Raw genomic sequence first — 144,179 nt, forward strand, 5'->3', positions numbered from 1 at the left:
TGTACATTCATGATGAATGGTATTTGACATGCCAATGTGGTTGTAAATGTTGGATTTCAATGTATATATGGTAAATTGATGTTTGGTTGAACTTCGGACTGATTCACGTTTCAAACGGCCAAAGGAAAAATTTTGAACAAAAGACACTGGACAGAATCCGGCCAGGAAACTGGCCGGATTGCCGGCCGGATTGCATGGGGTTTTGGAAAAAAATTTGGATTGCTCTCGGCCTTGTATCCGGCCGAGAATCCGGCCGGATTCTGACGTGGCCGGCACTATTAAATTTCGGCGCGAATTTTCATTTTTTTTTTATTTTGTGTTTTTGACTTGTTTGCGCGCATTGTTATGTTCCGGAACGTAATAGACCGACGTAAACTGTACCGTTAGTCCTGGCGAGAGCTGGGCAGGCAGTCCGCTAACCCCTTTGGTTCGCCTTAGGGGAATGTGGGGCTGTCACAGTCCCACCAGACTAGTGCGTAGTCGGTGAACTCCACGGTGGCAATTTTAACCTTTTGTTCCTCGTTGTAGTCGTAGCAGCCGAAGACCATTTCGATACGGCCTTCCCACTCCAAGTAAGCTTCAGGATCACTTTTGCCTTTGAATGCGGGGACTTGAATTTTGAGCCCCTTGATTTCGTTCTTGGCCGTGTCCCTTGTAGGCCTCTCAGGTCGCCCCTCATCCTCACTAGCGGAGTAGTCCTCGCCATTTGCCTCTTTGGTGCTGTGGTTACTCCGGTTATGGGACCTAGAGCGAGAGCCCCGTGTAAGGCTCCTGGACAACTCGTCAAAACGAGTGTGTAATGTCTCCATTTGTTGCTCACTGATTCGCCTGAGCTCATTCTTCATTGCGGTGAATAATAATGAGGGATCGGTGGTTGCTTGGTGTTGCTCCATGTCTTTCTTGTAGACCTGCAAAAAAGGTTAGGAACAAGCAAGGACGTGCAAGTGTAAACTCACTTCGCTCCCTTAGTGTATCTCTCGCGCTCGTGTAGTGCTCAAGTCACTTTTATAAAACTTACCAAGTATCTTACCTGTTGGCTTAGGTAGTTTGAGTAATGTTGCTCGAGTCCAATAATCGTCACCAACTTATTCCCCACAAGAGTAAGCACGAGATTGTTGGTGAAGGAAAGGACGGTTTTTGGAAGGCTTAAGGGTGGTGGACAGATTTGGAAAATATGACCAAGAAAGGAAACTCTAAGAATTCCTAAGATGTAGGAGTAGTTTCCTAAAGTGAATGAGAAGATGTAGGAGAATATCCCAAAAATGGAGGAGAAAAGGTAGGAAGGTGTTCAAGTGTTATCCAAGTGTTGTACTTAGTCTCCTAAACTAAGTTGGGAAACAAGTTGGAGTTGGAAACTTCCTTTGGTGACCTTGCTTAAGCAACTTCCTAATTCTTCTCAAAACAGATTCGGTTCCTCCCCTCTCTTACCCGCAAGCTTCCAGAAATTTCCCTCTCAAATCCACCCCAAGGTCGGTTACAAATCCCTAAAAACCCTCTTAGCAGCCGCACACTTTACTCACAACACCAACCAGATTTGGAACCCTAAAATTTCCAGAATTCCTCCCTCTTATTCCCCTCCTAAAGTCGGCCAAAGAACCCCTAGAAACCCTCTTAAGCAGCCGCCCACTATGCTCACAACACAAACCAGAATTGGGCCACTGAAATTTCCAGATTTCTTCCTTCTTGAACCCCTCCCCAAAGTCGGCTATTGCTTCCTATTAAACCTCCCCTCACAGCCGCACACTTACCTAAGCAATTTGGCTCCTCCTCTACTCTAAGAACAAGAAATTCGGCCCTCTTTCCTAGAAGACAGGTTTGGTTCTTGTGACTCCAGAAATTAGCTCTTGTGACTCCAGAAATTCGGCTCTAATGGACTCCCAAGGGCATGCGAGTGATGTTACTCAAGAATCTCCCAAGAAATTCACCCCTCAACCAAGAAAGCCACGTATGGATGCAAGGTCTTACAAGAAACTCTTTGTGCGAAGGGAAGTGCAAGTGTTTAAAGTTCAAGATAATCAAGAACCACAAACAAAGGTTGTTCAAGTGATCAAGGCTCAAGGTAACCAAGAATTTCAAGAAGAGGTTGGCCAAAACTTTTGAATTCTTTTCTTTTCTTGATGTAATTTTCTGGTTGGCCAAAACTTTCTGAGTTCTTTTCTTTTCTTGATGTAATTTTCTGGTTTGAAGCAAGAAATAACAAGACAGATTTGACAATAAAGAGTTACGGCTTCCTTCTTGGTTTCTTGTTGGCCGAATGTTTCCTTTCTTTCTCTCTTGTCTTTTGCGTTTCTGTTTTGTGTCACTTTGTTCGCTTTTTTTTTTTTTAACTTAACAACTGCAACTAAACCTGGACGAAAAAAAGGTTCACAAACCAGATTTCTGGTCAGCCCTACGTACTACAACTAATCAGTCAAACAACTCCAAGATTTGCCAAGAGCTTTCAAGAACTTCAAGATTTAATTCCAAGAACTCAAGAAACCCTAGATGGTTGTAGTTTCCTTCAAGATTCTCAACTCCAACAAGTTTGATCCACAAGTCAGTTTAGCAAACTACTTAAAACAGCTTGGATGACCCAAACAAAACTTGGACAGATTGACAACAAAGACAACCCTAGCGCAAAGATTTGGGAAACCCTAGCCGCAACTTGGAACCCTAGCCGCAACTTGCTTTTTTTTTTTTTGTGTGCAGATTCGGCAAGGCTAATTGCTGGGCAGAATGGATGTCACTAGAGTATGAAACCTGGGCAGATTGGGACTAACAACAATGACACACAGCTGTCCAGAAATTTGACGCGACAAACAACAAGAACTAGCGGACAGAATTTTTTTTTTTTTTTGACAAGCGATGCAAACAGATTTTGTTTATTTTCTTTTTGACTAACAAAGCAGCAACGGACAGACTTGAAGACACAAACGTACGGACTCGATTAATAAAAGCAACGACCAGAAATTCTAGACAACAAACGAAAGGAAACGGCACAAAGTAACAAAACTAACGAACAGAATTTTTTTTTTTTGAGAACAAGGCAGCGGAATTAATGAAACTAAGACACAACTACGGATATAACGGAAGATACCTCCACCAAAGCTCTGAAGCCAACTGATACGCTCCTCGATCCACGGTCGAGACACGTAGCACGTTTGCCCAAGGATCTAGCGGGGATGTCCAACGCTTGGTTTGCGGAACCTACAACCAAACGGACAACACGATTTGATTGAAAGGTGGTAGACGACACTCCGATGAAGGTGAATACTCCAGGGGAATAGGTCGGCTGAACAATCAAGGACAGGACGCGAGATTTCTCAATAACCCTTGCCAAGCAAGTTAAAAGGCTCGAATTCTTTATGAGAGAAAACGAATGCATTAAGAATTTTATTCATCAAAAACTAGTTTTTAACCTTACAAGACTAGCCTATTTATAGGCTTAATGAAATAACAAAACCCTAAAGAAACCTAAAGGGGAGGTCGGCTACTTGTCATCAGGGTGGGCCGGCCCATGCCTTCTACGAACAACTAATCCAACTAAATCGAAAACTATGACTAAGGCCCTACTCGGCCAATTCGTAAGGAGGCCCACTAGGGCCTTCTTGGGCTTGGACCAAAGTGTAAGTTGCTTGATTGATCCTTTCCAAACCTTCAATATCTCTATAGTCTCCATGTTGATCGTGGACAGCTCGAACAAGGGCTTGGAGTGATTCCTTGAAGAGCTTGGCCCGTGCATGTGTGACTGGGCCCAATGGAACTTGGACTGGGCCCTGGCCCTGGTTCACATCAGTTGTAGTCTTCATCGACGACATTCTAGTCTATTCCAAGACACGTGAAGAGCATGAGCAGCACTTGAGGATTGTCTTACAAACCCTAAGAGACCATCAACTATACACCAAGTTCAGCAAGTGCGAATTTTGGCTGGAGAAAATTTCTTTTCTGGGACACGTAATTTCTCAAGAGGGTATTTCAGTTGACCCGACGAAAGTAGAGGCTATGACTAATTGGAAGTGGCCAGAAAATCCCACCGAGGTCCGTAGCTTTCTAGGGCTGGCTGGATATTACAGGCGTTTCATCAAGGACTTTTCCAAACTGGCCGGTCCCTTAACCGACTTGACAAAGAAACATGGTCGGTTCCTTTGGAATGCCCGAAGCCAGACGAGTTTTCACGAACTAAAGAAAAGATTGACCATGGCTCCAGTGCTAGTCTTGCCAAATGGAGTGGACGGATTTACTGTGTATACTGATGCCTCACGAGAAGGCCTGGGTTGCGTGTTAATGCAAAACCGTAATGTGATCTCTTTTGCCTCTAGGAAGTTGAAACCCCACGAGCAGAACTATCCAACCCACGATCTGGAGCTAGCTGCCATTGTTTTCGCTCTTAAAAAGTGGAGACATTACCTATATGGGGTAACCTTCGAGGTTTACTCCGATCACAAAAGCCTGAGGTACTTCTTCTCACAGAAGGAATTGAACATGAGGCAGCGACGATGGATGGAATTTTTGGAGGATTACGACTGTACCATCAACTACCATCCAGGAAAGGCGAACGTAGTGGCCGATGCTTTGAGTCGCAAAGTGCAAGTAGCCGGGTTAATGATTAAAGAGTGGAATTTACTCGAGTCGGTTTGTAAGTGGAAACCCTACCTTGGGAGCCATAAGGTGATTTTTGGCAATATTAAAGTGACTTCCACTCTTTTGGAGAGAATTAAAGAAGCTCAAAAAGAAGATTCACTAGTGCAGAAATGGGGAGAGAAAGTGGGAAAAGGAGAAACCACTGATTTCAATTTTGGTCCTGAGAGTATTTTAAAATACCGAAACTGAATAGTGGTGCCGAAGGATGAAGCGTTGAAAACGGAGATTCTAGAGGAAGCCCATCGATCAAAGTATACAATTCATCCAGGTAGTAGCAAGATGTATCAGGACCTGAAAGGAACCTATTGGTGGGACAATATGAAGAAGGAAATTGCTCTGTTCGTGCAAAAATATCTTGTTTGCCAACAGGTGAAAGCGGAACATAAAAAACCATCGGGCTTGTTACAACCCCTTGAGATACTTGAATGGAAGTGGGAAAACATCACCATGGATTTCGTTTCAGGTTTACCGCGAACGCAACGAGGACATGACACCGTTTGGGTAATCGTCGACCGGTTAACCAAATCGGCTCACTTCCTGCCAGTAAACATGAAATATTCCATGGACAAGTTGGCCCAACTGTACATGGATGAGATCGTAAGGCTACACGGCGTTCCAGTCAGTATCGTCTCCGATCGAAATCCACGTTTCGTATCTCGATTCTGGCAGAAATTCCAAGAGACGCTAGGGACGAAACTCAATTTGAGCACGACCTATCACCCTCAGACGGATGGACAATTGGAACGAACATTCCAAACTCTCGAGGACATGCTACGGACTTGCATTCTAGATTTTGGAGGCAACTGGGGTCAACACATGACCTTAGTAGAGTTCGCATACAACAATAGCTACTATTCGTCAATTCAAATGGCTCCATATGAAGCACTATATGGACGGAAATGCCGGTCACCTGTAGACACCAAAATTTTAGTGTAATTTCATTTACTATTTATTTTTGGTTTTTATTTGTCGTGTTAGTTTTATTCACTTTTTAGTTTTTAGTTTTTTAGTTTTTTATTTTATTATTTTATTTTTAAGCTTTAGCATAGAATTTCTCGGGAAAAAAAAAAGAGCCACGTTCGGTTTCAGCCGTAGCAGAAGAATTTTACAGCGGCATTTCTCGGCTGTTTTGGCTTGGGTTAGCCCCGTCTGATGATCACAGTACAGTCCACCTGGCTTAGTCTAGAAATCTCAATGGTGGAGTATCAAGAACCATCAGATGGTTTCCCAAAAATGCATTGGGCTTCATCCAACCATTGCTGAGAGGGTTTTAGTTTTCTGAGGCCATATAAAAGAGAGGAGACTTGACGGCTGAGAAAAAAAAACAGGGGGAGAAAACCTAGAAACCAGGGTGAGGGAGAAGATAGAGGAGGAACAAGAGAGGGTTTAGAGAGAGTTTCATGACGGCTGGAGTCTAGGGAGCGAGAGAGAGATTCTGGGACGGCAAAAAAAAAGAAAAACCAAGAAGAGCGTAACAGAGAGGGGGTCGGCGGCTAGGTTTAGCAAAAAGAAACGGAGAGATAGAGAGAGAGCTTACGTGAAGAGGGAGACATAGAGAGAGCAGGGGAGTGAAGGGCTGGAGGAGAGAAAGCCGAGAATGCGAGAGGGCTTGAAGGAGGAGGAGAACCAAGAAGGTCACGGCTGGGCAAAGTTTTGAGGTCTCTGGTTAGATCAAAAGAACGAAGAGGGTTGCTACTCAAGTTTTTTTTTTTTGCCGTTAAAATCCATCAGAAAACAGTGCTGTAAGGTTCCTTCTTGGCTTTGTCCTGTAGACAATCTTTGTTACTAAGTCTGTGCCTATGAAAGTCAGGGGGTTTACTTGATGTTTCTGATTGTTTTCTCTTGGTTTTGAGTCCGTGAGTGTGTAAAAGTTTGGATTACGGTAGCTATTTCCTTACCGATTAGATGTAAAGCTGCGATCTTTTGTTCTTAGGTTATGTGATATACTTGGTTGGGTTCCAAATCTGTTCGACGTTGTTATTTTGTTCCTAGGCCGCGTTTTAATAGCAAGATGTCATCTTTGAAGGGAAAGGGGCATCCATATGGCCAGTTCCTCTGAAAATGTATATGAGTTTATGCGCTGGATGAATTGCAAGAAGTGCCCAGCTAATGTTTTTTTTGATTTTATTAGGCTGACTTTTGCGTGTGCCAAGCAGGGAGAAAGTTTGAGTTTTGAGTTGCCTAGGATTAGGTGGTTCAGTTTCGTTGCTGATTTTTTATGTTTAGCTGTCTTACTTGATCTTTGTGGAGTAGACAACTGCATTTGGTTAACATTAATAACATGGCTGGAATCCATAGCGTTGGGTTGGGGTAAGCTTCACCTCGCACGAGCAAGTTTCGGTCGCATGAGAATTGCAAGAAATTTTCCAGATTTCACACGGCCTTTCTGTCTTATCATTTTGTTTGTTTTTTTTTTCTTTTGGCTTAGATGTTCTTTGTTGAATCTGCTAAGGCTGGGCAAACCATGTTTTGAGGTTATGTTAAAGCTGATTATGTGAGTTTGGGACTGATGAAATAACAACTTTGGTTAGAGTTTCTGTATGAATATAATCGTACGAGGTGAGCTACAAAGTTTGCAGCAGAAATCTGATCTTATGACCCCTCTCTGCCCAGATTTTCCTTCCCCTTGCATGATATCTTGAGGATGAGTTTGTAACACTGAATGAGGGCTTGAAAATTAGATCTTTGTTGCTAGCCATTTGTCATGTAATGTTGCGTAAATCCCTGGAAATCAGAATTGCAGAAAGTTGCGTCTAGTTTTCCTTGCACATAGCATTGAGTTGCATCAGATTTTATTACAGTAGTCCTATCGAATGTGTCTGTTTGAATTTTCATTTGATGGCCATTCGAATGCTAGATGGTACTCTTGCTTAGTTTCTAGATTGCAAATGGCTGATTTGTGGGCATAAGAATCTGCTGCAATAAGCCCGAGCGCATGGCTTGATGTAGCAGCTCTTTCCTTTCTTTGGTTGTTCTTTTTTTCTGCCGCAACATGTGCTTCTCATTTGGTCATTCATTTGATTTTAATGATTTGTGTTCCTGATTGGTTTGTGTTGAGTAAGGTGTTCAGTTGCCCAAGGATATTTAGTGTTGTTTTTCATTAGCTCTTGTTTGAAGTCTTGCATGAAACCTGCGTTTGAAAGCTCGAAACTGCTGAAGAAAGTTTCCTAAGCTTGCCGCATGTCTTTCTGTTGCAGAAAATGGTTTCTTCGTGGCTTTTTGCATGTCTTTGCATGCAACTTTTAAAATTACACTTTAACCCCCTAAGTCTCCCCTTGTTCCACTAGGACCCAATCAATTGAATAATTTCATCAATTTGGTCCTTGGTAGTTTTAATGTTTGCAACTTCATTGCTTGTTTGCTTCAATTAATTACCATGCTTTGTTTAATTGCACTTAATTCGTGATTTTAAGAGCTTTATGACCAAGTGAGCTTGTGTTTTGCATATTTTCTTTAATGTTCTTAATTAAATTGGAACCCTGACCATTTTATTGTTTTGGAGGGTAAATTAGTAATTTCACTTCGTTAGGGCATCAACTCGAGGGAGGTATAACTTCTTTTATCTTTTTTGTCTCTTCCCTACGTGATCCAACGTGCTAAGTGAGAATTGCATGACTACTTTGTTTTCCTTGCTTTTCCTTAATTCCTTTCATTTATTTCATTTACTTTTGCTTTTATTAAGTTATTCTTTTATGGGGTATGTGTACACCTCTTGGCTTGTAATAGATAGGGCTTGGAGAGCATTTTTGTCCATTTTTCCCCTTCCCCTTTTTGTTTTAGTTAGCGAATGTAATAAGTTCATTAGATTGATTGCTTGCTTTTGTTGCTATGTGTTAATTTGCTTTATTAGGCTCTTGCATTTAGTCGAGCATGCTAAGTGTTATGTGCTACGTGTTTATAGGTGATTGGCATGTCTACTTGCTTTCTATAGTCATGGATGAATGTGATGGATGAATGTACGTCACCACACTAGTCCAACGCTAGTTGTGGCTCATTGTTCGTTTCCACTAGTCCAACGCTAGTAGGAATTCATAGATATGGGCTAGTCCAATGCTAGACCCAATAGGCCGTCCCCTCTCGTTAGTACATACTTGCATGTTTCACTACATTTGATACATTTTTTTTAGTTTTCTAGCACTTGCCATGATCCTCCAACCCTTTCCCCTTCATTTTAGGTTTTTGCATCCTCATGTTAGTTATAGGGTACATTTGCTTGATAGTCCCCTTTCGGTAAGGGAAACGAGCGAGTGTGGCTGCAAAATAGCCTTAGCATGGTAGTTCTTCCTTCTAATCAAAGGGAAAATTAGAGTCGTGAAGTTAGGAGTCATTCCCGTACCCTACTTGATGCATTCCTCTAGGTTCATACACTCTCATTTTTATCATATCACTTCCTCACCTTCTTTATCCACATTTTCTCATTACTTATATTTTTCTCACTCCACATGCCATGTTTGCACATTTTCTTTCTTTTTCTATCACTTGTTTATTTTTCTACCTCACAAATTGCACCCAATTGCATTTTTATATTTACTACCATTATACCTTATTTTCATCCACTTGCACACAAACACCTTTATTTTCTCCATTGGCATACATGCACTTTCTTTACATTTGCACACTTGCACTTTTCTTACATTTGCACACTTACATTCATACTTGAGTCTTCATTTGCATTATTCATGACTTCTATGAGGGCTTTCCTTACTGGCCATCACAATTCATGTGGTTGGGACCAAAAAGCCTCATAAGAAACATTTTTAGATTTAGGATTGCATTTGTTTTCATATCCATTAGTCATATCCAACATGCAACACATACTTTGGGTAGAAAAAATTAGGAAAAGTAGGGCTAAGTCACGCAACTAGCTTTGGCTAGGGTAAGAGAGTGCCTTAGGCTTTGCCTTTGCCTTCTCCCTTATCAAACGTGACCCCCGATCCCTTTCTTTGGTTACGTAGACCCAAAAATTCTTTAAAAAGGGTTTGTTTACTTTTCTTTTCCAAAAAATCACTTTTTGGGTGACTTGGTACACCCTAACTCTATACCAAGTGGCGACTCCTTTTTTATCTAAAACCCTTTGTTTGGCCAAACCGTCGCATTTCACAATCCCACGGCCTTTTATTTTCACTTTCACACACATTCACATACATCTCCTACACACTACTTTCACACCATCAAAAAGTGGGGCGCGACAGACCAATTTACTGGGATGAAGTTGGCGAGAGAAAGGCGCTAGATCCAGCAACTATTTCATGGATGGAGGAGGCGCGAGAAAAGGTCAAATTAATACGGCAACGACTCCAAACTGCTCAAAGCCGACAAAAGAGCTATGCGGACAATCGAAGGAAAGACTTGGAGTTCGAAGTTGGAGACCGTGATTTCCTCAAGGTTACACCGTTACGGAGCGTCACGGCGGGTAAAGGAAAGAAATTGCAACCGAGATTCGTTGGACCCTACAAGATCCTCCGGAGGGTAGGAGCGGTAGCGTATCGATTAGAGCTACCGTCCAGTCTCTCTCGAATTCATGACGTCTTCCATGTCTCGATGCTCAAGAAGTACTATCCCGACTCCTCCCATATCTTACAACCAGAGGAGATCGGCGTGGACGAATCGCTTGCTTATAAAGAAAAACCTGTCCAAGTGCTTGACCGGAAAGTCAAAGAGCTAAGAAACAAGCAGATTCCGTTGGTAAAGATACTGTGGAGAAACCATGGGGTAGAGGAAGCTACCTGGGAGATGGAAGAAGAAATGCGAAAGAAATACCCTGAACTTTTCGTGAGTTAAGGTAAGAAATTTCGAGGGCGAAATTCTTTTAAGGGGGAGAGAGTGTGAGAACCCGTAATTTTTTTTTCCATTTTCTAGGTTTTAGTATCTTTCATGGCTTGTTTTCTGCATTTTCGTGATTAGGAAAATTTCTAGATAATTTTTGTGAGTAAATAGAGTTTTTAGGTGATTTTTCTAGTATCGAATAGTTTTTGAGAAATTAAGAGCGAATACCGGACGTGGGACCTGCTAGTGCGAAAAGTTCGGAAAAATTCGGCCAACTAGGTTAAGTTTTGGATACTGGGTTTAAATTATCGGGTGTTAAGAGATAAGTAGAGGTTGCTATTTGGATTGGTTTGAGAGGAAACAAAAAGATAGAGATGCATTAATTAGGTGACAAGTGTCACCTTAGGGTCGGTAGAAACTTTTGACCATTATTTCTTGTTTTACCATTTGACTTAAAGAAACCAAAAATTACCAAAAATCATCAAAAATCTTACCTATTGTGGCTAGCTCTCTCTCTCTCTCTCTCTCTCTCTAAGCAAAAGAAAGAAAACTCTCCAGGCTTTGCTCCAATCTACCAAATCAACCATTGAATATTGTTTTTGCTCCATAGAAAACATTAAGGGAGTGATAGTGAGGTGTTTTGTGGAGTTATTTGGAAAGCTAAGAGGACTAGTTGCTCTCTCTCTCTTGTTTCTAAGGTGAGTTGTGAAGAACCACTCTCCTCCCTCTAATGATGCTTAATTTATGATTAGTGGTGGTATAAGATGCAACTTTATGGATTATATTTTGATTTTTGGTTGCATTGGTGAAGTTTTATAATTATTGGTGATTTTTCTGTTTTAATATGAATATGATTGTGTGTCTATGTATGATGATTGGAAATGGTATGTAAGGGATCTAGGAGGTGGAAAAAGTGGATAATTGCAAGCAATTTCTGTTTTAGAAAGAAAATTGGAAAGTAGGGTTTCTTTGATCTACATTCTGCCTGGCACAGTAGCTCATAGTTAGGGGCTGAATTGGCCTTGGGTTAAAACATGAAAGTTGTAGGGAATGATATTTTAGAGAGACCTACAAAATTTCAAGTCAATCGGAGTAGCGTAGCTTGAGAAAAGTTGAAATTACCCTTGCTGTCCTGGTTTTACCCGAATTTGAGAATTGCGTCTGTAATTGGTTATTTTGGTTAGGAATGCTTCAGAATTGGTTGTTGAGGTCTTCTGATGAAATGTATCCCTGTTTCTAATCTTTCGGATGGCTTTGGAATTACTGGATTTGGACTTAGGTAGCTTGTTTAATGATGTTTACACCAGAATGCGTTTTGTGAATCTGTTTTTCCGGTTCTGGTGTAGTATCTTGCATTTTTGACCTTGTTACACTCAAAACTGGACAGAGTTGCCTTATTGAACATTGTAGCCCTATCTCTTAGCTTCGAAACGGTGGGTATTGTACCTTCATCCGATAATCATAGTGCCTTTGGTGCCATTACCGCAAAATGAGGTCAAAAACTATTTTTTTCAGGGCTAAAGCTAATTCCATTTCCGGATTTTTTCTGGTTTCCTCTAATGCTTGTATATGCTTATGGAACCCTATTGGGGTCGTATTTGGCATTGGTTTATGACTCGTTATCGAGTCTCATTGTCTTCACGACGTTCTTTTGACGGAAGTGCATGAAACACCATTTGCAAGCTTGGTGAGTGTACTACTCACTTGTGTGTTACTATATGGCTTTGACACTTGAACTTGATGCGTTGAATGTTAAATGATTGAAGTGAGAGCGTACTTTATCACTCTCACTTATTGCTTATCATGTTATTGGAATGTTACATGAAATGAAAGTACTTGACTTGGTGTCGTTTGGACGAGTATCCAACGACCATGATTGTTACTATTGAGCTCAACCCCATTGGTAGTTGATTGAATTGAGCCGGCAAGGGCTTGGTCGTGCCAATTAATGAACCTTGGGGACTGTTATGGAATCTTGTAGTATGAGAGACTCTCGATTCCGGTATACTCGAGTAATACCATAGTGCAAGTGTTTGGAGTTCAGGCCCGGTAGGGGAATGATAGGTGGAAGGAATGGAAGTAAAGTGAAGTCTACGGTGTGACGCCCCCACTTCTCCCTAAGGCGCACCAAAGGGTATCCGCGGAATGCCTGCCTAGCTCTCGCTAGGACTCAAGCAATAAACGTTCAACCTTAAAGCGATACTAGATACCAAAATCAAATTAATACGAATACATATAGTGCGGAAACGTTCATGCTTAACAATATCCATCCATTACCCAACCTGTCAGCCTATGGCTCTGATGCCAACTGTGACAGTTCTCATGGTTACATCACAAGGTACCTATCAGCTTGCCACCCGCACGTCGTGCGTTCATAATACAACTTAAATTTCAAAATATACATCACAGATATCCGAATGATACATTAAACTTCCAAAGTACAATCATAAAGGGGTCAAGCCAAAATACACCTGAAACCCTAAAACAAAATATATCCAAAAGGATATTTCTCCGCGTTAACTCCATTTCCAGTCCTGTTAAGGAAAACAAATCTACAGGGTGAGCAAAACGCTCGTGAGGCCAAGGACACACATGCAAGCACATTGTTCAAATAGCAATCTCAACTTTATTAAATAAAACCGTGATATTTCAATAAAGTACCATTTGAGCAGGAAAAATAATCAGAAACAATTCAAGGATATAGTAGCTCTCAGGAGCTAAGTTCCACTCGCTCTGCCGATGTCATTCGTATACCTTCCCGCATTGACCCTCCTATCAACCGGGTCGGTATTTCCATTTCCGTAGATCACCACTTACTTCCCTCCATCCACCGTACACCCCAAGGGCCCACAAGTCTGTTATAAGGCGATACTCTACGAGTATGCCAAGCAGGACCTCTTATTAGGTCGAGCTTATAATCTCATGGCTCGCCCAAGTTCCCGACCAAGCCCATTGCCGGCTCGAGTTCAAGGTCGGCCTATGAGTTTGGACGTCCCCCATTCATTTGGAAGTCGAGGAGGTTCACTCCAACGACATATGTAACCATTACATAGCATTGCATTTCATTCATTCATTCAATACATTTCATTCATTCATTTGAAATCAGAACGGATGCGATAAAGTACACACCCGCCCTTATTTTTAAAATCACTAATAATTACCACAATTAAGCAAGTATCAAAGATTCACACACTTGACACTCACCGAGCAATTTAATAAAGATTATTCGCTGGAGTTCAAGTGTCCATGGTGAGATCCTCTTGAAGGTCTCCTTGTGTGCCTGGCAGTTAATGGTGGATAACTACTCAAGTATCTCAATTATCAAGTAAGATTGTGCATTAGTACGATCTAAGGAATATTTCACAAAAATGAACCTCAATTACTCGTAAATCGAGGTTCAACTTGCGTTTTATGAAGTATAATATTAGTTGAGTTTTTTTATCATGAAAATCATGGGCAAAACGTTTAGAAAATATCAAAAGTGTAAAGAGTTCTTGAAAAACTCTATTTCTTTGAAATTGGAAAATTTTCAGCTTTATCATGAATCTTTGAAAAATCGTAACTCACTCGGTACAAGTCGAAAATTGGAAAACTTTATACCGTTGAAAACCTCTTAGAAAGTACTATAAGTTCCTAGAAGACACTTTTCCATGAATCGAAGTGGAAAGTGCTCAAAAATGGGCTTGAAGGTGCAGACTTGGTTTCAAGGCAGCATTAAGTTGGATTTCGGCCAACTTTGAAAATTCGGCACGATTTACACGTTGCAAACCGGCCTCTGAAATTTGTAACCCAATTAGAGTTGCAAGTGAGGTGTATAGTAAAGCAAGCGGATCAAGAATCGGAGTTTTGAGTACCGAGATACGGTAGCTCAAAGTTGGGGAAAATTCAAGACTGGAGAAGAATTTTCCAGATTTGAACCTCCAACTCTAGAAATTTAATTAGGTATCGAAACGAACTTGGATTGACACCAAAATTGGCAGTATTTCAATACTATATGGAAGGTATCTCTCTGTCAAAATTCAGGGAAAAATACCCTCGGGAAGGTAGTTAACTAATCATCCAAAGTTTCAGAAAATTTCTAAGGCAATCTGCCTTTTGACTTTCATTTCCCAAATTCAAATCGTTTAACCAAGAAAGCTATCCAACCATGGTTCATTTGTGCAATAAAGGTCTAAGATACAACCATGATACCTTTGGTAATGGTTTAGCATCGAAATTTCAATTAATAAGATCACTCACGGTTTTTGTCCAAAACCAGTCCAAATGTTACGTTTTTCCAAAACAGGGCAGTCTTCTTATTTTGGTCACAACGCATTCAATTTAACTCGGAATTGAGCATGGTTTATGGCGTTGGAAAATACATTCATAGGACTAAAATTTCACAGAAGAAATCGTTCCAAAATTTGGCAAGTAACCAGCTCGCAATTGAGCCTCAAGTTGCTGCCTCTACAGACCATTCCAGCAGTTCCGAGAAACAGGACAGTGATCTTAAAACGTTTGGTTCGGCTCACTCACAAAGAATCAGAACGTGCATTTTATCTCAAATTAAAGCCTGGGATGTCTAGTTTCAAACGCCACCAACGGCACATGATTTCGACATCCGAGGACAGAGTTATAGCCAAAACACCACCACTGGTCTGAGCCATACGTGAACAGTTTCCAGATTTGCTAGTTTCCCCAAAAAAATTCATTTGCCCAACCAAACCTTATTATTTTTCAATGAAATTTTTCACACATCTAATATAACATATAAACATCAGGTTCATGCCAATAATTCACCAAAAATTGGCCTTATAGTGGCCGAACAAAACAGGGGTATTTTTGGAAATTTTTGCTTCTTGCACCCAATGAAGTTTCTATCAATTACCCACCACTAATCCATCATTTTAACCACTAAACCAACAATATAACCACCATCAATCATCAAATCAGCAACAACCCAAGTGTGGGAATCCATAGAGCCCACTTTTCAATTTTTCCAACAATATCAAGATACCCATACACATGCAATAGCTTAAGGATGCATTTCTACCATCATAAACCAAGCTTAAGGTGTAGGATGAGGTTATACCTCCTTGTTGCTCCAAACCAGAAATTTCGGTCCTCAAGATGCTCCAAGAAACCGTGAAAATCTCCTCCTTTTGCTAGCTAGATGAACTCTCCAAGCAACAAGCTAAGTGTAGTTCAAATTTGGTGTGAATCTATGAAGGTTTTGTGCAAGAATTGAAGATGAAAATGGCAACTTTGTGTTGTGTTTTTGCTGCAGAGAATTCGGCCAAGAGAGAGACTAAGAGAGAGAGTGTTTGGTCCAAATTTAGCTTCTTAAGGAAGACACAAGGTGTGGTGCAAAATCCTCCCCAAAGTCAACTCTCACTAGGGTGCGTTTGGTGCGATTACGGCTCGATTTCTCTCGCATTTGTTTCACTAGTGCACTAAACCTCTAATGCACTTATATTCATGTAAATATTATTCACTCTTAATTGTCCCGAAATAAGGGTCTAAAGTCCCTCAAACAAAATCGCGTGTGTGAAAACGCGTACCGTCAATTTTAACGTTATAACGCGAAACTGCCGAGAAATTCTTATAACGATTGCACTACTAACTATCACTTGAGTATTTATTCATAATATTACCTATTTTAGGACCGTAGTACAAGTCTCCAATATTCCAAGTTCACTGTGCTCCTACGCGGTTAAAATCTCCAAGCACTATTCACTATTTTTACTAAACGCGCTCTAGGAAATTAATTTTTGAAATGAATCATTTTAAAAATATAACGAAGTTATATTACCATGTATTTAGGTCTAATAAGACTAGAAAATATTACTCGTGGCAAAAATCCAATTAAATCATTTATTAAGCCATAAATTAGGTTTAAATAAAATAATAGTTTTTACGAATCCTCACATGAGTCGAGTATTAACTCCTCAAATCTCCAATAAATTTGTATCCATGCGTCTTTTGGAAAACTATCCACGCGTGAGTAGTATATGCTCACTTAGAACTTATTCACCTTTAATTCTCGATTAACTTTTCTTAATCTGCTATTGTCCGTTCTTAATTTCCCCAGGATAATCATGCTCTCGAATATAATATCACCTCGAAACACTCGTGTTCACTATCTCGCACTTAAACAATCCTTCCGAAAATTGAAGTTGTTAACGGGACATTTTAAAAACACAATGAAGACATTATTCCATACGAATGGATTTAAAATGGTCGTAATAAATTATTTGGGGAAAACAGGTGGATAAATACTTAATGAAACCATTAATATTCGAAAAAAAATAAGAAATTTTTCGGGTCTTCACATACGGTTGGTTACTTTTAAACATTGACGGAGAGTCAATGAGATCCGATCAAGAATGCAAACGAGGAAAAGGGCTCTTGAGAGCTGCCCGTATCCTTTTATCATCATTATTGATGTGTGTCTTTATTTACTTTTGATGAATTGGACTGAAAAGCTTGATGCATCTATGAACTTGGTTGCTTGTGTAGTATTATCTCACTGGGCAATTAGCTCACCCTATTCCCTTTTGTTTTCTTTACAGGAAAATAAATACTTTTGGACTGCAATTGATAGTTGGACATATCTTTTGTATAGCTCATTGACTGAAACCCTAAATGTACTTTTGGGTTGATTTCTCTTTTGATTTGGCAAACTGTACTTGTATCCACTTTGAATAACTTTGGTATGCCACTTTGGATTGTATATGCTAAATTTCAACATGTAAATACTCGCTTGACGTTTGGTTGGGTTTTGACGTGTCGGTTACTATTCGTGGCCGACTCCGATTTCATTTTTTTTATTTTGGGATTTTGACTTGTTTACGCGCGTTGTATGGTCCGGAACGTATTAGATCGCTCGAAGCTGAACCGTTAGTCCTGGCGAGAGCCAGGCAGGCAGTCCGCTAACCCCTTTGGTTCGCCTTAGGGGAAGGTGGGGCTGTCACAGGTGGTATCAGAGCCTAGGTTTGAATTGGCCTGGGTGTATTAGAATTGCTTGATTTGAGGATTCTTTTGATTACGTCCTTTAAGATTATTTATGCTTATTTACTCTTTTGGTGTTGGATGGACGGTCAGGGTGAGCCTAATAGTTCCCCAGCTGGAGAGCGACCTCATGAAGCGCTTCCAGTGATCTCATACCAGATTCGGCCAGGAGGGGTCGTGGTTCATTGGAGCCCGGCTAACCGCCTCAGACGGTGTGAGTGTCGACATAAGTATGCTTACCCTAACACTCTAGTGTTGGCCATGGCCGAGGAGCGTAAGGAGTTGGCCGGAGAGAATGCTCGACTTGAGGCCGAGGTGACCCAGCTTAGGGCGGCCAATAAGAGACAGGCCGAGCGTATTAAGGGGCTGGAGTACGATGTGCTTGAGGTTGAGGATAGGGTTGATGACCTCTGCACTCAGCTTAGGGAGACGCGTGAGCGCGAGTCCAAGAGAGCTCGAAAGGTTAAGGTTCGAGCCGCATCGATCTTGAACCTTTGTGCGGACGTGGTCGAGGGCGTGAGTGACGAGGACTCTTGTGCGGGACCTGAGGCTGGGGTTGGATCCACTCCGTCCGGTGGGTCTACTAGCTCGTCGTTGGACTAGGTTACGACTCCTAGGGTCTTTGAGATAGTTTTGTTTCTGTACATAGGGCGGATAGGGAAAGAGCCTTAGCTAATCCTTTTGTACGTCTAGATTAGCTACGTGTATATTTCTTTTGATGAGGCCATTCCCTTGGGGATTGTCCATGTTTGTACTTGTACTTGACTGTACTTGACTTGGCTGCTTGTTGCTATGTGTGTTGTGTGCCTTGTTTGGAATGTATATATATGTTTTTAAAAGTTTTTGGGTTTTACTTACATGCATTGTTATTATATTGGTTTAGTACAATTGCCTAGACCAAGTAAAGTTTATGGAAGGAACATGTAGTGGACGGGGACGTGGACGAGGAAATAGACAACCCTCACCGGATAGGGGTACTGGGGAAACTTCATCTGGACCTAACCCTGACCCCCAATGTGCAAATTGCTGCCGCTATGCAGCAAATGACCAACCTGCTAGCACAAGTGGTGCAGCAATAAGGCCAAAACCCAAACCCTAATCCTGGAAACCCGGGCAACCATGTCGAAAGTGATGTTAGGGCACTTGAGCGGTTCCAAAACTTTGCACCACCGAAGTTTGTTGGGGGACCTGACCCGTATGTCGCCGAAAGGTGGCTTGAGAAGATGATAGACATTTTCGCTGCCCTGCACTATACCGAAGAACGGCAGGTGACTTTTGTCGTTTTCCAGCTGGAAGGAGCAGCCCGTTCCTGGTGGAATATCATTCGGCAAAAATGGGAACGGGAACAAACGCCCAGGACTTGGGTAAATTTTATGAGAGAGTTTAACGCGAAATTTTTCCCTCCTCTAGTTCAAGAGAGGAAGGAAGATGAGTTTATTAAACTCCGCCAAGGGGCTCAATCCATAGAGGAGTATGAAAGCCTGTTCAGGCGTTTATCTAAGTTTGCCCCTGAGTTAATTGTGACGGAACAACGACGGATCAGGCGTTTTATTCAGGGCCTGAATGTGGAAATTCAGAAGGACCTCACGGTGGCCCAGATTAACGCTTTTAGCGAGGCCGTTGAGAAAGCCCAACGAGTAGAGACTGCCAGGGTCCAAGTACGGAACTTCCAGGCGAAGAAGCGGGGTTTTCCTGGAAGCAGCTTTGGACAAGGGGATAAAAGTACTCCCTCCAAGTTCGGACGAGGAGCTGGAGATGGACGACAGACAGGTTTCGGCAAAGGGGCTCAGTCCAAGGGTGGCTCAGCCGAAAGAGGCCAAGGCGAAAACTTCCAGAAAGGTTCCAGTTCGGCACCCCGTGGGCCTTCTGAATACTGCGGAAAGCCAAATCACTCCGAAGATAGTTGCTGGAAGAAAGGGGGCAAATGTCTGCGTTGCGGAAGCGCAGACCACCAGCTTGCTACTTGCCCACTTTTAAAGCAAGACGGAAAGGGGGCTCAAACCGTGCCAAAGACCAATGCTGGACCAGTTAGGGGAGATGGGTCCAAACCTAAGGTGCCAGCTCGATGTCGCGCCCCACTTTTTGAATGGTGTGAAAGTAGTGTGTAGGAGATGTATGTGAATGTGTGTGAAAGTGAAAATAAAAGGCTGTGGGATTGTGAAATGCGACGGTTTGGCCAAACAAAGGGTTTTAGATAAAAAAGGAGTCGCCACTTGGTATAGAGTTAGGGTGTACCAAGTCACCCAAAAAGTGATTTTTTGGAAAAGAAAAGTAAATAAACCCTTTTTAAAGAATTTTTAGATCTACGTAACCAAAGAAAGGGATCGGGGGTCACATTTGATAAGGGAGAAAGCAAAGGCAAAGCCTAAGGCATTCTCTCACCCTAGCCAAAGCTAGTTGCGTGACTTAGCCCTTCTTTTCCTAATTTTTCTACCCAAAGTATGTGTTGCATGTTGGATATGACTAATGGATGCGGAAAAAAGAAAAATGCAATCCTAAATCTAAAATGGCTCTTATGAGGCTTTTTGGTCCCAATCACATGAGTTGTGATGGCCAATAAGGAAAACTCTCATAAAGGTCACGGGTAATGCAAATGAAGACCCAAATATGAGTGCAAGTGTGAAAATGTAAGAAGAATGCAAAATAAAAGTAAAAATGAAAATGTAAGTGCAAGTGTGCAAATGTAAGAAAAGTGCATGTGTGCCCATTGAGAAAATAAAGGTGTTTGTGTGCAAGTGGATGACAATATGATATAATAGTAGTAAATGCATAAGTGCAATTGGATGCAATTTGTGAGGTAGAAAAATAAATAAGTGATAGGAAAAGAAGAAAACTGTGCGAACATGGCATGTGGATTGAGAAAAATATAAGTAGTGAGAAAATGTGGATAAAAAAGTGAGGAGGTGATATGATAGAAATGAAAGTGTATGAACCTAGAGGAATGCATCAAGTCGGGTACGGGAATGACTCCTAACTTCACGACTTTAATTTTCCCTTTGATTAGAAGGAAGGACTAGCGTGCTCAGGCTATTTTGTAGCCACACTCGCTCATTTCCCTTACCGAAAGGGACTCTCAAGCAAATGTACCATATAACTAGCATGAGGATGCAAAAAGCCTAAAATGAAAGGGAAAGGTTTGGAGGGGCATGCCAAATGCTAGAATACTAAGAAAAATGCATGAAATGTAGTGAGACATGCAAGTATGTACTAACGAGAGGGGACAACCTATTGGGTCTAGCATTGGACTAGCCCTTTTCTAAAATTCTCTCACAAGCATTGGACTTGCGAGAGATCGAGGGGAGAGACCATGGCCAGCGTTGGACTAGCTACGGTGACGCATTCATCCATCACATTCATCTATGACTATAGAAAGCAAGTAGACATGCCAATCACCTATAAACACGTAGCACATAACACTTAGCATGCTCGACTAAATGCAAGAGCCTAAGAAAGCGATTAAACACATAGCACATAGGCATGCAAAACACATAAGGCAAATTAAGGCCCTAACTATTACATTTTTAGGGGGGAAGCCTACTACAATCTAAAAGGGGGGAAATAAAATAAATAGTTGCAAGAAATACCTAACTATTACAAATTGGCATTCAAGTGCCTTTTAAATAAAAAAAAGGGAACTTAAATAAATATACGAAATTAAACAAATAGAGCGAAAAATAAACAAATAAAGAAAACATTCAAAAGGCATGCAATTTAAACACATATAGTCACATAATGCACATAGGGTCAAATAAAGTGAAAATGAGGGATAGAGTGTACCTCCCTTGAGTCGGGTTCTAATAGAACGAGTTACTTATTTACCCTAAAAAATAATAAAAAAGTCAAGGTATCACTTTAATTAACAAATAAATCAGAAGAAATGGAAATAAACACTAAATTGAATCACTCAAAGCATTTCAAGGAAAGTAAACTACTCGTATTAACCAATTAAGACAAACAAAGACCCAATTGAAAGATTAAAGAAGTTTAAAAGGCCAATTTATTATTATAAACATTAAGGGTCTAAAAAGAAATAAAATTAAGAATCTAAGGTGAAACATACCAAATCAAATGAGAAAATTCACAAAATAAGTGAAAAGCAGTTTACTAGGATTAACAACAAAAATTCAAAATTTTCACTAAAAAATTCACGTTAAAACTAGAAATTATCAAGAATCATTAAATCCTTAGATCCTTAAATTCCTAGACAATCTGTCCAAAGACACCAAAAATGATAAAAAGACCAAAGGACAACAATCATGTCAAAAAGGAACAAAATTGATTGACCTTCCAAAGTTTCTAGGCCATAAGGGAACAAAAAGAGACTTGAGGGATGGTTATGTAACTTGTAGAATACATTTGCATGCATGCATACGAAGAAGATTTCTGCAACTAAATGTGTGAGGCCCCGGTCCGTTCTACGTTGATATATTCACTAGTTAGGCGGTAACGTTTGGGTTTGGGAGTATTTCGAAAACTCTAAGTAGGGATTAAGATTTAAACCCTAGTTCTATATTAGTTACAAGTTCGAGTGGTGATTAAAGTTAGTTATGTTAATGTGTGCCTTAGTGTGGGTAAGTACAGGATTTAATCCATTTTGTATAGGTTAATTAAGTTTAAGAAGGGTAGAAACCCTAAGTGAGCAAAATCCCTAATTTTGCCCTTGACAAAAAGATTCTTGTTTAATTACTTTTATGTGGGATAAAGTATGTTTAAGTGTAAGTGATTAAGATGAGAAAGTGATTAGTGAAGTAATTAAGTGTGATCACATGTTTTAAAAGAGATTAAGTTATGACTTATGGAGTAAATTGAAAGATTATCAAATGTGTGAGGGAAATTGTGTAAGAAAGAGAAAGTTAAAGTGCGAGGGTTTAAACAACAAATAAAGCATTTTTGTGATTGGTTAGCTATAAGAAATATCTCCCAAAGCTTTGACTATATGTTGTCTTACAACTTATAAGAAACAAGACAAAACAAAAACAAAACAAAAATTGAAGAGAAATTTGAGAGAGAGGGCCGGCCACCTTGAAGAGAGAAAGTGAGAAAATTTCTTCAAAAATCTTCAAGTTTTAGCTTCCATCTTGGGTTTGAATCTTGGAGCAACAACTTGGGTGCTTGATTAGTGAAGGTTAATCATCTACAAAGCTTAATTGAAGGTATGCCTCTTACTTGAAAGATAAACTTTTGGGGTTTTGATCTTTAAGCCATGGAAATGATGTGGTATGTTATGATTATGGATTTATATGGTGAATTTGATGTTTTATGGAAGTTTTATGGTTAACTTTTGGTGATTTATGCTGCTGGAAATTTCGGTCAAGAGAGAGAAAATTTGGGTTTCTTGTTTTAATGCTTCCTTAGTTGGTTTGATTGGGAAATTGCCTTGAAGTGGTTGTGTTTGATAAATTGCCTCACTTGATTGGTTGGTTTCTAGCAAAATTATGATTAGGGTTAAGAAACCCTAGACTCCATGAGGTTAGTTTAGTTGAACTTATGGCTATAGAGTTAGGGTTTGGTTAGTTGGATGTTAGGGTAAGTTGATGGGTGCATATGAAGTTAGGTTAGGTGTTATGGTTAGTATTTGGTAATTTGGTATTGACTTGGGAGGGGAATTTCGGACCATTTGTAGGCCATTTAGATGGTAGTATATGTGTGTTTATTTGGTACAAAAGTGGTTGAAAAACCTGCATAAGAACCATGAAAACGAACCATATGTTTGCGACATTTGAAACCGGCAAAATGGGTAAACAGGGCAACCCAGAACCTGAATTTGAGCTCCATTTTTCTTAATGCTATATACGGATTTAGGAATTCCTCAAAACATGAAAGTCATAGCCCCTTGAGTCTTGTTTATTCCTGTAAAATTTCAGGTCCATCGGATTAGCGTAGCCTAAGTTATCGACGAAATGCTCAAGCCTGTTTTGACCCTTTGATTCTGCGCGTTTTTCTAGTTTAGCTTCTGCCGTGATTTTTCGGTTTTGATCCCATTCGATCTGGGTGTCGACTCCTTCATAAGAAATTTAGATCTTGGTCTCAGCTTCGAAATGGTATAAAGTACATCGAAAACCGAGTTCCGTAGCTCCGGTTATGATCGAAACGATATCGATCGTCAGAACTGCCCGGTTTTTGGACAGTTCTGACGGGTACTTTGGCACTCGAATTTTGTTCTGTTCTTAATAGATTCAGGTCTTGGCCAAAACATGAAAGTTTTAGCCTTATGTTTCAGCTTTCTAATGCCTTTGGAATTTCTGAATTTCGATTTCTGTGCCGTGAGTTACGGTCTTGCAAACAGGGCCTGTTTGGTAACCCGCAATGAAACAGCTGGCACTATTTCGTGCATTTTTTACCTATACCTAGTGAGATATGGGTTGAAATGTCTTCATGAAAATTGTAGCCCTTTCTCTTAGCTTCGAAACGGTGTCTCACCCACTTTGATCCGACACTCCTAGCCTAATTTTTGACCAAAACGGTTTGAGATGGCCGATTTGGCCATTTCCGTTTGCCGTTCCGCGCGGACGTGTGCGGCCGTTTTGCCGTTTCCGCACTTGCGCGTGCCAATTTTGCCGTTTGGCTTATTTCAAGTACGTTAGTTGCCGTTTGTGATATATTGTGACATAATCTTCGATTTCAGACAGTGGTGAGCTAGGCGGTGCCGGTGGGGCCCACTATTAGCCAACACACAAAGTGAATTCTGCCTTTATACTACTGTTGGTATTTTGAGTAAGTATTCAGGCCGCTCTTATGTGTTAGTTGTTTATGTGTTTCGTTATGCGTAAAAAGGGTACCTAGGCGAGAGTGTACTTTATCGCGCTCGACCTAAACCCTAATTTGCGCACATATTTGTACATGGCTTATGTATATGAGCAAATTTGGAACTAAAACCCTTGAGCTGGTGGCTCAGGGTGACTTTTGAATAATTTTGTGAATTTTGTGAGTTTGAGGTTGAACTCAATACCTAGAGGGACTATTCGAGCCGGTTAGGGCTTGGTCGAAGTCAGTCCAACTTGGTTTGAGGTCACCAAGTTTGTGAACCCGGTTCGCTGAGTATGTGGACCAATTTTGTGACCCGAGCTTGTGACTCAAGCTCAAGTTTGTGATTTCGTTCGCCTGGGCAAGTTTGTGAGGTGACTGGCCAGTGAGGGTGATAAGGTGTCGGTGGGTGTACAAGTGAAGTTCTACGGACCTTATTTATGGTCGACGGAGTGTCGACAGGAGATCACGCATGGAAAATGACTTGGCTTTGGAGCCACCCGTATCCTTATTATGTGATGTTACTTTTCTGCTTTTGCTTTACTCTTACTGTGTAATTGGTGTTACGTGAAATTTACGCTTTTGCCCCTGTTTACTTACTAAGCTTTTAGCTTACCCCATTCCTTTTGTTTTCCTTAGCAGGGGCCGACGCGGGTACGTTTGGGCACTTACACTAGTATAGTATAGTTAGACTTGCTTGTAATAGCGGACAATTAGGATGTTTGTTTTTATTGTGGTGGTTTGTATAAGGACCCTTCTTAGGGTCTACCTTTTGGTTTTGGCTGTAATTATAAGGATGTAATAGTTTGAGCAGGTACTTTTGGGGAATGTACTTATAACTCTTTTGGGATTGCATATATATGTATAGTACTCTTTTGGATTTTCTGGCTTTTATTGTTTTAAGTTTCGAGTCCTGGCGCGAGATAGGCAGGCGGCCCGCCGATACCCTAGGGTTCGCCCTTGGGAGAAGTGGGGTCGTCACAAAATGTACACCGGCTGCATTTTTCATTTCATAAGCAAATTCTAAGCAGCTTTTATTCCATCTAGCAAAACTGACCATGAGTCTCTCAAGCACCTAAAAGGACAACAAAAGCTGAGCAAACGGCATGCCCGATGGGTAACCTTCATCGAGTCTTTTCCATACGTCATCAAACACAAAATAGGTAAGTCTGATGTAGTAGCTAATGCTTTATCTCGTAGACACATTTTGCTCACTGCTTTAGATGCTAAACTCCTAGGCTTTGAGCTCATGAAGGAGTTGTATAAGGATGACTTGGATTTTGCGAACACTTATGCGAATTGGGGAAAATCTGACTTTGAAAAATTCTTTGTGCATGATGGGTTCTTATTTTATCTTACTAAGTTGTGCATTCCCCGAGGGTCGATACGTGACTTACTTATTCAAGAGTCACATAGTGGTGGACTAATGGGACACTTTGGTGTCACCAAGACATTAGCTGTATTGCAGGAACACTTCCATTGGCCTCGCATGCGCAAGGATGTGGAGAAGATTGTTGAAAGATGTGGCGTGTCCCACAAAGCTAAGTTTTGGGTCAGCCCAAACGGTTTGTATACTCCTTTACCCATACCTCACCAACCTTGGGTGGATATTTCCATGGATTTGTGCTTGATTTACCTCGTTCTAAGCATGGCCATGACTCTATATTTGTTGTGGTAGATAGGTTCTCCAAAATGGCTCACTTTATTGCATGTCATAAGACAGATGGTGCTCTACACATTACTGACTTATTCTTTAAAGAGGTTGTTCGTTTGCATGGCATACCTAGGACTATAGTATCCGATAGAGATGTCAAGTTTTTGAACTATTTTTGGAAATCTTTATGGGATCGGTTGGGAACCAAACTGTTGTTCTCTACCTCTAGTCATCCTCAAACGGACGGACAAACTGAGGTAGTCAATAGGACTTTATCCACACTCCTACATGCAATCATAAAGAAAAATATCAAGTCATGGGAGGAGTGTCTACTTCATGTTGAGTTTGCATACAATAGGGCTGTGTATAGTGCTACACAATTCTCGCCTTTTGAAATTGTGTATGGTTTTAACCCCTTAACTCCCTTAGATTTGTTGCCATTACCTTCTTCTGAGCATATGAACTTAGATGGCAAGAAGAAAGCTGAGTTCGTGAGATCATTACATGACAAGGTTCGTACCAACATCAAGAGGAGGACGGCCCAATATGTCCAACAAGCTAATAAGCACAGGCGCAAGCTTGTCTTTGAACCGGGTGATTGGGTCTGGTTACATTTGCGCAAGGAGAGATTTCCAAAACAATGGCAAAGCAAGCTGTCACCAAGAGGAGATGGGCCTTTTCAAGTCATTGAGCGCATCAATGATAATGCATACCGCTTAGATCTGCCTGGTGAGTATAATGTTAGTGCTACATTCAATGTTGCTGATCTAAGTCCATTTATTGTAGGGACGAGTACGATTTGAGGGCAAATCCTTTTCAAGAGGAGGGGAATGATGCGGTTGAGCACAAGGCACATGGTGTTCAAGTAGACCCTGTGAAGGTGCCCCAAGGCCCAGTGACATGAGCACAAGTTAAGAGATTCAAGGAGTCCCTCCAAGCCTTGGTCCGTGCCGTCCAAGCGTAAGAGAAACGGGGCATTGAAGGAATTGAGTTGGAAGATCCTTGCACGACTACTAAAATGCTGCTTACAATTGAAGGTGCAAGTGTTCAAGCTCCAAACGGCGGGCTGAGCCGTAGTTAAGTACCCTCGCTGAGCCGTACGGGGGTCTCGCTGAGCCGCAGTTAAGTCACATTTGCTATTTTAGTTATGTCATTGTAATAAGAGCTTAATGGTCCATAGCCTTGCTTTATTTACCTAAGGGATGACCTCATAAGGTTATTTACCTAAGGGATGACCTCGTAAGGTTTAGTCAAGCCCACAATTCTTAGTCTTATGGAAATAGTCAAGCCTACAATTCTTAGTCTTAGTCAAGCCCACAATTCTAAGACTAGTTCCACATTATTTAGTTTTTCATCTCTATGTAAAGCTATAAATAGCCCACATTTCCAATGGTTTTAGGTATTCAATGAATGAAATCAATTTTTGAGAGTATTGAATAAAATTTCCAGAATTTCGTCCATTCCTTGTGGCAAATTCTCTTAGCTTGTGAAAGCTAAGTTGAACATCCTAGAGTTGATCCTAGGCTGTTCTTGACTCATCAATCAAGTAAACATACTTGATTGTGGCATTCTCTACCGTTAAATCTGTTCTTGAGTGGTCCAAGTTCGGGGTCAACTCCATCAAATCTTCATCGTGTTCCTCTAGATCCGAAGTAGCTTCCGCATGTCGCATCACTAAGCTAGTGACTTAGTCTACTTTAATGGTTTTGTCAAATTAGTCGGGGTGATGCTTATTCAAAGGCCATTGCGTTTTGTGTTTTGCTTGACTATGTTTCCTACCTTTTTGAAGCAATTGAACTTTACTTATGAGGTGCTTGACTTTGTTGCTCTATGGCTTCAAAACTATGCTATGAGTGTACACAACTACAACTATTTTGGTGTCTCCTTTATTATTTTCATTTTTTGCATGATTAAAGTGCCAATTTTTAAACTTCGCCTATATGTACTCATTTTACGTCATGCTTTTATAAATATTAAATTTATGAGCAGCCAAAGAAGTGAAAAGGGACCGAGGGCGAGGGGTTAAGTAACCCAAGCTCAAGAGGAGGTTTAGGGAACGGCAACTGGGCCGAACTAAAACCCTAGAAATGAAGGAAACAATCACGTAGATACTGATATTGACCATATGATTGATATTTTAGCATGATTAGCTGAGCACCAAGACTCTAAACTAATTAACCAACCTAGGAACCAAGAGAGGTGAGAGGATAGAACAATTCTTGAAGTTCGTCCATCTGGGTTTCATGGAAGATCTAACCTCAAAATAGTAGAATTGATTTGAGGGGATAAAATAAGACGCTAGCGAAAGCAAGAGGTTAGGGTTTCTTCTCAAGCAACTTTGTAATTGAGTATTGGAGAGTGAATTAGGGTGTGGAACTTTTAAGGAATAAGATCTCTGTATTTCGTTATATTTAGAAGTAATGGTAGAAATCTTATAGAGACTCAAGAGCCCGTCCATGTTAAGCAGAGAATAGGTAAGATTTATAAGTTGAAGTAACCTATAAGTCAAATAATGAAAGAATGACATGGCCAGAGATTCCATTGTGGATAGCTATTTATTTTCATCCTTTGATTTGCCTAGCAGGCTAACATTTGACTTAAGCCAACTGGTAAGATGACAACTTTAAAAGAAATGCGTAAGGAAATGGATATCCTTCGAAATGAGGTAGAATTTCAAAGGAAATTGGCTGACTACTGGGAAGGACAGTGGAAACAAGAAAATGCAAAGAAAACTGAGTTGCTAAGCAAGAACGCAGAAATGAAGAAGAAACACAAAGGAAAACCTTAAACTGGTCAAGCCGTCACTTCTCACGCAAATTGTGGATATTGCGGCAAGATTAACCACACTGAGACCAAGTGCTGGATAAAGTAAGGAAAGTGTCTGAGATTCAGTAGTACCGAGCATAAGCTTCTGAATTGTCCTGGTACCTCTAAAAAGAGGAAATATTCAGCAGCCAGTTTGATCCGCTACAAAGCAATCGAATGCCAGAAGGGGTTATTTAGTGATAATGGCTACGAAGGGGGCCCAAGTAGTGGAAATTTTATGAGTGGAAATGGTTTTGACCCCACTTGAGGGATAGAGGTTGTAGTTTTATCCTAGTCTAGACTGGCATTTATGGGGTTGTGATTTTTTGTAAAAGAGAAGGTCTTTTGTTGTTTTGTATCTGGGCAACTTGGCACGTGTGACAGCCCCACCTCCCCCTAAGGCGAACCAAAGGGTTTGGCGGACCGCCTGCTCAGCTCTCGCCGGGACTTAGTCGTTCACTTCAGTCCTCAATTAAAATCGAAATAAAACACAGGAATAAATATAACGACAATCCAAAACTTAATGCAAAACTTATGTACATTAGAGTACAAACATCGAATATACAAAGGTTCTCAATTCTTCATACATCCAACCCATGCCAAGCACTAGGGCGAGAACCATTACAAAAGAAAACCAAGAAACTAGTCTAGGCTAGTCTATCCAAAACTCCCGTCCTGGCTCGCCTTCCCTATTAAGGAAAACAAAACTAAAGGGATGAGCTAAAAGCTCAGTGAGGTTCCGAACACATAACCAAACAATCAATCCAATACGTTAAACATAGAGTATCAATAATTCAAGAAACATTTACAATGAAAAGCGATAATAACACATTCATTAAAAGGATACGGGCTCACAGGGAGCCATGCTTTCGTTCGTTCATTCGTTCTCCTGACATTTTCCCTTTCTCCTGACATCCGCTTCTGGCTCGAGTCGATCGGTAACGAAGGGCAGGGCCCAGTTTAGCCAAACGGCTTACATTCATGCGCAATTAGCATTTAATCATTTAATCATTGAAAATTTCACATTTATTTAGGTTGAGTGCTATAAAGTACACACTCGCCTAGAAAACTCGTTTTAACAATCATTGAAAGCACTTAACACATTATCAATCAATAATAACAAGCCAATAAGTCAAGGAAATATAACAAACAAGGAACACTCACCTATATACGCAAAACAACGTGCAAAATATCCTTCCGGATATTATCTTTAGTCACCAAGAAAACCTAAGATTAAACAAGAAAGAATATTACAGCTCATCTAACACAAACAATTAGGTGAAATCAAAGAACTCGACAATTGATGAGTAGAACGTATAAAAGACTTTAAAGTGAAACGAGGACATTTGGACCCGTGAACAAAAATAACTAGGGTTTCATAGTCGAAACGTAAAACCCAACTCGAAAGGGTTATAAGATTTTCCAATGGAAACACTTGAACCCAAGACAAGTCGGAATCCAACTAGATAGGCTAAGAAATATTGTTTTCGGGATCGTTTATATGGTTCAAAATCATCTCATATTCAAGTACATATTATAGACTAAATGTCTTAATGAATTCATGTAAAAGGGAGGACAAAATACCCAAGAAAACCCTAAACCACTCCTTTTTATTTGGTAAGTGTCGCGCCCCACTTTTTGATTAAGGTGTGGAAGTAGTGTGTGAGATATGTATGTGAACATGTGAAAGTGAAAATAAAGGCCGTGGGATTGTGAAATGCGACGGTTTGGCCAAATAAAGTTCAAAAGGGTTTTTGGATGAAAAATGGAGTCGCCACTTGGTATAGAAGTATAGAGTTAGGGTGTACCAAGTCACCAAAAAATGATTTTTGTTTTTGAACGAAAAAGTAAATAAACCCTTTTAAAGAACTTTTAGGTCTACTCAACCAAAGACAGGGATCGGGGGTCACATTTGATAAGGGAGAAGGCAAAGGCAAAGCCTAAGGCACTCCCTTACCCTAGCCAAAGCTAGTTGCGTGACTTAGCCCCACTTTTCCTAATTCTTCTACCCAAAGTATGTGTTGCATGTTGGATATGACTAATGGATGCTAAAAGAATGCAATCCTAAATCTAAAATGTCTCGTATGAGGCTTTTTGGTCCCAACCACATGAGTTGTGGTGGCCAATAAGGAAAGTCCTCATAGAGGTCATGGTAATGCAAATGAGGACTCAAGTATGAGTGTAAGTGTGCAATTGTAAAAAAAGAAGTGCATGTGTGCAAATTGAGAAAAAAAAGGTGCTTGTGTGCTAGTCAAGGCGAAGAAAAGCTTGGAGTGCTTATTCACGTGACTGGATGGCTTATATCGTGTACAGTTTAAGTTTGGATCTATTTTATGTATGAGTTGGTCTTGTGTAAATATTTGAAATTGATATGGATGTAAGTATACGTTCCACGATTGGAATCAGTTTCCGCTGCATTTGTAATATGTAATCATTGGAGAATTTGATGTAATTTTGAGATTTATATTGTAATTGGGTTGAGAACTGTAGTGAGCGACTGAGTCCCGGCGAGAGCTGGGCAGGCGGCCCGCCGAACCCTCTGGTTCGCCTTAGGGGGAGGTGGGGCCGTCACAGTGGTATCAGAGCTTAGGCTTCAGATCTCTGTAGTGTATCCTAGGCTTGAAGTTTAGGATGCCGGACTGTGGGCTTGGGTTGAAATATTAGTGATTCTTGCGGGATATCTCGACCTGATTAGTACAAGTGGAATGTCGAGGACGACATTTTTTTAAGGAGGGAGATTGTGACGCCCCGAAAAAAAAAGAGCTTGAGAACCCGTAAAAACCCTAATCTTTTCCGAGGGTTTTATTTCCTTTAATAGCATGTTTTCTGCATTTCCTGGCTTAGGAAATTTTCCTGAGGAATTTTTATGAGTAATTATAGTTTTTAGATGGTTTTTCTAGTATTGGAGAGTTTTTGGAAAATTAAGAGTGTATAATGGACGTGGGACCCACTAGTGCGAGAAGTTCGGAAAAATTCGGCCACTAAGGTTAAGTTTCGGATACTGTGTAAAATTTATCGGGTGTTAAGAGATAAGTAGAGAGTGAGATTTGATTGATGTGAGAGGAAAAAGAAGTGATAAGATTGCATTATGAGGTGACAAGTGTCACCCTCTTATTGGTTTTACTTTAAGATTTACTATTCCAATTTTTGACTTTTTTTGACCAAAGGTTAAATATCTTAAAAATTGCCCAAAAATCACCATTTCTTACCTTTGGATGGCCGGCCCTCTCTAGCAAGAAGAAAGACAAAACTCTTCAACATCTTGGCAAATTCCTAGCTCAAATCATCCAAACTACTTGCCTAAATTAGTTTTTACTCCATAAAATTCCTTCCTTGGGTGCTAGTAGGTAGTTTAGTGAAGTTTGTTTGAAGAGCTAAGGTGTCCAACATCTCTATCTCTCTTGGTTACTAGGTGAGTGGTGTGTGTATCTTCCTCCTTCACTTAATAAAGCTTGGGTTATGCTTAGTAGTGGCTAAAGTGATGATATATATGGTTTATTTCTTGGTTTGAAGTGATTTGGTGAAGTTTTTATTTTTTTGATGATTTTTCTGGTTTAATTGGATTATGATGGTGTGGTTGTTTATGATGTTTGGCAATGGCCTATAATGACACTAGTAGGTGTGAATTGTTGATATTTGCAATCAATTTTGGCTTTGGAGTGAATTGTGAAATGTTAGGGTTTTTCAACCCCTAATTCTGTCCGGTTTTGGATCATAGGGTTAGAGGCCGAATTGGACTTTGCTCAAAACATGAAAGTTGTAGGTATTGATGAGTTTGAAGTTCCTGCAAAATTTCAGGTCATTTGGACTAGTGTAGAGTGAGATATGTCGATTTTACTATTGCTGATCTGGGTTGCTCAGAATGTGAAAACTGCGCTTGTAATCGTTTGTTTTGACTGGAATTGGTTTGGATTTTGTTGTTGGTGTCTTCTGAGGAAATGTAGCTGGATGTCTTAGCTAACATATGCCTTTGGAATTTCGGCAGTTGGACCTGTATAGACTGAGTTGGACTCATTACAGCATTGTGTGATTTGTGAACCTGGTTTACTGGTTCTGGTTTGGTATTTTTGGCATATTTGACCTAGTTGTGCTAGGATTTGGGTTCAGTGGCCTTCTACATTGTTGTAGCCCTATCTCTTAGTTTCGAAATGGTGTATCTTGCACCTTCATCCGACAATCGTAGCGTCTTTGGTACCATTACCGCAAAATGACGTCAAAACTGTTTTTCTGGTTTTGAACTTAACTTTCATTTCCGGACTTTTCCCTAGCTTGACTTGTACTAGTACTACTTGGAGCTTGCTGAATGGCTATTGGAGGAACTTGTTGTTGTGTGTGTACCTTTGGGACTGGCTGAAGAAATAATGAAGCCATGATGGCTGGAAAAGTAAGCAAATTTAGGGGAAGTGCTGTCCGAACTTTTAAAGGACTTGTTTACATTGAGTTTGTGATCTAAGACTTGGATTTGAGCAAGGCAATGTTATGTGATGGATGATTTCTGAGCCGTGGAGGTGAGTGACCCCAAACTATTGTTAAAGCTTCTTATGAACCGTTTCTTGCACTATTTACTTGATTGCATATCATGAGTGCTTGCATGTGGCCCATGACATGTTTTGGCTTAAATGAGTGCTTGGAATTCGTGTGCTGAACACCAACATCTCCACCTCTGTGTACTGTTCATCTGGAGCAAATGGCTCCCCCACTGACTGTTTACTGTTTAATGTTGGTTTGGAGCGTTGGGTGTTTAAGTACAACGATCTCGCTGGCTCACGAGAGCAATAAATGTACATTTGATCTTGAAATCATGACATCACTGAAATGAACGACTGTGAAACTGAATTGATTACTGATTTTAATGGTTACTCGCTGAGCTTCTAGCTCACCCCATAAATGTTTTATTTTCCCCCACAGGGCTCAAGGCGAAGAAAAGCTTGGAGTGCTTATTCACGTGACTGGATGGCTTATATCGTGTACAGTTTAAGTTTGGATCTATTTTATGTATGAGTTGGTCTTGTGTAAATATTTGAAATTGATATGGATGTAAGTATACGTTCCACGATTGGAATCAGTTTCCGCTGCATTTGTAATATGTAATCATTGGAGAATTTGATGTAATTTTGAGATTTATATTGTAATTGGGTTGAGAACTGTAGTGAGCGACTGAGTCCCGGCGAGAGCTGGGCAGGCGGCCCGCCGAACCCTCTGGTTCGCCTTAGGGGGAGGTGGGGCCGTCACAGTCTCCTTCAGCTTTCTCCCTTCTTCCTTTTTCTGATTTTCCTCGGCTCCCTTTCATCCGCCACCCCTTTGGTTTTTTCCTTTTTTTACTGCATTTTTTCCAGCCATAAGCCTCTTTCTGCCGCCCCTTTCTTCCTCTCTTTTCTTTTGTTTTCTCTCTGTTCCTTTTTTCTTTTCCGTAGACAAAGCTCCCCATTTTACTCCCCCCTTCTGTGTTTGCGGCTGTTTGCATTTTAAAGGCACCCCAAAAAACTAAACCTAATATGAAAGGCCAAGATTTCAAACCCCAAAGTAGGCTTATGTGTCTTGTTCTTGTCCCTTTGATTTTTTTTCAATAAATTAAATTAAATAATAATAAAGCAATTTTTTTAACAAAAAAATGAAACTAAGATAAAATAAACAAAAAATAAAATAAAAATAAAAATAAACAAAATCACCTAATTAAATAAAAGCTAAAATTTTGGTGTCTACAGTTTGCCCCTCTTTGTTTGAGTTTCGAAGAAATTCGAGACAAAGACGTAGACACCAAATACTTACCTGTGGTTATTCTGTTGCAAACAATTGAAATGACAGAGGGCTGACCCCTTTATTAAAAAAAAGTTTAAAATGGGACTGATCCAGACGAAAAATTTAAAACGTAGGACTGGCCCGAACAAGAAATTTAAAAAGGAACTGACCCCAACAAGAAATTTAAAAATGAAATGCTCACTAGTGGGACTGACCCACGGCTAGTGGCAGTGAAAAAAGGAAATACTCACTGGTGGGACTAACCCATGTTCAGTGGTAATAAAGATGAAATGCATGCTAGTTGGACTGACCCATGTTTAGCGGCAATGAAAATGAAATGCTGGTATGTACGAAGAAACTGTATAAGACTTGCTTCGGAAAATTATCCAAAAATTTGTCCCAGTGTGATGAATTGGTCAATGGGATTAAACCCAAGCCTGCCACGATAATTGGTCAGTGGGATAACACCCGAGCCTGCCTTGATAATCGGTCAGTGGGATTAAACCCGAGCCTGTCGAAACTTGGTCAATTGGTCAGTGGGATCAACACCCGAGCCTGCCATGATAATCGATCAATTGGTCAGTGGGATCAACACCCGAGCCTGCCTTCGATTGGTCACTTGGATCAATAATTGGTCAGTGGGATCGACACCCAAGCCTGCATTGGTAATCAGTCAGTGGGATTAAACCCGAGCCTGCCTTCGATTGGTCACTTGGATCAATAATTGGTCAGTGAGATCGACACCTGAGCCTGGCTTGGTAATCGGTCAGTGGGATTAAAGCCGAGCCTGCCTTCGATTGGTCACTTGGATCAATAATTGGTCAGTGGGATCGACACCCGAGCCTGCCTTGATAATCAGTCAGTGGGATTAAACCTGAGCTTGCCGTGAGAATTGGTCAGTGGGATCAACACCTGCCTTCGATTGGTCACTTGGATCAATAATTGGTCAGTGGGATCGACACTCGAGCCTGCCTTGATAATCGGCCAGTGGGACTAAACCCGAGCCTGCCGTGAGAATTGGTCAGTGGGATCAACACCCGAGCCTGCCTTCGATTGGTCACTTGGATCAATAATTAGTCAGTGGGATCGATACCCGAGCCTGCCTTGGTAATCGGCCAGTGGGATTAAACCCGAGCCTGCCGTGAGAATTGGTCAGTGGGATCAACACCCGAGCCTGCTTTCGATTGGTCACTTGGATCAATAATTGGTCAGTGGGATCGACACCCCAGCCTACCTTGATAATCGGTCAGTGGAATTAAACCTGAGCCTGCCGTGAGAATTGATCAGTAGGATCAACACCCGAGCCTGTCTTCGATTAGTCAAAAAATTAAGTGTGATTGTCAAAAGGAGAAGATAGAAGGGATCACGGCGGACGCTGAGACATCGCCGGCAAGAATTCAATTTGATTTTTCAAGAAACAAGAAATTGAATTTGATTTTTTTATTTTTGACGTTGCTGATTTTTCTGACTTTTGGAGTTTTTGATTTTTCAATTTTTCTTTTTTTTGATTTTTGGATTTTTTCCTGATTTTTCTTGATTTTCCTTTTCTTTTTTCCTTGATCTTTTTGAGAAAATCTTTTCAACAAAAATTTGCCCCAGTGTAGAGCCTTTTCCTTCTTTCTTCTTGTTTCTCTTTTCCAGTATTGGCCTTCCACATCACTGGATGCTTCTTCATTATGTTCAGCCATGAATACCTGCACAGGGGGATCACCCAAAGTACAATATGCACTTAAAATTCTTATTTTGCAACTACTACTCATGAAAAGAGCAGCGTGATTGATTCGAAATTCTCAAATGTATTACAAAAAATCTGTCCCATTGTGGGCTTTTTTTGTGAAATCTCACACAATAAAAATTTGCCCCAATGTGGGCTCATTTTGTAAAATCTCTCAAATGAAAATTTGCCCCAGCGTGGGACCATTTAATTGCAAAAATTTGTTTGGATGACTCTCCATTTATTTGAACAAAGTAAGAAACTATGCTTCCTAACAGAAAATTTCATGATGAATTTCTCAAAATAATACCAAATTACATGTGATTCCTTCCTCACTTTAGCATTGATGCTTAGGGTGATGAGTCACCACTCCTTGCTAGCTCGTCTTTCAAGACCAATCGAGTGGGGTGTTATTTCTGATTTTGAGGGGGCTAAGGAAAATGAGAGGTCAGGATTTGTCTTATTCTTGTATGTAAACCCTTCAATATCACATCTTAGTGAAAGCAAATAGTTTGTCACCCTTATTTCTTAAGAAAACTTAGTCAACATATAAGCTTTTTAGGTTTGTAACGTGTGGGCAGAAACGATAGCTAAATATGTGGAAACAGGTTATAGCCTTAAGATCACAAATGATTGATGGACTCCTCAGAAGTATAGTCCTCACTCCGAGTTGTCGTGAAGGATAAGTCAACGATGGACTTTATGAGCTTGTAATGTGGCTTGAAAACGATAGTTGAAAAAAATAAGACTTTCAAGGACGTTGCACCGAAGATCGCATTTTTCCCAAAAATTGCCCCTATTTTGAACTCAAAGATCTTAGACTTGGTGACTTTCATCATCACTTAACGGGAACTTCACCATCAAATTTTCATTTCCTTTGCATTTTTTCCTTTTCTTTTCAAAGGTGCCCTGGCGGATTTTCAGAAGATGAGTACTATCAACTTCACAGCTAATCAATTCAAAAATACATTTAAAAAATTTCTCGGCATCAGTATATGTGCATCTCTTGCCAATTAATTAGAAAATTTTTCGACAGAGATATTGCAAAGAACAGAAGTCAGGGCTTTTGGCTTTTGTAATGGGGTTCGGTGGGGTGCTTAGAAAGGTTAAGGCTTGAAAGTGGATTTCAAAAGCGATTTGAATGACCTGAGATCGCATTATTGTGCCAACCCTATTTTAGGGTTAAATCAGAACTTGCCCCAGTTTATTCTCAATTGAGACTCTTTTCTTTTTCATTTTGTTCTTTTTTTCGGCCTTCTACCATTCTTTTGAACTTTTCCAAAAATTTCGCCCTAGTTTATGCTCAACCGAGGTTCTCTTTTCTTTTTCTTTTGATTTTGTTTTTTGATTTTGATTTCGTTGCTTTATCACTTTTCACCTCTTGGGACTTTTCTTTCTTTTTTAACTCAAACTTGCCCCAGTGTGGGGTTTGCGATTCTCAGGGGTTGCCAAATGAAATATTCTATTCTGTTCTGAAAGCTCAAAAGGGATAACTAGGGATAGAAAGTTTGATTGGAAAAGAAGAGAGCCTGACTTTTCATTCTGTTCCTTACATTAACTCTGAAGGGAAACTTTCATTAATGCAAAATTCCTTGCATGTACTGGAATTAATTCACTGAGAAAGACCCTTGTGTAGACACCAAATTTTAGCTCAATTTCATTTACTATTTATTTTTTAGTTTTGCTATTTGTCATGTTCATTTTATTCACTTTTAGTTTTTAGTTTTTAGTTTTTCATGTTATTTATATTATATTTTATCATTTCTGTAATTATCAAGTTGTTAAAAAAAAAAAAGGAAATGTCGTGCATACAAGCTGCGTTTTGTTGCAGCTTGCAAAGGAGCATCGGGCGGCTCCTTAGCTGCAAATATAGGGGAAGTTGCTGGAGTTTTAGCGTTGGGGGTTGCCCATATAAAAGCTAAGAGAGTGGACAGCCGCAGGGGGGAGATGGGGGGAAAGAAAAGAAAAAGGGACGGAAGAAAGAGAGGAGATAGAGAGTGGCGGCTAGAAACTAAGTGAGGGAGAGATTACAGAGGGTGTTTATGCGTGAAAAGGGAGAGAGAGTTTCTGGTGGGAGAGAGCAAAACAAAAAGAAGAATAGGAGTGGACGGCGGAACAAAAGAAAGAAAGCAGCGGCAGGGGATAGAAGGTGGCGGCTGCAAAATCTGAACAAAACAGAGAAGAGAATGGAGTGGCGGCTGAGGGGTTTGTAGGAGTCAACAACGAAGAAAAAAAGAAAAGAAAAGAACGGCATAGGGGATCGGCTAAAAAACAGAGGAAAAGCTAAGGGAAACAGGGGAAGGTCGAAGGGGCTTCACGGGAAAAAACAGAGAGAAGGGAGAAGCCAACGGCGGCGCTGCCAATTCTGCTCCCACCGCCGACTGCCCATCCAACACCTCAACCGCTTGCCCAAGAACTGGAGCCTCCCCCTCGCTTGAACCCGCCGCTGCTGTCCATGAATTGTCGCCGTAAGAGACCGTTGTAAGGTGACTTCTCCATTTACATTTTAGTTTTCCTTCAGAGCCTGTTTTTCGTGAGTTGTTATTTTAACTTCCATGCGGTTTGTTCATGGATTTTAGAATATACTTGTGTTATGTATTCGATTGGACTGAAGTTGTTGTTTTGATTGCTTCTGATTGTTCATGTTGAAAATTTTGGGGGATGACTACGGTTTCAATTAAGCAAAAATTGGTGATTTTTCTTTAGCCCATATGTTGTTCGATAAAATGTTCAACCGAAAATTATACTTGAAGATGATTGTATGCACTTGCATGTGAGGAAACTAGATAAGTCAGTCAGTTCGTTTTCATTTCGTGGTACGGCAGTTTTGGATCATTCGCTACGCTTGATGGAAACCTATTTCACAGCCTGTATTATTGTCTGCTTTGGTTATCAAGATCTTTGGATCGATTCTACTGGAAATTGTTCAGAAAATTGTTTTAATCTCATGTCTTTTGTACGGTTTCTTGCTGGGTTAAAGTTCTCTGGGATTAGTTGATGGATCTGTGAAGAGTTCACTGCTGCTCTTTTTGGTTTCCTTTGTGCGCGATTTGGGTGAAAAATCATGGGGAATGCAGAGTATAGGATTGGGCCTTAATGATACAATGCATGTTTGCTCGTTGGATGAAAGAATGTTGTCTAGTTGGCTCTCATTATTTGCATTTAGCATAGTCCTGAAAAAAGAAAGTTGCAGTTAGTTTGGTTGCTAAAAGGCTTCATCAATTGCTGAGACCCTTACAAATGGAATGGGTTTGTTATTAGCCAAAAGAAACCAGAGATAGTTTCTACACAAAACAGTCTTAAGATCCACACATACGCAAAACCTAGATGCAATGGCATGACGCCAATATCTGAATCAATCAGCACATGGAAATGAAAGAACCGCAAGAAGAAAAAACAAACCATGAGAACAAAATCAAGTAGCCAAAATTTTGATTACGGAGGAGGATGTGTAGGCGGAGGAGGATAAACAAAATGTTACCTTGAGAGATGATCGAGCTCCACAGTAGACCAACGAGACCTGTTGCAACCTTGATGAAGGAAACCACAAGTGAAAGTATGGAGATCCAGCAACCCCTGTTATTTTGCTCCTTTTCTAGTTTCTCTTTCCTCTGCTGCAAAACTTTCTTGCTCTCACTGTTTTCCTCTCGCCCTCGCAAACTCTCTCCTCCCTTCTTATTTTTCTCTGCTGTTCTTATCTTACTCTTCCTTTCTTTCTAAAAACCCTCGGCTCTCCCTTTCTCCTCCAGCCATTACCAGATTCCCCAACTCTCTCCAACCGTCTCCAAAACCCTCTCAAACTCCCTCTCTCCGCCGCCAATCTTTCTTCCTCTCTTTTAGCTTTTCTCTGCCAAAACCCTAGCCAACCCTGCAGATTATCCTTTCCTCTATTTTTTTTTCTCTCGCGAAGCTCCTTCTTTTTCCCCGCGAAGCTTCCCCAGCCTTTCCTCTAGCATTTTTTTTCTTTTTTTTTTCCTCGTTGCTGTTTTCGTTCTTTCCACTTCAAAGCTACGTTTTTTCTTTTCTCTCAACCCTCATAACCTAGCCACCGCCCGGATTTTTCTTGCTCTCCCCATTTTTCTCTCCAAAACCTAGCCGTTGTTTTCCTTTCCTTCCTCTGCCCCCCCAGACCTCTCTTTTTTTCTCTGTTTTTGGTTCCTCTCTTTTTTACGAAGCTCCCCCAGCCTTTTTCTCCCTAGTCGCTGTTTCCCAATTCCCTTTTTTTGTATTTTCTTTTGATTTTTCTTTCCCCAAAATTCCTTAAACCAACCAAGTGTCTAAACACCTAGCCTCTTAGTTGCTTTGTTGTCCAAGACCCCAAAAGGACACTTGTCCCCATTGCATGTCCCCTACTTGTCATTTTTATTTTTTTCTTATTTTTTTCTAAAATTTAGTGTAAAAAATACTCTTAAATCAATTAAAATAAAATAAGAGACACGAAACAAGAATAAAATAAAATAAAATAAAACTAAAAATCCTAAAATTGAAACAAATAAATCTAAAATTAAATTAATTAAACGAATAAAGTTTAAAAACAAAAATTTGGTGTCTACAGGCACAAATTAATACATTTATTGAGATTCTTGAGAAAGCCCAGAGGATAGAAATTCCAAGAGTGCAAGTAAAGGCTTTTCATGCAAGAAAGAAAGGTGCGTCTAGTGGTGACCAAGGATAGAAATAAGATGATCTAAGTATGCCACCCCCTAAGGTGGGTCGAGGAGCTGGTGGTGAGAAAATATTGGGGACATCTAACGGAGTTACTCCAAGAGGAGCCCTAGGTGGAAGAGGACAACTGAGAGGTGCCTCACAATGAGATCAAATATCAATCCTGTGAGAACCCGTAAATTCCCTAATAATTCTCCTAGGGTTTTTTCCTCTTTAAAGACATGTTTTCTGCATTTTCTGGCTTACGAAAATTCACCTGGTAAATTTTGTGAGTAATTATAGTTTTTAGGTGATTTTTCTAGTATTGGAGAGTTTTTGAAAAATTAAGAGTATATAATGGACGTGGGACCCACTACTGCGAAAAGTTCGGAAAAATTCGGCCAATAAGGTTAAGTTTCGGATACTGTTTAAAATTTATCGGGTGTTAAGAGATAAGTAGAGAGTGAAATTTGATTGATGTGAGAGGAAAAGAAAGGGATAGGAATGCATTTAAGAGGTGACAAGTGTCACCATCTCATTGGACATGACTTATGATTTACTATTCATGCTTTTTGACTTTTGACCAAATTGAGTAAATATCTCCAAAATTCACTAAAAATTCACTCATTTCTTCTCCTCCATAGCCGGCCCTCTCTCTCTAACAAAGAAGGAAAAACCTCTTCAATCTTCAAGCTTTCCACTAGCTCAAATCATCCAAACCAATTGCCTAAACTAGTTTCTACTTCATACAACCTTTCCATTTGGGGTTAGTGGTGAGTTTGGTGAAGTTTTTGGAAGAGCTAAGGTTGTCTACAACTCCTCTTCTCTTGTATACTAGGTAAGTGATGATTGAACATCCTCCTACACCTAATGATGTTTAATTCGTGCTTAGTGGTGGCTAAAGTGATGGAATGTGTGATTTATTTCTTGATTTGAAATGAATTGGTGAAGTTTTTATTTTTTTGAGGAATTTTCTGGTTTAATGTGATCATGGTGTTGTGGTTGTTTATGATGGTTGATAATGAGGGGTTATGACTCTAGTGGATGTAAATGATTGATAATTGCAACCAATTTTGGGTTTGGATTGAAATGAGAAAAGTTAGGGTTTCATAACCCCCTCTTCTGTCCGGTTTTAGATCATGTGGTTAGAGGCCGAATTGGTCTTTGCTCAAAACATGAAAGTTGTAGGTATTGGTTTGTTTGAGGTGTATGTAAAATTTCAGGTCATTTGGAGTAGTGTAGAGTGAGATATGTCGATTTTACTGTTGCTGTTCTGGGTTGATCAGAATGTGCAAACTGCGTCTGAAATGGGTTGTTTTGACTGGTATTGCTTTGGATTTGGATGTTGGTGTCTTCTGAGGAAATGTAGCTGGATGTCTTATTTACCATATGCCTTTGGAATTTCGGCATTTGGACTTGTATAGGCTGAGTTGTACCAATTACAGCATAGTGTGATTTGTGAACCTGCAATTACGGTTCTGGTTTGGTAATCTGCATTTTTGACCTAGTTGTGCTAGGATTTGGACTCAGTGGCTTTCTACATTGTTGTAGCCCTGTCTTTTACCTTCGAGATGGTGGGTCTTACACCCTCATCCGATGAGCGTAGCGCATTTTGTGCCATTACCGCAAAAGGAGGATGAAAACTGTTTTTTTGTTAAGGTCAAGTTAGTGCATTGCTGAAATTTCTGGTTACTCATGATGCTTGTATATGCATATGAAACCCTATTGGGGTTGCGATTAGCATTGCTTTATGACTCGTTATCGAGTCTCATTGTATTTGTTTGCTTGTTCTAGGAGGTAACGGTGGTGCACGACGTTTGTTTAACGACGGTGCATGAAATATCACTTCCTTGAGTGGTGAGTATACTACTCACTTAATTGTTACAATGTGGCTTTGTTATATGTGAATTTGATGCCTTGAAGGCTTACTTGGCTATTGGAATTGATAGAGGTGAGGGTGTACTTAACCGCCCTCACCCCTTGTGATCTCATTCATGACTGTTTACCGTTTACTGAAATACTGCAATTGATATATGAGATATTGAATTCCTTCCATGAAAACTGATTTGGTGTCGTTTGGACGAATATCCAACGGCCTTACTGTATTACTGAGCTCAACCCCGTTGGTAGTCAATTGAATCGAGCCGGCGAGGGCTTGGTCGTGAAAATTGACATGCCACGGGGACTGTACTGGGGAATCTTGTAGTAATGAGACTCTTGATTCCGGTAAACTCGAGTATTACCAAAAGCTACTGAATTGGAGTGCGGGCCCGGTTGGGGTATGTTGGGTGGAAGGAATGGAAGTGAAGTGAGGTCTACGGTCGTGTATTCTTAAACATTGACGGAGGGTCAATGAGGTTGGATCAAGATTGCAAGCGTGGAAATGGGCTCTTGAGAGCCGTCCGTATCCTTTCACTGATTTGATTTACTTCTTATTTGCATACTTGAACTGAACGGTTACACTTATGTGATTTTAGATGCTTATGTGGTAGTAACTCACTGAGCTTTAGCTCACTCCGTTCCATTTGTTTTCCTTACAGGAAAATAACTATTTTGGGAAAGGTTGTGCTAGTTGGTTGCCAAGTTGAGCTTGTAAATGTATTTTTGAATAGCTCCTTGAGAGTGAAAACCCTAAGTGTTTTGTTTCCCACCAATGGTTGGTTTGTAATTGGCTATTTGCACATGTATGGACTAGTTGGATATTTTGGTATGCCGTTTGGCTTGTAAACGTTGTATTTCAATGTACATATGTTTGGTTGATATTTGGTTGAATTTCGGATCAACTCGTATTTCAAACGGCAAAAGAAAAATTTTGGCTACTCTCGGCCTAGTGTCTGGATTCTGACGTGTCCAGCACTGTTCATCTTCGGCTTCGAATTTCATTTTTTTTTATTTTGTGATTTTGACTTGTTTGCGCGCAATGGTATGTTCCGGGACGTATGAGATCGACATAAACTGATCCGTTAGTCCTGGCGAGAGCTGGGCAGGCAGTCCGCTAACCCCTTTGGTTCGCCTTAGGGGAAGGTGGAGCTGTTACAAATCCTTTGTAGATATTATGGAAAGACCAATCATACTAAGGATAATTGTTGGCAAAAGGCACGGAAATGTTTATGGTGTGGTAGTGCTGAGCACCAGATTGCAACCTGTCCTCTCTTCGGTGAGACTCAGCACTTAGATAGATCAAACCTTAAACAACCAAAAATAGGAGGAAATAGACCCAGAGTGCCTGCTAGAGTGTATACCTTACACCACCAGCAAGTGCCTAACCCGTCTAAAGTGGTAGAAGGCACGATTCATGTTTCCCATTGTCTGGCAAAAATTTTGATTCATGGTGCGACCTGGGAGTTAGGGATAGGCATGCAAGAAAAAAATATACCCTGAGTTATTTAGAAATAAATGTATGAATTTCGAGATCGAAATTTTCTTAAGGAGGAGAGAGTGTGATGACTTAAAAATTTGCTTATATTTTCTTATAATTATCTCTTATTTTGAATAAGTTAATTTATAATTCCATTTACTACTAATTTTATTCTCTCAATAGTTGTAATATATAATAGAATCGAGATTTTTACCTTTACTTTTATAGTTAGAGCAAATTAGGATTTTTATGCATTTTGATAATGCGATCACTTGGTGAGGTGTGTACTAAATTTGGTGGAAAAGAGCAGATATTAAATAAAAGAAAGTGTGTAATTAGAAGTGCTAATAATAAGTTAGTGAATCATAAGTTAAAACACAAGTACGAGAGGGTTAAGGAAAATAGGTTTGAACCGACGTGCACCGTTTGATACCGATTGAGTACACCACTTCACCACAACCTTCTTACCCTAATCTTTTTTGTTTTATTTCATCTAATAAACCCTAAATTAAGCCCTAAACCAGCCAAAAATTTTGACTAAAGAAAGGTGAGAAAAGAATAAAAAAAGAAAGAATCTTGAGCTGCCAAGTGTTGCCAATCAAGGAAATGTTTGACCAAGCCAAATTCTTCCTTCTTATCTTTCCTTTTGGCTAAATTCCCTTTATTTTCTTCTTGAGTTGGCCAACCCTTGGGAGAGGAAAAAAAAGGATAAGAAACCTCCAATTACAACCTTGATTTGCCATGTTTGAGTTGAATCAAAAAAATCTAAACTGATTAAACTCGCACCAAGGGTGTTAAGAAGCTTGGTGTGGTGAAATTTTTGGGAGAAATTGCTTGGTTCTTCACTTTCTTCAAGTGTTTTGGAAGGTATAAGTCTAAAACTTCCTTTTTCTTTCTTATTTTAGCAAAATATGGAGTAGATGACATGAATCTTGAAATATTATGGATGATCTTCTAGTTTTGGTGTAGATTAGTGGATTTTCAGCTAGGGTTTTGCCATTTTAGCCTTGATTTATGTTGTTCAACTATATTATGTTGGTATGGAATTTGTGAGGTGATTAGTAGCATGATTGTGACTTTTTAGCTTTAAAAGATGAATTTTCAGCTTTGTTAAGAAATTTCCAGCTTTGGTAGTGGATGATTATTTGTTAGAAATAAGTTACCATTTGATGGTTTTAAGCCTAGATGAAGAGCTATCTTGATATGCTTGCTTGTGGTGTTTGAATTGGGTTGATTTGAGGAAAAACATGAAGCCTTAAATGGCTGAAAAAATGGATAAATACAAAGGGTATGCTGCCCAAATTTTCCTTCCGTAGGATAAGTGAGCGAACTTGAAACTTGAGCCGTGATTCGTGGTTGAATTGAACTTAGGTTGTTTAGGGTACTCAAGTTTTCCTTAGTAGGAGTATATAAGCTGAATTTTGTCAAAAACTCGTACCCTTTTAAAAGGTAAAAGTCGTGACCACTATAAATACGATTTCCTCGTTCTTTCATACCAAGTTATGAACTTAAACTTTTTAATCGCTTCTTTAGCGAAACTAAAAGAGCGAACATGAATTTTCTAGGGTTTGATAAGTAAAATGAGTACTACTTAAATGAGTTTTATTTACTTGATTTTCTTTAAGCGAAACTCCTATATTTTGAACCCTAATTGATTGCAAATTGTTAAACGGTATTTTATCGTAGATTGGACTCCAGCCAGGGAGTTGAACTTGAGCATGGTTTTGAAAAGCAATAACTCATTGGTGAGTGTTTCCAAGTACATAGTTGAACTTGATATTTGAAAGAAATACTTGACTTGTTTGGACGGCAAAGGTGTACTTTATTGCACTTGCCCTAATGTGATTTCTTACTATTTATTGGTTATTATTGACTTGATATATATGTGTACAACTTGAATACTACCTGGGATCCTCACCTTATTGGTTAGCCAATCGAATCGAGCCAGTAAGGGCTTGGTCGAGGAGACTAGCGAACCATAGGTACTATTTATTGTTTATTGTATAATCCTTTGGATATGGTCCACTGGATTCGGTATACTCTAGTATTACCATCACTCTTGTTTTGGAGTTCGAGCCTGGTAGGGGGTTGATTGGTGAATGGAAATTGGTGTAAAGTGGAGGTCTATGGTCATGGTTTTGCTTCTTTAAACGTTGACGAAGTGTCAACGGGTTCGGATCAAGTAATGCAACGGAATTTGGCTCTTGAGAGCCATCTGTATTCTTATACTTGGAAATGATTGTTACTTGTAGTGTTATTGTTTCTTTTATGAACTTTTACGCTCGCTCATTTTAAGAGTTCACGTTTTACATAATGACCAACTTGCTACTTGGGTCTGCATGAAGTTTTGGAACCTCACTGAGCTTTGGCTCACTCTATTAGTTTTTGTTTTCCTTACAGGGGGAACGAGTATAGGCATGAAACTAGGAAGGCTAGTTTTGTCTAGACTTTTAACATTTGTAATTCTACTAGCGCTAGTGCTCAATTAGGCTTAGAAGTGCAACTAGAACTTGAATCTCTTGTTATATTCGGATATGTATAAATGGTTGAGATAGAAATGAATGTAAATGTACTTTCTAAGCTTAGGAACTGTTGTTTCCATTACATTTGAGGCCGTAATTTGTTTTGTTGAAGTGAGTGAGTGAGTTCTAACGAGAATTGGGCAAGCGGTCCGCTAAACCCTAGGGTATGCCCTAGGGGGAGGTGGGGTCGTCACATGACTTCCTCTTCATGGTTTTTTTCTTGTCCATCCAATTTGTGTGCAATTTTGATTTGATTCCTTGCATTTGTATTCCATGATCAATGTGAATTATCATCAAGATTTTCGTGTAAATGATCAATATGTTTTCAAGTACTTGAAATGCATGAATGATTGGCCAATAAATTCACAAGATTTGCAATATGTAGAACCAAACTCTAATTTCGCTCACTCGATTTGCAATACTATAAAAGCTTACAAAACACATTAAAACAAACTCAAAATAACATACTAAATCACATAAAACATTCACTTATCACAAGTCAATCTGGTTGGGATGTAGTGTTAATTATAAATTTCGGTCATATTATTATGTGACAAAAAATTAACTATTTTAGTTACGATTTGAATCAATGGTTTATTACTCCCTCCACTAGCCAAACTTCAAAATTTTTGGTCCAAAACATTTTTCGAGTCTTTTTTGCATTCCCTCTCATCCCGTCCAACTACAAAAAAAAAAAAAAAAACCAATCTCCTTGTATTGATTTGCTACCTCGTGAGCTATTTTGTTCAACATCCCCTTTAACCCATAAGCCATTATTACGTCATTATTCCAGACTGCCCAATCATTTTCAATCCTTAGTTTCATAATAACATTCCAATTCACCAAAATAGCTCATTGGAGTTCTTTGTTGCCACTATTCCTCTATAACTAAGTTTCTAAATTGCATTTCCAGAGTCTTTTTTCGCATGAGCTCTCTTCTTACCAATCATATTGGATCCATCCTCGTGCCTCCGCTATAGGTAGGGGTGTGCAACAATTTCGAAATCAGTAAATCAGAAGTTTGAATTCAAAATTTTTCAAAATTTTGGCATCATAACTACCAACCGAATTCGACTTTTGAGTTCACCAATTTCGATTTTGAATTCAATTCGAAATTCAGTAAATTGCAATTTTATCGAATTTGGAAGCCTTTTTTTAATATATAATATAAATTTTATATTATAAATTTTATTATTCACCGATTTCAATTTTATATTACATATATTATGTTATATAATATAAATTTTAAATTACATATATTATAAAAAATATTATAATATATATTATAAAATTAATTTGAAATCGAATACCGATTTCGATTTCCGATTTCAAAAACTTCATTATCAAATTCAAACTGATTTTGCATAATTTGAAATCAAAAAAATCAATTTTCATTCCGAATTTCGAGTTACTGATTTCGAAAATTTTGAATTTAATTCGAATTTGGTGGGCAAATCAAAATTTTTCAATTTTGCACACTCTTAGCTATAGGAGTCCATTGTGTTAGTGGTTGTTTATATTTAACTTTTGATGAAAATCATCACCTATTCAACCCAAAATTTTTATGACAATTATTAAGAAATAAATTAATAGCGAAATTACGGAAGCGTACCTAGATTCATGTTAACAAACTGGTACTTAAAACTTTAGAGATTTTGGAATGGCCTTCCAAGTCAACACGTATTTGCTAATCCCTTAAAGGAGTCTTTAGTTTCTCTTTGATATCTTTCCTAATGATGGGATATCAAAAAAAGATTATTTGGTGGTATTAGAAAATACGGCAATAAGATACATGTGATCTGGGGACCATAACCCTATTTATAAATAACTTTTCGGTTATTTTTTGGATTTCTATTTCAACTCGTCATAGAAATAGAAATTACCTTTAAATTTCTAACATTAAAGGCCCACATCCTATTAGATTCATTCAAATCCAAATAATAATTGATCACTTTAACCGAATTTAACCTTATTTGACAATCTGCGACACATAATTATTCACATATAAGTCCAACATTGGATTAAGGATCCAACAATCTTCTACTTGGACTATATATGTAACTTTATAATTATATTTTGCAATTAACTATATGAGTTCAACTTTACTGTCATAACTAAAATGTATATACAACCAATTCGATCCATCAATCGTCACATATGTTGATACGATTGAATGACATGAATCATATGTGAATGTGTATTTATGAACATTTCATGTAATATGATTATAACATGCATATTTTCAACTGGTCCATGTTAAACTTTCATGAGATTAAATCAAAATCAGAGTGTAAATAAATCCAAATTTTATTTATATATAAAATATGCTCAAACATTAATAACAAAAAATATAATATCGTAAGAGTATTTAAAATGACAAACTCCCACTAAAACTGAATATCATTTAATAACATGACACCCATATGAGTAGTATGCTCATGAAACACTTTGGGTGGCAATCCTTTAGCAAGTGGATCTGTAATCATAGAGTTTGTTGTGATGTGTTCTATTGACAATTATCTACTCTGTATTCTTTCTTTAACAGTTAGGAATTTGATATCTATATATTTAGATTTTATCGACCTTTTATTGTTATTGGAATATAGGATTGCTAACTCATTGTCACAAAATAATTTTAGTTGTCTTTCAATACCATCAATTACACGTAATTTTGTGATAAAATTTCATAACCAAATTTCATGATTGGTTGCCTCATAACAATTTATAAATTATACAGGTATAGTAGAAAAGGCTATAAAAAACTATTTAGCACTCTTCCAAAATATGGCATATTCAACTAGCAAGTAGATATAGTTTGATGTTGATTTCATACTATCTTGGCCTCCAACATATTTGAAATCAGTATAGCCAATAATCTTGAGTTTATCTGACCTTCAATACATGAGCATATAGTTTATTATTTTCTGTAAATACTGCAAGACCCGTTTGGTTGTCTTCCAATGATTTAATCCAAAATTATTTAAATATCTACCCAACATCCCAATAAAGTACGCAATATTTGGACATGTATAGACTTGAATATACATTAAATTCCCTACTGTTGATGTATAAGGAATCTTTTACATTTTCTTTTTCTCAAAAGCATTTTTAGGACACTGGTTAAGACTAAATTTGTCACCTTTAACCACAGGGGTATCATGTGATTTACAATTTTACATGTCATATTTTTTAAAAGTCTTTTTAATATAATCCTTTTGTAATAGCCCCAAAATATCTCAAGAGTGATTTCGGTGTATTTGTATGTCTAACACAAAAAATGCATCATCAAGATTTTTCATCTCAAAATTTTTAGTTAGAAATCTGTTAATTTCATACAATAGACCTTTATCATTGTTAACAAACAAAATGTCATCAACATATAATACCAGAAAAATATATTTACTCCTATAGAATTTATGATATATACAATCATAAACTAAATTCATTTTAAAATCAAATGACATGATCATTTGATGAAATTTGAAATACCATTATCGAGATACTTGTTTGAACCCATAGATAGATTTTTTAAATTTACAAATTGTATTCTTTGGATCTTTCGATACAAAGTTTTCTAACTGCACCATATAGATCTTCCCATCAATGTTTTCAATGAGAAACATTGTCTATACATCTATCTAGTGTGATTCAATATTGAAATACACCACTAATGCCATGATAATTTTAAAAGAGTCTTTCGAAGAGACCGAAGAGAAAGTTTCTTTATAGTCAATACCTTTCTTTTGTGTAAAATCCTTAGCGACAAGACGAGTTTTGTATCTTTTCACATTTCCTTTCGAATCTCTTTTGATTTTAAATATTCATTTACAACCAATGGGTTTCATTCCTTCTGGCAATGAGACAATATCCTAGACATCATTGTCTTTCATGAATTTGATCTCTTCATTCATGGTATTGATCCATTTTTAAAAATTTAAACTTTTCATGACTTCACGAAAATTGATTGGATCATCTTCCATCAATCCAGTATCATTCTCATGTTCTTGGAGATAAATAATGTCATCATCTGGCTCTGCACTTCTTTTTTCTCTAATAGATTTTCTTAATGACACTAGTTCTTAAAGAGGTAGAGTTTGTTTTTCTATAACAATTTGTTCTTCAATATTATCTTGATTTATTGAATAACAATCAAGGTCAGGAATAAGATTCTAAATAAGATCAATGACACCTGTGAGAATATTAATATATCCCTCTTCAAAGATAAGGTCCCTTACTGTATCTTCTTCCAAAAACTCGACATTTTCAAAGAACCGAACATTTTTCATTTCAAAAATCGATTTAGTCGTGGGATCATAAAGTTTGTAATCCCTGAATTTTTTAAAATATTCAGTAAAATAACAATTAACCATTCTTAAATCTAGTTTCTTTTCATTTGGCCTATAAGGTCTTACCTCAGTTGGACATTTCCAAATATTTAAATGTTTCAAATTGATTTTTTTTCCGTCCAAAACTCATAAAGAATTTTGATAGTTGTTTTAGTTGAAATTTTGTTAAGAATATATACTACAGTCTTAAGTGCTTCTCCCCAGAGTGACTCTGGTAAGGTAGAATGACATATCATACTCCTTATCATGTTCTTAAACGTTCTATTTTGTTTTTTAACTATACCATTCATAGTGGGTAAATCCGACATAGTGTGCTATGAGATGATACCGCATTCTTCTAGATATTTAACAAATGGACCTGAACATTGTTCATCTAAATCGTCATATCTATCATACTATTCACCTCCATGATCAAATCTAATACTTTTGATTCTTTTGTTGAGTTGATTCTCAACTTCAACTTTTATAAATTTTGAACACTTCCAACGATTGTGATTTTTCAGAAATAAGATATATCTAGCCATATCTTGAAAAAAATGCCTATGAACGATATCAAATATTGCTGACCATTTTGAGCAGATATAGGAAATGGCTCACAAATATTGTATGCATAAATTCTAAAATGTCTAATGACCTATTGATTTCAAATCTCTTTTTGTTGGTTTGTTTTCCCTTTATACAATTAACACAATCATCAAAATCTATAAAGTTCAAGGGATCGAAAATTTCATTTGATATAAGTCTTTTCATTTTTTGTTTGGAGATATGACCCAATTTCTTAAGTCATAATGTAGTCGAATTCTTATTGATTAATTTTTTCTTTATTTCTCTGGTACGCAAATGCAGATATTCATTAAATGAGTCAATTGCATCAATTAAATATAGATTATCGTAGTGCATTAAATAACCAGAACCAACTAATTTTGAATTATGAAACAATTTGAAATTTTCATTTCCAAATAAACAAAAATAACCAAATTTGTCCAAAGTAGAAATAAAAATCAAATTTCATCGAAAAAATGGTACAATAAATATTTTATTAAAATCCAAATAAAATTCGGTCTTTAATAATAATTTAAAAACTACTGTTGTCTCAATTTGAACTATTTTGCCATTACTTACATAGATATATCTTTCATTATCATTAGACTTTCGCTAATTCAGACAACTTTGCATAGATACATTGATGTGATTTGTTGCTCTAGAATCTAATCACCATTTGTGTTTAGGTACCGAAGTTAAATTAATCTCAAAATAAACTAAATTAAGAAGCATATCTTTTAACACGTCAAGCATGATAGTTGGTGTATGTTTCTTTTTATGCCCTTCAACTCCATTGAAAAAACAACCATTCTTTTGCTGATCAACTGAGTTCTTTTGTGGTGTCGTACTTGCAGTTTCTTTATCCTTGTTTCTATTAAATCCCTTGCTTTTATTATTAATGGTTGAGATCAGATGAGCACTCTCTGTCTGATCTTGTTTCAATCTTTCCTCTTCCTCTATACAATGTGAGATGAGTTCATTTAGAGACCAAATCTCTTTTTGATAGTTGTAACTCACTTTGAATTGGCTAAACTGTATACAAAGAGATATTAAAATAAAATGCACTAGTAATCTTCAAAGAGTACTAAGTTAAGTGTATTTAATTTCGAAACAAGATGAGACATTTCCATGATATACCCTCTGATATTACCTTTACTACTATATTTCATTGAAATTAGACATGTCAAGAGCGTATTTATTTCAGCCTTTTCGTTCTCAACAAATATTTTTTCAATGTCCTGAAAGAACTTCTTAGTAGTAACTGTCGTTTCTGATATTATTCCTCTGAATACTTTTGGAACACCTTTTTAATGATCATCAATCACAAGTGATTGATTTCTTCCACCTTTTCTTATCCTTCTTTTCATCAGAGGTATTCTGATCTGTAAGAGGTAGAGGAGAATCAACCCTTAATGCAAGGTCGAAATACATTACTCCAAGTACTATCAAGAGATTTTCTATCCAAAATTTGAAATTTGTGCCATTCAACATAGAAATATTATTAATATTGATAGTAATATTTGTAAGATTATTTGCAATTGAACAAAAAATATAAAATAATTAAAACAAACTCACGTATATCAAAAAATAATAAATTCAAATAAGGAGAACTCTATCTCAAGATACCGATGTTCCATTAATATTTTATCTTTGGACAAAAATATTAATTTCTAAGTGATATCTTGACGCAATAATTAGGGCTGACAATAATAACATGTCAAAAAATAAATTTTTCTCTGAACCAATTTATAATTCACATGTAAAAATCTGAATAATCATCACGCATTTATTATCACAAGTGCACATACAATTTTGTTAAACATTGACTTTGTTTTTGGCGGATCAATATTTACAAAATTACAAGTACCCAACTAGTTATATTCTAGAATAAATTAATTTTCACAAAAGAGATCACTTTGGTGGCATATTGTTTTAAATAATTTTTTTCAATATATATATATTTATACAATATTCAAATTTAAAATTACACAAATTATACAAAATTTTTGATCAAAGTCAATTTTGGTCAGAACATGATCAAATTTGGTCAAACCAGTCAAATGGATCAAACCTTATTGAACTAAAAGTCCATATCCATAATTTGACCCAAATTTATCATTTAAGGCCAAAATTTTTTTGAAATCCATAAATGTCTTATAAGACTTTATATCTAGTGGACCAACCTTATGGACTTTATAATGTTTAAATGTCTTATTTAATTTTATTAGGGTTCATACAAATTAGAGAAACTCTAATTTCCTTTAACAAATTAATAAGTTACATATCATGCGGGTCCTATCAAATATTATGTTAATTAAAGCTCTTGGATAGAGCTGTAAACGAACCGAATCGAACCGAGTATCTCATGTTTGAACTCTGTTCGTTAAGCAGTTCGAACAACGTTCGTGTTCGTTCGTTAATTTTCGAACTCCAAACCTGTGTTCGTGTTCGGTTTGTTAAGTAAAATTTGTGTTCGAGTTCGAGTTCGTGTTCGGCTAGTTTAACATAAACGAGCCGTTCGCGAACATGTTTGAAATGCTCGAATCCAAATTATTTTATGCTTTAAATATGCCATGCAAATTATTAATCATTCTCAAAAATAATTAAAGCACTAAGTGACTAAATTCTATTATTCATTAACTATATAACTAACATTAACATAAAAACAACAAATAAAACAAAGAAATTTGCCCTCCAAATATAAAAGTCCAACCATAAAATTTGTCAAATGATAATTATGTCTATGTTCACGAACGTTCGTTAAAACTCGCGAACATACTCGTGTTCGCGAATGTTCGTTTAGTATGCTCGCGAACGTTCGTTAAAACTTGCGATCATGCTCGTGTTCGCTCGATTATTAATCGAACAAAAAAATTCGTTCGAACTCGATTCGTTTAAAATTTCGAACGAGCCTTTCATGAACACGAACCAGCCGAAACGAACCGAGATTACGAACAGCTCGGTTCGTTTAACAGCTCTACTCTTGGATGAATAAACCAACAAAACAAGCCGTTAGGCTTTCTGTTGAAACAGGGAAAAGACAAAAGCCTTTACGCAACTAGAAACCAAGTTAATTCAATCATAGAAAGTATGTGGATCTTATATATCATGACTTGTGCCCACTAGTCATAGTTTCAATACGTGAACTATCGGCCAAAACCATATCATGACTTATGTAAACAGTCATGAACATGAAAGCCGTATGAAGACTTATCCATCATGCAAGTGGAACTCACGAATTCATTGTTTTCATTGCATATGAATCAACGGGTGCGTGACTAGACCAGCTTCAATACTTGACAACCATGCATTCTTTATTTAACTAGAGATAGGTCACTTAGTCAAGCATAAAACACCGCATGAATTGGACAACGACTTTTATTGAAGATCTAAACACATAACACTAGATTCATGTAACAAAAATCACGAAACAAAAATTGTTAACATGAAACGATATTAACTTGGCCAAAACCACAGAACCAAAAAACTTGTCAGCCATGTAAACAAAAGCAAAATGAATCATAATTTTATATCAAAAACTCAAAAACTATGAATTTCTAAATCCAAATTATTTTCCAATAATCAACCATATCTAACTCTGATACCACTTGTTAGTGGTTGTTTATATTTAACTTTTGGTGAAAACCATCACCTATTAAACCCAAAATCTTTATGGCTATTATTAAGAAATAAATTAACAGCAAAATTACAAAAATATACCTGTATTCATGTTGATAAACTGGTATTTGAAACCTTAGAGATTTTGGGATGGTTTTTCAGGTTAACACATATTTGCTAATCCCTTAAAAGAGCCTTTAATTTCTCTCTGATATCTTTTCTGACGTCTTTCCTGATGATGAGATATCAAGAAAAGAGTATTTTGTGGTCCTTGGTCCATCATAAATCAGGTCCTATTTATAGATAACTTTCCTATTATCTTTTGGATTCGTATTTTAGTTCATCATAAAAATAGAAATTACCCTTAAATCTCTATACATTAAAGACTCACATCCTATTAAATACATAAAGTCCAAACCATAATTGATCACTTTAATTAGATTTAATCTTATTTGACAGACTGCAACATATAATTATTCACAAATAAGTTCAACGGTGAATTACTGGCGTACCACTCACGGATTTGTTATGTGGTGCAACCCCATCCCCATTGATAGAGATGACGAAGAAGCAGTGACATTAAGACCAGCCCCAAATAATTTTTAGAGTGTTCAGCCAACTCTTGATACCATATACAAAGTAGTCTAGCTACTTTTCATCGTGAACATATCCCAAAATTTCCTCAAGCTATTAAATTATTTATCACTCAGGATTATTATTTGTGGTGAAGCTATGTTGCTAGCCATTTTGTATCGGTACTTTGTATATCAGGAATGCAATGGGGGGATAGAGCACTTTGACAAATTAAAATATCATAATTTTTTACAACAATTTTTTGGATGTGATGTGAAACTTACTTAACATGGTTTTTATGCAAATTATCTATAATTGCAAAAAGGATTTAATTCAACTTCATCATGCAATTCAGCATTGTGGAACTCTTGATATAATTCGTCTACAATTTTTCAAAAATAGTTACTCATTGAGGTCTTGATATTTACATCGTATATGGGATTGTAGTTAGATGCACAAGATTTTTCTAGAATTCTGGGGTAGCTGAAAATATTAACAAAAGAGGTTGAACAAATCAAGTACTTAGTTAAACCTGGGCAACCAAGTTTTTCCAATTATTAGCCCCAAAGGATAGATATATGTCAATATTAAATTCTCATCGGTATTTTGAGATAGCAACATTCCAATGATGGTCAAATTTCTGCAGCACTTTAGGAATTACCATCTATAATTCATAGAATATTATCCGTTTCGAAAAATAGTAACAATAAATTAGTATCCATCACAAAAAAAAACCATTTTTTCCATGGATAGTTTATTTATACTACAATCGTCTTCTCTTTCCTTCTTTCTTCTCAACTGGGTTAGGCCCAACTCACTGGTCTGATGTTTGCCCAACTCCATTGGACCATAGACATTAATTCTACATTGTTAAATAGGCATCAATCGTGGGCATTCAGTATTGGCGCGCATGTCAACCTCAACTAGGTTTAAGGAGTATTTGACAAAATTGAAGTTTGAAAACTGAAATATCTGAATCTATTAGGTTATTGAATTATTAAATATTAAATCTAATGTATGAGAGTGAATATCACATTAAGTGATAAATGAATAGAACATTAATTATTTCAGGAGCAAGTTTTGTCTAGAATATTTAGTGTCATTTAATTAATTCAAATGTTTAATTTTTGGTAATCAAACAAGTTTAAATATATTAAGATCTGAATTTACTAACTTTAAGTATTGAATTGGATTATCAAACAGGTCTAGTCTGAAATAAAAAAAAAGAGATATAGCCCATTCCTTATATATTGCCCTATACATTTCGATATAAATTCAATTTTTGCCCCATTACTATACGTCAACTAACTACTATATCCATCATTTTCTAGTGCATTGTGTGTGCACTTTGTGATGGCCCCACCTCCCCTAAGCCATACCCCAGGGTTCGGTGGGTCGTCTGCCCAATTCTCGCCGGGACTCACTCCCTCATTACAGTTCTTAAATGAAATCGGAATAAATCACAAGAATAAATAGGGCAACAATCCAAAACTTAAAGCGGAACTTATATACATTGCCATCCCAAAAGAGAGTATAAAGATCGAATATACAAAGGTTCTCAATTCTTCATACGTCCAACCCGTGCCAAGCACTAGGCGAAAACCACTACAAAAGAAACAAAAGAAACAAAAGAACTAGACTGGCTAGTCTATGCTCTCATCCTACTCGCCGTCCCATGTTAAGGAAAATAAAACTAAAGGGGTGAGCTAAAAGCTCAGTGAGGTTCTGAACACATAATCAAACAATCAATTCAAGACATTAAACATGGAGTATCAATAATTCAAAAAACATTTACAATGAAAAGCGATAGTAACACATTCATTAAAAGGATACGGGCTCACAAGGAGCAATTTGTTTGTTCGTTCGTTCGTTCTCTTGACATTTCCCCTTATTCCTCCAATCGTTTGAAAATGCATTTTTTGTAAATAAAATCCCTCGTTTGTTCTTTCGTTCGTTTGTTCACCCCCTTCCCGGCCGTTGGCCAGGCTCCACCCATCTAGTCATTGTCTGGACTACAAGGTAATACTCGAGTATACCAAATTCACCCAGGGTCACCATATCGCCCGACCGAGTCCGCTTCTGGCTTGAGTCGATCGGTAACGAAGGGCAGGGCCCAATTCAGCCAAAAGGCTTACATCATGCGCAACTAATGTATCAACCATTAAATCATTGAAAATCTCACGTTTCATTTAGGTCGAGCGCGATAAAGTACACACTCGCCTAGAAAATTCGTTTTGGAAATTATTGAAAACACTAACACATCTTCAAACAACAACAACAAGTCACGAAGTCAAGGAGAATATAACAAACAAGGAACACTCACCTATGTACGCAAAACAACTTGCAAAATATCCTTCCAGATATTATCCTTAGTCACCGAGAAAACCTAAAATTAACGAGAAAGAATATTACAGCTCATCTAGCACAAACAATTAGGTGAAATCAAAGAAACTCGCCAATTGATGAGTATATCATAATAAAAGACTTTAAAGTGAAACGAGGACATTTGGACCCGTAGACAAAATAATTAGGGTTTCATAGACCAAATGTAAAACCAAACTCAAAAGGATTATAAATTTTCCGATGGAAACAATTGAACCAAAGACAAGTCGGAATCCAACTAGATAGGCTAAGAAATACTGTTTTCGAAATCGTTTATATGGTTCAAAATCATCTCATATTCAAGTAGATATTATAAACTAAAGGTCTTAATGAAATTCGTGTAAAAGGAGGACAAAGTGCCCAAGAAAACCCTAAACCACTTCTCTTTATTTGGTAAGAGTAAGTAAACATTTGGAGTTTCCAATTGAAGAAGGACCATGTTTTAAGATGGAAAAACGGTCATAGTATTTGCCAAATGAAAATATACAAGTTCAAATAGAAAATTAGTCCTCGAGCGAAAATTTGGGCAGCACGCCCTTTGTATTTACCTATTTTCCAGCCATTCATGGCTTCATTGTTTTCCTCAATCAATCCCAACATTACACACAACATAAACAGTCACTCAATATGCTCAAGACAATACAAGGACAAAAATTAAGCTAACAACAAGTGCGGAAACGAAGTTTACAAAAGACAGTTTTGACGGATTTTTGCGGAATGGGAACATCTGAGGCTACGCTTATCGGATTGAGGTGAAACTTATACCATTTCGAAGCTAAGACAGGGGGCTACAAGGTTGAAGAAGGCCACTCAGTCGAGTTTGCAATGTATCTAGGTCAAATTTACCAAAACAACTCCAGATTTTCCAGTTCAAAGTTCACTGTGGCAGTCCTAACTCCTTCAGTCATATCTCAGAATATACAACTCCAATTCAAGTGATTCCAAAGCCATTTGAAAGCTAAGATAAAGGCTATAAGTCTTAAGAAGACATTTACAACCAAATCAGTAATATTCCTGGTCAAAACAGCCAATTACAGAAGATGATTAGCATGTTCGGGTAGAAACAGGGCAGCAGGGGTATTTCGGTCTTTTCACAAGCTACGATGCTCCGATTGAGCTGAAATTTTGTAGGCTACTATAAAACATCATTCTGTACAACTTTTGTGTTTTAACCCAAGGCTAATTCGGTCTATAACATACTCAAACAGAAATGGGCAGAATTGAGGAAACTAGAAACCCTAATCTGAAATTCATGCATTCAAGTGCTAATCTTCCACAAAACAACATCTAAAACAACTAAAAACCACTAATCACCAATTAATTGAAGTAAGAGGAAGTTCTTGGTAAAATACCTTGGAAACTCAAGACAAAAATGGTAGCTTAGACTTTCCTCCTCCAAAACAACTCCACCAAAACCTTTAAGCTTCCTAGTTGAGCATTTGTATGGTGTAGTTTGTGATTTGGGTGGTTGAAACTCAAGATTTGAGCAAGAATTGAGACTAGAAAATGAAGAAATTTCCTCTCTTGTTTTTCTCCTCAAATGGGTCGGCCAAGACAAGAAAAAATGGAAGAAAATTGGGTCAAAAATTGGTTTTTAGTAAAGGTAAAAGTTAGGTCAAAGTCCAAGAGTGAATTGGATGGTGACACTTGTCACCTTTTGGTTTATAGCTATCCCTTTGTCTCTCCAAGATTAATCCAACTAAGTAATCTCTAATTATCTCTTAACACCTTGTAAAATAAACCCTATATACAAAATTTAACCTAATTGGCCAAATTTCACCGAACTTTCCGCACTAGTGGGTCCCACGTCCGATATACGCTCTTAATTTCTTAAAAACTAACCGATATACTAGAAAAATAACTTAAAACCCCTATTTGCTCATAAAAATTATCTAGACAATTTTCGTAATAAAGAAAATGCATAAAAGGCGTGCAAATAAATAAAATAAAGCCTAGAAAATAAGAAAATTTACGGGTTCTCACACACTTCAATAGGAATATCACCAATCAGCAAAACAAATTGAATTTTCTCAATACAAAAAATCTATGCATCCCCATTTAGAGCCATGGTTGGCATTTTCCAACTTCAACAAAAAAAATTTTTGGCCCTGACATCATCCTAATCCACCTCTACTCATCACTTAGAGGAATTGTTTCTGTGACGCTCCGAAAGATTGAGTGCGAGAACCCGAAAATTTTCTAAGTTTCCAGGATTTATTTTATTGATCACCCGCCTTTTCGACATTTTCTTTATTAGAAAATTCCCCAAATAATTTTATTGAGTGAATATAGTTTTGTTTAGGATTTTTCTAGTATCAATTAGTTTTTGAAAAATTAAAAACGTATACTGGACGTGGGACCCGCTAGTGCGGAAAGTTCGGAAAAATTCGGCCAACTAGGTTAAGTTTCGGATACTGGATTAAATTTATCGGGTGCTAAGAGATAATTAGAGATTGATATGTGGATTGATGTGAGAGGGAACAAAAGGATATGTATGCATTTAATGAGGTGACAAGTGTCACCATTTGGTTGGAGTAACTTTATGACCACTATTCATGGTCTTACCAATTGACCAAATAAATCAAAAAAAATACCAAAAATTCACCATTTCTTCCTTCATCTTGGCCAGCTCTTCAAGCAAAGAAAGAAAGAAAACTCTTCAAGTTTTTGGCTTCAATCTTGCTCAAGTTCAACAATCCAACCATTTAATCTTGCAATTACTCCATAAAACCTCTTCACTTAGTGTTTGTGAGTTGTTTGGTGGAGTTGTTTGAAAAGCTAAGGTGTCAAGTTGCTCTCTCTCTTGTTTTACTAAGGTGAGTAGTGAATGAACCCTCTCCTTCACCTAATGATGTTTAATTTGTGATTGGTGGTGACTTAAGAGTTCATTTTGTGGATTACATCTTGATTTTTGGATGAATTGGTGAAGTTTTACATTTATTGGTGATTTTTCTGTTTTAATATGATTGTTATGGTGTGGCCATGTATGATGATTGGAAATGGCCTAGAATGAAGCTAATTGGTGTGAATGGTAGTTAATTGCAGAAAATTCTGGTTTGGGGCAAAGATTCCAGATTAGGGTTTCACTAACCCCTGTTCTGCCCGTTTTTGTTTGACCAGGTTAGAGGCTGAATTGGCCTTAACACAAAACATGAAAGTTGTAGAGAATGATTTTTTCTAGTTGCCTGTAAATTTTCAACCCAATCCGAGCTCGGTAGCCTGAGATAAGCCGGAAATACCCAGACTAGTCTAGGTAGGAGTTCAGCGAACAGGGTTGTCTTTTCACCCAATTTGACCGTGACCTTTCACCATGATCCCGACAGAATTAGATTTTGTCCAAAACATGAAAGTTGTAGCCAATAGTGTAAACTAGTAGCCTACAAAATTTCAGCTTGATCCGATCATTGTAGCATGTGAAATGACCAACATACCATTGACTGTCCATGAAACCTGTTTCGCGCCCAGAATTCTGTTTTTGTGTAGTTTTCCATTTTTGATCATGAAAATATATGATTTGGCCTTGGAGGTCTTCATATGAAACGTAGGGTTGTGTTTTAGCTTCGAAACACCATAAGATACACTTCAATCGGACTTCGGTAGCCTGAATTATTGCTGTTTAACAATTGTACGGTTAGCCAACCTGTTTGTGAGTTTCTGGTTTCGTATATGTCAATTTTGACTTAGATACATTGCAAACTGGACTGAGTGACCTTCTGTAATATTGTAGCCCTATCTCTTAGCTTCGAAACAGTGTATCTTACACCTCCATCCAATAATCGTAGTGCCAATGGTGCCAAAACTGCTAAATGACATCAAATCTGTTTTTCGGTTTTAGGGCTTGGATTCGGACAAGATAATGGTATATGATGGATGGTTTCTGAGCCGTGGAGGTGAGTGACCCTAAACTGTTTCCAAAGTTACTTATGAACTGTTTCTTGCACTATTTACTTGATTGCATATCATGAGTGCTTGCATGGGGCCCATGACATGTTTTGGCTTAAATGAGTACTTGGAATTCGTGTGCTGAACACCAACGTCTCCACCTCTGTGTACTGTTCATCTGGAGCAAATGGCTCCCCCTCTGATTGTTTACTGTTAAATGTTTGTTTGGAGCGTTGGGTGTTTAAGTACAACGATTTCACTGGCTCACGAGAGCAATAAATGTACATTTGATCTTGGAATCATGACATCACTGAAATGAACGACTGTGAAACTGATTTGCTTACTGGTTTTATTGGTTACTCACTGAGCTTTTAGCTCACCCCCAAAATGTTTTATTCCCCTCCACAGGGCTCGAGACGAAGGATGTGCTTGTAGTACTTTTCGTGCGACTGGATGGCCTATATTTTGTACACTTTAGATTTGAAATTCCTCCTGTATAATAGCTGGTATCAAGGATCAGAGTGGCGCAGCGGAAGCGTGGACGCTTCGCTTATGAAATGTAATTCTTGGAGAATTTGATGAAAAATTTGAGATTTATATTGCATTTTGTTTGAGGTTTGTAGTGAGTGAGTCCCGGCGAGAGTTGGGCAGGCGACTCGCCGAACCCTCTGGTTCGCCTAAGGGGGAGGTGGGGTCGTCACAGTTTCCTTGTCCAATCTTGTCAAGAGTTGCATCCCATGAGGAGTTATCCTTATCCATGAGCATATCCATGGCAAGTCGTTGCCTTTCCATAGTTGATTCAAACTGCAGTAAACAAATCAACCAAAAGTAATGATCTGGTGCTTTCATTCCACCTAAATAATTACAAAAAAAGCATGATTATGAGAGGGAATTAATCTCGTATAATTCCCCAAGTGACTTGTCGACCCCACTGCAATAATCCATGAGTTTCATAACATATATCCTGTGATGCCCCTACTTCTCCCTAAAATGAACCCAAGGGTATCCACGGAATGCCTGCCTAACTCTCACCAGAACTCGATACAAGTCTAATTCAAACTTAAGGATAAACAACCAAATAATAAAGGTCAAAGTAAAGAAAACTCGCTTCCTTAATGAAACATTGAAATCTTACATCATAAGTCACCAAAAGTACATCAACTTTTCCCAAAATACAATCACTAGAAGTCGACTAATCAATTACATCCAAAAATTCTAATCAAAAGTAATTAGGTCGGCTTCTCCAAAATTCTTTCCAATCCGAGCTCCAGTTAAGGAAAACAAACTAATGGGGTGAGCGAACGCTCAGTGAGGCCAAGAAAAACATGCAAACACATAGTTCAAGTAGCAATAACATTTGAACAAGAATTAAAGCTAGAATGTTCAAGTAATTCACAATTAACAATAAAACACGATTAATAAGGATACGGGAGCTCTCAGGAGCTAAATTCCACTTGCTTTGTCAAGACTCAATCCAATACCTCCACATGATGACACTCCGTCAACCGGGTAGGTATTAAGTCTGTAGAAACTCCACTTACTTCCTCCAACCATCATTTCACCCTCTCGGATCCGTAACCAAACATGCACGAAAAGGGCGATACTACACGAGTATGCCGAACAAGATCTCAAAATATCAAGTTTTGTTTTAATATTCTCATGGTTCATCGAACTTCTCAACTAAACCCATGCCGGCTCGAGTCGCAAGGTTAGCCAATGAGATTTGGGCATCCTCCACGAGTACACGTATAAGTCGATGAGATTCACTCCAATCGACATTGAGTCAAACACGAGTATAATTTCACGTATGAGCAAGTTAATTATATGATCAAGTAAAAGAAAATGAGTGCGATAAAGTGCACACTCAACTCAACAAGTCATGTTCACGTACATGAGTAAGATTAATCAAGTAAACACAATAATTCATGCACTTGACACTTACCAATTCAAAAGTAATTGAACGAGTAAAGTCTCTAGTTGTCCCCTCCGAAATTCTCTTCAAGACTCGCTTGAGCACCTGAAGAAATAGGGATCATACATCACTCACGTAAACTCATGACCACTTATCATTCAAGGAAGAAAGTGCATTCGTTTAAACGTAGAACAATGCCACAAGAGGGCTTTACTCTATTGAAATTCAAGATTCAAAAGTAAGGGTTTAAAGTCACAAGGAAAACTTGTACCCCCCATGAAATCGGGTTTAAAACGGTCTATGATTATCGAAAGGAAGTGAAAAGTTCTCAAAAGTTCATTTCCTAGAGAATCAGAAATTTTCAGCTTTGCGCGACAAAACTTGGAAAATTAGATCTTGAGTTTGGCACGTCCAAAAATGAAAAACTTTATACCGTTGGAAACTAGATTCAAAGTACTAAAAGTTCCCAAAAGATACTTTCCAAGATTCCAAGTAGAAAGCATTCATTTTTCAGTTCAAAGTTGCTGATTCATGGAGACAAGACAGAACCAGTCTTGGTTTTCAGCAATGTTTGGAAATTCGGCAAAATTCATAGAAAGTGAATCAGCCTCTAAAATTTATAACACAACAAGATTCCAAACCAAGTTTCAAACACAACAAAGAGAACTAAATTTGGAGTTCGGAGCAACAAGATATAACAGTTTGATATCGATGGATTTTCATGACCTGATCAATGGATTTCCAGTTTTGAAGAGAAATCTTTGGGGCATCATTTGAGTATCGAAATGGTATTGAAATTATACCGAATTTGGTACACTTGAACTTCCATATATGGACTACCTCCCTATCAAAATTTAAGTAAAAAGTCACACGGAAAGGCAGTTAACGAAACAACCAAAGTTTGTGAATTTTCTCAAAGCTAATCTGTCAACCCTATCTCTCCTTCGTTTTCGAACGTTTTGTCCAATGAAATCAGCCCCAATTTCTTCCATTTTTAAATCCAAGATGCCAGAAACATTTAATGAGAAATTGATGGGTAATTAACACTAAAATTTTCAAAATAAAACCAAAACATAATTGACCATTCAGTCAGTAGGGAAGGGAAAATTTTTCAGTTTCTAGCTTTGTTGCAGTTTCGAAATCAAACCATATCTAACTCTACGCAATTCCAAATTGAGAATAGTTTATGGCGTTAGAAACTAGATTCAAAATTCTACAATTCAGCAGAAGGCATCATTTTCAAAATCTTTTCACAAGTAGTACAAAATCAAGCCACAAGATGCAGCTTCCCAGTTGCTCTCGGACAGACAGGTATAGCAGGACAGTCCACTTTGCCGACTCACCATGGTTTGCTCAAGACAAACTAGTAGGGGATTCTTATACTGTTTGAAAGCTCTGAATGTCAAGTTTTGAATGCCACAAAAGGCACTCAATTTTGACTTTTGTACAAAGAGTTATATTTAGACAAAGAACCACTATCCGGTTACCCTGCTAGCGAATTTCAGATTTCAATTTTTCCAAAAATCAAGTTTTATACAACCAATTGACATGATCATTGAAAGAAACTTTCTACACAATAGTACAACATATACCCATCAATTTAACAGCCAAATAAGCAACGAAATTTTGAATTAAAAGTAGGACAACATGGACAGAATTTCGGCCAGCTTTCCTTTCACAATTTTTCCAGATTTCTCTCCACTTTCTAACCATAACCACCTCATTCATCACATAAACAACAATAATCATGCAATATAGCCTCAAGTCAACTACCTAAAGGCCTTCTCAAGACATTCAACTTAGGATTTAAATGAAGATAAATGTTTCCTCTGTGACGACCCCACCTCCCCCTAGGGTGTACCCCAAGATTTAGCAGACCGTCTGCCCAACTCTCGCTAGGACTCACTCTCTCACTCCAACTCAAATAGGGTACAATCTCAATAATAAAGGAACTAACAGTTACTAACTTTGGAAAGTACAATTACATTCATTTCTGTCTCAAACATCCATATAACCCCAAATACATCAAAAGATTGGAGTTCTAAATACATTCAACCCTAATCGAGCGACTGGTGCGAGTACAATTACAAAATTCAGAAAAACTAGACTATGCGAGTCTGTACAAGTCTCATACCTTGCCCGTACCCCATGTAACGAAAACAAATGCCGTGAAATGAGCTAAAAGCCTAGTGAGGTTCCAAATAGCAAGTTGACCACTATTTAAAAGTGAAAGTATCAGAATAGGAAAATAGCGAGCATAACAAGTCAAGAAATTAAGCAATAACACTTCAAGTAGCAAATCTCAAAATGAGCGAGTGTAAAGTGGTTTTTCAAAAGAAACAATAATCCAATAAGCAATAATCATTTCAAAGTATAAGGATACGGATGGCTCTCAGGAGCCAAATTCCCATTGCTTTACCAGAGCTTGATCAAGTAGTAGTTGACACTTCGTCAACTTTCAAACAAAGTAACCAGTCCAGTAGAGCACCACTTAGTTACAATCTCCGTCCACCATCCAAACCCCCTACTGGGCCCAAAATTCTCAATAAACACTGGTGGTAATAGTTGAGCATACCGATTAGTCGAGGAGATAACACTCCATTCGACAACACTAGATACCCATGGTTCGTTATCTAATCGACCAAGCCCTTGCCGGCTCGACTCGATTAACTAGCCAGTGGGGTTTGGGGTCCCCAAAAAGTCGATGAGATAACATTTCTAATTGACTGAATCAAGAGTAAAGTATGGAGACGGAAATGAGAGGCACCTCCCACTCGGATTGAGTGTGGCACATACTGTCGCTCCACATTTACAAGTCAAGCACAAGTATATCAAGTCAATTATAATAATAAACAAGTATATATCACATTAGGGTAAGTGCAATAAAGTACACCCTTGCCCGACCATACCAATCATACATCATTCGATCACATTGGTCAAGTATTGAAAACAAGTATCAAGTTCAATCAAGTATTTAGAAGTACTCACCAAAGATGTAGTGCTTCTATGGATCACGTTCAGGTATTACTCATTGTTGGGAGTCCAAATCTGCGATAAAACATCGTTTAAGAGCTTTGCAATCACAAAGGTTTGAAACTTAAACGTTTCATTTAACGAGAATCAAGTGATTGAAACTCATTTGGAGAATATTCGTAAAACTCATGCTCGCTCTTAAAACTTTGAAACTTTGAAGTGATTAAACTTTGAAATCACCATTTGAGTCGGAGAGACGAGAAAAACATATTTCTATTAGTCGTTACTTTCATTTTTTGAAAGGTACAAGTTTCGGCCGAATTCTAACTTACATATCTCCATGAAAGCAGACTTGAATAACCTAGACAATTCAAGCTCAATTCAGTCCCAACTCTTCACTCAAACTACAAGTGCACACGTCTAGTTCTCGAATGAAAATTTAGGCAGCACGCCCTTCGTATTTATCTATTTTTCAGCCATTTATGGCTTCATTATTTTTCTCAGATCAGCCCCAAAGTCACACACAAGCAATGTTACCATCATAGCCCTTCAATTAGACTCCAAAATCATCCAATTATAACACAAGTCTAATAATACAACCGGAAATCAGTTTTGAAGACAAAAGTCTAAACAGCAGATTTGACATCTTATAGCATTTTGGTCACAACTGGACTTATGTTTATCGGATTGGGGTACACTTTATACCGTTTCGAAGGTAAGACAAAGAGTTACAACTTTCATGAACAAAAGTCAACCCAATTCACATGTGATCCAAGTTGAATTTGCAGATTACAAAACCAGAATTTCAATGTCAGTCTGGTAGTTAGCACTGGATTTGAATGACAATAACTCAAACAAAATTTCGATTGAGATGTTTTGAGATACGTTGGAAAGCTGAAACTGTGATGCCCCCACTTCTCCCAAGGGCGAATCCAAGGGCATCAGTGGGACGCCTGCCCAACTCTCGCCAGGACTCAAGACAATTCCAATTCAAGCCTAGTCTAATACTAACAATAAAAGTCGGAATAAAGGTACGAAGCCATTTCCATATGTGACGGCCCCACCTCTCCCTAGGGCGTACCCCAGGGTTCGGCGGGCCGCCTGCCCAGCTCTCGCCGGGACTCAGTCGATCACTACAATCCTCAAATGAATACAATACAAATCTCAAGTATACATCAAATGGTCCACAAATACACATCCGTCTCCAATAATTACATGTCACAAATGCAGCGGAAACTAATCCCAAATATACATAAAATAATTCCAAATCCAAAATTGTACAAAGTTTAGGCCATCCATACACGTGCACAAGTACTACAAGTCCTTCCTTCGCCACGAGCCCTGTGGAGGGGAATAAAATAGTTTTTGGGGTGAGCTAAAAGCTCAGCGAGTAACCAGAAAATCATTAATCAACTCGGTTTCACAATAGTTCATTTCAATGATGTCATATAGCAGTGATGTCATAAATTAAATGATAAATCCGGAAACAACTACATCATTTGCAAAACAGTAAATATGGATCATCAATCATTCAAGAAACATTTACAATGGAAAGCGATAGTAACATTCATGAAAGGATACATTCATTCTCCTGACATTTCCTCGCTCATTTGGTCATTCATTTCATTTCATTCACCCCGTCCCTGGCTTTTGGCCAGGCTCCACCAACCTACATAGGTAATACTCGAGTATACCAAACGTTCACCCAAGTTCCTAATCGCCTGACCGAGTCCGCTTCTGGCTCAAGACGACCGGTAACAAGGGGCAATGGCCAGTTCAGCCCAAAAGGCTTACATTCATGCGCAAGTAACATTTCAATCAAAAATTTCACATTTATCGAGGTCGAATGTGATAAAGTACACACTCGCCTCGAAAACTCGTTTTGGAAATCATTATAAGCGCTTAACACGTTATCAACCAAAATACAAGTCATGAAGTCAAGAAATATAGCAAACAAGGCACACTCAAATGCCAGCACACATGATATGCAAGAAAACATTTCAAAAGTAACTTTGGAAACAGTTCAAAAGTAAATAATGTAAGAAACGGTTCATAAATCACTTTAGAAGTAGTTTGAGGTCACTCACCTCCATGGCTCAGAAATCATCCATCATATAACATTGCCTTGCTCAAATCCAAGTCTTAGATCACAAACTCAAAGCAATCAAACCCTTTAAAACTTCGGACAGCACTTCCCCTAAATTTGCTTACTTTCCCAGCCATCATGGCTTCATTATTTCCTCAGCCAGTTCCAAAGTCACACAAATAAGTTCATCCAATAGCCATTCAGCAAGCTCCAAGTAGTACTAGCACAAGTCAAGCTAGGGAAAAGTCCGGAAATGAAAGTTAAGCTCAAAACCAGAAAAATAGTTTTGACGTCATTTTGCGGTAATGGTACCAAAGGCGCTACGATTGTCGGATGAAGGTGAAAGACCCACCGTTTCGAAGCTAAGAGTCAGGGCTACAATATTGCAGAAGGTCACTCAACCCAGTTTCGAGTGCAAACAGGTCAAAAAGGCAAGATACCACATCAAAAACGTAAAATAGATTCACCAAAACGCATTCTAGCGGAAACATCATAACTCAGGCTCTACAAGTTCAAATCCAGAAATTCCAAAGGTATATGGTAGCTAATACATCAAGCTACATTTCATCAGAAGACCTCAAAGGACAAATCGTGCATTTTCATGATCGAAAATGGAAGACTACACGAAAACAAAAATCTGGGCGTGAAACAGGTTTCAAAAACAGTCAAGGGTATTTGGGTCATTTCACATGCTACAGTGGTCGGATCAAGCTGAAAATTTACAGGCAACTATTTTATAGCCTTGGATACAACTTTCATGTTTTGGCCAAAATCTAATTCGGTGAGGATCAGGGTGAAACGTCACGGTCAAATTGAGTGAAAAGGCAACCCTGTTCCCAGCACCCCTTCCTAGACCAGTCTCAGTATTTCCGACTTTTCTCACTCCACACTACTCCAATTGACCTGAAATTTTACAGGCACCTTTAAAACATCAATACCTACAACTTTCATGTTTTAAACCAAGGCCAATTCGGCCTCTAACCATGAGATACTAAACCGGACAGAATTGGGGATATAAAACCCTAACTTTCTCAAATTCCTTCCAAACCCAAAATTGGTTGCAATTACCAATCATTTACACCTACTAGAGTTATTAAACATCATTTCCAACCATCATGGACAGCCACAACATCATGATCAAATTAAACCAGAAAAATCATCAATAAATCAAAAACTTCACCAATTCATCTCAAACCAAGAAATAAACCACAAATTTCAGCACTTTAGCTCCCACTAGGCATAACTTAAGCTTCATTAAGTGTAGGAGGAAGTTCAATCACCACTCACCTCAACAATAGAAGAGAGAGAACAACTAGGCACCTTAACCTTCCAAATAACTCCACCAAGAGCTTCAATCTTCCTTAGCTAGCAAGTTTTATGGAGTGATTTGCAATTTAATCGGTTGGAACTCAAGATTTGAGCAAGAATTGAAGTTGAAGTTGAAGAAACTCTCTCTTGTTCTTTCCTCACCAAAAATTTCGGCCAAGACAATAAAAATGGAAGAAATTGGGTCAAAATTTGGTTTAGTAAAGGTTAAGACAAGTCCAAGTCAAAGTCAAGGTCCAATAGTTAGGTGACAAATGGTCCTCTAGGATTTTAATCTTATCCTTTTGTCTCTCCAAGATTAAACCATCTACGTAACCTCTAATTATCTCTTAGCACCTTGTAAAATAATATCACTTAATACAAAATTCCAACAAGTTGTCAAAAATATAATGCATTTACCGCACTAGCGGGTCCCACGTCCAAAATACGCTTTTAATTTCTCAAAAACTAACCGATACTAAAAAAATCATTTTAAAACTATTTTTGCTCATAAACTTTATCTGGGAAATTTTTCTAATCAAGAAAATGTAGAAAAGGCGGGCATTAAAAAAATAAACCCTAGAAAATTAGAAAATTTCCGGGTTCTCAAACTCATTTTTTTCGGGGCGTCACACCATACATAAATATCCAGTCTTACATCACAAATTTTGAATTTATAATCACTTTCCCCAAAATATACAACATCCAAAAGTGTCTAGTCGATTACAATCAAAACACTAATATAAAAGTGCCTCAAGTTGACATTTCCTTAACTCCTTCCAATCGGGTTCCTATTAAGGAAAACAAACTAATGGGATGAGCCAATACTCAGTGAGGCCAAGAAACACACCTGCAAACACATGATCCAAGTAGCAACAACAATTACATTGTAAGTAAAGCTATCAAGTTCGAATAATTCACTCTTTGAATAGGAAAAATAAACAGAAACAATTCAAGAATACTGTAGCTCTCAGGAGCTAAATTCCACGTAGTCGTGTCCAAGTCTTGATCACATCTCATGTTGACACTCCGTCAACCACATAAGTATCAAATCCGTAGATAAACCACTTTCTTCGAATCCCGTCACCGTTACACCCCCTTACCAGACCCGCTCATCAAAGTTTTGATAATACTCGAGTATATCGTGGCAATACTGCGCGAGTAATGCCGAGCAAGATCTCTGCAATAGATCATGCTTTACAAATATCTCATGGTTTGCTAAGCTTATCGACCAAGCTCATGCTGGCTCGATTCGCAAAGTTAATCAACGAGTTTGGGTGTCCCCAAAATACGAATACGAATACGATTACAAATATGAATATAAGTCGATGAGTAACGCTCGAATCGATGATTCCAAATACGAATCACATATATGAACCACAAATACGAATCACATCCATATTACTATGTACAAGTCGGATATGAATTCACATAGCAAAATACGAATATAATTTCGTTCGAAAGAGAACGAATGCGGTAAAGTACACACTCGTCTCAAAATTTCAAATTCACATAATGGATAAGAACAGTTAACCATTTAACAACAAATTCATGCACTTGACACTCACCAATCGAAATAAGAGAGTGAGTGCGTAAACAAACCTTTAGGTGTTTCCCTCGAGATCGTCGTGAAGGTCTCCTTGAGCACCTGAGCAAATAATAGTTATCAATCACACACTATCACTTGAAAATACTTTCTTATCAAGAGAGGGATTGTACACTTGTATAATCTAGAAAATAACATGGAATGGGGCTTTACTTGCTCAAAATTCAAGGTTCAAAAGTAGTGTTTATTAACGCAAGAAAAAACTGATTTCCTTCATGAAGACAAGTCCAAAATAGTCAATTAGTATTGAAGGATAGGGAAGAGTTTCAAAAACTCAATTCCCGTCAAGTTTGAAAATTTCCGATTTGAGGTTCAATTTTTGAAAAAATGAATATCACTCTTCATATGTCTAAAATTGAAAAACTTAGTGCCGTTAGAAACTACTTCCAAGGTACTAAAAGTTCCTAGAAGACACGTTTCCAAGATTCCAAATGGATAACATTCAAAATTCAGCTCAAAGTTGCCGTTTTGGACCATTGAGACAGTTTCGGGGTTGGTTTTTGGCCAACTTTGAAAATTCGGCAAAATTCACAGAATGTGAACTGGTCTTTCAAATTTGAAACTCGATTAGATTACAATCAAAGTTTAGAACACAACAAGTAGAATAAGAATCAGAATTTTGAGCACCAAGATATAGTAGCTCAAATTTACTGAAAAAGTGAGACCGTTAGCCATTTTCTAGGTTGGAACATAAACTTTAGGATTTCAGTTGAGCATTGAAACGGTCTTGGAATGGCACCAAATTTGGTAGAATTACCCTACCATATGAGGGCTATTCCTCAGTAAAATTTGTATGGGAAGTCAGTTAACCAAGCCATTAAAACTCCAAGAACTTCCAAGGCAAAACTGCCTTGTCGTTCCATTTTCCTTTTCCCAAACGTTTGGCCAACGAAAACATCTCAAATATGGTTAATTTGTGTATAAAATATCTAAGAAACATCCAAGATACATTTTGTAGGTGATTAATACCAAGAATTTCGAAACAACAAGTCCCAAATCAAGATTAGTTATAAATCAGTCCAAAATTAGTGTTTTCTTTCATGAAGACAGCTCTGAAATCCGGTCACAACTCACTCAATTCATCTCAGAATTGAGCGTGGTCAGTGGCGTTGAAAACTAAATTCATAAGACTACAATTTCTAGGAAGGAATTATTTTAAAATTCTATCCACAATTGGCTCATATTTGAGCATCAAGTCGCAGCTCAAAACAAGGCTTCCAGTACAGACGAGAAACAGAATAGGCAAATTTACAAGGTTGGTACAGCTCACTCAGGTGGAATCAGCGCATGCACTTTATACCATTGGAAAACTGGAAATGTTTAATTTCTAGTGTTGCAAACGGAACTCGATTTTGACATCGAAGCAAAGAGTTATAGCTGTTTGAAAATCACTGCTGGAGCAATACTGGACACAATTCAAGTTTTGGTAAAATTTCGAAATCTCAACATTTGCTCATCCAAATCACGTAATTTTCTCTGGAAACTTTCCATACAACATATATTACACATATACATCAAACACAAGTTAATTGGATCACAAAAAATGCACCAAGTGCACGGCAATAGCAGGGGCAGAAACGGTAAAATTTCCTTTTCACTTCCTTTGAGTTTTCTTCCACAATACAACTTAATTTCATTAGATTAAGCACTAATCCAACATAAATAACATCTGTTATTCTTGGTTTTGATGATCACAAAGTACTTTGAAATGTTTATCTAACTTTCTTCAAATATAAGTGTTTTTGCCTATCAAAGAATCAGGTACAAATATGTCATGAAATGAAAATCAACCAAAAGAAGAAGCAAAAATAGGACACTCAAGTCGGAAGTCCGAAAGGAATCTGTCGAACGTCCGAAAGGATAAAGAACTTCAAGAAGGAAGCTCTGTCAGACGCTCATAAGGAAGCGTTGGACGTCCGGAAGGATCGGACGCACATCGACCACGTCAGACGTCCGAAAAATTCAAAGATGACTTGCCAACTCTCTGACGACGATCGGACGCATTGTCTTCGGACGATGATACAACATCGGACGTCCGAACAATAACTTGGCTGATTTTCGGACGATGGGATCGGACGATGACTAATCTGTCGGACGTCCGACAGCCGCAACGGCTAGTCGACTCTTTATCTGCCTTCTATCTGTTGGAAGCATTAATGAAGCTCATTTTTGGTTCCTTTTACATACAATCGATTCTGAACCTGAGGGAGACTTTTGCACACTTTGTTTACAAGATCTCAAGAGATATTTTAGCTAGAAAATATTCTCCAAAGCTAGATTTGTTCTCCAAGTGGTGTGAATTTCTTGTGAGCATTTCTCTTGCGGTTGAAAGTTTCATTAGTGTAGTTTTGTTGAGGGTTATCTGAGTGATTGTAAAACTTCTTGGCTTGACTAAGTGAGGCTTAGGGCAAGGAGAAAGTGCTCCCTCCATTGTACATCTAGTTGATCATCTTTCATCAAAGAGAAGTTGCTCAACCTAGTGATTGGTCTTCAAGTTTGAGGAAAGCTTGGTAGACAATCGGTTTGATATTCTATCTTATTTTTTTTGTTTAATAAAATTCTCATTGCTTATCTATACTTGTTTTTCTACTCAACATTGCTCTCTTCTTCTAATCTACTTGGTTGATCATTACTAGAAAAGAAGGTAAATTTTTATTGAAGAAAAAGTGCATAAATCTGATTAAGATTTTAATCAACCTAATTCACCCCCCTCTTAGGTTGTCTTTGGGCCTTACAATTGGTATCAGAGCTTGGTCTCCTAGAGATTAAGCTCAAGCGGCTTGGAGTAAAGATGACAACCAGTCATGCTATGTTTGTTGAGGGGCAATCTGTTACTAGGCTTCCCATGTTCAGTGGCTCCAATTATGTTAGCTGGAAAGAAAGGATGATTATTTTTTTGCAATCTATTGATATTGAGCTATGGTTTATTGTGAGTGAAGGACCGCATGAAGCTAACTTTCTTGATGCAGATACAGGTTTGCTTCGGGCAAAAACGAGAGCTGAAATGAATGCTCAAGATAGGATTAACCTCACACTGAATGCCAAGGCCATGAATGTTCTTTATAGTGCCTTAGATTCAAATGAATCAATTAGAGTAAAAGGCTGTAAATCAGCCAAAGAAATGTGGGATAAGTTAAGAGAAATCCATGAGGGTGGTGGCAACGTGAGAGAACAGAAAAAGGCTATCTTGGTCACAAAGTATGAATCATTTAAAATTGAACCTCTTGAGAATATTGACAAAATGTATTGCAGATTCAATGACTTGATCAAAGATCTCGAGGTGTTGGGCAAAGAGTACACCTTGGGAGAGGAGAATAGGAAAATTCTCAATGCATTGGGCAAAGAATGGGAAAATAAAGTGACTGCAATAGAGGAGGCTAAGGATTTAAATTCTGTGCCTATTGAATCTCTCATTAACTCACTAACCTCTTATGAGTTGAAACTGAAATCTAAAGTGCAGGAGGAAGAGGATGCTAGAGCAAAGAGAAATATTGCTCTAAAAACTACTCAAGGTGAAGATGATCAAACTCACTTGGATGATGAAGACTCGGATGGTGATGATAATGATCTTGCTCTCATCACAAGAGGTTTCAAGAGAATCTTTAATAAAAGGAAGTTTAGAAAGGGAGGATCTAGCAATCAATTTCAAAATTATTCATCAAATGCAAGGATCAAATGAAAACAAGAATTCAACAAGAAGCTAGTGGACAAATGCTATGAATGTGGACAGCCTGGACACTATGCAAACGAATGCCCCATGAAGAGAATGAAAGATGGGAAAGCTGATCGAAAGCCAAGATTCAACAACTTCCAGATTACTTGGAATGAATGCAACTCCGAAGGGGAAGTTGAGGAAGAGGAAGAATCAGCTCAAATGGCCTTCATGGCTATTGGAAATAATGAGGTAACTTCCATTCACTCTCAATCTGAAAGTGATGATGAAGAAGATGAAGATCTTGAATCCTTTGTTGAAAAACTGCATAATGCCTTGAAGGAATCTTATGATAAAAACAAGCAGCTAAAACAGAAAATTGCTTTTCTCATTCAAGAAAATACAAGTCTTTTTCAACAAAATAAACAACTAAAGACTGACAATGAATCTCTTGTAAGAGTCGGATGTGATGTTCAAAATGAGCTTGATAGAAAGACAAATATTTGTGAAATGCTGAAGGAAAGACATGGTGATTTGAAAAAAAGAATGGACAACTTGGATGAGACTTTGAAAGCAAGAAAGCAAGATTTTCTCAAAAAGTACATGTCATCTACCTATCTTTCTGCTCATCAAAGAACATTAGCACACAACAAAAATGCACATGGTTTCACAACATATAGAAGAGGTGGATTGAGATATGTCAAACCATTACATGTTAAGGACTCTTCCATTATGTGTGGTTTTTGTTGTCAAAAAGGGCATTTTAAAGGAGATTGCTATGTGAAAAGAAATCTGAACAAAGGGATGAGATGCATGTGGTTAGTTAGACACAATGCTAACTATTGTGGACCCAAAAATAAAAAAGGGTACCAAACACTTTCTCTTTTCAGGAAAAAGGCTCAAACAAGTCCAAATGGTTTATTGATAGTGGCTGCTCAAGGCATATGACCGGTGATCCCTCTTTATTCATAAAGCTGAAATCAAAATCAAGTGGAAAGGTGACATTTGGTGATGATGTGAAAGCTAAGACAATTGGAATAGGTGATGTTGGTAAGGATGGTGAAACCTTTGTTCATAATGTGCTCTTAGTTGATAACTTAGGTTATAACTTGCTTAGTGTTAGTCAATTGTGTGATAAAGACTTGAATGTGTTGTTTAAAAAGCATGAATGCATTGTGCTTGATTCCAAATATAATGTTGTGTTCAAAGGAAAGAGGTTTAACGTCATATATATTATGGTTCTTGATAGAATTGATTCATCTAGTTTTAAATGTCTTAAAGCTTCAAATGAAGATCCTTGGTTGTGGCATAGGAGACTTTGTCATTTTAACATGGAATTACTAAAGGAAATTTCGAAAAAGGAGCTGGTTAGAGGCTTGCCAAAAATCAGTTTTGAAAAGGATAAAATTTGTGATGCATGTCAATTTGGAAAGCAAACAAAAGTTTCTTTTAAACCAAAGAAGTGTGTATCAACTTCTAAACCTTTAGAACTCTTGCATCTTGACTTATTTGGTCCTACTCAAATCACTAGTTTGGGAGGTAAGAAATACTGCTTTGTTATTGTGGATGATTATTCTAGATATACTTGGGTGATATTTCTTGCTCATAAGAATGATGTCTTCAAGAATTTCACTTCACTGTTTGCTAAAGTGCAAAATCTGCTTGGTTTAAAAATTGTTAAAATTAGAAGTGATAATGGAACGGAATTCAAGTATTGTGGTTTTCCAGAATTTTGTGATCATAATGGCATAACACATGAGTTTCCTATTGCAAGAACTCCACAACAAAATGGTGTTGTAGAAAGGAAAAATAGGACACTACAAGAGGCTGCTAGAACCATGTTAAGTGAATGTAGTTTGCCAAAATACCTTTGGGCTGGAGCGGTAAACACTGCATGTTATGTGATGAATAGAATCCTTTTGAGACCATTTTGAATAAAATATCTTATGAACTGATTTTTTATAAGAAACCTACGGTTGGATATTTCAAAGTCTTTGGTTGTAAATGTTTTATTTTAAATCTAAAGGAACATCTTCGTAAGTTTGAGAAAAAATCTGATGAAGGAATATTTTTTGGTTATTGTGAGAACAAAAGAGGATATAGAGTCTTCAATAGAAGGACTCTTGTGATAGAAGAAGCCATTCACATAACATTTGATGAAACTAATGATGATAATTCCAAAAGTTCGTGTGAGGATGATGATGTAGGTGTTCGTGAAGGAATGGAAAAGCTGAATATTGGTGATGAAAGAATTTCTAAACCAGCAGCAATGGAAATGATGGATGAAGCTCATAATGATCAAGAAAAGGATGATGAAGATGAGAATGATGATTCAGTCAAATACCTTCCCAATGCTTGGAAATTTAGCCAAAATCATCCAAGAGAGCTTATAATTGGTGATCCATCCGAAAAGGTAAAGACTCGTTCTTCATCTAGAAAATTGATAGACAATTTTGCTTTAGTTTCTCTTTTTGAACCAAAAAATATCAATGATGCTTTAAAGGATGAAAACTGAATTTTGGCTATGCAAGATGAACTTAATCAATTTGAGAGAAATAAGGTTTGGACACTTGTTGATAGACCTCAAAATCAACCTATCATTGCCACAAAGTGGATATTTAGAAATAAATTGGATGATAAAGGTGTTGTTGTAAGAAATAAAGCCAGATTAGTTGCTAAAGGATATGCACAAGAAGAAGGAATTGACTTTGATGAAACATTTGCTCCCGTAGCGAGATTAGAATCTATTAGAATGCTTCTTGCTTTTGCTTGTTTCAAAGGTTTCAAATTGTTTCAAATGGATGTTAAAAGTGCCTTTTTAAATGGTTTTATTGATCAAGAAGTATATATGGATCAACCCCCCGGTTTTGAAAATACAAAATTTCCAAGTCATGTGTTTAAACTATCTAAAGCATTATATGGTTTAAAACAGGCTCCAAGAGCTTGGTATGAAAGATTAAGTGGTTTCTTGATTGAAAATGATTTCAAAAGAGGTATTGTGGACACCCCACTTTTTACTAAGCAAGTGTTAAATGACCTTCTTATTGTACAAATATATGTTGATGATATTATTTTTGGTGCTACTAATGAGTATCTATGCAAGGATTTTTCCACCACTATGCAAAGTGAATTTGAAATGAGTATGATGGGAGAATTAAATTTCTTCCTTGGACTTCAAATACATCAAGCCCTTGAGGGAATTTTTATAAATCAAGCAAAATATACCAAGGAATTGCTGAAAAAGTTTGGCATGGAGGACTCAAAGCAAGTTGGAACTCCAATGTGCACTTCTACAAAACTTAACAAAGATGAAGAAGGTAATCATGTGGATGAAAAGCATTATAGAGGTATGATTGGAAGCCTACTCTATTTAACTGCAAGTAGACCTGATATTATGTTTGCTGTTTGCTTGTGTGCTAGATTTTAATCTTGTTCAAAAGAATCACATTTAAATGCTGTTAAAAGAATTTTTAGATATTTGAAAGGTACATTAGACTATGGTCTTTGGTATGCTAGATCTTGTGAATTTGCTCTATATGGATATTCGGATGCGGATTTTGGTGGTTGTCGTGTGGACAGAAAAAGTACTAGTGGAACTTGTCACTTTCTTGGTAATTGCTTAGTTTCTTGGTTTAGCAAAAAGCAAAATGCAATCTCTTTGTCTACAACCGAAGTGGAATATATTGCCGCTAGTGCATGTTGTGCTCAATTTTATGGATGAAGCATACCTTGAATGATTTTGGATTGTTATATGACTGCATGCCTATATTCTGTGATAATACTAGTGCTATCAATTTGACCAGAAATCCAATTCAACATTCTAGGTCAAAGCATATAGATATAAAGCACCACTTTATTCGCGATCTTGTTCAAAATGGTGAAGTATATGTAAATTATGTTTGTTCTAAAGATCAATTTGCTGATATTTTACAAAAGCCTTGCCATTAGATCAGTTCATTCATCTAAGATCAAAATTAGGGATAATCGAAAAATCAAATTAAAATTTTTCAAAGCCTTCGGACGTCCGAAAGAAGATGAACGGACGTCCGATGATGTTCTTCAGCTATTTTCCCAGAATGCACCTATTCGGACGAAACTGTCGGACGCACGACTTCGTTCAGCCGTCCGACAGTACAACGGCTCATTTTTTAAAAGTAACTTTCTTTCTCATTTGCTTCAAACTATTCTTCTTCTATTTCCTCTCGGACGAAAACTCTCTCATCTCTCACTCTCAAATTCATACTATTCTGAAGCTCTCATTCCCAAATTGACTCAAACAAAACTTTTCCTGATTGATTGCGATTCATTTCTCTGATTATTTCACCGAATCGCATAACATTTCGCAAATTTCCTAATTTCCCTCAAAACCCTACTTTCTCATAACAGTTCTGTCAAACCTTGTTCAAGGCCTTTTTGTCCCAAAACTTCTGTGTGATTCACTTTCATACTACTGTGTGCATCATTTGCATCCTTCATTCCACACATTTCGTACAATGGTGAATCTAAGAGGAGGGAAGGTCATTGCCGGACGCAAGCATCCACTCAGGGATGAGGATGATGATTTTCCTACGATCAAACGATCATCCAAACGCTTCAAGAGAGAAGCTGTAAAGGGTCGAATGTCACAGCCTACACCACAACCCACCCCTCAGCCTGAATCTGGACAGGGAACCTCATCTCAACCGCCTCCAAAATCAACCACACTCCCTACATTTTTTGATGACGCTGCAAAAGATAAACACTCCTGGATATCCCAGAAAGGTGTCATCCCTCAACGCACTGTAAATTCTTCTGAATTTCGCCAAATAGGTTTAGAATCCATTCTGAGTCTGTTTGCTTTCCAGAAATGGTCACATTTCATTTCTATGCCCAATGTTTATTACCCTGAAATGCTGTATCAATTCTTTGCCAATCTTAGGAAAGGCACTGACCAAACTGAGATTATGTCCAGGGTTAATGGGGTAGACTTAGTCTTTGATTCTGAAACTGTGAATGCCATCTTAAATACTACTATTGAACGTGGATGCAAGAGTAAAATTGCAAAATTATTTTCCTATGAAGAGCACCCTACTGCTGATAATCATTTTGATGGGGCTAAGATGTTGACTTATTTCAAAAGAAGTTTTTCTTCCCCTGCTGATGCTAAATTGAATGATCTTGCCCCTGTGAATCTAATTGCCTTTTCAATCATTTCAAACCTGCTTGTGCCTACTGATGTCCATAGAACAGATGCAAACAAAATGGAGTTGTATCTCTTTTACTGTTTTCGAGAAAAGATTCGTATTGATTTTGGTTTTGTCATGTGCAAGTTTTTACTTCGCTATGCCACTGATTCTCGCAGAAAATTATCTTATGGAAAATTTCTTCAAAAGATTTTTGAGTTTTACAAAGTACCAATTCTAGGTATTTGTCCCAAAGAAGCATCTTCTTATGCCTTTACCAAAGGATATTTTGAAAGGAAAAATCTTGTCTTTAAGGATAATCTATGGGCTTATAAGAGGGCATCATCCAGTGAACCTACGTCTAAGGCTGCACATGATCCACTACACAATCCTTCATCTATTGCACTCACTCCCATTCATCCCAGGAAGTCTGCCATTAAGGCATCTTCCTCCTCCAATGATGAAGTGATTGAGCTCCTTCGTAAACTCAAACAACATGTTCTTCTTCTGGAACATGGTCTAATGCTCACCATGTCCTCTGAACACCAAACAGCCTACCTAGACAAAAAGAACCTTCTTTTTCCTCCACCTATGGTTGAGGAAGTTTCACATGGCAAAGAGCCATGCCCCACTGATCCAAGTTCATCAATTCCAGACCCGAACTCATCAACTCCTGTGACTCCTCATGGCCCTTCCACATTAGATAAAGGCAAGGCACCAATTGAAGAAACTGCTGAAGATGATGAAGAAACTGAAGAGGAGGACCTCTCCCAATATCAGCTCTTTCGAAGAACACCTGGATCCACATAGTTCACCATTTAGGACATTTGCATTTTGTTTGTCTATTTCATGTTTTCTAGTGTTTGTGGTGTTCAACAATGGATATGAAGATGTTATGCTCATGTTTATGTTGTGTTCTTTTGGTATTTTTTTTTTGGAAGATTTTGGCTGTAATGGTTATGAATATGTGGATGGATGTTTAAGTATTTTGAATGATGAATGTGTGGATGTGATGAATGTTTTTTTTTGTTATTAGTTCTCCGTGATATGATTGATGAATGTTTTTGTGGATGTGATGGATGTGATTGATTGCCCTTTTGTGATGACAAAAAGGGGGAGAGGACTGGATTGGATTGATTGATGATTTAATTGAAACTGGATTGGCTGATGGATTGAATTGGTAAAATGTTGGATGTTGGCTGCTTAATTGTTATGTTTTTGGATAATTGATTAATTCGGTTGGGTAGCCAAGTGAGGGGGAGTTTCTCAAAATTTTTACTCTATGATCCACTAAGTAAGGGGGAGTTTTTGTCAATTGAGAAATGGGGAGCTTATATTGCAATCATCAAATCTCATTTCAAACTTTTGTTTTGTCATCATCAAAAAGGGGGAGAATGTTATTCTTGGTTTTGATGATCACAAAGTACTTTGAAATGTTTATCTAACTTTCTTCAAATATAAGTGTTTTTGCCTATCAAAGAATCAGGTACAAATATGTCATGAAATGAAAATCAACCAAAAGAAGAAGCAAAAACAGGACACTCATGTCGGACGTCCGAAAGGAATCTGTTGGACGTCCGAAAGGATAAAGAACTTCAAGAAGAAAACTCTGTTGGACGCTCATAAGGAAGCGTTGGACGTCCGGAAGGATCAGACGCATGTCTCGGACGCACATCGACCACGTCGGACGTCCGAAAAATTCAAAGAAGACTTGCCAACTCTCTGACGACGATCGGACGCATTGCCTTCGGACGATGATACAACATCGGACGTCCGAACAATAACTTGGCTGATTTTCGGACGATGGGATTGGACGATGACTAATCTGTCGGACGTCCGACAGCCCCAACGGCTAGTTGACTCTTCATCTGCCTTCTATCCGTTGGAAGCATTAATGAAGCTCATTTTTGGTTCCTTTTAAATACAATCGATTCTGAACCTGAGGGAGACTTTTGCACACTTTGTTTACAAGATTTCAAGAGATATTTTAGCTAGAAAATAGTCTCCAAAGCTAGATTTGTTCTCCAAGTGATGTGAATTTCTTGTGAGCATTTCTCTTGTGGTTGAAAGTTTCATTAGTGTAGCTTTGTTAAGGGTTATCTGAGTGATTGTAAAACTTCTTGGCTTGACTAAGTGAGGCTTAGGGCAAGGAGGAAGTGCTCCCTCCATTGTACATCTAGTTGATCATCTTTCATCAAAGAGAAGTTGCTCAACCTAGTGATTGGTTTTCAAGTTTGAGGAAAGCTTGGTAGACAATCGGTTTGATATTCTATCTTATTTTTTTTGTTTAATAAAATTCTCATTGCTTATCTATACTTGTTTTTCTACTCAACATTGCTCTCTTCTTCTAATCTACTTGGTTGATCATTACTAGAAAAGAAGGTAAATTTTTATTAAAGAAAAAGTTCATAAATTTGATTAAGATTTTAATCAACCTAATTCACCCCCCCTCTTAGGTTGTCTTTGGGCCTTACAACATCAAATTAGTTCATCAAGCTATTGTGAGATTTCATAGAGCCCACTCACAAGATTTCCAACAATATAAAGCTACCCATGTGAATCTATGAGTTCACAAGTGCAAGATAACTTCCATAAACCAAGATTTAAGAGGTTGATCGTTGTTTACCTTTGTAGGTGACTAAAAAAGAAAATTTCGGTCCTTGGAAGCTAAAGAAAACCATGAGAAGCAAGTCCTTTTCCTAACTTAGATTGATCTCCAAGTTATTTGCAAAGTGTGTGTTAATTTTGAAGAGAAAAGATGCAAGATTTGAAGTGGAATGATGACGGGTCTTGTTCTTCTTCTTATAGGTGAAGCTCGGCTGCTATGAGGAAGAAAGGAAGTGACGTTTTTGATGAACAAGCTTCCTTGTGAAGCTTATAAGTTTGTGGACAAGAATTGCACCAAAAGCCAACTAGGAATAGGACGCGTACACGTGCGTTTCGTGCTCGATTCCTCTCGTATTTGTTTCACTAGTGCACTAAATCTCTAATGCACTTCTATTCGTACTATTATTATTCATTCTTAATAGCCCCAAAATAAAGGTCTTAAGTCCATCAATTAATCGCGTAACTCCGATTTATGTGTGATAGAGTGAAATTTCTAATAAATTCTTATAACGATAGTATCACTAACTAAAACTTAAGTATTTAAACATAAAAATATCTATTTTAAAACTAATGTATAAGTCTCCAATTTTCCAACCTCATTATCCCCTCGAATCGATTATTGTCTCCAAACGTGCATTCACTATTCTCACTTAACAAGCTTCCAAAAAATTAAATTTTGAAACAAGTCATTTTAAAAATATAAATAAGTCATAGTTTCATGTAATTAGGTCTAAAAAGGTTGAAATAAAATATTTGGAGCAAACGGGCAATTAAATATTTAAATAAACTAGTAACATGAGTTTAAAATAAGTAAATTTTTGCGAGTCCTCACATCCTCTCCCCCTTAAGAAAATTTCGTCCTCAAAATTCACACTTAGGATAACATCATTGTGATGCCCCGAAAAAAATGAGTTTGAGAACCCGGAAATTATCTAATTTTCTAGGGTTTATTTTTTTAACGCCCATCTTTTCTACATTTCCTTGATTAGAAAAATTTCCCAGATAAAGTTTATGAGCAAAAATAGTTTTAAAATGATTTTTCTAGTATCGGTTAGTTTTTGAGAAATTAAGAGCGTATTTTGGACGTGGGACTCGCAAGTACGGTAAATGCATTATATTTTGACAACTTGTAGGAATTTTGTATTGAGTGATATTATTTTACAAAGTGTTAAGATATTTGTATTGGAGAGACAAAAAGATAAGTTTTACACCTAAAGGTGACAAGTGTCACTATCCTATTCACTCTTGGACTTTTGACCATCTTACCTTAACTTTACTAAAACCAAAATTTGACCAAAAATCAAGCCATTTCTTCCTTCTCATGGCTGAAACTTGGAGAGCAAGAGAGAGAGAAAAACCTTCATCTTTCACTCCAATTTCTTACTTCAATCTTGAGTTTTAACTGATGGAATTGCAAATCACTCCATAAAAGTTGGTTACTAAGGAGATTCCAAGGTCTTGGTGGAGTTATTTTGGAGAAGGAACACTAAGCTACTATCTTTTGTGAGGTATCAAGGTATGGTGTGTAAAGATTCATTGTTTGTTTCCAATAATGGTGAATTAGTAACTTGTGATGGCTAAAGAGATGGTTTTATGGATTATATCTTGATTTTGGTTGAATTGGTGAAGTTTTATAATTATTGGGGATTTTTCTGTTTTCATATGGATATGATTATGGGGTCATGTATGATGATTGTAAATGATGTTTAATGACTCTAGGAGGTTGAAAAGTGATTAATTGCAACCAATTTCTGTTTTGGACCAAAAATTGAAAAGTGAGGATTTTGTGATGAACATTCTGTCCGGTTTTATAGCTCCTAGTTAGAGGACGAATTGGCCTTGGATTAAAACATAAAAGTTGTAGGGAATGACATTTTAAAGGAGCCTACAAAATTTCAGGTCAATCGGAGTAGTGTGGAATGAGAAAAGTCGAAATTACTATTGCTGTTCTGGTTTACCCGAAATTGGGATTTGCGACTGTAATTGGTTGTTTTGGCTGGAATTGCTTCTGAATTGGATGTTGAGGCCTTCTGATGAAATTTAGCCCTGCTTCTTAGCTATCAGTTGGATTTGGAATTTATGGATTTGGACTTGGAGAGCCTGACTTATGATGTTTCCGCTAGAATGCGTTCTGTGAAGCTATTTTTCTGATTCTGGTGTAGTTTCTTGTGTTTTTGACCTGGTTACACTCGAAACTGGGTTGAGTGACCTTCTGTAATATTGTAGCTCTATCTCTTAGCTTCGAAACGGTGGGTCTTGTACCTTCATCCGATAATCGTAGTGCCTTTGGTACCATTACCGCAAAATGACGTCAAAACCTGTTTTTCTAGTTTTGAGCTCAACTTTCATTTCCGGACTTTTTCCTAGCTTGACTTGTCTTTGTACTACTTGGAGCTTGCTGAATGGCTATTGGATGAACTTGTTGTTGTGTGTGTACCTTTGGGATTGGCTGAGGAAATAATGAAGCCATGATGGCTGGAAAAGTAAGCAAATTTAGGGGAAGTGCTGTCCGAACTTTTAAAGGACTTGTTTGCATTGAGTTTGTGATCTAAGACTTGGATTTGCGCAAGGCAATGATATATGATGGATGGTTTCTGAGCCATGGAGGTGAGTGACCTATTCATGTGAGGTCCACAAACGCCACTATGCACTTCTTTCATCATGTATTGAGCTTCGCCTTCATCAATGCACCTTAAAAGGTTCAAATCTGAGGTTCTTTTGTACAACACTTCTCCATTCAAGAAAAATTTTGAAGCCATTCTACGCAGAAAACTCTTGTCTTTTATACCAGCATGCTGAGGGTAGGACCCAGTTTTGAGAAACTCTTTAAGATCATTAAACCAAGGAGTAGTATCCGAGGACTCGTCTGCAGCCCAGCAGTGGGCTGGCTTGTTTTGAAGTTGAATTTGGATTGGTTCGATCTTCAATTCATCTGGATATTGGATCATAGAAGCCAAGGTGGCTAAAGCATCGGCGAATGCGTTCTTGGCTCTCGGGAGATGTCTAAACTCCAAATTTTGAAACTGCTTGGCCAAAGTGAGCAGACTACAATGGTAGGGTAGAATTTTCGAATCTTTGGTTATCCATTGCTTCAAAGTTTGGTGCACGAGCAAATCTGAATCACTAAAAGCTATCAACTCCTTGATTTCCATTTCCAACGCCATTTTGAGACCAAAAATGCAGGCTTCATATTCAGCCATGTTATTCGTGCAAGCGAATTGCAATTTGGCAGCGTCAGGGTAGTGCTTCCCTTCGGGTGACACCAAAACAGCTCCAATTCCAGCTCCGAGAGAATTCGAAGCTCCATCGAAGAAAAGCCTCCATTCAGGACTTTGTTCACTCATATCATCTGCAGCGCCTACAAATAGGACCCTCTCGTCAGGGAAATAAGTACGGAGTGGTTGATAATCATCATCCCTTGGATTTTCCGCCAAATGATCAGCTATAGCTTGCCCCTTGACAGCTTTCTGTGAAGTGAAAACAATATCAAATTCTGAGAGAATTATCTGCCATTTCGCCAGACGCCCAGTCAACATCGGCTTCTCCAAAAGATACTTCAAAGGATCAGATCGGGAAATAAGATAAGTGGTATGGCTCAACAGGTAGTGTCTCAACTTTTGGGCTGCCCAGGCCAATGCACAGCAGCTTTTCTCAATGAATGAATAATTAGCCTCGTACTGCGTGAACTTTTTACTTAGATAATAGATGGCTTGCTCCTTCCTTCAAGAGTCATCGTGCTGACCTAGAACACACCCTACTGCTCCATCGAGTACAGATAAATACATAATCAAAGGTCGGCCCGGTTTGGGTGGCACTAAGACTGGTGGATGCAACAAATAATCTTTAATCTTGTCAAAAGCCTGTTGGCACTCCTCATTCCAATACAACGGCACGTTCTTTCTCAATAATTTGAACAACGGCTCGCATGTGGCAGTTAGTTGGCCAATGAACCTCCCGATAAAATTGATCTTCCCTAAAAAGCTTTTCACGTCCTTCTGAGTTTTTGGCACTGGCATGTCTCGAATTGCTTTGATTTTCGCCGGATCTATTTCTATGCCCTTCTTGCTAACAATGAATCCCAACAGCTTACCCGCAGGTGCTCCGAAGGCGCATTTTGCAGGATTTAGCTTCAAATTGTACTTCCGTAACCTCTCGAATAATTTCTTCAGATCAACCAAGTGGTCCTCTGCCCTTTTAGACTTGATTATAATATCATCCACGTAGACCTCCATCTCCCGGTGGATCATATCATGAAATAGGGTTGTCATGGTCCTCTGATATGTTGCCCCTGCATTCTTTAAACCGAAAGGCATGACTCGGTAGCAAAAGGTACCCCAAGGGGTAATGAAAGCAGTCTTCTCCCTATCCTCCTCTGCCATCAAAATTTGGTGGTAGCCAGCAAAACAATCGCAAAAGGTTTCAATCTCATGTCCGGCCGTATTGTCTAAGAGAATGTGAATATTTGGTAGAGGGAAATCATCTTTAGGACTGGCTTTATTGAGGTCTCTATAATCAACACAAACTCGCACCTCTCCACTCTTTTTTGGAACAGGGACTGGATTTGAAAGCCAAATTGGGTAATGGGAAACAATGATAATGTTGGTTTTGAGTTATTTTTCAATTTGCTCTTTTATTTTGAGGCTTATATCTGGTTTGAATTTTCTGGGTTTTTGTTTTACGGGTGGAAAAGAAGGGTCTGTGGGTAACCTATGCACTACCACGTCAGTTGAAATGCCAGTCATATCATCATAGGACCATGCAAAAACATCTTGAAACATAGTCAAAAATTCAAGCATCTCCTTTTTCTGCCTTTCATTCAAGTGAATACTGATCTGCACCTCCTTAACTTCATCCTCAGTGCCAATGTTAACCTTTTCTGTCTCTTCCAGGTTCGGTTATGGTTTTTCCTCATATTGTTCAAGGTCCTTTGCAAAAGAATCGAATACCTCCTCATTATCACTCTCGCTTTGGAGTTCGGATTCACAGACCTCCAAGTCGTGAGTGATATAGAGATATGGTTTATCGTATTCCAGAACTGTGATATCCAAAGGGTCAAATAATTTTATTTTTGGCCATCTGAAAGAATTAACGAATGTGGGACAATAAGCAAATAAGCATACAACAAACAAATGAACAAACAATATGAATATAAACAAGCGAATAAATAACACAACATGCCAAGAACAACTTGTGCATTTTCATAAAACCTTTGATTGAAAGCAAAACAAAAGAAAGCAAGCGGAAACAATATCTATATGTGCAAATTTTAGTCAAAAGTAAAGATGCTTTCATTAACTATTTACAGATGCAAAAGTATTTTTTCCATGAATATGAATGATAAACCCCTTTCATTTTACCGAAACTCCTTCCGAACGGGCAGGGACTCGGCTGTCCAATTGGGAATTGATCCTTCGGGGATATCAGGAAATTCAGCTTCGCCTGGAACACTATCTTCAAATGTTGCCCCTACGAACAATTGGGCCAAACTAGCTTCAATTTCTTCAACTGGATTAACCTCTGATGTGATAACCTCTGTTGGTCGTGGAAAAGTATACCGCAGTGGTGGAATATCAAAAACCCTTTGCCTGCCCTCTTTCTCTGCTCTTTTGCGCTCCTTCATCTCTTTGATGTCCTTGGCGGTTGGTTGGAAACCCAAACCGAATGTATCCCTTTTTTCCATAATCTCCACTGGCTTCAGGATCCCTTGCAGTTCACGCCCCAATCCTCTGTCTAATTTGTATCCTCCACGAATCATTTCCTTAGCCATCATTACACTTGCTTTTGAGAGAGCTTGTTCCTCCGTTGTGATCCAACTTACGGAGACTATATCGGATGTGCTATGAGGGGACATGGTGGCACTTCGACTTCCCTCCTCTTTAGATCCAGAATCGGTGATTACCAGGCAGTCCTCTTCGGCAAAGATAGTGATTAGCTTGTCATTTACTACGAATTTCAGCAATTGATGCAACGAAGATGGCACAGCCCCAGACTTGTGAATCCATGGCCTTCCAAGTAAAATATTGTAAATGCTCGGGAAGTGCATTACTTGGCAAGTTATTTGAAATTGGGCGGGCCCCATCTCGATTACTAAATCTGCCTCTCCTATCGGCTCCCTTTGAGCTCCATCAAACCCTCGAACGATAGTCCCTGAAGGCCTCAGCTTAATGTCTTGCAATCCTAGCTTCTCCAAGGTACTCCAAGGACAGATATTAAGCGCGGACCCGTTGTCAATTAGCACCTTCGGCAGCATTTTCCCGTTGCACCTCACTGTTATGTACAACGCCCTATTATGTCCAATGCCCTCTGTCGGCAATTCATCGTCAGAAAAAGCAATTTGTTTGTTGAATAATACGCTCCCAACCACGTTTGAAAAATTATCAACAGAGATGTCCCTCGGAATTTGAGCTTTAGTTAATACGTCGATCAATACATCCCTATGCATGTCTGAAGAGAAAAGTAAATCCAACATGGTTATCTGGGCAGGTGACTTGCTTAGCTTTTCGATTATGTTGTATTCACTTCTCTGGAGTCGTTTAAGGAAATCCACGGCTTCTTTCTCGGTGATTGCTGGCTTAATGGGCGGCTCGGAATTAGCTTGAATCGGAATAGTAGTTTCAAATGGACTTACAGTCTTCCCCGATCTGGTAACCACTGACACCTCTTTCTTTGCAGTTGAATTTTCCCCGATCTGTATGGTAGGTTCATCGTAATTCCACGGTACTTGTTGCAGACTCAAAACGGGCTCCTGCTCAGGGAATTCGATGAATACCGGCTTCAAAGCTTCACTTTCTGCTGGCGTAAGATCCAAGACAAAAGGTTTGTTATCTTCTCCGAATGGTAATTCTATGACGAATGGTTGGTCTGTGACCCCAAATACTTCAGCTTCCCTCGCCAATTTTTTGACTTGTTCTTCGTACTCCGCATCGTCCAGAATGACCCCAACGTGCTCTGGCAAGGGGTTTTGATTTACGTTCGGCCCTTGTGCCTCCCTTTTTCGGATTACAATCTCCCCGGCTTCAACCATATCTTGGATTTTATGTTTAAGCGCCTTGCAATCAAAGGTGGCATGTCCGGGGGCCCCAGAATGATAAGCACAGACAGCTTGTGGATTATACCACGCGGGCATGCCATATGGGTAGGTAGGAGGGGGCACCGTACCAATTTTCCCGGCGGCCTTCAATTGTTCATACAATTGATCCAGAGGCCTGCCTAGGTTGGTAAATGTACGGCTAGGGGGTCGGTTGTAAGGTTCAGGAGGTGGAGGATGATTGTAAACAGGTCTATTTGGTGGAGGAAATCTTGGATTATATGGAAGGCGAGGTCGGTTTTGGGGTGGATTTGGTTGGGAAATTGGAAAAGGGGCTGAAGGTGGGTTAGGATAGCTTGGGCGAGGTCGAGGGTGGTGGATGTTGGTGGTATATACGGGATGTGGGTTTGAGTAGTAAGGGTAATGGGGTTGGTAGATTGGGCTGTGTTGGTATCGGGGTCTAGGCGAAGGGTTTTGGTTCCAAATAAATGTTGCGTCCCCCTCTTTCTTTTTGAACGGCGGCTTTTTCACATTGCTTCCTTGACCTTGTAAAGCATCCAACTGAGATTTCAGGGCAGAGACATTGACAATCTTCCCGGCTCTCACAAAGTCGTCAAACTCTTCCAATTTATTCACAATTGCAGCAAAAGAACATCCAGTCATACGGAAAATTTCTTCGAAATATGGAGGATCATGCGCCTTTATGAATGTGCGAATAATTTCATCCTCAGTCATCGGTGGCTCCACCTTCGCAGCTATCTTTCTCCATCTCTTGGCATATGTCTTATGATCTTCAGATGGTCGCCTTTTCGTTCCTTCCAGAGTAGTCCGGGTTGGCGCTAGCTCACAGTTATACTCATATTGTCTAATGAAGGCATTGGACAGATCGAGCCAGGTCTTCACTTCCTCCGGCTTTAGGTTGGAATACCAGTCAAGCGCATCCCCTTCTAAGCTTTCTGGAAATAATCTCAACGGCAAATTCTCGTCATCCACTGGCTTGCCCAACTTGTTAGCAAACAAGCGCAGGTGCGTTTTAGGGTTGCTTGTTCCATCATATTTGTTGAATTTAGGGGTCTTGAACCCCACCGGCAATTGCACGTTCGGAAACAGGCACAAATCATCATAATCCAACACCCCTTGTTTGCTTAAACCTTGGCTTTTCCGGATGAATTCATCAAAACGATCCAAGCGTTTAAGTAGCTTCATATCAATCTGGGCAGACGACTCTCCCATTTCTGGCTTATTTTGAAAAGTGTGCTCCGGCACCACGGGCTCCGCGGTAGTCTGGTAAAAAGTTTGTGGATTCGGGTGCATGTTTGGGTCGATTTGAGGCTGAAACCCTTGCCCATAAGGAGGATAGAACGGAGGATTTTGAGTATAAGCATATTGCGGGTTGACAATTCCCTCAAACGTGGTTTGCATTGAAGGAATAACAAATGGTAACGTGGTCTGGCTGGGAGGAATAACAAATGGTTCAGATTGTGGTTGTGTGGCGGGCACAGGCTCAGGTTGCACTCCGCTACTAACGAGTTCGTCGATTAACCTCTTTTGAGCGGCCATTTCGGATGCCATTTCCCCAAATTTTGCGAGTAATTCAGTCAACTGAATCCCAGGACTTGCGGCTTCCGGCTGTGTAGTTGCAACGGCCTTATCGGACGATTCTGGTTGAGTACTCGTGTCTACACGATTCCTTTGGGCTCTACTTCAGGATCGCGTAATAATGGGGCTTTTCCGAAAAGCTATTTTGAAAATTTACCTGAGAATGCAAAAAACTGCTTTAGATAAACCAATCGTTACTGAATTTCTGCAATTTATTCAAAAGAGAAAAAGAAAAAGAAAAAGACATGAGTTAGTAGCTATTCGAACAATTCGGATGCATGTCCTAGTTGGGGAACCCTTTTTGTGCCAAGGGTAGGCCTAGCATGATGCAACACCTTCGGAATGAGACCCATTAATCAAACCTGTTATTTGACAAACACTTTGTGAAGAGGGAAGAGATTCATTTCATTGCAGAAACCAGATACATCTGTTTACATCATATCGCGAAGGCGATTTCGTACAAGATCACCAAAGTTCCTAAGCCTATCTAGTACAGAGTCTTTACTTTCTCTAGCATATGGCATCTTGACACGTTCGGCTTGATCATATAATTCCCCACATTTCCGCTTCATCTCTTGGCGCCTTTCTCGCTCCTTCTCATATAACCTCTTGTTTTCTTCTGCCTTTCCTTTGTGCACTTCGATGGATTTCTTCAACTGTACCACCTCCATGTCCTTGGCTTTAACGATGGCTCTCAGCTTCTCAATTTCCTCATACGGTTCATGTTGCAACCCTTGCGTGGTGGAATCTTTCAACCAATCCTCGTATGGTGCGGTCATTACCCCCTTCTGTTTGAGCTCCGGAAGATAACGAATGCTTCGATCGTCGGATATTGTTCTCCAAGATTCAGTGATTTGGCTCTTCATAGGGATCTCTTTTGGGCATACCCCCTGATCAAAGAAAATGGTGACTTCACTAAACTCGGAAATCGGTGGCGGCCCCTGAATGCGACCTAGTTGTCTGAGAAATCTTTTCGGGGTATAAGAGATGATTCCTTGAGTTCCCAGCAAGAGAACACGTTCAGATTCCTTAGTGCGAAGTATCGGCTCAAAGCAGTCTGTCCAATCTAATACCCACCTAATGTTGAAATCTTGCAATGTTTCCAAGTAATCCACACATTCGGATGCGTTCTTAGGTAGATCTCCCTCGTTGACTCTTTTGGGATGTGTGATTACCCAATTATATCCAACCACCGGCAAACTATCGGCAACTGATGCTTGTCTCTTAAAATGTTCCGTAGCCCATATGTATAAAACCAAGTTCGCCCCATGGAAAAACTTTTCTCCCTTTCGACAACCAGTACAAGCTAAGAAAATATCTGCGAGAATGGTCGGTACTATGGAACATTGCTTACCCTGAATTCCTAAGAAAAGGTCATTCACAATTTTTGCTGATTTAAAGGCTATCTTTTGATCTTTTCGCGGAAAGAGATAGGTCCCAGCCATAACTACCCCATATACTAGTAGCCTTTTGCGCTCCCATACGGCTTTGGAAGTGAACACAAAATCCGTCACATGCCTCTCGAATCCATCGCGTGGCGCAAATCGTTCAAACAGAATATTCACGGCGACGCCCTGATCTGACCCTCGTAGCACGGACTCTTTCAATCCTATAATTTGACAAAATTCGGCCTTGTCGGAAGCAAATGGAAACACCAAGGCAGTTCCTCGTGTGGGTAAACCAAGGAGGCCAGCTACTTCTTCGAGTGTTATAGTCATTTGCCTATTGCCTATTCTAAAAGCAGTACACTCGGGGTCCCAAAGATGAACTAAAGCCTCTACCAAATAATTGTTGGATTTGATCTGCTTAAAGTCTCCAATTGGTCCTAAAAATTGGGCTACTTGATTCAGTTCACTAGGTAACATGAAGGTGGGCCATTGTTGAACCTCAGTTGACGGTATTAACAATTGGTAGATGCGGCGAGGGCAAGCCATCTGATAATGAAGAAGGTAGTTTGTCAATTACCTTACCTACGAGTCTCATTCCTCCAGTTATGCGATAATTTAAACGTGCAGTCCCTTGAAGGGTTAAATACCCATGGGACACAAAAGGGTTGGTTTTATTCCTAAAACGGGATTCCCTACGTGGCGTTCCCTTTCTAGGGTTTATGCATGATGCCATTTTATTAAAACAATAAAATATGCAATTTGAAATGAAACGTGACCTAAGGAACCCTTTATTTGCCAGGGTAGGCCTAAAACGGTATGGCATTATGAATTTATGAACAAAATAAACCATAATTTGTCAAACGTGCAATAGCCTATCTACAAGGGTAGGTCCTAAAAGAAGGTCATGCCAGACCTCTTATTTCTTAATGTTTGTGAATGCCAAAGACAAAAAACAAGGAAACGTGAGCTCAACACATAATCACATAACACATTTGGACAAATAGATAATATAAAAGGCAATAAAGATAAATAAGAAAAGAGGGTTGGGACCCCTCCCCTCGTGAATAGTGTCCCTAGTTCAGGATAATGGCTGACTCTACCCTAGGCAATTCTAATATGGATGCATGAGGCTTGGCTTACTAATGCATCTAGACTCGATAGGTCATAGGCCCCCGAGCCTTCAGACTTAGAAACCAAGGGTCATCAATCCCAAGGTTCTTTGTCGGTGGCTCGAGCGATTCCCCAAACACCGCTACGCACACATCGTGTCACGGCTACGTGTTTGAGTGAATCTATCAAAACCTCAATCTTCGACCAAAAGCTAAAGGCTATCAACCAATAGCTTTAAGCGGAAGATTGAGTGACCCATTGGAACATGCTACACACACATCGTGTCGTGATCACATGTCCAAGTGAGTCACCTAATCCTAATAGGGTGGAGTGGCGTGACAAGCCACTAAAGAAAAATAAAAGGGATAAAAGAAGTAAAGCGTATGCTCGTATGCTAGTGCTCGTTTGGAGGGGAAGGGTCAAGAACCAACGCGAGGCTCTAGGGTGACCCATACCTCCCAAAAATGCAATGCAAGTGCGAGATAAAAAGTAAACATTCATTCAAACATACATTCGTGAGTCGAGGGATTGGTTTGATTACGTATATAAGACAAAAGGTCCTAAAAATGAAAAATGCAATCCTAATATCCACATGCCATGCATAGAAAGGGTAGAAAGAGGAAACGAATGGTTAAGTAAAAAATGCTTGGACCCACTTAGGAAGTCCCCAGTGGAGTCGCCAACTGTCGCGCCCCATTTTTTGATAAATAAAAATAATGGTTTGAGAAAGATGTTTTTGATTCAATTTTGATTGGAAAATGATTTTTGTGAGTTGAAAAAGATATGGGTCTAATATGGGACTTGAAAAAGCGACGATTTGACCCAAAAAATAGTTTTTAAAAGGGTTTTTGAATGAGAAATTGGAGTCGCCACTTGGTAATGATTAAGGTGTACCAAGTCACCTAAAAATAAATTTTTAAAGACAAAGTAGTAAAACCCTTTTAAAAACGACTCCTAGTCCACGTAAGCCAAAGAAAAAGGTTCGGGAGTCACGTTTGACAAAGGGGAAGGCAAGGATAGAATCCAAGGCACCCCTTTGACCTAGCCAAGGCTAGTTGCGCGACTTAACCTTACCTTTCCTAATTTTCTACCCAATGTATGTTCGCACGTTGGATATGACTATATGAATGCAAAACGGAAAGGAAAATGCAATCCTAAATTCTACGATGTCTCTTGTGAGGCTTTTGGTCCCAAACCACATGAATTGTGGCGGCCAACAAAGGAAAACCTCATAGAGGTCGATTAATGCAAATGAGAGTTCAAATTCAAGTGTGCAAGTGTGAAAGTGTATGAAAGATGCAAAAAATGTAAGTGCAAGTGTGCGAATGTATAAAAAAGGTGCATGTGTGAAATTGTATAAAATTCAAGTGTTTTTTGTGTGCAAGTGTGTGAAAATAGAATAATAGATATATAAGGTAAAGTGGAATTCCATTTGTGAGGTGAAAATGAGCGCGTGATAGGAAAAATATAGTGAGAAAGTATGGTTTTGAGAAATGTGAAAAAATGTGGTTAAAAGAGTATGTAGATGATAAAAATGAAAGTATGACCCTAGAGGAATGCAACAAGTCGGGTACGGGGGGTTGACTCCTAACTTTTCGACTTCTATTTTCCCTTTGATTAGAAGGCGAAACTAGCGTGCTAAGGCTATCGAGTAGCCACACTCGCTCGTTTCCCTTATCAAGAGGGGATTTTCACGCAAATGAACCCTAACTAGCATGAGATGCAAGTCCTAAAGTGAAGGGGAAGGGGTTTGAGGAACATACCAAATGATAAACTAAGGAAAAATGCGTGATATGTGGTGATCATGCACTTCATGAAAAAGGAAAAAAAAAAAAACCTATTGGGTCTAGCATTGGACTAGCCCCTCCTATGAATTCCGACTAGCGTTGGACTAGTGGAAACGATAAAAGAAGCCACAACTAGCGTTGGACTAGTGTGGTGACGTACATTCATCCATTCCATTCATCCACACTATAAAAAGCGAGTAGACATGCGAATCACTTATAAACACGTAGCACATAACACTTAGCATGCTTGACTAGATGCAAAATCCTAATAAAGCATTAAACACATAGCAACAAAAGCAAACATCTAAACTAATGAACCTATTTACATTTGCTAACTAAAACAAAAGGGGAAGGGGAAAATGGACCAAATTGCTCACCAAGCCCTATCTATTACAAGCCAAGAGGTGTACACATACCCCATAATGAATAACTTAAACAAAAATAAAAGTAAATGAAATAAATGCAAGGAATTAAGAAAGCAAAGTAGACATGCATATTCATGTAACACGTAGGAGCACGTAGGAGAGAGGTAAAAAGGATAAAAGAAAGTTATACCTTCCCCCGCTTGTGAAGCTAGTAAATGGAAAAGGTTCTAATTTGGGCTAAAACCATTAAACAGAGGATTAATGCACCAATTTAATAGTAAATCAAACAACACAAATTCTTCAAAAACAAAACTTAAGGAACCACTAGTGGCTATAAAATTTAACCATTAAGTTCTTCAAATAATCAAACAAGTCCATACTCATCAAATGGAATTCCAATTTGAACATTAAAGAAAATTTGAAGGACCAAATTGATTAATCTTTTCAATTTCTTGGGCCATAGTGCAACAAAAAGAACTTGAGGGGGTTAAAAGGCAATTTTTGAAAAGACTTCCATGCATGCATACGAGACAATTCAGCTTCTGCAACAACAAGAAGATTTCGGCAGCTAAGCTAGCTCATCCGCAGCTTCATCCATGAAACTTTGGCTAACCAAACGTTAAATTAACTCTAATTAAAGCATGCTTAAACATCACCTAATCAAAGTAGCTCTTAAAAGAATTTCTTGCAAACTTATGTAACAAAGAGCTCCTGCCAAAAATAAAAGTTGCTGCACTCCTGTTTGCAAACCAACTCAAAGATTACTGCAATTTCATCTTCGACCAGATTTAGGCAAAGAACTAACGCAACCTTTGGACACATTCTATCAAACAATACCCAAACTTTGAGTCAAGCAACACAACACACAACTTGATCTCCCTAAGTTGCTGTTACTGAAAAAAAAGAAACCTGCTGTGTTTTTCAATCTTGCGGCCATTTTTATTTCATGCAAATGGATATCGAACTCAGCACCAATTTTTTCACAGCCCTCCAACCAAACCCCCAAGAAAACTAATTTAGCATCATGACACACAAGTTTAACATTCAAAACAATCCAACCATAGAAGAACAATCATGCCAATGCTGAAAAATCCTATATGAAAGGTTCGGCACTTTAAAACCAGCTTTTCAAACATAAACACATCCACATACAATTATCATACAATCCTCCCATTTTGTAACATGACACCCGTAGACTCAAACACCAAGATGGTCGAACAACAACTAAGCAAAATCTGAACAACTTTAGTACTAAGACATTTCTGCCACAAAAAGAAACTCTCGACAGACAATTAGAGCATGAGGAATTCCAGCAACCTGGTACGGCTAACAAAACTTTAACAAGGAGAGAGATTTAAAATCCAAGCTCATACTAGACCTTAAGAATACACAGCCAAGATACTATGTAAGAGAGAGACAGAGCAAGAGGAAAGAAAAATGGTTTCAGCCCATTTGTGGTCACATCACTCAAACAACATCATCCATTTCCCGAAGATTCAAACATGTCATTAATCAAGGAAGATGCAGAAAAGGAAGAAACTTGCGACAGATTGAAATTAGATTCATTGAAAGTTACTGCCTTTCTAGCCAAATCATCTAATCATTGAACATCCAATTGCCATAAAGCTTTCAAATGCTCACAAATTTCTCGAAAGTATCAGGAACCATAGACAAATAAACTAACAGATGCATGTACAAGGAAAGAAACAAGAAGCAGCCGCGATGCACTCAAACTTTCACAGGATTATGCTGAAATGATAAGAAACAGAACGGGTTTACCTCACACGTTGCTTCTGAAAAATGAAAACCCAAGAATTGCTTGATGCAGGAACTCTTTCGTTGATGAAGTCGCCCCTCCTTTCTTAGTTTCCTCTTGCTTGGTTTCTTCTCCTCAGATCATAGCCTTCCAGATTCTCCTCCAGATGTCAACCAGCTTTCCTTTCATCGGTCGTTCTTTCCTCCTCTCGAGCTCTCTCTCTTTCTCTCCTGCTTTCTGTTAGCTGTCCACTCAAAACCTCTCTCCGTAGCTTTCTTCTTTTCCTACGCCATCAACCAGAATCTCTCTCTCGCTCCCCCCTTAATCTCTCCCTCTCTCTCTTTTTTCTGTTTTTTTTCCCTTGATTTTCAGCCGTTCCTTTCTCTCTAAAACCCTGTCGGCTGCTGCTCTCTCTGTTGCCTTTTATATGGAACTCCTAGGTTCCTAAACCCTCATACGAAGGGTGCTGATGAGGGGTTTGTCCTTGCCTTCCATCCAGCCCTTCGATGGTGCTGCTGAAATTATGCTTGGCACGCTGCAAAAAATTGCAGCGTGCATGATGCGGTTTTTTTTTTTTTTTAACTAATTAATTAATTAAACAACAAAAATGATAATAATAAAACAATAATAATTAATGATGAAAACAACTTAATTAACATTAGATAAAAATAAACTAAAAACAACAAAAATGCAAATTTCCATTTTTTCATTTTTCTCATTTTTCACCTTTTTTTTTTAAAAAATAACTTAATAAAATAAAATGCCAAAAAGCTGAATTTAAAAGAAATAAACATATTTTTGTGAACAAATTTTCCTTTTCTCTTTTTTCTCATTTTTCCAATCCAACTAAAGCCTATTTTTTTTGAATTTTTCTTCTTTTTCCTCTTTTTCTTTAATTTTCTCTTTTCTCCTTTTTTTTATAATTTTTCATTTTCATTTTTCCTTCGAGAAAGCATTGAATAAAAACAAAAAGACTAAAACATATTTTTGATGTTTTCCTTTCTTTTTTTTTTCTAAAAAACTCTATGCTAATCTTAAACTAAAGCTAAAACTAAAAACTAAAACTAAAAGTAAATAAGAATAAATAGCAAATGAAATAGGTCAACTTAAAGGGCGAAAATGAATAAAATTAAAATATCATAACAACTAATAGTGCAAAACACACAATGACGAACTAAAATGCAAGCAATCTAAAAATGAAAATCATGAAATAGATGATACATACAATTATTCAAAATTTGGTGTCTACAGTTTGCCCCTCTTTGTCTGAGTTTTGAAAAAACTTGAGACAAAGAAGTAGACACCAAATACTTACCTGTGTTATTGGGCTGCAAAAGATTCCAACGAACAGGAATTATAACACGGGACTGACCCGAACATGAAAAATAAAACGGGACTGACCCGAACCAGAATTGAAAACGGGACTGACCCGAACAGAATTTAAACGGGACTGACCCGAACAGAATTTAAACGGGACTGACCCGAACAGAATTTAAACGGGACTGACCCGAACAGAAATTAAACGGGACTGACCCGAACAGGAATTTAAACGGGACTGACCCGAACAAGAATTTAAACAGGACTGACCCGAACAGAAATTAAACGGGACTGGCCCGAACAGAATTTAAACGGGACTGACCCGAACAGAATTTAAACGGGACTGACCCGAACAGGAATTTAAACGGGACTGGCCCGAACAGGAATTTAAACGGGACTGACCCGAACAGAATTTAAAAAAGGACTTCACTGGGAAAGTTTAAACAATGAATTGAGTTTTTTTTTTTTACCTGAGAATAGTTCAATTTTTACACCAAGAAGGAAATTTGGATCTTTGTGATTGAAGCGAGAGCTGATGTTGTTTCTTGTGATCGAATTTTGCAAATAACATTGATCCTTGCTTACTGGGAAGTTTTGTCTGTCATTGATTTAGGCGCCAAAGAGAGAGCGGCTGCTTTTGTTTGTAAATGCAACATTCCTGGAAGAAAAGAGGAAATAATGGACTTGCCACCATTATTTGATCCGGTTTGCCTTGAGAATCGTGTAAACATGAGTCTTGTGATGCTTTTACTTCTGCTTTGCGACGTTTGCCTTAGTCGAACTTGAAACCTTTCAAATTCTGAGACTGATAAAATACGGATTTACCACGTCACCCAATCCAGGTGGTAGCTTTGTTGCATGTTACTCACTGTAGCTGATGATTGAATCCCTTATCTTTGCCCAAACCTTAGGGTTTATCATTCATTTGAATTCAATGGTGAAAGAATGATGCGTGAAAATTTATCACATAACAATCAATGTATATGCAAGATTATTTCCTATGTCAGGCAAAGATGAACATGCAAAAAAATGTAAACAATCATAAACAGTTATACACAAATAATTGAGAACAACTAAGAGATTCATAAAGATACATTTTGCAAAAGAATATTTGTGAAGAACAATACAAGTTTAGCCAACGAATATCATATTCAAAACTTTGGATATTTTCTCTTCGGAATCCGATACTGGCAGAAGTATCACAATTATGAGGAAAACCCTAATGAACCAGGTCACCAGCTGTTCCTTCTTGAGCTCGACTGTTAAGAAAACCTACCTTGGCGCCCTTTCGGGTTTTCACCAAGGTTGCCCCCACCCTTTTTTATTTTTGTTTTTGTTTGTTTTTCTTTTCTCTTTTCTCTTTTTCTCTTTTTTTCGCTTTTTTTTTTTCGAGGCGCCCTTTCGGGTTTTCACCTAAAGAATGATGAAATATCTCGACCATGATCGACTCAGAAACATGAATTAAAGATTTCTGGCATCAGTAAAATGTACTTCCCTTATAAGATTAGGCGAAGACATTACGGACATCACCTGCCAGTTGATTAACAAAACTATTTTTAAAATGATAATATCACTCTCGCAATAATGATTTTTCTTTTCACTCTTGTATTCATGTGAGGTCCACAAACGCCACTATGCACTTCTTTCATCATGTATTGAGCTTCGCCTTCATCAATGCACCTTAAAAGGTTCAAATCTGAGGTTCTTTTGTACAACACTTCTCCATTCAAGAAAAATTTTGAAGCCATTCTACGCAGAAAACTCTTGTCTTTTATACCAGCATGCTGAGGGTAGGACCCAGTTTTGAGAAACTCTTTAAGATCATTAAACCAAGGAGTAGTATCCGAGGACTCGTCTGCAGCCCAGCAGTGGGCTGGCTTGTTTTGAAGTTGAATTTGGATTGGTTCGATTTTCAATTCATCTGGATATTGGATCATAGAAGCCAAGGTGGCTAAAGCATCGGCGAATGCGTTCTTGGCTCTCGGGAGATGTCTAAACTCCAAATTTTGAAACTGCTTGGCCAAAGTGAGCAGACTACAATGGTAGGGTAGAATTTTCGAATCTTTGGTTATCCATTGCTTCAAAGTTTGGTGCACGAGCAAATCTGAATCACTAAAAGCTATCAACTCCTTGATTTCCATTTCCAACGCCATTTTGAGACCAAAAATGCAGGCTTCATATTCAGCCATGTTATTCGTGCAAGCGAATTGCAATTTGGCAGCGGCAGGGTAGTGCTTCCCTTCGGGTGACACCAAAACAGCTCCAATTCCAGCTCCGAGAGAATTCGAAGCTCCATCGAAGAAAAGCCTCCATTCAGGACTTTGTTCACTCATATCATCTGCAGCGCCTACAAATAGGACCCTCTCGTCAGGGAAATAAGTACGGAGTGGTTGATAATCATCATCCCTTGGATTTTCCGCCAAATGATCAGCTATAGCTTGCCCCTTGACAGCTTTCTGTGAAGTGAAAACAATATCAAATTCTGAGAGAATTATCTGCCATTTCGCCAGACGCCCAGTCAACATCGGCTTCTCCAAAAGATACTTCAAAGGATCAGATCGGGAAATAAGATAAGTGGTATGGCTCAACAGGTAGTGTCTCAACTTTTGGGCTGCCCAGGCCAATGCACAGCAGCTTTTCTCAATGAATGAATAATTAGCCTCGTACTGCGTGAACTTTTTACTTAGATAATAGATGGCTTGCTCCTTCCTTCAAGAGTCATCGTGCTGACCTAGAACACACCCTACTGCTCCATCGAGTACAGATAAATACATAATCAAAGGTCGGCCCGGTTTGGGTGGCACTAAGACTGGTGGATGCAACAAATAATCTTTAATCTTGTCAAAAGCCTGTTGGCACTCCTCATTCCAATACAACGGCACGTTCTTTCTCAATAATTTGAACAACGGCTCGCATGTGGCAGTTAGTTGGCCAATGAACCTCCCGATAAAATTGATCTTCCCTAAAAAGCTTTTCACGTCCTTCTGAGTTTTTGGCACTGGCATGTCTCGAATTGCTTTGATTTTCGCCGGATCTATTTCTATGCCCTTCTTGCTAACAATGAATCCCAACAGCTTACCCGCAGGTGCTCCGAAGGCGCATTTTGCAGGATTTAGCTTCAAATTGTACTTCCGTAACCTCTCGAATAATTTCTTCAGATCAACCAAGTGGTCCTCTGCCCTTTTAGACTTGATTATAATATCATCCACGTAGACCTCCATCTCCCGGTGGATCATATCATGAAATAGGGTTGTCATGGTCCTCTGATATGTTGCCCCTGCATTCTTTAAACCGAAAGGCATGACTCGGTAGCAAAAGGTACCCCAAGGGGTAATGAAAGCAGTCTTCTCCCTATCCTCCTCTGCCATCAAAATTTGGTGGTAGCCAGCAAAACAATCGCAAAAGGTTTCAATCTCATGTCCGGCCGTATTGTCTAAGAGAATGTGAATATTTGGTAGAGGGAAATCATCTTTAGGACTGGCTTTATTGAGGTCTCTATAATCAACACAAACTCGCACCTCTCCACTCTTTTTTGGAACAGGGACTGGATTTGAAAGCCAAATTGGGTAATGGGAAACAATGATAATGTTGGTTTTGAGTTATTTTTCAATTTGCTCTTTTATTTTGAGGCTTATATCTGGTTTGAATTTTCTGGGTTTTTGTTTTACGGGTGGAAAAGAAGGGTCTGTGGGTAACCTATGCACTACCACGTCAGTTGAAATGCCAGTCATATCATCATAGGACCATGCAAAAACATCTTGAAACATAGTCAAAAATTCAAGCATCTCCTTTTTCTGCCTTTCATTCAAGTGAATACTGATCTGCACCTCCTTAACTTCATCCTCAGTGCCAATGTTAACCTTTTCTGTCTCTTCCAGGTTCGGTTATGGTTTTTCCTCATATTGTTCAAGGTCCTTTGCAAAAGAATCGAATACCTCCTCATTATCACTCTCGCTTTGGAGTTCGGATTCACAGACCTCCAAGTCGTGAGTGATATAGAGATATGGTTTATCGTATTCCAGAACTGTGATATCCAAAGGGTCAAATAATTTTATTTTTGGCCATCTGAAAGAATTAACGAATGTGGGACAATAAGCAAATAAGCATACAACAAACAAATGAACAAACAATATGAATATAAACAAGCGAATAAATAACACAACATGCCAAGAACAACTTGTGCATTTTCATAAAACCTTTGATTGAAAGCAAAACAAAAGAAAGCAAGCGGAAACAATATCTATATGTGCAAATTTTAGTCAAAAGTAAAGATGCTTTCATTAACTATTTACAGATGCAAAAGTATTTTTTCCATGAATATGAATGATAAACCCCTTTCATTTTACCGAAACTCCTTCCGAACGGGCAGGGACTCGGCTGTCCAATTGGGAATTGATCCTTCGGGGATATCAGGAAATTCAGCTTCGCCTGGAACACTATCTTCAAATGTTGCCCCTACGAACAATTGGGCCAAACTAGCTTCAATTTCTTCAACTGGATTAACCTCTGATGTGATAACCTCTGTTGGTCGTGGAAAAGTATACCGCAGTGGTGGAATATCAAAAACCCTTTGCCTGCCCTCTTTCTCTGCTCTTTTGCGCTCCTTCATCTCTTTGATGTCCTTGGCGGTTGGTTGGAAACCCAAACCGAATGTATCCCTTTTTTCCATAATCTCCACTGGCTTCAGGATCCCTTGCAGTTCACGCCCCAATCCTCTGTCTAATTTGTATCCTCCACGAATCATTTCCTTAGCCATCATTACACTTGCTTTTGAGAGAGCTTGTTCCTCCGTTGTGATCCAACTTACGGAGACTATATCGGATGTGCTATGAGGGGACATGGTGGCACTTCGACTTCCCTCCTCTTTAGATCCAGAATCGGTGATTACCAGGCAGTCCTCTTCGGCAAAGATAGTGATTAGCTTGTCATTTACTACGAATTTCAGCAATTGATGCAACGAAGATGGCACAGCCCCAGACTTGTGAATCCATGGCCTTCCAAGTAAAATATTGTAAATGCTCGGGAAGTGCATTACTTGGCAAGTTATTTGAAATTGGGCGGGCCCCATCTCGATTACTAAATCTGCCTCTCCTATCGGCTCCCTTTGAGCTCCATCAAACCCTCGAACGATAGTCCCTGAAGGCCTCAGCTTAATGTCTTGCAATCCTAGCTTCTCCAAGGTACTCCAAGGACAGATATTAAGCGCGGACCCGTTGTCAATTAGCACCTTCGGCAGCATTTTCCCGTTGCACCTCACTGTTATGTACAACGCCCTATTATGTCCAATGCCCTCTGTCGGCAATTCATCGTCAGAAAAAGCAATTTGTTTGTTGAATAATACGCTCCCAACCACGTTTGAAAAATTATCAACAGAGATGTCCCTCGGAATTTGAGCTTTAGTTAATACGTCGATCAATACATCCCTATGCATGTCTGAAGAGAAAAGTAAATCCAACATGGTTATCTGGGCAGGTGACTTGCTTAGCTTTTCGATTATGTTGTATTCACTTCTCTGGAGTCGTTTAAGGAAATCCACGGCTTCTTTCTCGGTGATTGCTGGCTTAATGGGCGGCTCGGAATTAGCTTGAATCGGAATAGTAGTTTCAAATGGACTTACAGTCTTCCCCGATCTGGTAACCACTGACACCTCTTTCTTTGCAGTTGAATTTTCCCCGATCTGTATGGTAGGTTCATCGTAATTCCACGGTACTTGTTGCAGACTCAAAACGGGCTCCTGCTCAGGGAATTCGATGAATACCGGCTTCAAAGCTTCACTTTCTGCTGGCGTAAGATCCAAGACAAAAGGTTTGTTATCTTCTCCGAATGGTAATTCTATGACGAATGGTTGGTCTGTGACCCCAAATACTTCAGCTTCCCTCGCCAATTTTTTGACTTGTTCTTCGTACTCCGCATCGTCCAGAATGACCCCAACGTGCTCTGGCAAGGGGTTTTGATTTACGTTCGGCCCTTGTGCCTCCCTTTTTCGGATTACAATCTCCCCGGCTTCAACCATATCTTGGATTTTATGTTTAAGCGCCTTGCAATCAAAGGTGGCATGTCCGGGGGCCCCAGAATGATAAGCACAGACAGCTTGTGGATTATACCACGCGGGCATGCCATATGGGTAGGTAGGAGGGGGCACCGTACCAATTTTCCCGGCGGCCTTCAATTGTTCATACAATTGATCCAGAGGCCTGCCTAGGTTGGTAAATGTACGGCTAGGGGGTCGGTTGTAAGGTTCAGGAGGTGGAGGATGATTGTAAACAGGTCTATTTGGTGGAGGAAATCTTGGATTATATGGAAGGCGAGGTCGGTTTTGGGGTGGATTTGGTTGGGAAATTTGAAAAGGGGCTGAAGGTGGGTTAGGATAGCTTGGGCGAGGTCGAGGGTGGTGGATGTTGGTGGTATATACGGGATGTGGGTTTGAGTAGTAAGGGTAATGGGGTTGGTAGATTGGGCTGTGTTGGTATCGGGGTCTAGGCGAAGGGTTTTGGTTCCAAATAAATGTTGCGTCCCCCTCTTTCTTTTTGAACGGCGGCTTTTTCACATTGCTTCCTTGACCTTGTAAAGCATCCAACTGAGATTTCAGGGCAGAGACATTGACAATCTTCCCGGCTCTCACAAAGTCGTCAAACTCTTCCAATTTATTCACAATTGCAGCAAAAGAACATCCAGTCATACGGAAAATTTCTTCGAAATATGGAGGATCATGCGCCTTTATGAATGTGCGAATAATTTCATCCTCAGTCATCGGTGGCTCCACCTTCGCAGCTATCTTTCTCCATCTCTTGGCATATGTCTTATGATCTTCAGATGGTCGCCTTTTCGTTCCTTCCAGAGTAGTCCGGGTTGGCGCTAGCTCACAGTTATACTCATATTGTCTAATGAAGGCATTGGACAGATCGAGCCAGGTCTTCACTTCCTCCGGCTTTAGGTTGGAATACCAGTCAAGCGCATCCCCTTCTAAGCTTTCTGGAAATAATCTCAACGGCAAATTCTCGTCATCCACTGGCTTGCCCAACTTGTTAGCAAACAAGCGCAGGTGCGTTTTAGGGTTGCTTGTTCCATCATATTTGTTGAATTTAGGGGTCTTGAACCCCACCGGCAATTGCACGTTCGGAAACAGGCACAAATCATCATAATCCAACACCCCTTGTTTGCTTAAACCTTGGCTTTTCCGGATGAATTCATCAAAACGATCCAAGCGTTTAAGTAGCTTCATATCAATCTGGGCAGACGACTCTCCCATTTCTGGCTTATTTTGAAAAGTGTGCTCCGGCACCACGGGCTCCGCGGTAGTCTGGTAAAAAGTTTGTGGATTCGGGTGCATGTTTGGGTCGATTTGAGGCTGAAACCCTTGCCCATAAGGAGGATAGAACGGAGGATTTTGAGTATAAGCATATTGCGGGTTGACAATTCCCTCAAACGTGGTTTGCATTGAAGGAATAACAAATGGTAACGTGGTCTGGCTGGAGGAATAACAAATGGTTCAGATTGTGGTTGTGTGGCGGGCACAGGCTCAGGTTGCACTCCGCTACTAACGAGTTCGTCGATTAACCTCTTTTGAGCGGCCATTTCGGATGCCATTTCCCCAAATTTTGCGAGTAATTCAGTCAACTGAATCCCAGGACTTGCGGCTTCCGGCTGTGTAGTTGCAACGGCCTTATCGGACGATTCTGGTTGAGTACTCGTGTCTACACGATTCCTTTGGGCTCTACTTCAGGATCGCGTAATAATGGGGCTTTTCCGAAAAGCTATTTTGAAAATTTACCTGAGAATGCAAAAAACTGCTTTAGATAAACCAATCGTTACTGAATTTCTGCAATTTATTCAAAAGAGAAAAAGAAAAAGAAAAAGACATGAGTTAGTAGCTATTCGAACAATTCGGATGCATGTCCTAGTTGGGGAACCCTTTTTGTGCCAAGGGTAGGCCTAGCATGATGCAACACCTTCGGAATGAGACCCATTAATCAAACCTGTTATTTGACAAACACTTTGTGAAGAGGGAAGAGATTCATTTCATTGCAGAAACCAGATACATCTGTTTACATCATATCGCGAAGGCGATTTCGTACAAGATCACCAAAGTTCCTAAGCCTATCTAGTACAGAGTCTTTACTTTCTCTAGCATATGGCATCTTGACACGTTCGGCTTGATCATATAATTCCCCACATTTCCGCTTCATCTCTTGGCGCCTTTCTCGCTCCTTCTCATATAACCTCTTGTTTTCTTCTGCCTTTCCTTTGTGCACTTCGATGGATTTCTTCAACTGTACCACCTCCATGTCCTTGGCTTTAACGATGGCTCTCAGCTTCTCAATTTCCTCATACGGTTCATGTTGCAACCCTTGCGTGGTGGAATCTTTCAACCAATCCTCGTATGGTGCGGTCATTACCCCCTTCTGTTTGAGCTCCGGAAGATAACGAATGCTTCGATCGTCGGATATTGTTCTCCAAGATTCAGTGATTTGGCTCTTCATAGGGATCTCTTTTGGGCATACCCCCTGATCAAAGAAAATGGTGACTTCACTAAACTCGGAAATCGGTGGCGGCCCCTGAATGCGACCTAGTTGTCTGAGAAATCTTTTCGGGGTATAAGAGATGATTCCTTGAGTTCCCAGCAAGAGAACACGTTCAGATTCCTTAGTGCGAAGTATCGGCTCAAAGCAGTCTGTCCAATCTAATACCCACCTAATGTTGAAATCTTGCAATGTTTCCAAGTAATCCACACATTCGGATGCGTTCTTAGGTAGATCTCCCTCGTTGACTCTTTTGGGATGTGTGATTACCCAATTATATCCAACCACCGGCAAACTATCGGCAACTGATGCTTGTCTCTTAAAATGTTCCGTAGCCCATATGTATAAAACCAAGTTCGCCCCATGGAAAAACTTTTCTCCCTTTCGACAACCAGTACAAGCTAAGAAAATATCTGCGAGAATGGTCGGTACTATGGAACATTGCTTACCCTGAATTCCTAAGAAAAGGTCATTCACAATTTTTGCTGATTTAAAGGCTATCTTTTGATCTTTTCGCGGAAAGAGATAGGTCCCAGCCATAACTACCCCATATACTAGTAGCCTTTTGCGCTCCCATACGGCTTTGGAAGTGAACACAAAATCCGTCACATGCCTCTCGAATCCATCGCGTGGCGCAAATCGTTCAAACAGAATATTCACGGCGACGCCCTGATCTGACCCTCGTAGCACGGACTCTTTCAATCCTATAATTTGACAAAATTCGGCCTTGTCGGAAGCAAATGGAAACACCAAGGCAGTTCCTCGTGTGGGTAAACCAAGGAGGCCAGCTACTTCTTCGAGTGTTATAGTCATTTGCCTATTGCCTATTCTAAAAGCAGTACACTCGGGGTCCCAAAGATGAACTAAAGCCTCTACCAAATAATTGTTGGATTTGATCTGCTTAAAGTCTCCAATTGGTCCTAAAAATTGGGCTACTTGATTCAGTTCACTAGGTAACATGAAGGTGGGCCATTGTTGAACCTCAGTTGACGGTATTAACAATTGGTAGATGCGGCGAGGGCAAGCCATCTGATAATGAAGAAGGTAGTTTGTCAATTACCTTACCTACGAGTCTCATTCCTCCAGTTATGCGATAATTTAAACGTGCAGTCCCTTGAAGGGTTAAATACCCATGGGACACAAAAGGGTTGGTTTTATTCCTAAAACGGGATTCCCTACGTGGCGTTCCCTTTCTAGGGTTTATGCATGATGCCATTTTATTAAAACAATAAAATATGCAATTTGAAATGAAACGTGACCTAAGGAACCCTTTATTTGCCAGGGTAGGCCTAAAACGGTATGGCATTATGAATTTATGAACAAAATAAACCATAATTTGTCAAACGTGCAATAGCCTATCTACAAGGGTAGGTCCTAAAAGAAGGTCATGCCAGACCTCTTATTTCTTAATGTTTGTGAATGCCAAAGACAAAAAACAAGGAAACGTGAGCTCAACACATAATCACATAACACATTTGGACAAATAGATAATATAAAAGGCAATAAAGATAAATAAGAAAAGAGGGTTGGGACCCCTCCCCTCGTGAATAGTGTCCCTAGTTCAGGATAATGGCTGACTCTACCCTAGGCAATTCTAATATGGATGCATGAGGCTTGGCTTACTAATGCATCTAGACTCGATAGGTCATAGGCCCCCGAGCCTTCAGACTTAGAAACCAAGGGTCATCAATCCCAAGGTTCTTTGTCGGTGGCTCGAGCGATTCCCCAAACACCGCTACGCACACATCGTGTCACGGCTACGTGTTTGAGTGAATCTATCAAAACCTCAATCTTCGACCAAAAGCTAAAGGCTATCAACCAATAGCTTTAAGCGGAAGATTGAGTGACCCATTGGAACATGCTACACACACATCGTGTCGTGATCACATGTCCAAGTGAGTCACCTAATCCTAATAGGGTGGAGTGGCATGACAAGCCACTAAAGAAAAATAAAAGGGATAAAAGAAGTAAAGCGTATGCTCGTATGCTAGTGCTCGTTTGGAGGGGAAGGGTCAAGAACCAACGCGAGGCTCTAGGGTGACCCATACCTCCCAAAAATGCAATGCAAGTGCGAGATAAAAAGTAAACATTCATTCAAACATACATTCGTGAGTCGAGGGATTGGTTTGATTACGTATATAAGACAAAAGGTCCTAAAAATGAAAAATGCAATCCTAATATCCACATGCCATGCATAGAAAGGGTAGAAAGAGGAAACGAATGGTTAAGTAAAAAATGCTTGGACCCACTTAGGAAGTCCCCAGTGGAGTCGCCAACTGTCGCGCCCCATTTTTTGATAAATAAAAATAATGGTTTGAGAAAGATGTTTTTGATTCAATTTTGATTGGAAAATGATTTTTGTGAGTTGAAAAAGATATGGGTCTAATATGGGACTTGAAAAAGCGACGATTTGACCCAAAAAATAGTTTTTAAAAGGGTTTTTGAATGAGAAATTGGAGTCGCCACTTGGTAATGATTAAGGTGTACCAAGTCACCTAAAAATAAATTTTTAAAGACAAAGTAGTAAAACCCTTTTAAAAACGACTCCTAGTCCACGTAAGCCAAAGAAAAAGGTTCGGGAGTCACGTTTGACAAAGGGGAAGGCAAGGATAGAATCCAAGGCACCCCTTTGACCTAGCCAAGGCTAGTTGCGCGACTTAACCTTACCTTTCCTAATTTTCTACCCAATGTATGTTCGCACGTTGGATATGACTATATGAATGCAAAACGGAAAGGAAAATGCAATCCTAAATTCTACGATGTCTCTTGTGAGGCTTTTGGTCCCAAACCACATGAATTGTGGCGGCCAACAAAGGAAAACCTCATAGAGGTCGATTAATGCAAATGAGAGTTCAAATTCAAGTGTGCAAGTGTGAAAGTGTATGAAAGATGCAAAAAATGTAAGTGCAAGTGTGCGAATGTATAAAAAAGGTGCATGTGTGAAATTGTATAAAATTCAAGTGTTTTTTGTGTGCAAGTGTGTGAAAATAGAATAATAGATATATAAGGTAAAGTGGAATTCCATTTGTGAGGTGAAAATGAGCGCGTGATAGGAAAAATATAGTGAGAAAGTATGGTTTTGAGAAATGTGAAAAAATGTGGTTAAAAGAGTATGTAGATGATAAAAATGAAAGTATGACCCTAGAGGAATGCAACAAGTCGGGTACGGGGGGTTGACTCCTAACTTTTCGACTTCTATTTTCCCTTTGATTAGAAGGCGAAACTAGCGTGCTAAGGCTATCGAGTAGCCACACTCGCTCGTTTCCCTTATCAAGAGGGGATTTTCACGCAAATGAACCCTAACTAGCATGAGATGCAAGTCCTAAAGTGAAGGGGAAGGGGTTTGAGGAACATACCAAATGATAAACTAAGGAAAAATGCGTGATATGTGGTGATCATGCACTTCATGAAAAAGGAAAAAAAAAAAAACCTATTGGGTCTAGCATTGGACTAGCCCCTCCTATGAATTCCGACTAGCGTTGGACTAGTGGAAACGATAAAAGAAGCCACAACTAGCGTTGGACTAGTGTGGTGACGTACATTCATCCATTCCATTCATCCACACTATAAAAAGCGAGTAGACATGCGAATCACTTATAAACACGTAGCACATAACACTTAGCATGCTTGACTAGATGCAAAATCCTAATAAAGCATTAAACACATAGCAACAAAAGCAAACATCTAAACTAATGAACCTATTTACATTTGCTAACTAAAACAAAAGGGGAAGGGGAAAATGGACCAAATTGCTCACCAAGCCCTATCTATTACAAGCCAAGAGGTGTACACATACCCCATAATGAATAACTTAAACAAAAATAAAAGTAAATGAAATAAATGCAAGGAATTAAGAAAGCAAAGTAGACATGCATATTCATGTAACACGTAGGAGCACGTAGGAGAGAGGTAAAAAGGATAAAAGAAAGTTATACCTTCCCCCGCTTGTGAAGCTAGTAAATGGAAAAGGTTCTAATTTGGGCTAAAACCATTAAACAGAGGATTAATGCACCAATTTAATAGTAAATCAAACAACACAAATTCTTCAAAAACAAAACTTAAGGAACCACTAGTGGCTATAAAATTTAACCATTAAGTTCTTCAAATAATCAAACAAGTCCATACTCATCAAATGGAATTCCAATTTGAACATTAAAGAAAATTTGAAGGACCAAATTGATTAATCTTTTCAATTTCTTGGGCCATAGTGCAACAAAAAGAACTTGAGGGGGTTAAAAGGCAATTTTTGAAAAGACTTCCATGCATGCATACGAGACAATTCAGCTTCTGCAACAACAAGAAGATTTCGGCAGCTAAGCTAGCTCATCCGCAGCTTCATCCATGAAACTTTGGCTAACCAAACGTTAAATTAACTCTAATTAAAGCATGCTTAAACATCACCTAATCAAAGTAGCTCTTAAAAGAATTTCTTGCAAACTTATGTAACAAAGAGCTCCTGCCAAAAATAAAAGTTGCTGCACTCCTGTTTGCAAACCAACTCAAAGATTACTGCAATTTCATCTTCGACCAGATTTAGGCAAAGAACTAACGCAACCTTTGGACACATTCTATCAAACAATACCCAAACTTTGAGTCAAGCAACACAACACACAACTTGATCTCCCTAAGTTGCTGTTACTGAAAAAAAAGAAACCTGCTGTGTTTTTCAATCTTGCGGCCATTTTTATTTCATGCAAATGGATATCGAACTCAGCACCAATTTTTTCACAGCCCTCCAACCAAACCCCCAAGAAAACTAATTTAGCATCATGACACACAAGTTTAACATTCAAAACAATCCAACCATAGAAGAACAATCATGCCAATGCTGAAAAATCCTATATGAAAGGTTCGGCACTTTAAAACCAGCTTTTCAAACATAAACACATCCACATACAATTATCATACAATCCTCCCATTTTGTAACATGACACCCGTAGACTCAAACACCAAGATGGTCGAACAACAACTAAGCAAAATCTGAACAACTTTAGTACTAAGACATTTCTGCCACAAAAAGAAACTCTCGACAGACAATTAGAGCATGAGGAATTCCAGCAACCTGGTACGGCTAACAAAACTTTAACAAGGAGAGAGATTTAAAATCCAAGCTCATACTAGACCTTAAGAATACACAGCCAAGATACTATGTAAGAGAGAGACAGAGCAAGAGGAAAGAAAAATGGTTTCAGCCCATTTGTGGTCACATCACTCAAACAACATCATCCATTTCCCGAAGATTCAAACATGTCATTAATCAAGGAAGATGCAGAAAAGGAAGAAACTTGCGACAGATTGAAATTAGATTCATTGAAAGTTACTGCCTTTCTAGCCAAATCATCTAATCATTGAACATCCAATTGCCATAAAGCTTTCAAATGCTCACAAATTTCTCGAAAGTATCAGGAACCATAGACAAATAAACTAACAGATGCATGTACAAGGAAAGAAACAAGAAGCAGCCGTGATGCACTCAAACTTTCACAGGATTATGCTGAAATGATAAGAAACAGAACGGGTTTACCTCACACGTTGCTTCTGAAAAATGAAAACCCAAGAATTGCTTGATGCAGGAACTCTTTCGTTGATGAAGTCGCCCCTCCTTTCTTAGTTTCCTCTTGCTTGGTTTCTTCTCCTCAGATCATAGCCTTCCAGATTCTCCTCCAGATGTCAACCAGCTTTCCTTTCATCGGTCGTTCTTTCCTCCTCTCGAGCTCTCTCTCTTTCTCTCCTGCTTTCTGTTAGCTGTCCACTCAAAACCTCTCTCCGTAGCTTTCTTCTTTTCCTACGCCATCAACCAGAATCTCTCTCTCGCTCCCCCCTTAATCTCTCCCTCTCTCTCTTTTTTCTGTTTTTTTTCCCTTGATTTTCAGCCGTTCCTTTCTCTCTAAAACCCTGTCGGCTGCTGCTCTCTCTGTTGCCTTTTATATGGAACTCCTAGGTTCCTAAACCCTCATACGAAGGGTGCTGATGAGGGGTTTGTCCTTGCCTTCCATCCAGCCCTTCGATGGTGCTGCTGAAATTATGCTTGGCACGCTGCAAAAAATTGCAGCGTGCATGATGCGGTTTTTTTTTTTAACTAATTAATTAATTAAACAACAAAAATGATAATAATAAAACAATAATAATTAATGATGAAAACAACTTAATTAACATTAGATAAAAATAAACTAAAAACAACAAAAATGCAAATTTCCATTTTTTCATTTTTCTCATTTTTCACCTTTTTTTTTTAAAAAATAACTTAATAAAATAAAATGCCAAAAAGCTGAATTTAAAAGAAATAAACATATTTTTGTGAACAAATTTTCCTTTTCTCTTTTTTCTCATTTTTCCAATCCAACTAAAGCCTATTTTTTTTGAATTTTTCTTCTTTTTCCTCTTTTTCTTTAATTTTCTCTTTTCTCCTTTTTTTTTTATAATTTTTCATTTTCATTTTTCCTTCGAGAAAGCATTGAATAAAAACAAAAAGACTAAAACATATTTTTGATGTTTTCCTTTCTTTTTTTTTTCTAAAAAACTCTATGCTAATCTTAAACTAAAGCTAAAACTAAAAACTAAAACTAAAAGTAAATAAGAATAAATAGCAAATGAAATAGGTCAACTTAAAGGGCGAAAATGAATAAAATTAAAATATCATAACAACTAATAGTGCAAAACACACAATGACGAACTAAAATGCAAGCAATCTAAAAATGAAAATCATGAAATAGATGATGCATACAATTATTCAAAATTTGGTGTCTACAGGACTGGCTGAGGAAATATTGAAGCCATGATGGCTGGAAAAGTAAGCAAATTTAGGGGAAGTGCTGTCCGAACTTTTAAAGGACTTGTTTGCATTGAGTTTGTGATCTAAGACTTGGATTTGCGCAAGGCAATGATATATGATGGATGGTTTCTGAGTCATGGAGGTGAGTGACCTCAAACTATTTCTGAAGTTATTTATGAACCGTTTCCTGCATTATTTACCTTTAAACTGTTTCCAAAGTTACTTTTAAACTGTTTTCTTGCATATCATGCGTGCTTGCATGTGAGTGTTCCTTATTTGCTATATTTTCTTGATTTCATGACTTGTATTATTGATTGATAACGTGTTAAGTGCTTTGAATGATTTCCAAAACGAGCTTACTAGGCGAGTGTGTATTTCATCGCACTCGACCTAAATAACTATGTAATTTTCAATGATTTAATTATTGAAATGCTAGTTGCGCATGAATGTAAGCCGTTTGGCTGAATTGGCCACTGCCCGTTGTTACCGATCGACTCGAGCCAGAAGCGGACTCGGTCGGGCGATATGGTGACCCTGAGTGAATTTGGTATACTCGAGTATTACCTTGTAGTCCGGCTACGTTCGAATGGGTGGAGTCCGGCTACGTCCGGATGGGTGGAGACCGGCCAACGTCCGGAAAAAAAAAATGAACGAGGGATTATTTATAAAAAAATGAACGTATCCTTTTCATGAATGTTACTATCGTTTTCCATTGTACATGTTTTTTGAATTATTGATACTCCATATTTAATGTTTTGTAAATGCTGTAATCGTTTCTGGACTTATCATTTGATTTATGACATCATTGAAATGAACTATTGTGAAACCGATTTAATTACTGATTTTAATGGTTACTCGCTGAGCTTCTAGCTCACCCCAAAAATATTTTATTCCCCTCCACAGGGCTCGTGGCGAAGGAAGGACTTGTAGTACTTGTTCACGTGACTAGATGGCATATATTTTGTACAGTTTTGGATTTGGAATCATTTGATGTATTGTTGGGAATTAGTTTCCGCTGCATTTGTGACATGTATTATTGGAGACTTGGATGTACATTTGTGGACCATGTGATGTACATTTGAGTTTTATTCTTGTAATTCATTTGAGGACTTTAGTGAACGACTGAGTCCCGGCGAGAGCCGGGCAGGCGGCCCGCCGAACCCTGGGGTACGCCCTAGGGGGAGGTGGGGCCGTCACAGTTGGTATCAGAGATTAGGCTTCAGATCTCTGTAGTGTATCCTAGGCTTGAAGTTTAGGATGCCGAACTGTGGGTTTGATTTGACTCTTGAGAGATTTGTGCGGGATGTCTTGACTTGATTGGTACAAGAGGGAATGTCGAGGACGACATTCTTTTAAGGAGGGGAGATTGTGATGCCCCGAAAAAAATGAGTTTGAGAACCCGGAAATTTTCTAATTTTCTAGGGTTTATTTTTTTAACGCCCGTCTTTTCTACATTTCCTTGATTAGAAAAATTCCCCAGATAAAGTTTATGAGCAAAAATAGTTTTAAAATGATTTTTCTAGTATTGGTTAGTTTTTGAGAAATTAATAGCGTATTTTGGACGTGGGACCCGCAAGTGCGGTAAATGCATTATATTTTGACAACTTGTAGGAATTTTGTGTTGAGTGATATTATTTTACAAAGTGTTAAGATATTTGTATTGGAGAGACAAAAAGATAAGTTTTACACCTAAAGGTGACAAGTGTCACTATCCTATTCACTCTTGGACTTTTGACCATCTTACCTTAACTTTACTAAAACAAAAATTTGACCAAAAATCAAGCCATTTCTTCCTTCTCATGGCTGAAACTTGGAGAGCAAGAGAGAGAGAAAAACCTTCATCTTTCACTCCAATTTCTTACTTCAATCTTGAGTTTTAACCGATGGAATTGCAAATCACTCCATAAAAGTTGGTTACTAAGGAGATTCCAAGGTCTTGGTGGAATTATTTTGGAGAAGGAACCACTAAGCTACTATCTTTTGTGAGGTATCAAGGTATGGTGTGTAAAGATTCATTGTTTGTTTCCAATAATGGTGAATTAGTAACTTGTGATGGCTAAAGAGATGGTTTTATGGATTATAATTGATTTTGGTTGAATTGGTGAAGTTTTATAATTATTGGGGATTTTTCTGTTTTCATATGGATATGATTATGGGGTCATGTATGATGATTGTAAATGATGTTTAATGACTGTAGGAGGTGGAAAAGTGATTAATTGCAACCAATTTCTGTTTTGGACCAAAAATTGAAAAGTGAGGATTTTGTGATGAACATTCTGTCCGGTTTTATAGCTCCTAGTTAGAGACCGAATTGGCCTTGGCTTAAAACATAAAAGTTGTAGGAAATGATATTTTAAAGGTGCCTACAAAATTTCAGGTCAATCGGAGTAGTGTGGAATGAGAAAAATCGAAATTACTATTGCTGTTCTGGTTTACCTGAAATTGGGATTTGCGACTGTAATTGGTTGTTTTGGCTGGAATTGCTTCTGAATTGGATGTTGAGGCCTTCTGATGAAATTTAGCCCTGTTTCTTAGCTATCAGCTGGATTTGGAATTTCTGGATTTGGACTTGGAGAGCCTGAGTTATGATGTTTCCGCTAGAATACGTTCTGTGAATCTGTTTTTCTGATTCTGGTGTAGTTTCTTGTGTTTTTGACCTGGTTACACTCGAAACTGGGTTGAGTGACCTTCTGTAATATTGTATCCCTATCTCTTAGCTTCGAAACGGTGGGTCTTGAACCTTCATCCGATAATCGTAGTGCCTTTGGTACCATTACCGCAAAATGACGTCAAAACCTATTTTTCTGGTTTTGAGCTTAACTTTCATTTCCGGACTTTTTCCTAGCTTGACTTGTCTTTGTACTACTTGGAGCTTGCTGAATGGCTATTTGATGAAATTGTTGTTGTGTGTGTACCTTTGGGACTGGCTGAGGAAATAATGAAGCCATGATGGCTGGAAAAGTAAGCAAATTTAGGGGAAGTGCTGTCCGAACTTTTAAAGGACTTGTTTGCATTGAGTTTGTGATCTAAGACTTGGATTTGAGCAAGGCAATGATATATGATGGATGGTTTCTGAGCCATGGAGGTGAGTGACCTCAAACTATTTCTGAAGTTATTTATGAACCGTTTCCTGCATTATTTACCTTTAAACTGTTTCCAAAGTTACTTTTAAACTGTTTTCTTGCATATCATGCGTGCTTGCATGTGAGTGTTCCTTATTTGCTATATTTTCTTGACTTCATGACTTGTATTATTGATTGATAACGTGTTAAGTGCTTTGAATGATTTCCAAAACGAGCTTTCTAGGCGAGTGTGTACTTCATCGCACTCGACCTAAATAACTGTGCAATTTTCAAGGATTTAATTATTGAAATGCTAGTTGCGCATGAATGTAAGCCGTTTGGCTGAATTGGCCACTGCCCTTTGTTACCGATCGACTCGAGCCAGAAGCGGATTCGGTCGGGCGATATGGTGACCCTGGGTGAATTTGGTATACTCGAGTATTACCTTGTAGTCCGGCTACGTCCGGATGGGTGGAGTCCGGCTACGTCCGGATGGGTGGAGACCGGCCAACGTCCGGAAAAAAAAAAAAGATGAACGAGGGATTATTTATAAAAAAATGAACGTATCCTTTTCATGAATGTTACTATCGCTTTCCATTGTACATGTTTCTTGAATTATTGATACTCCACATTTAATGTTTTGTAAATGCTGTAATCGTTTCTGGACTTATCATTTGATTTATGACATCATTGAAATGAACTATTGTGAAACCGATTTAATTACTGATTTTAATGGTTACTCGCTGAGCTTCTAGCTCACCCCAAAAATATTTTATTCCCCTCTACAGGGCTCGTGGCGAAGGAAGGACTTGTAGTACTTGTTCACGTGACTGGATGGCATATATTTTGTACAGTTTTGGATTTGGAATCATTTGATGTATAGTTGGGAATTAGTTTCCGCTGCATCTGTGACATGTATTATTGGAGACTTGGATGTATATTTGTGGACCATGTGATGTATATTTGAGGTTTATTCTTGTAATTCATTTGAGGACTTTAGTGAACGACTGAGTCCCGGCGAGAGCCGGGCAGGCGGCCCGCCGAACCCTGGGGTACGCCCTAGGGGGAGGTGGGGCCGTCACAGTTGGTATCAGAGATTAGGCTTCAGATCTCTGTAGTGTATCCTAGGCTTGAAGTTTAGGATGCCGAACTGTGGGTTTGATTTGACTCTTGAGAGATTTGTGCGGGATGTCTTGACTTGATTGGTACAAGAGGGAATGTCGAGGACGACATTCTTTTAAGGAGGGGAGATTGTGATGCCCCGAAAAAAATGAGTTTGAGAACCCGGAAATTTTCTAATTTTCTAGGGTTTATTTTTTTAACGCCCGTCTTTTCTACATTTCCTTGATTAGAAAAATTCCCCAGATAAATTTTATGAGCAAAAATAGTTTTAAAATGATTTTTCTAGTATTGGTTAGTTTTTGAGAAATTAATAGCGTATTTTGGACGTGGGACCCGCAAGTGCGGTAAATGCATTATATTTTGACAACTTGTAGGAATTTTGTGTTGAGTGATATTATTTTACAAAGCGTTAAGATATTTGTATTGGAGAGACAAAAAGATAAGTTTTACACCTAAAGGTGACAAGTGTCACTATCCTAGTCACTCTTGGACTTTTGACCATCTTACCTTAACTTTACTAAAACCAAAATTTGACCAAAAATCAAGCCATTTCTTCCTTCTCATGGCTGAAACTTGGAGAGCAAGAGAGAGAGAAAAACCTTCATCTTTCACTCCAATTTCTTACTTCAATCTTGAGTTTTAACCGATGGAATTGCAAATCACTCCATAAAAGTTGGTTACTAAGGAGATTCCAAGGTCTTGATGGAGTTATTTTGGAGAAGGAACCACTAAGCTACTATCTTTTGTGAGGTATCAAGGTATGGTGTGTAAAGATTCATTGTTTGTTTCCAATAATGGTGAATTAGTAACTTGTGATGGCTAAAGAGATGGTTTTATGGATTATATATTGATTTTGGTTGAATTGGTGAAGTTTTATAATTATTGGAGATTTTTCTGTTTTCATATGGATATGATTATGGGGTCATGTATGATGATTGTAAATGATGTTTAATGACTGTAGGAGGTGGAAAAGTGATTAATTGCAACCAATTTCTGTTTTGGACCAAAAATTGAAAAGTGAGGATTTTGTGATGAACATTCTGTCCGGTTTTATAGCTCCTAGTTAGAGACCGAATTGGCCTTGGCTTAAAACATAAAAGTTGTAGGAAATGATATTTTAAAGGTGCCTACAAAATTTCAGGTCAATCGGAGTAGTGTGGAATGAGAAAAATCGAAATTACTATTGCTGTTCTGGTTTACCTGAAATTGGGATTTGCGACTGTAATTGGTTGTTTTGGCTGGAATTGCTTCTGAATTGGATGTTGAGGCCTTCTGATGAAATTTAGCCCTGTTTCTTAGCTATCAGCTGGATTTGGAATTTCTGGATTTGGACTTGGAGAGCCTGAGTTATGATGTTTCCGCTAGAATACGTTCTGTGAATCTGTTTTTCTGATTCTGGTGTAGTTTCTTGTGTTTTTGACCTGGTTACACTCGAAACTGGGTTGAGTGACCTTCTGTAATATTGTAGCCCTATCTCTTAGCTTCGAAACGGTGGGTCTTGCACCTTCATCCGATAATCGTAGTGCCTTTGGTACCATTACCGCAAAATGACGTCAAAACCTATTTTTCTGGTTTTGAGCTTAACTTTCATTTCCGGACTTTTTCCTAGCTTGACTTGTCTTTGTACTACTTGGAGCTTGCTGAATGGCTATTTGATGAAATTGTTGTTGTGTGTGTACCTTTGGGACTGGCTGAGGAAATAATGAAGCCATGATGGCTGGAAAAGTAAGCAAATTTAGGGGAAGTGCTGTCCGAACTTTTAAAGGACTTGTTTGCATTGAGTTTGTGATCTAAGACTTGGATTTGAGCAAGGCAATGATATATGATGGATGGTTTCTGAGCCATGGAGGTGAGTGACCTCAAACTATTTCTGAAGTTATTTATGAACCGTTTCCTGCATTATTTACCTTTAAACTGTTTCCAAAGTTACTTTTAAACTGTTTTCTTGCATATCATGCGTGCTTGCATGTGAGTGTTCCTTATTTGCTATATTTTCTTGACTTCATGACTTGTATTATTGATTGATAACGTGTTAAGTGCTTTGAATGATTTCCAAAACGAGCTTTCTAGGCGAGTGTGTACTTCATCGCACTCGACCTAAATAACTGTGCAATTTTCAAGGATTTAATTATTGAAATGCTAGTTGCGCATGAATGTAAGCCGTTTGGCTGAATTGGCCACTGCCCTTTGTTACCGATCGACTCGAGCCAGAAGCGGATTCGGTCGGACGATATGGTGACCCTGGGTGAATTTGGTATACTCGAGTATTACCTTGTAGTCCGGCTACGTCCGGATGGGTGGAGTCCGGCTACGTCCGGATGGGTGGAGACCGGCCAACGTCCGGAAAAAAAAAAAAGATGAACGAGGGATTATTTATAAAAAAATGAACGTATCCTTTTCATGAATGTTACTATCGCTTTCCATTGTACATGTTTCTTGAATTATTGATACTCCATATTTAATGTTTTGTAAATGCTGTAATCGTTTCTGGACTTATCATTTGATTTATGACATCATTGAAATGAACTATTGTGAAACCGATTTAATTACTGATTTTAATGGTTACTCGCTGAGCTTCTAGCTCACCCCAAAAATATTTTATTCCCCTCTACAGGGCTCGTGGCGAAGGAAGGACTTGTAGTACTTGTTCACGTGACTGGATGGCATATATTTTGTACAGTTTTGGATTTGGAATCATTTGATGTATAGTTGGGAATTAGTTTCCGCTGCATCTGTGACATGTATTATTGGAGACTTGGATGTATATTTGTGGACCATGTGATGTATATTTGAGGTTTATTCTTGTAATTCATTTGAGGACTTTAGTGAACGACTGAGTCCCGGCGAGAGCTGGGCAGGCGGCCCGCCGAACCCTGGGGTACGCCCTAGGGGGAGGTGGGGCCGTCACAGTTGGTATCAGAGATTAGGCTTCAGATCTCTGTAGTGTATCCTAGGCTTGAAGTTTAGGATGCCGAACTGTGGGTTTGATTTGACTCTTGAGAGATTTGTGCGGGATGTCTTGACTTGATTGGTACAAGAGGGAATGTCGAGGACGACATTCTTTTAAGGAGGGGAGATTGTGATGCCCCGAAAAAAATGAGTTTGAGAACCCGGAAATTTTCTAATTTTCTAGGGTTTATTTTTTTAACGCCCGTCTTTTCTACATTTCCTTGATTAGAAAAATTCCCCAGATAAATTTTATGAGCAAAAATAGTTTTAAAATGATTTTTCTAGTATTGGTTAGTTTTTGAGAAATTAATAGCGTATTTTGGACGTGGGACCCGCAAGTGCGGTAAATGCATTATATTTTGACAACTTGTAGGAATTTTGTGTTGAGTGATATTATTTTACAAAGCGTTAAGATATTTGTATTGGAGAGACAAAAAGATAAGTTTTACACCTAAAGGTGACAAGTGTCACTATCCTAGTCACTCTTGGACTTTTGACCATCTTACCTTAACTTTACTAAAACCAAAATTTGACCAAAAATCAAGCCATTTCTTCCTTCTCATGGCTGAAACTTGGAGAGCAAGAGAGAGAGAAAAACCTTCATCTTTCACTCCAATTTCTTACTTCAATCTTGAGTTTTAACCGATGGAATTGCAAATCACTCCATAAAAGTTGGTTACTAAGGAGATTCCAAGGTCTTGATGGAGTTATTTTGGAGAAGGAACCACTAAGCTACTATCTTTTGTGAGGTATCAAGGTATGGTGTGTAAAGATTCATTGTTTGTTTCCAATAATGGTGAATTAGTAACTTGTGATGGCTAAAGAGATGGTTTTATGGATTATATATTGATTTTGGTTGAATTGGTGAAGTTTTATAATTATTGGAGATTTTTCTGTTTTCATATGGATATGATTATGGGGTCATGTATGATGATTGTAAATGATGTTTAATGACTGTAGGAGGTGGAAAAGTGATTAATTGCAACCAATTTCTGTTTTGGACCAAAAATTGAAAAGTGAGGATTTTGTGATGAACATTCTGTCCGGTTTTATAGCTCCTAGTTAGAGACCGAATTGGCCTTGGCTTAAAACATAAAAGTTGTAGGAAATGATATTTTAAAGGTGCCTACAAAATTTCAGGTCAATCGGAGTAGTGTGAAATGAGAAAAGTCAAAATTACTATTGCTGTTCTGGTTTACCTGAAATTGGGATTTGCGACTGTAATTGGTTGTTTTGGCTGGAATTGCTTCTGAATTGGATGTTGAGGCCTTCTGATGAAATTTAACCCTATTTCTTAGCTATCAGCTGGATTTGGAATTTCTGGATTTGGACTTGGAGAGCCTGAGTTATGATGTTTCCGCTAGAATACGTTCTGTGAATCTGTTTTTCTGATTCTGGTGTAGTTTCTTGTGTTTTTGACCTGGTTACACTCGAAACTGGGTTGAGTGACCTTCTGTAATATTGTAGCCCTATCTCTTAGCTTCGAAACGGTGGGTCTTGCACCTTCATCCGATAATCGTAGTGCCTTTGGTACCATTACCGCAAAATGACGTCAAAACCTATTTTTCTGGTTTTGAGCTTAACTTTCATTTCCGGACTTTTTCCTAGCTTGACTTGTCTTTGTACTACTTGGAGCTTGCTGAATGGCTATTTGATGAACTTGTTGTTGTGTGTGTACCTTTGGGACTGGCTGAGGAAATAATGAAGCCATGATGGCTGGAAAAGTAAGCAAATTTAGGGGAAGTGCTGTCCGAACTTTTAAAGGACTTGTTTGCATTGAGTTTGTGATCTAAGACTTGGATTTGAGCAAGGCAATGATATATGATGGATGGTTTCTGAGCCATGGAGGTGAGTGACCTCAAACTATTTCTGAAGTTATTTATGAACCGTTTCCTGCATTATTTAGCTTTAAACTGTTTCCAAAGTTACTTTTAAACTGTTTTCTTGCATATCATGCGTGCTTGCATGTGAGTGTTCCTTATTTGCTATATTTTCTTGACTTCATGACTTGTATTATTGATTGATAACGTGTTAAGTGCTTTGAATGATTTCCAAAACGAGCTTTCTAGGCGAGTGTGTACTTCATCGCACTCGACCTAAATAACTGTGCAATTTTCAAGGATTTAATTATTGAAATGCTAGTTGCGCATGAATGTAAGCCGTTTGGCTGAATTGGCCACTGCCCTTTGTTACCGATCGACTCGAGCCAGAAGCGGACTCGGTCGGGCGATATGGTGACCCTGGGTGAATTTGGTATACTCGAGTATTACCTTGTAGTCCGGCTACGTCCGGATGGGTGGAGACCGGCCAACGTCCGGAAAAAAAAAAGATGAACGAGGGATTATTTATAAAAAAATGAACGTATCCTTTTCATGAATGTTACTATCGTTTTCCATTGTACATGTTTCTTGAATTATTGATACTCCATATTTAATGTTTTGTAAATGCTGTAATCGTTTCTGGACTTATCATTTGATTTATGACATCATTGAAATGAACTATTGTGAAACCGATTTAATTACTGATTTTAATGGTTACTCGCTGAGCTTCTAGCTCACCCCAAAAATATTTTATTCCCCTCCACAGGGCTCGTGGCGAAGGAAGGACTTGTAGTACTTGTTCACGTGACTGGATGGCATATATTTTGTACAGTTTTGGATTTGGAATCATTTGATGTATAGTTGGGAATTAGTTTCCGCTGCATTTGTGACATGTATTATTGGAGACTTGGATGTATATTTGTAGACCATGTGATGTATATTTGAGGTTTATTCTTGTAATTCATTTGAGGACTTTAGTGAACGACTGAGTCCCGGTGAGAGTCGGGCAGGCGGCCCGCCGAACCCTGGGGTACGCCCTAGGGGGAGGTGGGGCCGTCACAATCATACCCCTTAATAGTCACGCCTATCAGATCAATCAGTAACTTACAATCGCTAACCCATATCTCACAATTTCTATCCACCTAAATTGTAGTCAAACTTTGATTCTATCTTATGAACCTAGGATTTTGTAAAAGTGTGAATTGTACTAGGGTCACTTAAAACCTCAGATAGACAATGAAAAGCAAGAATCATACCTTCAACGACCATAGAAGAATTGGAAACCTGTTGATAGCCTAATACATAAACCCTACCTGGTGCTTTAGATCGACTTCCTCCAGCACTAGACTGCTTAGTTTCAGGCTTTGGGTACTACCTCCTTCTTTTGGTACGATTGGACATTTCGATATCTGGTGTTCAGTACTACCACAATACAAGCACTTCCCTTGTTTCCTAAAACAATCACTCTCCATATGGTTGAGCTTGCCACAATAACCACAAACAACTCAGGGAGCCACAGATTGACCACTTGGAGGTATCCCTCTCGATTGACCTCGTCTATTGCGATCTCCTCTTGATTGAATCCCTTTTGGTGTGCTAGATATCTCCACTCCACCCGTTCCTTTTTCCTTTTTAAAAGGTAGGGCACTCTTATCTGCTTATCCAGAAGGGTTACTAGAGGTGCCCCTTTTCTTAGTGTAAAAGTCTCTAACTTGCAGCCTTGCACTCTCGACTCTCTGTGCTTTTTCTAAGACTTCAGTGAACGTAGAGATTTGGGCTGCTGCTAATCCCTCATGAATCTCCACATTAAGTCCTTGTACAAAGCGCCTTATCCTCCTTCATTCATTAGTCACCAATTCTGGAGCATACTTAGAAAGTTTAGTAAATTTCCCTTCATATTCGGCTACACTAGAAGTTTCTTGTCTCAACTTTATGAATTCATCTTCCCTTTTCTCTTGGACCAAGAGTGGGAGAAATTTCTCATTAAATTCCCTCGTGAAGTTTTTCCAAGTCCAAGGGGTCTGCGTTCTTTCCCGTTTCCCCCTTATCAAGTCCCACCAGGTATGTGCCACTCCCTCAAATTGGAAAGCAGCAAAATTTACTCGCCTATCTTTGGTATAGTCTAAAGTAGCGAATATATTAGTCATTCTCTCTAACCAGTTCTCAGATGCCTCGGGGTCGGGCTCTCCAGTGAACTTAGATGGGTTAAATTTCAGGAATCTCTCCAAAGCCCTATCTTCTCCTCTATCCTGGCCCCTGGGCTGGTTAAGGGGTCCTGGACCCTGTCTTACAGCTAAGCGTTCTAGGATATCAGTCATCCTATTGATGGCAGTAGCAACTTGATTACCCTTAATATTTTTTTGTCCCTGGGTCGGTCCAGTTGCCGATCCCTGGTCATCCCCATGAGATTGGGCCTGTCTAGTTCCTCGCCCACGGTCTCGACCACTCCTTAGTCCTTCCATTATCCTAGGTATGCCTAGTGCAAGAAATAAATCAATTATACGGGGAAAATACTTAAACAAGGATCAATCATGGAAAACATTGGAACTAACAATAATTTACATTCACTATCATGTCAAGATCCATACAATTAGTAAGTTATGGGGGAAATTACAAAAATATAGCACGTAGGTACCACAAGAGTACTTTTAGTCACGTAAGACTAAAGTAAAATAGAGTGCCTCAAAAGTAGGCCACACAGTCATACAAAATACAATGGCCTCAGCACTAGTATCACCCCAACTAATCCTAACTAAACCAGTCAAAAGGGTCAATCACTAGGGACCTAGTCCACAGTAGGACTACCAAGGGGAATCTCCTCTTCAGGATCCTCCTCTTGAACCGAGCTCTGGACAATATCCGTCACTCCCTCTATCATCATAGTGGCATCTGCTAGAATCCCGGAAGCCAGATCATGGACCTCTTCTCCTAGTCTAGCAAGTCGGGCCCTAGCCCTCTGAAGTTTCTCGCGAGTGACCGCAGCAGTAGCTACCTCGCCAACCAGTACCTCCTCAAACTCAACGATCCTCTCGCCCTGAGCACTAACCATCTGTCTCTGGTCATCCACTCCCGCCGGTAAATCTAGGTTGGTATTCACCAACTGACGACGCTCGTCGTCCAAAGCTAGGACTAGGTAGTTTGGGTAGGCAAAAGTCAACCTTCACGAACATCGAGGGTATCTATCAGAGGACGAGTAGCGCACTCGAGCCCCTCCACCCAGAGGTCGATAGTAAATGGGCCTAGGAGGCTCTACATGACCATTAGCATGGCCATTCCCATTAGCTGCGGGGGTTCCATCTCTATTATCCATCCCTGCAAAACAATTACACCTTTCAGGTTAGAAACTTAGTCACTAGTTTGCTCGGATATCGCTTAAGGTATGACTAACTTAGTCACTAACATGCCCACATATCACTTAGAGTATGACGTAGTCATCCTATCCCAAATCTTAAGGGTAAAATTTATAATATATCTCCCATATAGATCTCTAACCTGGCACTCTGATACCAACTGTGACGCCCCCACTTCTCCTAAGGGCAAACCCAAGGGTATCCGCGGGACGCCTGCCCAACGCTCGCCAGGACTCGAGACAATTCCAATTCAAACCTAGTCTAATACTAACAATGAAAGTCTGAATAAAGGTACGAAGTCATTTCTACACATAAATTTCCAGCCTTACATCACAAATTTCAAATTTACAATCACTTTCCTCAAAATATACAACATCCAAAAGGGTCTAGTCGATTCCAATCAAAACACTAATACAAAAGTGTCTCAAGTCAGCATTTCCTTAACTCCTTCCAATCGGGTTCCTATTAAGAAAAATAAACTAATGGGATGAGCCAATACTCAGTGAGGCCAAGAAACACACATGCAAACACATAATCCAAGTAGCAACAACAATTACATTGTAAGTAAGGCTATCAAGTTCGAATACGAAAAATAAACAGAAACAATTCAAGGATACTGTAGCTCTCAGGAGCTAAATTCCACGTAGTCGTGTCCAAGTCTTGATCACATCTCATGTTGACACTCTGTTAATCACATAACTATCAAATCCGTAGATACACCATTTTTCTTTGAATCCCATCACCGTTACACCTCCTTACCGAACCATCTCATCAAAGTTTTAATAATACTCGAATATATCATGGCAATACTGCGCGAGTAATGCCGAGTAAGATCTCTCCAATAGAACATGCTCTACGAATATCTCATGGTTTGCTAAGCTTATCGACCAAGCCCATGCTGGCTCGATTCGTAAAGTTAACCAACAAGTTTTGGCGTCCCCCGAATACTAATATGAATATGAATACAAATACGAATACAAATATGAATATAAGTCGATGAGTAACGTTCGAATCGATGATTCCAAATATGAATCACATATACGAATCACAAATATGAATCACATTCACATTACTATGTACAAGTCGGATACGAATTCACATAGCAAATATATGAATATAATTTCGTTCGAAAGAGAACGAGTGCGGTAAAGTACACACTCATTTCAAAATTTCAAATTCACATAATGGATAAGAAACAGTTAATCACTTAGCAACAAATTCATGCACTTGACACTCACCAATTGAAAAAAGAGAGTGAGTGCGTAAACAAGCCTTTAGGTATTCCCCTCGAGATCCTCGTGAAGGTCTCCTTGAGCACCTGTGCAAACAATAGTTATCTATTACACACTATCACTTGAAAATCCTTTCTTATCAAGAGAGGGATTGTACACTTGTACAATCTAGAAAATATCATGGAATGGGGCTTTACTTGCTCAAAATTCAAGGTTTAAAACTAGTGTTTATTAACACAAGGAAAAACTGATTTCTTTTATGAAGACAAGTCCAAAATGGTCAATTAGTATTGAAGGATAGGGAAGAGTTTCAAAAACTCAATTCCCGTCAAGTTTGAAAATTTCCGATTTGAGGTTCAATTTTTGAAAAAACGAATCTCACTCTTCGTATGTCTAAAATTGGAAAACTTAGTACCATTAAAAACTAATTCCAAGGTACTAAAAGTTCTTAGAAAACACTTTTCCAAGATTCCAAATGGATAACATTCAAAAATCAGCTCAAAGTTGCCGTTTTGGACCATTGAGACAGTTTCGGGGTTGGTTTTTTGCCAACTTTGAAAATTCGGCAAAATTCAAAGAATGTGAACTGGTCTTTCAAATTTGAAAATTGATTAGATTACAATCAAAGTTTAGAACACAACAAACAGAATAAGAATCAGAATTTTGAGCACCAAGATATAGTAGCTCAATTTTACTGAAAAAGTGAGACCGTTAGCCATTTTCTAGGTTGGAACATAGAATTTAGGATTTCAGTTGAGCATCGAAACGGTCTTGGAATGGCACCATATTTGGTAGTATTACCCTACCATATGAGGGATATTCCTCAGTAAAATTGCATCGAAAAATTTGTATGGGAAGTCAGTTAACCAAGCCATTAAAACTCCAAGAACTTCCAAGGCAAAATTTCCTTGTCGTTCCGTTTTCCTTTTCCCAAACGTTTGGCCAACAAAAACATCTCAAATATGGTTAATTTGTGTATAAAATATCTAAGAAACATCCAAGATACATTTTTTGGGTGATTAACACCAAGAATTTTGAAACAACAAGTCCCAAATCAAGATTAGCTATAAATTAGTCCAAAATTAGGGTTTTCTTTCACGAAGACAGCTCTGAAATCTGGTCACAACTCACTCAATTCAACTCAGAATTGAGCGTGGTCAGTGGCGTTGAAAAAAAATTCATAAGACTACAATTTCTTGGAAGGAATTGCTTTAAAATTCTGTCCACAACTAGCTCATATTTGAGCATCAAGTTGCAGCTCAAAACAGGGCTTCCAGTACAGACAAGAAACAGAACAGACAACTTTACAAGGTTGGTACAGCTCACTCAGGTGGAATCAAGGCATGTACTTTATACCATTGGAAAACTGGAAATGTCTAGTTTCTAGTGCCACAAACGTCACTCAATTTTGACATCGGAACAAAGAGTTATAGCTGTTTGAAAATCACTGCCGGAGCAATACTGGACACAATTCAAGTTTTGGTAAAATTTTGAAATCTCAACATTTGCTCATCCAAATCACGTAATTTTCTGTGGAAACTTCCCACACAACATATATTACACATCTACATCAAAAACAAGTCAATTGGACCACAAAAAAGTGCACCAAGTGCACGGCAATAGCAGGGGCAGAAACGGTAAAATTTCCTTTTCACTTCCTTTGAGTTTTCTTCCACAATACAACTTAATTTCACTAGATTAAGCACTAGTCCAACATAAATAACATCAAATCTCATCAAATCAGTTCATCAAGCCATTATGAGATTTCATAGAGCCCACTCACAAGATTTCCAATAATATAAAGCTACCCATGTGAATCTATGAGCTCACAAGTGCAAAATAACTTCCATAAACCAAGATTTAAGAGGTTGATCATTGTTTACCTTTGTAGGTGACTAAAACAGAAAATTTTGGTCCTTGGAAGCTAAAGAAAATCGTGAAAAGCAAGCCCTTTTCCTAACTTAGGTTGATCTCCAAGTTATTTGCAAAGTGTGTGTTAATTTTGAAGAGAAAAGATGCAAGATTTGAAGTGGAATGATGATGGGTCTTGTTCTTCTTATTCTTGGTGAAGCTTGGCTGCTATAAGGAAGAAAGGAAGTGACGTTTCTGATGAAGAAGCTTCCTTGTGAAGCTTATAAGTTTGTGGACAAGAATTGCTCCAAAAGTCATCTAGGGATAGGGCGCACGCGCACGTTTCGTGCTCGATTCCTCTCGTGTTTGTTTCACTAGTGCACTAAACCTCTAATACACTTCTATTCATACTATTATTATTCATTCTTAATAGCCCCAAAATAAAGGTCTTAAGTCCATCAATTAATCGCGTAACTCTGATTTATGTGCGATAGAGTGAAATTTTTAATAAATTCTTATAACGATAGTATCACTAACTAATACTTGAGTATTTAAACGTAAAATACCTAATTTAAGACTAATGTATAAGTCTCCAATTTTCCAAGTTCATTATCCCCTCAAATCGATTATTGTCTCCAAATGCGCATTCACTATTCTCACTTAACGAGCTTCTAAAAAATTAAATTTTGAAGCAAGTCATTTTAAAAATATAAGTAAGTCATAGTTCCATGTAATTGGGTCTAAAAAGGTTGAAAAAAAATATTTTTTAGCAAACGGGCAATAAAATATTTAAATAAACTTGTAACAGGTGTTTAAAATAAGTAAATTTTTTCGAGTCCTCACAGAAACAATGGGCTAAAATTTTCGTGTTTTGACCAAATGCTGATTTGATACGGATTAAAGTGAAAAATGAAGCCAAAAATGTGAATTCTCAAAATTGTCGGCAAAACAGTACATTTGGCAGTCAAGAGTATTTTTTGTCATATCACATACTATAGCTCTCCGATTGAGCTGAAATTTTACAGGCAGCTATATAACACTATTTTCTACAACTTTCATGTTTTGACCTAAGCCTGATTTGGCTTCTAACATGGATGAATTAAACAGGTCAGAAGCACGACAGTTTCAATCTTAAAGCTGGAAATTTGATGAATTCAAGGTTTAAAATTCTCATTCATGTCTTGAACCACTATCCCAACTCCTTATCCAAGCTTATAAACATAATATGCTATATAAACAACAAGAAATACAACTGAACAACTTAAACCCTAGTTCAAAAATCGACCACATCCATCAAAACTACTTAAATAACCATCCTTAACCAAGAGTATGAGTTGCTAGCCAAACTTAAACAAGATTAAGGGAGAGAAATAGAAAAGACAGCCATAATAGCTCACCAAGATGCTTGCAAGAGAAATCCACACCCTTTCCTTCCAAAACTTTGCCACACAAAGCTTTAATCTTCCCTAAAGAGCAATTTATATGGAGTGGTTTGCAAGATTTGTGGTTGGAGTTCAAGATTGAAGCAAGAAAGGATGGTGCAAGATAAAGTCTTTCCTCTCTTCTCTCTTCCTCAAGAATTCGGCCAAGCAAGGAAAGAAATGAAGAAAATTGGGTTAAATTGTTATTTTAGGAAAGTTAAAACAAGTTGGTCAAAGTCCAACTTCCATAGGTGTCATGACACTTGTTTTTTTTTTCTAGACTTTTCTCTCATTTCTTTTGGTCAAATATTGTGGCTGATTTAAGAGATATTTTTAGGGTTAATTAGCTAAAATCAAGTGAGAAGATTAAGGTAATAAAGTAGTGGTCAAGTGGTATACTCACTCGGTAACAAACGGTACACTTCGGTTCACACCATTTTTCCTTAATTCGCACGTACTAGGGTTTTCACTTATAATTCACTAACTTATTATTATTACTTCTAATCATACACTTTTTCTCATATAAAACTCACTCTTAACCACCAAATTTAGTACACACTCCATACCGAGTAATCATACTATCGAAAAACGTAAAAACCCTAGTTTACCCTAACGATGAAAGTAAAGGGGAAACTCTTCATTCCATTCTTTATTCCAACTATTGAGGGAGTAAATAAGTAGTAAAGATGTTATAATGTAATTTAATCAAAATAAGAAGTCATTTTAAGAAAATAGAAGCGAATTTTCCAGTCTTCACATCCTCAAGTCCACTAGTCTATAAACTTCATTATGGTTTCAAACCTATGAGAACTAACCATCAATCTTTGCAAAATTTTAAAGGTTAAGGAGATGAAGTGATTACCCTTTAAACCCTAGATAAAGACCAGATTTTTCCACCAAAATTGTGAGGACTTGAAAATTTTCTTATTTTTATAGAATATTACTGGAATATTTAAATGATTATTCACTCATTTTCTCCGAATTATTTATTTCGACCATTTTAAATCCATTTAAATGGAACGACGCCTCTTTATATTTTTGAAGCGTTTTGTTGAAAAATTCATTTTTCGAAAGTTTGTTTAGTCCAGAACGACGGGTGCACGTTTTTCTAGGCTATACTTGAATCGGGAGTGTATTAATATTGGAGAATTAAGAACGATCAATAATAGATTAAGAAAGGTTAATTGAAGAATTAATACTCAACTCACGTGAGGACTCGTAAAATTATTATTTTTTAAACCCCTAATTTTGGCTCAATTAATTATCTATTTGGATTTTTGCCCCGAATATTATTTTCTATCCTTATTAGACCTAAATATAAAAAATTATGGTTTCATTATATTTTTTAAGTGACTTGTTTCAAAAATTAATTTTTTTGGAAGCTCGTTTAGTGAAAATAGTAAATACGCGACTGGAATAAATAATCGATTCGAGAATACAATTAGCTCGGAAAAATTGGAGGCTTGTGCATTAATCTCAAAATAGGTATTTTTATATTTAAGTATTCAAAGGTTAGTTAGTTATATTACCGTTATAGGAATTTCTTAGAAATTTCATTATCTCGCGCTTATATTGGAAATACGCATTTTATGCACGTGAGTAATTGAGGAACCTTAGGCCATTATTTTGGGACTATTAAGAGTGAATAATAATAATATGAATGCAAGTGTATTAGAGGTTTAGTGCACTAGTGAAATAAACTCGCGAGGAATCGAGCCGAAACGCACGCGGATGTGCCCTAAGTTAGTGGACAGCTTAAGTGCAATTGAGCCACACGTATAAGCTTACCATTAGAAGCTCATATCATCTGCATTTCATTCCTCTCCTACGCACAAACAGCCGAGCAGCCAAGGGAAAGCTAAACCAGAAAATTCCTCCACCCTCTCTCCTCAATTCCTTGCTCAATTTCCTCCAAATTTCACATGCAACTCTCAAATCATTTGGTGATCAAGATCAGCTAGGAATAGAGCTAACCCACACGGTTTTTCTCCAGCTCAAAGAGACCAAAAATCTCTGTCTTGGCTCTCTAAGAAAGTAAGTAATGATCCACTACTTAATTCTTGGTTTATGGAACCTAAATTACACTCATGAGCTCTTGAATTCTCATGGGCAGCTTTAAATTATTGAGAAATTGGTGAGTGGGCTCTATGAAATCCCACAATGACTTGGATGATCTGATTAGCTAGGATTGGATGCTGATTGTGTTGATTAAGTGCTAATTTAGTAGAGTTAAGTGGCAAAAATGAAAAGGAAATCAAATGAGGAGCTGCATGTGATGTTGCCGATTCTGCCCTGCTAATTTCATGCATTTTAGTGTATTTTCTAGAAGTCCAATTGACTTGATTCTGATGAAAACATGAAATATAGGTTGTGTTTAAAGTTTCCTCAAAATTTTACGTGATTTGGGTGAGTGCATGTTGAGTTTTAGAATCTGCCAAAACTGGGAAATGATTCCCGTCACTACTAGACAGCCAGTTTGTTTCGGCTATAATTTATCGCTCCGATATCGGAATCGAGTGCCATTTGCGGCACTGGAAACTAGACATCCATACCTTTCCAACGGTATAAAATACATATTCTGATTCCATGTGTAGGAGCCGGACCATACGTTTTAAGATAGCTGTCCTGTTTCTCTGTTCTGCTGGAATGATTTGTAGAGGCAGCAACTTGAGGCTCAATTTCGAGCTGGTTGTTTGCCAAGTTTCAGAGCATTTCCTTCTGTGAATTTTTATCCCTATGAATGTATTTTCCAATACTGTGAACCATGCTCAATTCCGAGTTAGGTCGACTGAATTGTGATCAAAACAAGAACACTGCTCTGTTTTGGAAAAACCTAGTTTTGGACAGATTTTAGTTGAGACTTGTTGTGGTCTTACTAAATGAAATTCTTGGTGTTAAACACCTACCAAATGTACCATGAATGATCCTTAAACTTTCCTTTCACATATGAACCATGATTGGAGGATTTTCTTAGCCAAACGATTGGATTTAGGAAGAAAAGGATTAAAGGCAGATTGCCTTAAGAATTTTTCCAAACTTTGGTTGGTTGGTTAACCACCTTTCCGAAGGTATTTTTCCACAAAATTTGATAGAGAGATACCCTTCATATAAGATTAAAATACTACCAATTTTGGTACCAATCCAAGTTCGTTTCGATACCAAACTAAACTTCTAGTGTTGGAAGTTCAAATCTGGAAATTCTTCTCCAGTCTTGAATTTTCTCCAACTTCGAGCTACCGTATTTCGGTACTCGAAACTCCGATTCTTGATCCGCTTGCTCTGCTATAAACCACACTTGGAAATCTAATTGAGTTACAAATTTCAGGGGCCGATTCACAACGTGTGAATCGTGCCGAATTTTCAAAGTTGGCCAAAATCCAACTTAATTCTGCCTTGTGAACCGAGTCAGTACCTTCAAGCTCATTTTTGAGCACTTTCCACTTCGATTCATGGAAATGTGTCTTCTAGGAACTTGTAGTACTTTCTAAGAGGTTTCCAACGGTATAAATTTTTCCAATTCTCGACTTATGCCGAGTGAGTTACGATTTTTGAAAGATTCAAAACAAAACTGAAATTTTCCAACTTTCAAGGAAATAGAGTTTTTCAAGAGCTCTTTATTCTTTTGATATTATCTAAACGTTTTATCCCTGATTTCCTAGATAAAGACTTAAATACTTTTGAATGTTATCAAACCCCACTCGAACCTCCATTTACGAGTAATTGAGGTTCATTTTCACGGAATTCCCTAGATTAATACTAGTGAATGAATTATTCCTCGATAATTGGGATATGAATGATAATTCACTATTATTTGCTCAGGCGCACACGAGGACCTTCAAGAGGATCCCACGGTGGACGCTTGAACTTTCCTTGACCTTACTTACACCTAATACTTGGTGAGTGCCAGGTGTATGTAAACTTATTACATGTTTAATTGTTATTAATGATTGGAAATCTTGAAAGTGGAGTCGAGTGTGTACTTTACCACACTCGTTCTCATTAGAAATGAAATTTTAAATGATTGAAATATATTGAATGAATGATTGAAATGCATTGAATGAATGATTGAAATATATTGAATGAATGATTGAAATGTAATGAATGAATGAATGAAATGTAATGGTATGCTATAGCTGCATGCGTCGTTGGAGTGAATCTCCTCGACACACAAGTGCACATGGGGACGCCCAAATCTCATTGGCCGACCTTGGACTCGATCTGGCATGGGCTTGGTCGGGAACTTTGGCGAGCCATGAGATATATAAGCTTGACCAAATAAGAGGTCTTGCTTGGCATACTCGAGTAGTATCGCCACAAACAAATGACAGGCGGGCCTGATACAGGGGTATGTAAGCTGAAAGGGGACAGGTTAAGTGGGGTTCTACGGACAAAACCTACCCGATTGACGGAGTGTCAATTCGTGGAGGTTATTGATCGTACAAGTGGAATATAGCTCTTGAGAGCTCCTATATCCTTGAATTGTTTCAGTTTACTTTTCCGGTGAATTGTTATTTATCGAACCTTTATTGCTCGATTTGTATACTTGGCTGGCTATTTGAACAATGTGCTTGCATGTGTGTTCTTGGCCTCACGAGCGTTTTGTTCATCCTGTAGATTTGTTTTCCTTAACAGGATTGGACCCGGAGAAGTGTTGGAGAAACCCTCCTGATGTACTTTTGTTTAGGGTTTCTATCATCATTTTGATTATGCCTCTTGGTTTTGGGTTGTACTTTTGTAATTGGAATGTAGTACTTGGGCATGAGGTAAATTTGGATTTAAAGTTGTATTTTGAACACCCGATGTACGGGTTAGATAATGGATGACCATGGTTTACTTGACGCTTCCGCATCATTATATTTATGTTGTTGTACTATGACATTTAGATTAGTAATAAGTTTGAATGTTTTGCGTGAGTCCTGGCGAGAGTTGGACAGGCGTCCCGCAGATACCCTTTGGTTCACCTTAGGGAGAAGTGGGGGCGTCACAGTTGGTATCAGAGCATAGGCTCTAGATCTTGTAGTGTATCCTAGGCTTAAAGTTTAGGATGCCTGACTATGGGATTAATTTGAATATTATGTGAACTAGAGGATCTACTGTATCCTACGGGTTAAAGAAATTGGTTACTTGAGAGTTTCTTACTTGGGACTTGTAGAAACAAAAATTGAGGAATTAGGTGATGTTATATTGAAGAAAAATACGGGATTAGAGATTAGTAGTGAAAGATTGGACGAATTTGAATTATTATTATACTTGTAAGTGTGGAAAGAAGTGAGGCAATTATTAGTGCTGGCTAAAGAGGATAAGAGACCGAGATTTGATGGTCAAACTCCATGTATCGTGATTGTGAACCCAGATAAAAGAGTTTCAAAGGAATAAAATGCATTTTCTTGCTCATTTACCTCCTAGAGAATTTATGCTTTGAAATTCTAAAGAAAAAATGAGGATGTACTAGTTTTATTTTCAAACGATGATTGGAAATAATATATATACTTTAAGTATGTGTAATTCTTCGATTTTGGTAAATATGTGAATTTTACTTGAATTTCAATTTAAAAATTTGTGAATAACTGATGAGTTTGTTGAAATTTTGTACGTGATGGGCTGATACAAGGTTAAAATTTTCTAAACTAGATTTTCCCCCTTGATTGTATACTGGTGTATTCTCACACTTGAATTCGTCTATGCTTTACAAAAAAAATAATAATAATGAAAATATCTTGAGTTTTTGGAAGAACGGCGAACTTAGGTTTTTATAATGAAAATCTTGAACTTGATAAGATTTTTGTTACTTTAAATACTCTTCTTATGTTTTAAAATTCTTGGTTTTCAAGAAGGGTGAGCCTATCTTAGGTGTACGGATTGAGAGAACTTTGAGATATAGAGTAACCGCATTCAAGAACACGCAGTTAGTGTGAATTGGCTTGGTTTCCATTTGACACGTAAGTTAGCAAGTTGTACTTATTTCTTGGGTTTGAACTTGGAACTTCAGGCTTTAACTATAAAACCCTAAGACTAGTTATTCTTGGAGATGATGGTGCTCTGGTTGGTGGCTTGCTTATTAAAGATTTTGAACTTCGAATGGATAACCTTTGGTTTCCGCTTGTGTTATGGTTTGATTGGATCTAATTTCGTAAAGGCATGTGATCTGATTGGAATTAGTGATATTCGGACCCTTTGGTTTAATTAAGGACTTAGGAAGGGTGGTGCACGCCGTGAGACCTTTTGTATCCCGCTTGCATATACTTTTACATTTTGTGACCCTTAATTGCCTATATACAGTATTTGACGTATTGGGCTTGTTTTGTGACTTCTTAACTCGTACTATAACCTTCGATACATGTAAAGAATCATGTCTTGATTCTAAATATTTTTACAACTTGTATATGCATTAAGTTCTTTTATGATTAATTATTCCGTTTCTTGCGCTTATAGACTCCTATTAAGTATGGTAGCAGGAATAGGAAAAAGGGTCGTGGCCGAGGGCTTAGGCAACCCTGTACTCGTGAGAAAAATTGATGGATAGTCTTATATAATTTAATGAGATCCTAGTATTGAATATGAATCGAGAATAAACCAGAAGATTAGATCTACCAGTGTATAATGGATTAACCTAGTTAGGAACTTAGTGAGATTTTCCTGTGTGAAATTTTAATAGCTGCTTTATACGTATATTATGATTGGTCCTGTGGCCATATTTCAACTTTTGTGAAAGTTTGAACTCCAAAAGTATTTCGTGGGTTTGGTGAGATGACTTGAACTCATTACCAATTTGTTCTACTTGAACAAAAGCGCTTTCAATTTTACTTGACTAATACTATACCCAGATTCACTTGTTTTACTTTTTACAAAATTTATATATAAATATATATGTATACACATTTTGAACTTGTTTGAGACTCGAAATCAGATAGAGTTCAAGTTCGAATCCTTCTTAGGAACATGAATGCCTATTTGTTATGAATCAGATATTAGAAATGATCGGGTTTTATGTACCAGTAGAGTTAACTCTTGGTTGGATAAAAGGATGGTAAAGGTATTGGATCACAGGTTATGCAAATATGAACCTACATGTTTACCTATCTTTCTTAAAGGTATTTTCTAAAATATACGCCTTACTCGAACATAGATTTAACTCGAAACTTTGAGGAAAAGTGTTGGAACACCCTCCATGTATATGTTATGATTATTATGTATATGTTTTAAAAATCATGCATTAAGTTGCATGATTAATATTCTTAAATCTATTTGAGAGATTTTAAATATGTATTGATGATTGTGGTTAAACATTATTTGAAATTTCTTACTAAAAAAATTTAGTTTTGGGTCGTGAAGAAAATTTGTATCTTTAACTCTAATTTTGAAAATTTTGAATCACATTTTACCACAGATACATTCAAAATACATCAAAAGTCTTGACCTTATCTTGTAAGTCATGATTAGTTTGAGTTAGACAAAATTTTGAGGAAAGGGATTTTGGTCCTGCTAGTGCGTAACAATTTTTTTGTTAGGGTTTGGAACTTGTTTCATATGGCGTGTAATTTATGGTTTCACTACACACGTGAGTAAGACCTTAGAATGAAAGTACATATCATTATATCAAGAGGTATTACTTTAGTCGTGTATGTGGATTTTCTTAAGTATCATTCGAGGAGAGGGAAGAGTAAATATACCTGGATGACTTAGATGCATGAGAATTTACAGGTTGTGGATAGTTGAGCTTCAAATTCTGATTTGCTACTTATTTAGATGCTTGAGCTGTTGATAGGCTAACAGTCAGGATTAAGAAAATGAATGAATGAAAAGTTTGGAAGAGATGCGTATAGAAATAGAAGTTCTTCACAAGGAGTTGGAATTCCAAACTAAATTGGCTGAATTCTGGAAAAAAAAAAGGTCGAGAACTTAGGGTTGGAGATGGGATCCAATGTTGATCGCCAACTTGAGATATTAAAAGTTGTGAGATTTGGGTGAGTGAAAGGAAATATTTGATGGCTTGAATGAGCCTAACGATTAAGGACCGGATGTTATATTTGGAATGAACGCTTGAGGCTATATATACATAGATTATTGAGATTTGAACGATGAGACTATTAAGAACAAATACTCCATAGCCTCACATAAACGAGAATTATAATCAAGGGTCAGGAGCAGCGAATAAGGGATTTAAAGTAGAGTTACTACCAACCGAAAATCCTAGAAACTGATGTGCTTAAAACCACTTCCAATTCAAGATGGGGATGCTTGAATTTTCAGTTATGCCAATTGGGTTGACTAGTGTATTAGCAGCAATTATTGTATTAATGCATCAAGGTTTTAAATCGTAATAGGATTAAACTGTGATGGCATTTATTGATGATGTGTTGATATACCCTAAAGTTTGAGAAGATCATGAAAAAATACCTGATGGTAGTTTTACAAACCCCGAGAGAACGCTAACTTTTGTTAAGTTCAATAAATGTGAGTTCGATGGGAATAAATACCCTTTCTAAGTTATATAATATCTAAGGAAGAAATTGTTGTTAACTCAGCTTAAGTGGAAGCTGTTTAAGAGGAAATAACTAGAAAATCCTACCGAAATTTGGAGTTCTTAGAGGTAGTCGAATATTACCTTGGTTTGATCAGGGACTTCTAAAGATACGAGACTTGGCAAGTTATTTGAGATTCTAAATGTGATGAAGAATTTGAAGGTGAAAATCGTTTAACCAGTGCACTTAAGTTGGCTTTACCGAGCGGATGAGGTGATTTTGTGATTTATACAGATGGTTCAAAGGATGGTTTAGAATGTATATTAATAATATATGATGAGGTGAATGTATATGCCTTCTGAAAGTTAAAATCTCCCGGAAGAAAGTAATCAACTCATGATTTGGAGTGAGTTGGAAAAACGTAAGTCAATGATTGATCTGATAGGCTTAACCATGTAAGGAATGATATTGTTCTAAGCATGAATTTCGAGGACGAAATTCCTTTCAAGGAGGGGAGGATGTGAGGACTCGAAAATTTTCTTATTTTTATAGAATATTACTGGAATATTTAAATGATTATTCACTCATTTTCTCCGAATTATTTATTTCGACCATTTTAAATCCATTTATATGGAACGACGCCTCTTTATATTTTTGAAGCGTTTTGTTGAAAAATTCGCTTTTCGAAAGTTTGTTTAGTCCTGAACGACGGGTGCACGTTTTTCTAGGCTATACTTGAATCGGGAGTGTATTAATATTGGAGAATTAAGAACGATTAATAATAGATTAAGAAAGGTTAATTGAAGAATTAATACTCAACTCACGTGAGGACTCGTAAAATTATTATTTTTTAAACCCCTAATTTTGGCTCAATTAATTATCTATTTGGATTTTTGCCCCGAATATTATTTTCTATCCTTATTAGACCTAAATATATGGAATTATAGCTTCATTATATTTTTTTAAGTGACTTGTTTCAAAAATTAATTTTTTTGGAAGCTCGTTTAGTGAAAATAGTAAATACGCGACTGGAATAAATAATCGATTCGAGAATACAATTAGCTTGGAAAAATTGGAGACTTGTGCATTAATCTCAAAATAGGTATTTTTATATTTAAGTGTTCAAAGGTTAGTTAGTTATATTACCGTTATAGGAATTTCTTAGAAATTTCATTATCTCGCGCTTAAATTGGAAATACGCGTTTTGCGCACGCGAGTAATTGAGGAACCTTAGGCCATTATTTTGGGACTATTAAGAGTGAATAATAATAATATGAATGCAAGTGTATTAGAGGTTTAGTGCACTAGTGAAATAAACTCGCGAGGAATCGAGCCGAAACGCACGCGGATGTGCCCTAAGTTAGTGGACAGCTTAAGTGCAATTGAGCCACACGTATAAGCTTACCATTAGAAGCTCATATCATCTGCATTTCATTCCTCTCCTACGCACAAACAGCCGAGCAGCCAAGGGAAAGCTAAACCAGAAAATTCCTCCACCCTCTCTCCTCAATTCCTTGCTCAATTTCCTCCAAATTTCACATGCAACTCTCAAATCATTTGGTGATCAAGATCAGCTAGGAATAGAGATAACCCACACGGTTTTTCTCCAGCTCAAAGTGACCAAAAATCTCTGTCTTGGCTCTCTAAGAAAGTAAGTAATGATCCACTACTTAATTCTTGGTTTATGGAAGCTAAATTACACTCATGAGCTCTTGAATTCTCATGGGCAACTTTAAATTGTTGAGAAATTGGTGAGTGGGCTCTATGAAATCCCACAATGACTTGGATGATCTGATTAGTTAGGATTGGATGCTGATTGTGTTGATTAAGTGCTAATTTGGTAGAGTTAAGTGGCAAAAATGAAAAGGAAATCAAATGAGGAGCTGCATGTGATGTTGCCGATTCTGCCCTGCTAATTTCATGCATTTTAGTGTATTTTCTAGAAGTCCAATTGACTTGATTCTGATGAAAACATGAAATATAGGTTATGTTTAAAGTTTCCTCAAAATTTTACGTGATTTGGGTGAGTGCATGTTGAGTTTTAGAATCTGCCAAAACTGGGAAATGATTCCCGTCACTACTAGACAGCCAGTTTGTTTCGGCTATAATTTATCGCTCCGATATCGGAATCGAGTACCGTTTGCGGAACTGGAAACTAGACATCCATACCTTTCCAACGGTATAAAATGCATATTCTGATTCCATGTGTAGGAGCCGGACCATTCGTTTTAAGATAGCTGTCCTGTTTCTCTGTTCTGCTGGAATGATTTGTAGAGGCAGCAACTTGAGGCTCAATTTCGAGCTGGTTGTTTGCCAAATTTCAGAGCATTTCCTTCTGTGAATTTTTATTCCTATGAATGTATTTTCCAACGCTGTGAACCATGCTCAATTCTGAGTTAGGTCGACTGAATTGTGATCAAAACAAGAACACTGCTCTGTTTTGGAAAAACCTAGTTTTGGACAGATTTGAGTTGAGACTTGTTGTGGTCTTACTAAATGAAATTCTTGGTGTTAAACACCTACCAAATGTACCATGAATGATCCTTAAACTTTCCTTTCATATATGAACCATGATTGGAGGATTTTCTTAGCCAAACGATTGGATTTGGGAAGAAAAGGATTAAAGGCAGATTGCCTTAAGAATTTTTCCAAACTTTGGTTGGTTGGTTAACCACCTTTCCGAAGGTATTTTTCCACAAAATTTGATAGAGAGATATCCTTCATATAAGAGTAAAATACTACCAATTTTGGTACCAATCCAAGTTCGTTTCGATACCTAACTAAACTTCTAGTGTTGGAAGTTCAAATCTGGAAATTCTTCTCCAGTCTTGAATTTTCTCCAACTTCGAGCTACCGTATTTCGGTACTCGAAACTCCGATTCTTGATCCGCTTGCTCTGCTATAAACCTCACTTGCAACTCTAATTGAGTTACAAATTTCAGGGGCCGATTCGCAACGTGTGAATCGTGCCGAATTTTCAAAGTTGGCCAAAATCCAACTTAATTCTGCCTTGTGAACCGAGTCAGTACCTTCAAGCTCATTTTTGAGCACTTTCCACTTTGATTCATGGAAAAGTGTCATCTAGGAACTTGTAGCACTTTCTAAGAGGTTTCCAACGGTATAAAATTTTCCAATTCCTGATTTATGCTGAGTGAGTTACGATTTTTGAAAGATTCATAACAAAACTGAAATTTTCCAACTTTCAAGGAAATAGAGTTTTTCAAGAACTCTTTATTCTTTTGATATTATCTAAACGTTTTATCCCCGATTTCCTAGATAAAGACTTAAATACTTTTGAATGTTATCAAACCCCACTCGAACCTCGATTTACGAGTAATTGAGATTCATTTTCACGGAATTTCCTAGATTAATACAAGTGAATAAATTATTCCTCGATAATTGGGATATGAATGATAATTCACTATTATTTGCTCAGGCGCACACGAGGACCTTCAAGAGGATCCCACGGTGGACGCTTGAACTTTCCTTGACCTTACTTACACCTAATACTTGGTGAGTGCCAGGTGTATGTAAACTTGTTACATGTTTAATTGTTATTAATGATTGGAAATCTTGAAAGTGGAGTCGAGTGTGTACTTTACCACACTCGTTCTCATTAGAAATGAAATTTTAAATGATTGAAATATATTGAATGAATGATTGAAATGCATTGAATGAATGATTGAAATGTAATGAATGAATGAATGAAATGTAATGGTATGCTATAGCTGCATGCGTCGTTGGAGTGAATCTCCTCGACACACAAGTGCACATGGGGACGCCCAAATCTCATTGGCCGACCTTGGACTCGAGCTGGCATGGGTTTGGTCGGGAACCTTGGCGAGCCATGAGATATATAATCTTGACCTAATGAGAGGTCTTGCTTGGCATACTCGAGTAGTATCGCCACAAACAAATAACAGGCGGGCCCGATACAGGGGTATGTAAGGTGAAAGGGGATAGGTTAAGTGGAGTTCTACTGACAAAACCTACCCGATTGACGGAGTGTCAATTCGTGGAGGTTATTGATCGTGCAAGTGGAATATAGCTCTTGAGAGCTCCTATAT

General features: G+C 38.3%; 1 protein-coding gene and 1 long non-coding RNA gene across 2 annotated transcripts; both read right to left on the minus strand.

Moving 5' to 3' along the window:
- Positions 1–12,570: 12,570 nt before the first annotated feature.
- Positions 12,571–15,660, minus strand: LOC140004972 (uncharacterized). Its single transcript, XR_011812793.1, has 2 exons — positions 15,458–15,660; positions 12,571–12,920 (listed from the first exon to the last, which is right to left on the minus strand). It is a non-coding gene; the product is annotated as an uncharacterized lncRNA (long non-coding RNA).
- Positions 15,661–39,237: 23,577 nt separating this feature from the next.
- On the minus strand, positions 39,238–90,329 carry LOC140004787 (uncharacterized). The gene is made up of 3 exons (XM_072044933.1): positions 89,425–90,329; positions 88,759–89,208; positions 39,238–39,382 (listed from the first exon to the last, which is right to left on the minus strand). Exons 1-3 carry the CDS (start codon positions 90,327–90,329, stop codon positions 39,238–39,240), a joined length of 1,500 nt encoding a protein of 499 aa, XP_071901034.1.
- Between the last annotated feature and the right edge of the window lie 53,850 nt (positions 90,330–144,179).

This window comes from Coffea arabica, chromosome 4c, assembly GCF_036785885.1.
Source record: "Coffea arabica cultivar ET-39 chromosome 4c, Coffea Arabica ET-39 HiFi, whole genome shotgun sequence".
Classification (NCBI taxonomy): domain Eukaryota; kingdom Viridiplantae; phylum Streptophyta; class Magnoliopsida; order Gentianales; family Rubiaceae; genus Coffea; species Coffea arabica.

Bases quoted from the DNA above. Each gene is read 5' to 3' on its own strand.
- LOC140004787 (XM_072044933.1), bottom strand. From the start codon at position 90,329: ATGCCCGCGTGGTATAATCCACAAGCTGTCTGTGCTTATCATTCTGGG. The intron at 89,209-89,424 runs GTCCGCGCTTAA...TTTACTTGGAAG, and splicing joins AAGGTGCTAATTGACAACGG to GCCATGGATTCACAAGTCTG. The intron at 39,383-88,758 runs GTATACTTTTCC...TGATTGATTCAG, and splicing joins TTTGATATTCCACCACTGCG to ATATTGGCGTCATGCCATTG.